The sequence below is a fragment of the Girardinichthys multiradiatus genome, chromosome 8, assembly GCF_021462225.1.
Source record: "Girardinichthys multiradiatus isolate DD_20200921_A chromosome 8, DD_fGirMul_XY1, whole genome shotgun sequence".
In the NCBI taxonomy this organism is placed as follows: Eukaryota; Metazoa; Chordata; class Actinopteri; order Cyprinodontiformes; family Goodeidae; genus Girardinichthys; species Girardinichthys multiradiatus.
In genome coordinates, this window is record NC_061801.1 from 17,966,411 (window position 1) to 18,101,934 (window position 135,524).

Genomic DNA, 135,524 nt, shown 5'->3' on the forward strand with positions numbered 1-135,524 from the left:
AAAAAAGGGATGCCAAACACAGGCTGCTAGGTTGAACTATTAGGAACAAACCAAGTTCAAAACCAAACTGCTAAGCAGTGCAAGGTGGGTCAACAGTACAAAATGCTATAAAGCTACCAAAACCACCTTCAAAAGTCTTTTCACAAAGCAAAGTGGGGGTCAGCTGCACAAAGCATCTTCCAAAAGCTGTCCCAATGGAAGAATGACTCCAGGTGGGCCTCATCATCCACTGATTGGCTTGGTCAACTTCTGCTTGGTCCAATGGAGTTCCCTCTCTGCAGCCACCGGGCAGCCAATCAGCTGAGTGTGTTCCCACATCTGAATCTGCATAAAAACAAACAGACTGCAAAACGTCTAAAGGCCAAGGGCTGTAACAAAATTACAGTAGGAATCTGGAAAACTAACCCTGCATCCATGGCGCAGACGTGGCTGCAGAACCCCAGAGTAATGGGTTCCGAATAAAAGCCTCTCAGCTGTCCTCGTTTCCCCAGTAAACTGCACCACAATCTTTAAATGTGGTTCCACAACTTAAGCAGTTATATATGAGGTACGGTTTCCGGTACTCAGCCTGAAATTCTTTAGAGAATTTCTTCCAGTCAACGACACCTTCAATTGAAAAAAGAAATTGTTAAAATCATCAAACACAACATTTTACAAAGTAGCACTTGCATAAGGACAAGGCCTTTCCCTTTCCTAATGTATTCAACATGCAGTGCAAAAGTCCTTTGTGACAGAAAATTTCAATTAATGCCTGATCTTTAAATGTAACTACAAATGAAGTAATTTGTGGATCCATGTGAAACAGTTAAACTTTTTAATGTTGTGTAGCTAAGGTCAACGACTCTTATTGTTTTATTATGTCTACAAAACCTCTGAAGTTATTAAAATGAAAATCAATTAAAATGAAAATCAACACTACACACATCTCCAAAATACATGACTAAATTTACAAAACTATGTTTAGGTCATACAAGAAATATATATACTCAGTATTAATCCATCCGCAAAACGCAACAGATCAGCCAAATTCGTGTAGCTAAGCGACGTTATGCTACAAAACTTTCTACACATAGGTGTAGTGATGTTACCTCTAACACCGAGGCTGCAAAGCACGCTTCAAACTCGACAGGGTAGTTATGGTGAAGCAGTGGGCCGGAGTTTGCTTCATGTGACGTCACCGATCACGTGTGAACCACTTCACTGCTTCATTCAGACCGAGTCAGCTGACTGCTTTGAGTTGAGTGGCGGAGTTTCAAACATCAGGCGCGATTTAGTGTATTTAAGATGCTCTCAAGTCCCGGTTCACATCCCCGTTCTACACGTATTATACGTTACGAACAGCTCTCGTTTTTGGATATTCGGAGTTTTGGTGGATTATTCTGTCATGGAGCAACCATCTAGGAAGCGTTCCCAAGTCTGGCAATATTTTGATTGGTTCCACCTAATAAGGTCATGTACATTCAAAGTGTTTATTAAAAGGTATATAGCCTATACTATGCTGTAGTGTTATAGTCAGGGGATCATGTTATGCAAGAGGTGCGGTAACTTGTTGTTATCTTGGTTTTACAGGTGCAGTGTTTGCTTTGCCGGCAGCTCCTGACGTATAATAATAATAATAATAATAATACGTCATAAATGCTGAGGCATTATAGAGCCAAACACGAGAACACTCAGCCTCGTGCCACCAATCAAGGTCATCATAACATAGATATAGATATATATGCAAAATTAGAAAGAACGACAGTTAAATGTTTGTAAGTTAAAATGAAGTCACTTGTCTTTATTATTTTCTTTCTTTATTGTTTTTAGGATCCAGGAAGCAAGAGCTTGATGAAGCTCTTGTGCACTTCATAGTGAAGGACTCCCAGCCTTTCTCTGTATCCAAACCTAGACCACCCAGCCAAACAGTTCCTAGTTACACCAGCCTCCTCTGTTTCCTGTGAAAGAGTATTTTCCAAAGCTGGAAAAATTGTCTAAAAAAAAGAAACCGTTTGAGGTCTTCTACTGTGCAGAAATTACTTTTGTTGAATAAAAACACCTGAAGTAACACAAGCACCCTCTTTATTACACCAAGCACAATGTGCAAAAACACCAAGCACACTCCCAAAGAAAATATCAGAATGAGCTTTATTGCCAAGTTCGTACATACAACAAACAAGGAATTTGACTCCGGTACACTTTTTCTTTTTTGTTTTTGCGTTATAAGATATATTCTGCATATATCTTTATGTTCCTAAATACATATATACAAGGTGGAATTGCGACTTTGGTACTTTATTAAATGCTGAACAGAGAAACAGCCTGGGGTAAGAAACTGTCTCTGGCGGCTGGTTTTAGTAAACAGTGCTCTGTAGCGACGGCCTGAAGGTAAAACTCTGAACAGTTTATGTGCAGGATGTGTGGGGTCTGCAGAGATTTTGGCAGCTCTTTTCCTAACCCTAGAGCTGTATAAGTCCTGGATGGATATAAATGACAAATCAAAAATTTTCACTTCATTTATTTTTTTTAGTCATTTATTTAAAATGGGACAGTGGAATTTCATAAAACAAATGACAATTCAAGTTAAAGAAGCCAGAATTAGCCTAATGGCTATTTTTCCTCTGTAATCCCCTACAGTTCACATTGTTTTTAAATTCTTATTTTTTCATGAGTTAATTACTCAGAATCTTTAATGGGTTACTAAAAACACACATGTACAACACGCATATATACATACAAGTGCATCACATTCGCAGGGCTTCATTTGGTGCAACAATCGCTACTGCCAGTAGATGTCACCCAAGGGAATTAAATGAACCTTCGGGTAGTGAACCACTTTATGACACAATGGTTCAAAATGACTCTATGCTTCAAAAAGCCTCAGTTTGACATCACTACATAGGTGTATTTTTGCTATGGTGACATGCTAGTAATAAACCTCAACACAATACATTAATACGTTTATGGTCCACGTCTCTCCAATGTGTTCCTGTACTTTTGACCTGTACTTTTTTTACCTACAAATTTGTACATGTAGGCTTCATAATACAAACTGACAACATTAAAAATATAATTTCGAAAATTAACTTAATGACTGATAATTGCGTTACCTTCATTCTGTGCTTCTCCGTACAACTTCATACAGGTTAGCTCTGTATATATATACCTCCGTGAAAAACAGAGGACATAAAGCCAACCAATCACTGTTCGTAGTCACGGAACGCCTAAAGGTTGAGAAACCCCCACTTCGGTGGAGAAACGCCCACTTTTAGTCTGCAGAGACCCCGTGTCACTGCCGCAGGTCTTTGTGCTGCGTTCAAGTGCCAGAGATAAGCTCGTAAATGAAAGGCGCACACATGCTGCATTCGGCAGAGTGGGAGAAATCCATATTGCTCCACAGTTCTCACCAGAAGCAGTAGCACACCCAAGTTGAGACTGTTGTTGTTGCAAGTTATAGGACAAAGGAATTTGCTTTTTATTTTAATACTATTATATAACAACATTTCTCTCAATTTTATTGATTAAAACACAAAAAAGAAAAAGTTGACAAACAGATACAGTCCTATGTGTGCCACTGGTTATAGAGATACAAACCGTCAGGAAGGTTAATAAATAGTTTATATCGATCACATTCACTAAATCACATGTTTGTAGCAGCCATACTGGATATTAAACTCAGCCCTTTTGGTTTGTTTTCTGACAAGGAACTGGCAAACTCCAACCTCTGAATGCCAAGGGAACGCACAATAGGTGTGCGGAGGTGTGTCTTTGTGAGGCACAGAACATGGATCTGAAACTTTATATACTTGTGGAAAAATTAGCCTGCTTCTGTCATTCACATACGATCCATCTCAAGATGTAGTTGTCATTTTTACCTTTAAACATCAGATACAAGTGCTGGGTTATATTATTATCACCCAGTGTAGTGAAGAACACTGACATTTATTGTAAACACCTGGAAAAGGAAAATTTGGCCTTTCCGTTATTTTCAATATCATTACCGAACAATTAAAATATTCTTACAAGAGAACGTTAGGTACAACACACAGTATTTGTCTTTCAGCAACCCCATTTTTTGCACTTTAATATTATAGTAAATAGGACCACATCTATTCAGTGACTTTTACTAGAAAGCAGACTTCAGTGCACCCCAATTCTGCTTTCAATTTACTAAACTAAATGCAACTAACATGACTAAAAAGACTGACCCAAATCCTGCTCTTATTGCAGAGAATTACTACAAAAACTCAGACTATCTTACTTTTTATTAGAATATTGTATGCTTAGTTTATTGCTGAGCAGGTAAAAAAAATCCCAATTAAATTATTTGTGATCTAAAAATTATATTGTTTTGGTGCGTAAGTACTTTTGACTTCACATTGGCCCATATGTCAAAATGTTTGGACCCCCTGATTTAGGTCATGCTCATTGCCTAAACTTCTTCATAACTAGCTTTTAGAAGTTTTTTTAAAATAATTTTTTCCTACACAAGCACTATGATATGTTTACACTTTGTTTGCTTTTCTGACAATAAAGCAGATTTTCTTCTGGTGTATTGTGGGTATCATGAGACATAAACCTATATCGATCGAGTTGGTCCCAGAAGCTGAAGCCCATGGGTAGTTCAAGCGAGGCCAAGATCAAAGCGGACTTCTACTGTCTTCTAAAATAACTGAATTAAAAATGTCTTGGTGGTTTATGTGAACAGCAGTTTCCGAACCTTAAAACCCCTGGAATGTTTGCATTGGATGGTAATTTACAGAGAAGCCAGTTAATTTCTAAATAGGAAACTGAGATTAGAGACAGTGCGCTGCTAATGATGTTCCTTGTGAAACACATACCGAGGAAGCTATATGTAAAGTGTTTCCGGTCAGAATAACTACCCTATAGAAAACTAGCGGACTTGTTGATTTTGCAGCGTTCTCTCATTTTTTAAGGTTTAAAAAACCTTTTGTCTAAATCTTGTGTCATGCCAACATTGAAGTGTACTTAAATTCCATGTTGACATTTATTTCTGACCCAAGTTATTAGTTTTACTTACAGTTCCAAGAAGTCTGACAGGAATAAAGGGTGGGATCAAAACATTCTCCAGGTGCATCTTCTTGCAATAATCAATGCATAAACTGGTAATGATCTATGTATTTCAAGCATGCATTACAAGGCAAACGTGATAATGAAGTGGATATCAACTTGTGGGCAAAGCATGAATAAAACAATAGGTCATCATGTGTCAGGATTTGGCCTGTAACTTTATATCCAGCGAGTCAGGGTGACTTGCAGAAATCCTGAGCAACATTGTAGAAATCTACTCATCAAATAATTTTTGCATTTACTAATAAATGCATTTAAAAGCAATATATCTAACTTCTCTTTTGTATACTCAAGAAACATGTTTAAAAAGTAATGTATAAAAATCATCACATTTGTGTAACTTGAGTGTTCCAGAAATGTTCTACTAGTAAAATTATAAAAACCTGATTGGGGTTTACATTAGTTTTCTGTCCCTGGTTCTCATGACACATTTAGTTGCAGAACCCTTGCAGAACTCAGGTTGGTGGGTAATAAAGCTCTTCATTAACTTAAGATGTGTTTGAGCTTTGAAGCATCTAAGATTTGTATGAACTAGTTTTGTAAACATGGATATTTGAAGACACCACCTTTTTGCCTATATACAAAAACTGCACATCACTCTGAACGCACAATTCTCAAAGTGAAACGAGGTGGTGGCAGGATCATGGGAATCCTTTTTTTTTTTTTTTTTTTTGCAGCACTAGTGGCCTTTATTTTTGGAATTTGAAAGTAGGCAGACAGAAAGTGGTGTGAAGAGAGGAGCAAGACATGCAGCACAGGTCGCCGGGGTCGGGAGTCGAACCAGGGAAAGCTATATTGCGGTGAAAGCCTCCATATAGGGGTTGCGTGCTCTACCACTACACCATGCACCACGCTTAAGAATGCTTTTCTTAATCAGAAACAGGGAGGCTGGTCAGATTTAGGAAGTTGGGATTGGAAGATGGATGGAGCCAAGTTAGGGGCACTCTTTGCAGAAAAGCTGTTAGAGGCTGCAAAAGACTTGAGACTAGGGTGGAGGTTCACCCTCCAGTAGGACGACTACCCTAAACATACAGCCAGAGCTACAAAGGAAGTGTTTAAGAGCAAAACATATTCATGTGTTGCAATGACCCAGTCAAAATCTGGTCCTGAACCTAATTGAGAATCTGTAGCAGGACTTGAAAATTCATTTTCTCAGACACTACCCCCATCCAGCCTGACTGAGCTTGAACTATTTTGCAAAGAAGAATGGGAAAAGCTGGAAGAGGCGTATCCAAAAATACTTGCAGCTGTAAATGCAGTGAAATGTGGTTTTACAAAGTATTTAATACTATTGTTAATAGTTTAGGTATCTACCAACCGCAATTATTAGCTCATTGACCTCATCTAGAGCTCTGACAGTAAAGGTACACCAAAAAAAAAAACGTTACACTTTTAATTACAAGTGTACTTAAGTTAAAAAATGCTGCTTATATAGTTGCTTAAATATGAAAAGGTAGAGCTTGGAAGAAGCATATTTTCCTTATAAGGACAGTTCCTTTAAAAACAATGAGAAATCTGCAGATGACAGATTAAAGAACTTTTAACTTTTATAACTAACATAACAAAATGTTTCTAGACACCATCACCACCACAAAAGTGACTGACCTTTAAGTTCCTAATTGGTTGTGGAGAAAAGCACTAAAGCTCTCAAGGTAGTTTGACATGATGAAAATACTGTATTAATATGTCTGAAAAACTAATTCTTTGCAAAAACATGTTAATACGACATGTTTTACTCTAGTTGATGCAAAATATCTTTTACTTGTCTAATACTTATATGTCACCTACTAAAAATGTAAATCTCTTGCCATGAAGCAAAAATAAATTATTATTACAAATATAATCCAATTCAAAGTTGGGTTTTATTTCATGTTTGAGCTGAGAAACAACAGTAAAAAAAGTCATTGGAAAAATATAGATGAACCATGGATTACATAAGAAAAATAATGCATGAATATGTACATGAAGTTACAAAAAGCTGAAAAAACCTTATTTCCAATGAAAAATAAAAGTAATAGAGCAAAAAAGTAAATCAATGCCAATTATTTTGATTCTGGATTTATTATATTGAGCAAGTGCTACACGAGGATTGAAAAAAATCTTTCAGGGCAACTACATTAAAAATAAATAACTGACATCTTACTCGTATTAATCATAATTTACTTTACAATTGCACAAAAAACACTTGACATTAAGACCTTGTTCTGACTTCTTGTTGTCAACACAAATCCAACAAATGTTAACACATTCCTGTAAAGTTTTACAAATACGTTTATGTGTAAAACACAGCAGATTTGAGTTTCTTTGTCTGATCTTAAATGAAACATTATTGCTGACAACCATGCTTATTGAAACCCCTGGTAAAGGGGTATAAAACATAAAAAATAACCTTAAACTAAACGAGTCTGTTATTGCAGGAAAGGTCCCCCTCATTTAAAAAACATAACCAAAAAAACATTGTATTCTAGCATTAGCAGCGCCATCACTGGAGCTACTACTTGTCACCCATAACCAAGTTTAAAATAAATGTAACCAAAGTAATTAATGTATACTTTACTTTTTAAGGTAGTCATTTTGACTTCCTGTTTTTCTGGGATATATGATATGAGTCCCATTTTTCTTAGCCACTTGTGAAAATAGGAAAGACAAGACATACAATTTTCCATGGCTATCTCAGTCCACAGACCTTAATCTTATCTCTCCTCAAGAAAGGACCCAGGAGTATCAATCCTACAAAAATTATGTAAAGAATGATCAAAGATTCCTTTTTTTCTATATGCTCCAACCTTATAAAACTGTTCCAGAAGTGCTTTTCTATTTTTAATAGGGGGTTGTACATAGAAGAGGTTGCAGGAGTGCCAATAAGGGGGCAACGGTGATTTTGTTAAAAACAAGTTGGTTTTAATATAAAATATTCCGCCTCTCAATGACTGTACTCAAATGAAAGCTTGGATTTTTCTCAAATGTTCAAGATGTAATTACATTACTGCAAAAAATAATTCATAGTTTTTTGTTTTTACACATCCTAAAACAGGGTTGCAGATAAAGCTAGTATAATCTGAAAGATGAAACTTTACTAAGTTACATGTTTCTCTATAAAATACTTATTTATAAATCAGGGCACGCTTTTCTTTCAAAACTACTCTCGTCCCCTTATGATGCTGAGTTTAACAGCCTGCACGTTATACTGTCCAGGCAGGCAACAAATGTGACTTTTACAGAACATAATAATTATTACTAAACAAAAAAGGCAGCTGAGAAAATAATTTATGTATAATTTTACAGATTTTATGAGGACTTTGAAATAATCCTTCACTGATTGTTCAACTGCTATTCATTTTCAAACCATTAGATGGCTCTGTTTACACACGTATAAAACTTCAGCAGACGTTAAACTGACATTTTTTACATAAGGCACATAGGTTAGATCAAAGTCACGTTTTTTAAAACCTTGAAACAACTGGAATTGGCTCTCATAAACACAGATGTTCTCAAAAATATTTAATGGTTGTGTACAGAGGCTTACGTAGACTAATTAAGGGCATTAATCATTTTGGGCTTTCATTGATGCATATGAACTGCTCTTTTTCCAGAATGGAGAGACTCTAAAACATACAACTTCAATGATTTTTAAAAACTAGAACTAGGTGTACAAGTTTGAATATATATTGTGGATTTTTTTCTAATCCACACATGGTCAAACATTTTCATATAGACTCAAATACATACATATACCTCTCCCACTAGAATTTGGATAATGCTCCTTTGTAAGTTGCACAGAAATCATTTGCTTTTGCAGCCATCAAAGAGCTATTGGCATAAGTCTGGCTGAATATTTGAAACACTCTTTCTGGTCCACTTTTTAATAGGGTTGGCGCCATTCCAGAGACCTTTTGTTTGCCAACATTATCCATTCCAAAACCAGTTTTGGATTTGCTTTTGGGATCACGGTCCTGTTGGGACACCCAATGTTTTTTAAAGATTCAGCCATATGACAAAAACGGTCCACCTCGGATGAAAAGAAGTTGATCAGGATGTGAAGGAGCCACCAGTGATCAAGCGTGTTTTAAAATTAAAAATGCTGGACAACAGTTTAATGTTGCAATTCACAGTGAGGCTGTCTACCAAGAAAGAAAAAAAACATATCCAAAATAGACACAGTTAGACAGAAAATTGATGCATCCCAAAGGAATTACCAAATGCCTTTCAGACAAACATTTAATGGCAAGAAGAGACAAAGATGAAGCTGTTTGGCCTTTCAAACATAAGCACACATAAAATGTCAAGCATGGTGGTGGTAGTATCAGGCTGTGGGTGTATTCTGCCAAAGGAATGGTAGTATATTGAAAGGCAACTTCCTCCTAATTCTTTAACTCCCTCTTTATTATCGGATAAAATTAAATGGATAAAACATGTTAACATTAGGTTTCTGGAATGATCACTATCTTCAGTCTCAACCATGTTGAAAAATTTTAAACTATGATTAAAAGTTGGATCCATGCCGGAAAATCAAACTATTTAAATAAGCTCTGCCATTTATGTTAAGAAGCCAGAGTTATGCCAGGAGCGTGTTAATGGCTGCAAAGAAGTGTGTGGCTAACAGGCATTTAGCCACATCTTAAAAGATGAATGTCTATCTCTGAGCCTATAAGGCTAATTCTGACCTTCTGTGGATCAGTGAAAATGCCAAATAAATTCAAACCTACACCAAATTTGTGTTTTTTGAAACAAAAAAATAAGAGTTTTTCACTTTAATTAAATGTATCCAGACTTTTATAAAAACAAATCTTAAATGAATCTGCATTAAAGTAGATGGTCACTTAAGGTACTAGATTTATTCCTTTTCTAGCTTTGATTTAGATAATAAAGTCAAAGGACAAGCCATTAAGAACAGAAAATAAAAGAAATAGCTGGCCTTCTTAATATATCAGGGAAATGTAAATGTTTATCTACCTCTTTCTTGGCCATTTGAATAAGATTTGCCTAAACCACGTTTTGTGTATTAAGTGAAAATACACATTTTTCAGCCAAGCTCTTTCTCTCAGTTTCCGTCTACAATATCTCTTTCTTGTAGCCTTAATTTTTCTGTACAGATATATAAAAGTGAGCCTTGACTTTGGTTCAGAGAAGGATGGCAAATTATGCATCTTTACCAAAGCTAAGATGAGCTGAATTTGCCTGCTGGATACAGCCCCTTGCTGTCAGCAGTCCAGAATCAAATCTTCTTGGCGTTTTGCTGTTTTTGCTTGCGGAGATGAGCTTCGATCTCATGCCTGAAGAAGAGCATCCCCAGCTGGCCGTGCGAGGCCTCATTCATGGCCTTGGACTGCATGCACATTCGGTACTGGTCTGGAGGCAGCTCGTCGGCACAGTGCTTCTCATGCCACAGGTGGAACAGGCTGCGTGACGGCGCTCGGATGACCAGGAGGTTGCTGTGGAGGTACTTTCTGTAGAGGTGGACATCTTCACCGCCCCAGCCTTTGATGTCGATGTCAAAACCCCCTGACAGAACAGACATGGTCATCAGAGAATGCGTCATTATGTTATGCTAAGCGTTTTGCAGCTTGGCACACAGTTATAGTGTCACATTCACTTTCTACAAAAAAATCTGATTTTGAATGAGAGTTTGCAGTTGATCAATTTCATTTTGAGATTTGTTATTTTAGGGTGTATGTTGAACTGATGCTGACTGATTTGGATCAGGCTCCTCTAAACCTGCTCCATGGCTCATGACTCAAGCTTCAGGGTTCTGCAGGGATTGGCAATATGGACTTAAAATTTTTATAACAATGCTTTGTGGTATTTATTGTGTGAACGATAAAATGATGATAAAAACTGCAACCCCATGGCTGTAACTACATGTCACTGCAGTAAAACCCCCACAAACAGAAATTCTGCTTTTAGAAAAGATACCTATTTTCCTTAGGACACCAGGTATCAAAACAAGTGTGATTTTTTTTTTACTAAACTGCACACAGTAACAGCATTTAATCATATTTTTAGTTGATATTTATTGATGGTCTCATCACTCAAGTGGAGAAAGTATTCAACGTAACAATCATGACAATACCCTCAGTTTTGGGGCTTTTCAGACATCAAATTTATCATCGTCATGGCTAATCAAAATGCTTATCATGATAAGAAATCTTTTGCAATAATAAATGCCCACCCCTACCAACTAACAAAATTTGGTGTCAGATTGCCATTTGAGAGAAAAATCCCTCTATTTTAACAAAATCCACATTTGATACAATGTTCCTATATTTACAGTAAAGTGGAAAAAAGTACTCCTTTTTTACATGTCTGCATATGTAAAAAAACATGTGTTCTTTACCATATTCTAAAATATTTACATGATAAATATTCACTTCAATGTAGTACATCTAGAAAAAGACGGAACAAGTATTGCTTATTTGGAAGAATTGCCAGAAAGAAACCTCTTCTCAATTAAAATAATTTCGCAGCACAACTTCTGCTGTATCTGAATAAACTACAAGAGTTTTGGAACAATGTCCTTTAGATAGATGAGACCAAAGCAGTGTTGTTTGGTCACAATCCATATTGCCATGTGAGCTATATAACCAAACACAGCATGTCAGCGCCAACACCTCATACAAACTGTCAAGCACAGTGGAGGAGGGGTCAAGATTTGGGCTACTTTTGGAGCCGCAGTACCTGGGCTTCTTGCACTCCTAATCATATCAAAGTATTCTGGAGCCAAATGTGATTCTGACAGCTGAACTCGAAACAAACCTGAAGGAAGATGTTAAATAAAACACAAGAGAACATTTTCAACAGCATGGCTGAAGAAGAAAAGAATGAAGGTCCTGCGAGGTTTGTTAAAGTCCATACCTCAAACTAACCGAAATTCTGAGACATTTAGAGAGACCAATTTACCTCACATTTCTCCTCACTAAGTAGTTAGACTGTGTTAGGAAGTCAGAGAACCCAGAGAGAAGCCACATGCATGGGGAGAACATGCAAGCTCCATGCAGAAAGACCCCAGGACCTTTTTGCTTCAAGGCAACACTCCTATTAACCGTGCCCACTTAGTTTTCCAGAAACAGCTCATGTTTGCTTAATTTTTGTTGAGGAAATACTAAAAATGGGGAATTGGTTAGGCTGTTTTTCTAATGAACACTTCACAGTCAGAGCTCCAGAACTGTCAGTGTGGTTGTCTTGTGGTTGTTTTTTCCCAGACTTCGCTGGTTCTGGGTTTTCCCTGGTTACAGGCTCATAACCCCCATTTAAACTGGCAGGAATTAAGAATTGAATCCTGGTCTACTCAGTGCTTGTCGTGCTGTTTGCAGTCAGCTGTATCACCTAGAACCCTTAAGGAGGGAGAGGAGGTCGAACCACCTGATCTTACCCAAGTGCCAGATAAATACCATGACTTAGGTTCAATATTTGGTAAATCATGGGCCCTCTCTCTCCCTGCACACCGTCCATATGACTGCGCAATTGACCTGTTACCGGGGGCTCCTTTACTTACTAGCCGGTTATATAAGATCTCATGGCCAGAAAGAGAGACAATGGAGAATTATATAGCCAAATCCCTTGCAGTAGGCATTATCTGGCCATCCTCGTCGCCCCTCGGGCGGGGTTTTTCTTTGTTGGCTAAAAGGACGGTTCCCTACGTCCTTGTATAGATTACAGGGGCTAAATGCTATCACTGTTAAAAACAAGTACCCTTTACCGCAACTTTCATCTACTTTGGAACCAGTACATGGGACCACAATCTTCTCAAAACTAGACCTTAGACATGCCTATCATTTAGTTCGGATCTGCCAGAGGGATGAGTAGAAGACGGCATTCAAGACCCCGCTGGGACATTTTGAGTATCTTGTCATGCCTTTTGGACTATGCAATGCTCCTGCCGTTTGTCAGGCCCTCGTCAATGACGTTTTACAGGACTTCCTGAATTTGTTTGTTTTTGCTTATTTAGATGACATCCTGATCTATTCTAAGACTCTTGCAGAACACAGCCGACATGTCCGTCTGGTCTTGCAACGCCTGTTGGAGAACCAACTACAGGTCCTTCTCAAAATATTAGCATATTGTGATAAAGTTCATTATTTTCCATAATGTAATGATGAAAATTTAACATTCATATATTTTAGATTCATTGCACACTAACTGAAATATTTCAGGTCTTTTATTGTCTTAATACGGATGATTTTGGCATACAGCTCATGAAAACCCAAAATTCCTATCTCACAAAATTAGCATATCATTAAAAGGGTCTCTAAACGAGCTATGAATCAACGAGTTAACTCTAAACACCTGCAAAAGATTCCTGAGGCCTTTAAAACTCCCAGCCTGGTTTACCACTCAAAACCCTCAAGCTAGAGGGGAAGACACAGAAAGAAATTTCTGAACGAATAGGCTGTTCCCAGAGTGCTGTATCAAGGCACCTCAGTGGGAAGTCTGTGGGAAGGAAAAAGTGTGGCAGAAAACGCTGCACAACGAGAAGAGGTGACCGGACCCTGAGGAAGATTGTGGAGAAGGGCCGATTCCAGACCTTGGGGGACCTGCGGAAGCAGTGGACTGAGTCTGGAGTAGAAACATCCAGAGCCACCGTGCACAGGCGTGTGCAGGAAATGGGCTACAGGTGCCGCATTCCCCAGGTCAAGCCCCTTTTGAACCAGAAACAGCGGCAGAAGCGCCTGACCTGGGCTACAGAGAAGCAGCACTGGACTGTTGCTCAGTGGTCCAAAGTACTTTTTCCGGATGAAAGCAAATTCTGCATGTCATTCGGAAATCAAGATGCCAGAGTCTGGAGGAAGACTGGGGAGAAGGAAATGCCAAAATGCCAGAAGTCCAGTGTCAAGTACCCACAGTCAGTGATGGTCTGGGGTGCCGTGTCAGCTGCTGGTGTTGGTCCACTGTGTTTTATCAAGGGCAGGGTCAATGCAGCTAGCTATCAGGAGATTTTGGAGCACTTCATGCTTCCATCTGCTGAAAAGCTATATGGAGATGAAGATTTCATTTTTCAGCACGACTTGGCACCTGCTCACAGTGCCAAAACCACTGGTAAATGGTTTACTGACCATGGTATCACTGTGCTCAATTGGCCTGCCAACTCTCCTGACCTGAACCCCATAGAGAATCTGTGGGATATTGTGAAGAGAACGTTGAGAGACTCAAAACCCAACACTCTGGATGAGCTAAAGGCCGTTATCGAAGCATCCTGGGCCTCCATAAGACCTCAGCAGTGCCACAGGCTGATTGCCTCCATGCCACGCCGCATTGAAGCAGTCATTTCTGCAAAAGGATTCCCGACCAAGTATTGAGTGCATAACTGTACATGATTATGTGAAGGTTGACGTTTTTTGTATTAAAAACACTTTTCTTTTATTGGTCGGATGAAATATGCTAATTTTGTGAGATAGGAATTTTGGGTTTTCATGAGCTGTATGCCAAAATCATCCGTATTAAGACAATAAAAGACCTGAAATATTTCAGTTAGTGTGCAATGAATCTAAAATATATGAATGTTAAATTTTCATCATTACATTATGGAAAATAATGAACTTTATCACAATATGCTAATATTTTGAGAAGGACCTGTATATGTCAAAGCTGAGAAGTGCGAGTTTCATCGGTCATCCATCAGCTTTTTGAGCCACATCCTCGAGGGTGGACAGGTTCGTGCTGATCCAGACAAGGTCAGGGCAGTGGAAGACTGGCCTACACCTACCACTCGGAAACAATTGCAACCATTTTTAGGATTTGCCAACTTCTACAGGAGGTTTATTCAGGACTACAGCCGCATGGCCAGCCCTCTGACCGCCCTGACGTCCACAAAGATTCCCTTCACCTGGACCCCGCTGAGGCCGCCTTCTCCACTTTAAAGAGCAAGTTAACCCAGGCTCCTGTGCTCGTCCACCCAGATTCAGCCAAGCAGTTCGTCTTGGAGGTCGACGCATCAAACTCTGGAGTAGGTGCGGTACTGTCTCGGCGCCATGGCTGTGATAAGAAGCTTCACCCCTGCGCCTTTTTCTCTTGCCGTCTGTCGACGGCAGAGAGGAATTATGATGTCGGAGACAGGGAGTTCTTGGCCATCAAGCTGGCTTTGGAGGAGTGGTGGCACTGGCTGGAGTACGCCGAGCAGCTGGTGCTAGTTTGGACAGACCACAAGAACCTGTCTTACATCCAAGCCGCTAAGCGGTTAAATCCCCGTCAGTCACGTTGGTCACTTTTCTTTTCCCGCTTTAATTTTTTGATCTCTTATAGACCTGGAACCAAGAATACCAAACCTGATGCCCTGTCCCGACAATTCAATCCAGATGATTCAGAGAAGCTGGCTACTGCTACCCTGCTGCACCATAGGGGGCATGACCTGGGAGATTGAGGACTGTGTGCAACAGGCTTTCCTCACTGACCCGGGTTCTGGAACGGGGCCACCTCACCGCATGTTCGTCCCTGCCCAGTATGGTCCTGGCTTATAACCTGGTTTCACACTACAAAGTTTGCCGTCCATCCAGAAGCCAGTCGGACCATCGCCTCGATTACCAGACGTTTCTGGTGGCCCACGCAACACAAAGATGTTAAGGACTACGTCTCTGCCTGTTCAGTCTGTGCCCGAAATAAGACTTCTAATCGTCCACCTGCGGGTCTCCTACAACCACTCAGTATTTCTCACCGACCTTGGTCCCACATCGCTGTGGATTTTGTCACCGGCCTCCATACCTCTCAGGGTATGACCACAATTATGACTATTATAGACAGGGTTTCTAAATCATGCCATCTCATTCATCTCAGGAGGTTGCCCTCAGCCCTTCAGACTGCCAAGCTCCTGGTTAGCATGTGTTCCGGCTCCATGGTATTCCCCAAGATGTTCTATCCGACCGTGGCCCCCAATTCACCGCCCAAGTCTGGAAGGAGTTCTGCACCGCCCTGGGAGCTAAGGTTTCACTGACGTCCAGTCACCACCCACAGACCAATGGTCAGGTAGAGAGGCTCAACCAGGAGCTAGAGGCTGCTCTCCGCTGTGTGACCTCTTCCAGTCCCACTGAATAGAGCACCTACCTCCCTTGAGTCGAATACTCATACAACTCTCACGTGTCGGCTGCTACTGGTTTCTCTCCATTCGAGGTCTCACTGGGGTATCAGCCACCCCTTTTCCCGTCCGATGAGAAGAAGACCGCAGTGACGTCAGTCCAGCAGCACATCCAGGGAAGTAAGCGCATCTGGTCCGCTGCCTCCAGGGCTCTCCATCAGACTGCAGCCCAGAACAAACGCTATGCGGACAGATGACGTGTCCCTGCTCCTGCCTACCGCCCGGGTCAGCAGGTTTGGTTGTCCACACAGGACGTTCCACTCAAGTCCCTATCCAAAGAACTGTCTCCCAGGTTCATCAGCCCATACACTATTCAGTCTCTCATCAACCCTGCCTCTGTTCGCTTTTGTTTGCCTGCCAATCTCCGTATCCACCCTGTTTTTCATGTCTCTCAGATTAAACCCGTCCAATCTAGCACACTCTAGTACTGCGTACCACTAAAAGATTGTGCGCCGGTACGCAGTACCGGGAAGAAGGAAGAACGGCTGTCTGTTATGAAGCCGTCATCAAGAACCAGTTATGGCTGCAAAACTTTACAAGCACACAAAGAAGTTCAGATCCGCTACCAATAGGCAGCCTAAAACACGACTTAATCTGTTTATAAATATAGTTATTTTCCCCTCATTCCAAATAGTTTCTGAACTGTTTTGCTATGATGGAGCCTCAGTGCTCCTGTTTTGCGTCTCTCTCCTCGGAGCTCGAGGCTGTTGTGAACAGCCAGCCTTTAAAACGAGCACCGCTACGTTTAATGTCTGTCTGCTCGCTGCTAAATACCCCAGTTAAAAGCAAAGGGAGAGTAACTAGTTGTGTTTCATGTTATTTTGGTGAATTACAACAACACAGTACAGCTCGAAAACACTGCTTATGACCAGAAATTTCACACACACTACACGAGAGTGCATGCGTGCTAACCCCCAAAACAGAGCATTTGCCAGTGAGATCGGTGCGTTCGATTTAATATACTGGGAGATTTTACACAGGTGGTGCACATACATAAAAAGCCGCCGCTTGCATTAGGACAGGACGAACAATAAATCACTTAGCATCTACAGACTTTTAAATAAAAACCGCGAAAACAACCAAACTGTCAAATTTTTTATTTAAATGAAATCAAAACTTGACCACAATGCAGAGAACAATAAGTTATTTGTTCAAAAGAAAAGATGGAAACTGAAGATGAAAAGTTATGCATCAGAAAATGGTTTATCATTGTTTCATACATGGCAGTTCTTTAACAAATGAAATATATATTACATTGTCAAGTGATTCTAATTTCTGCCTTATACAGACAGCCTACAGTAAAGTAAAATATTGATTAGTTTGAGTTTGGACTTTGTTGAGAGAGAGAGATCCCGAGGGGGCCACAGATGAGAGTACCAATTAACACACACACACACACACACACACATCCGTGTTTTACTATCTTTATGAGGACTTTTCGATTACTTCCATTGACTTCCATTCATTTTCCTTGATTTTTAGTGCCTAACCCTGACCCTAACACTAACCCTAACCAGTTAATACCTAACCCTAACCCTAACCCTAACAATAACTCAATTCATACCCTAGTCCTAAACCTAACCCCTGTCCCAAGAATGGAATTTGAAAAAGTGAGGACTAGGAAAATGTCCTCACTTTGCGATAAAAATATGAAAAATGGTTCTCACTCAGCAACAAGTACAAGAACACACACACACACACACACACACACACACACCCCCAGTGCCTCTGCAGCCCTCCCTCTAGCTCTGCCCCTAAGTACCGGCAAGAATTTGAAACTACTTTCACCCCTGCCTCTCTGTCTGGTTAAACGAACCCTGTCCACCCTCCTACGGTTCCTCCTGGATCATCAAGAAGCCCCAACGGAATCAGCACTACCTCACTGTTCCAGACTCGCAACCATCTCCCCCCCTGGTGGATCGCCCCACCCGAATAGTAAGCCTAACCACAGAATTAGCAAGTCTGTATCCCAATCTGAACTCACCTTGTTGTTTTCCCTTCCAGTCAGACGGCCTTCCTGGAAACTTTGCTCCTTGTACATTTCACAAATTGCCGTTTCTCTGTTTGAGTGTTCTCTGCATGTGGGTCAAATCGGCCTTAAAAACGATGACAAGAACAACTCCATGCATACTTGGACTGATCTCACATCATATTCTATTGTAAAGTCAACTGTGTATTCTTTATTTCCATTATTACATATACAAAAAAAAAAAATCCTCACCAAGAGCAAAGTGTTCGGAGTCAGATTCCTAGTTTGTCAGTACAATCTTGGCAATAAAGCTAATGCCAATTTTTTTTCACATCGAGGTTAGATTTAAATATTTTAAATCATTTTAAAACCCATTGAAAACCAGATGTGTTTAATTATACATAAAAACCATAGTCTTGAGAGACAGTGTACACTCTTCTTACTATGGGTGCAGTTCATCATCTGACTGTACGTATAATTGAAATTATTCTTCACTACGGCACGGTGTTTCTAACTTTGGATCCTCTTTTCAACAGAGAAAGTAGAGCAGATTTTAAGGAGTAGCTCCCTAGTGATGTTGTCAATTCACCTTAAGGATCTGGATAGCTTCTGTAATGTTTTGGCTAAATCTAGAGCTTGAATATAAGACTGCAACATTCAAATGAATAAAAGCTTTGTGAACTCAAAATTGAAATATCAAGATGAGTCTCTTTTTTTGTATTTTTTATTGCAGAGCTAAGATAGGAATCTGTCTGCATGAAACACAGAATTCCAGTGCACCATTATATGGTTTTAAATTGGAGGGAAACAAAACTGAAGTATATTATTACAATTTTATTTAAAAGTTTGTTTATTTATTTTAGTAATACAATTAAATAAGTTAATTGTTAATTTTGAAGATGTATGGCTGTAGGTCTTACGGCTAATGCCACAAAAGGTATTCAAGCATATTAATGGAAAGTTGAGTGGAAGAAAACATTTTGGTAAAAAAGCAACCTTGTGAAGTGAAGCCTATTTCTAAATTTGATGGAGATTCTTAAGGCATACACTGACGCTGAAGACCCACCACACACAGATACCCAGGACATAAGGCACAAAGTTAAAATCCTTGGGCTAAGTCACTTCTGAACCAGAGACGCCAGAAGTGTCTCATATGGGCTAAAGACAAAAAGGACTGGACAGTTGCTCAGAGGTTCCCTTTTCAGATGAAAGACCTTGACTTTCATACATGCCTTTTTTACAAAATGTTGTTTTTAATTAGCTATCATCTTTAATCATCTAAATTATCATTATGTCATTAATCTATAAAATATATGAATGTCACTTTTGAACTGAATCAGTGAAAAACTTTTTTTTCACAGACAGAGTTGCTGCTGAGAGTCATTTCCTGCAGAGTAATATAATAAAACCTTCTTCCTGTAGTGAACAGTAATGCAATCCTGAGCTATTTGTGCCCTGCTGTTTTTCATGTCTGTTAGGCATTGGCGTCATTAGCAGTGCGGATATTGCTGCTGCATATGAAGAAGTTGATTTTTACTGTGCAATGTCATGCCTCCACTCAGATAATCAACCCTCTGGTGGATCTGACTGTGAAATCCTTGAGCCGTTGTAAAAGTGGTGTGACTGCAGTGTAAACTCTATTGTGTAATCCCTACCTATGTTGATGAAGTCAGACCTGTACTGACATGTCATACCGAAACCAAAATCCCTCCAGAAGCCCGTGTCTTTCTTGATCACCTACAGGGAGAGTTGCCAAAAATATTCTGAAACACACAGTAGGATTTGTAGATCTAGCTGTATAAGAGGAAAAATATGTCAAAACCTTCTCCACAAGTAGCTAGCAGTTATATTTCATCCCTACTGACCGCCAGAGGGCGGTGCTGAAAGCACTGAATGTTCCCTTCAGGACGCTGGTGGTGCAACTGCGGCAGTTGGGTTTAGCGACGCAGCATTGCAGGCCTTTGCGCTGATGACCAGAGAGCTCGGCCGTGTCATGTCTTTTCTTGTTCAAGCTCGTCGACAGGTCTGCCTGGCGCAGTCTCCTCTGACGGAAGCATGCCGTCGGACCCTCAGGGGCGTCCCAGTCGTGCCAGGGGAGTTGTTCGGATCAGCAGCTGTGGAGGCGCTGGAGCGAACTGTTCAGGCACGCCAGACTAGCCAGCAGCTTTCTGGCCTCCGCAGGAGTATGCCCCCTCCTCCTCAGCGCTCGAGCCATCCTTCCGTTAGCCCGAGTGCTCGGCCGCCACCTCAGCATGGTGATATGTCGGTGGGGTTCTAACCACGAGAGGTGGAGACCCAGCAGGGACTTTCGTCAGCCATTCCGCCGCCCAGTTAGACAGACACGGGATCCTGGTCGCCCCCACCCCAGGGCTCCCAGGGGCAGTGGGGGTCGAAGATGATGCCACAGGGCCAGCAGTCGGACATTTCTCCCATCAGCAGCTTAGTTTCTGGGCTGCTCATACTGTGGATCTGTGGGTGGCTACCACTTTGACCCACGGTTACAGGCCACAATTCCGACGGTGGCCCCCCATCTCACGGCGGATCAAAATGACCGTTATCGCCGACCCAGTGAGATCCCAAGCACTGGAGCAGGAGCTTTCCGCCCTCCTGGCCAAGGGTGCATTCGAGGCTGAAGACCTTCTACGGCATCCCAGGGGCTACTATTCGATGTACTTTGCGGTGACAAAGAAAACAGGCAGTTTTCGCCCCATTTTAGATCTCAGGGGACTCAATCAGTTCCTGAGGATGCTTCCCTTCCACATGCTTACGACGTCAGAAGTTCTTCAGGCTGTTGCAAAGGGAGACAGGTTTACGTCAATAGATCTGACGGACGCCTAATTTCATGTGCCTATTGTGGCAGAACATCGCCGCTTTCTCAGGTTTGCTTATCGGGGTCGCCATTGGCAATTTCGGGTACTCCCGTTCGGCCTCTCCCTTTCCCCAAGGGTGTTTACTCGTTGCGTGAAAGCGGTCCTCTCTCCCCTGCAAGCCTCTGGAGTCAGAATTCTTCTGTATCTGGAGACTGGTTCTTTTGCGCCGTCTCTCGGGCAGGTGCCATCCAAGATACGTACCGCCTTCTTGCTCATGTGTCACAGTTGGGCCTCAAAGTCAACTTGGCGAAGAGTTGCCTGGTTCCGTCCCAGATGACCACTTTTCTTGGGATGCTTTTGGACTCGACAACTTTGAAGGCTCGTCCATCTGTTCTCAGGGTGGCCGACATACTCCAGTTGGTTAGTCAGTTCAGGCTGGGCAGGCGGTTTCCCAACATCACCTTCCTGCAGCTGCTAGGCACTCGTGTTGTGCCCCTGGGTTTGCTCCTTCTGCGTCCTTTGCAGAGGTGGCTCAACAGCTTTCGCCTGGACGCCAAGTTGCACAGGCGTTGCAGGCTCATGGTGACATGGACTTGCTTTTGTGCCCTAGCACCATGGCGAGACGAGACTTGTTTGTTCATGGTTGTCCCTTTGGGGTTAGTGGTATGTCGCAGGGAGGTGGTCACAACAGATGCCAGCCCCATGGGCTGGGGCGCTGTGTGGCAACAGAGAGCGGTCCAGGGTCTCTGGCATCAGCGGGAGCGCTCCGAACACATAAACATGCTGGAGCTGGGAGCTGTACACATGGCCCTCAGGTGCTTTCTGCCCCACCTAGAGGGACGGCATGTGCCAGTTCGAACAGACAACACCTCTGTCGTTTACCACAACCATCACGGAGGCACCAGATCGATGAGGCTTCTGGAGGTGTCCAAGGATCTCTCTCGCCAGGCCCCTGCTCCGAGAGAGTGATCTCTTCACTGCCATGTGGTGCGCATGATCTGGAGATGCTTTGGTCAGGCGGAGGTGGATCTGTTTGCCACAGAGGAGTCAACTCATTGCCCTCTCTGGTATTCCCTAACAGGGGCATCAGGCGCACTGGGCCAGGACGCGCTAGCTCCTCCCTGGCCTTGGGTTCTCCTGTACACTTCTCCACCCCTCTCGCTGATTTGGCCTACTCTACGGAGGGTTCTCGGAGAGGGCCACAGGTTGTTGTGGCTCCGTTATGGCCAGTGCGACCGTGGTTCCCGCTGCTTCGGAGCCTGTGTCACAGCACCCCATGGTGTCTTCCATCCAGGAGGGATCTGCCGTCCCAGTTGGGCGGATTGATATGGCACCCCGACCCTCAACGTCTCCGGCTGTGGGCATGGCCACTGGGAGGCTGACTGGGTGTTCGGACCCTGCCAGACGCACCATATTGAGTGCTAGGGCACCCTCTACTCGTCAGCAGTATGTCAACAGATGGCGTCTTTTTTCGCAGTGGTGTTCTGGCCGCAATGAAGATCCGGTTTCTTGTCCGATGCCCACTATTCTGGAGTTTCTCCAGTCCCTAATTGATAAGGGCGGCTCTCCTTCGACGCTCAAGGTATATGTCGCAGCAATTTCATGTCATCATGCATCTGTTGATGACCGAATGGTGGAGAGCCACAATATGGTCTCTCTTTTTCTGGGCGGTGCATGTAGGTTGCGCCCGCCGCTGGTTCGGAGAGTGCCCGACTGGAATCTGCCATTGGTTCTCGAAGCTTTGTGCCGCTCCCGCATCGAGCCTTTGGTGCAGGCAGACCTCAAGTTGCTCTCTTATAAGACTGCCTTTTTGTTGGCTATTGTTTCGGCTAAGAGGGTTGGCAAGCTGCATGCTCTTTCTGTCAGTCTCTCATGTCTCTGATGGGGTCCAGATGGTTCTGGGGTTGCCTTGTGGCCTAACACTGCGTTTGTGCCTAAGGTGTTGTCCAGTTCGCACCTTAACCAGCCATTGATATTGGCTCGGTTTCGGCCTCAGTCAGGTGCAACGGCGGATGGGTCTGAGTTATTGTGCACAGTACGGCCACTGGAGGCATACGTTGCTGCCACTGAAATAGTTAGACGCTCAGACCAGCTTTTCCTGTGCTATGGCTGTCCCAGGTTGGGTTGTCCTCTTGCTAGACAACGTCTCTCCCACTGGATTGTGAATGTCATCTGCCACACCTACAGGGCAGGACACTGTCCACTGCCGGTCCATGTGAAGGCCCATTCTAACAGGAGCGTCTCTGCTTCCTGGGCTGCTATGAGGGGGGTTCTGCTGGAGGCCATATGTGCTGCTGCATCGAGGGCTTCGCCAGGTTTGCCAGGTTCTACAATGTTAATGTGGCCGCCCTCATCCCCTGGGCCAGGTTCTTCTGCGAGGCTCCGCTGGTCCCTCTCAGTGAGATATGTGTTCAGGATTCCTCGTGACATGGTTGGTATTAGTCATTAAGTGCTTTCAGCACCGCCCTCTTGCGGTAAGTAGGGATGAAATAGAATGAAAGTTACGTATGTAACTACGGTTCTATGAATCCCGGATGACCGCCAGAGATTCTCTGTCACTCAGAATCCTTGCTTCTGCGAGAAGATTCTGTAGGAACAGAGCCTTGGATGACAAAGGCATATATAGCCTCTGGTCATCCGGTGTGTCACAGGTGTGACTCTGTTGGTATAATTACTCGAACTGCGCATGCGCAAAGGGAACATTCAGTGCTTACAGCACCGCCCTCTGGCGGCCATCCGGGATTCATAGAACCGTAGTTACATACGTAACGTTCGTTTTATAAAACTGACAAACTATGGATCTGGAGGTCATGCATTACCAGTTGTTGTTCCACAGGAGGGATGTGCTCAGGATTTCCATATATCAGGGCAGGGTTGTACTGGCTGAATAATACAGGGTAGAACACCTTTTTACCTGCAGGGACAAAGCAGTGTTTCACTTTGTCTGTGATCTTAATGATCTTAATTCATAATTTTTTTCACTCAAAGTTTTATTAGTCCCCATAATAAGATCACTGAATGGAATTGCTTCCAATTGTTTTGACTGAGGTAGAGTGTAAATGTGCTTATTGATGGGAGCCACATTTCACTTTCTCTCAAGTGAGGAGGTATGAAGTCAGAGGTATTGACATCACTGTTTAATTAAAAAGCAATCTAAAATCAGGTCACATCATTTTTTTGTCATTTAGTCAATGTTATTGTGCACTCATGCCAAAAAAGACCCCTTCATCTGTAAAATCAGATACACTATTTGTCCCAGAAACTACATTTAGTTAGAAGTAAAAGCCAAGATCTTTTCAGTTCAGGTAATCAAAAATATTCAGATGAAGCCTAAATGTAAATCTTCACTGTAGAGCTTGTGAAGAGTCTCACCTGGCTGCGTATTGAGTCGGCAGGTGTTGAGGAAATCAGCGGTGAAATAAATGTCCACATCACAGAAGAAAAGCAGGACGTTGCCTCCCTTCCACGCCCGGGCCCCAATGTCCAAACCTCGTCCCCGAGAAAACTCTTCATCCAGCTGCAGCAGTGTATAGTTCTTGAAACTGGCTTCCCTTCAAATGCACATAGATCATGCAAGTCATTAGAGCAGCAGTCAAACACTTCGAATCTTTTGCATTGAACTGCAAATAAACACAAAACTGTCTTGGTTTGAATGAGTTAGGTATCATCACGCCTGTTCATAAAAATCTTACATGCAATAATGATATTGATCAGTCTGATTAGCTAAATCAAAGTTCAAACTCTTGTTCTTCTGTTTTATGTAGCTGATTAATGCCACTAATGCAGCTTTAACTCCCCTCGCTGAAGCATGGAGATATATTTCCTGTGCAACAGCATTTACATGCACCACTGAAGAGTGATATTGTGTAATCTGAAAAGATAAAGATTCTTTTTAAAACAAAACAAATGCAAAAATATTCATCAAACAGTTAACTTCAATGCAAACCCCCAGTGTTTTTACTCTGATTTGGATCTAGGCGACTGAAGAGGAGTCACAAATTCAGACCACAGGAATAGAAACCTTCCTATCTCTGTGGGTTTTCATTGGTGTGGCACGAGTAAAGAGAAACAGCTGGATGTAGATGCACACAGCTGTGGCTCTTTCTTTGATCATAACAATTCACAGTTCGTCACCAATCCTTGACTCAACCATGCGCCCACACAGACACACAGCAGCTCCCACAGACATATCGTTTTCATATGGAGAGACTGAGGCAAAAGAGGCTCATGTCTTATTTTGAAACGGAACAAACAGAGAGAACAATCAATTTTCATTCAACAAGCTTATAAAACATATGGAAAAAGGCAGCTAGAGACAGCTACAGTAATTTTTGAGGGGAATTCATTGTGAGGAGGGGAAAAGTTTATTCTTCAGGCAGCTTGAATCACTTTCCAAGTGTCATCCCTTTTTTTAGGTCTGTGAATGTGAACATTTATTTTCCTTGCACTAATGTGTAAACACCTTTGACTCACTCCGATCCGTTCAGCCTCTTCCATAACTATGACAATGAGACCTTTTGATCCTAAATGTCTCCAACCACATGATGCAGGAACCAAGCACCTTATTTGACTGTGTGAACAACAGTTTCAGTGATGCCCAGTAAAAACACCCTCGTCACATTCCAAAAATATCTGATGACTTCAAAGTTCAAGGCGGATGATGTCCGTATGTAACTACATGTCTGTGGTAACGAGCTGTCAGCCGAAGCTGTCGAAGCACAGAGACCAGCATCCATGTCTGTCAGCAGTACATGAATCCAAACAGCATGGGTGTCCGCGCAGAGTCCACAGGAGACGAGTACTGTACAGCTGGTACTAACTGTCCACAGATGGCAAAGGCAGAACAATGACTCTGCTTGTTTCAAACAACTTTAATGCAGTCTCAGCTTTAATGTGGCAGGAAGTAAGTAGGAAATCAAGTAAACCTGTAAACTGTTAAAGGAGAGCACCTGAAAGGACTGTCAGGATTATGGTAACTTGTAATACTAATATGTTCTATCTGTATAGCGCTTTTCTAGGAACTCAAAGATGCTTTACAGAGGTACAACAATAAAAACCAAACGGTACAACATACCACATAAAAAAGGCAGATTAGTATTCATACCCCTTGAACTTCTTTATATTTAGTTACAGGTCCTTCACAAAATATTAGCATATTGTGATAAAGTTAATTATTTTCCATAATGTCATGATAAAAATTTAACATTCATATATTTTAGATTCATTGCACACTAACTGAAATATTTCAGGTCTTTTATTGTCTTAATACGGATGATTTTGGCATACAGCTCATGAAAACCCAAAATTCCTATCTCACAAAATTAGCATATTTCATCCGACCAATAAAAGAAAAGGGTTTTTAATACAAAAAACGTCAACCTTCAAATAATCATGTACAGTTATGCACTCAATACTTGGTCGGGAATCCTTTGGCAGAAATGACTGCTTCAATGCGGCGTGGCATGGAGGCAATCAGCCTGTGGCACTGCTGAGGTCTTATGGAGGCCCAGGATGCTTCGATAGCGGCCTTTAGCTCATCCAGAGTGTTGGGTCTTGAGTCTCTCAACGTTCTCTTCACAATATCCCACAGATTCTCTATGGGGTTCAGGTCAGGAGAGTTGGCAGGCCAATTGAGCACAGTGATACCATGGTCAGTAAACCATTTACCAGTGGTTTTGGCACTGTGAGCAGGTGCCAGGTCGTGCTGAAAAAATGAAATCTTCATCTCCATAAAGCTTTTCAGCAGATGGAAGCATGAAGTGCTCCAAAATCTCCTGATAGCTAGCTGCATTGACCCTGCCCTTGATAAAACACAGTGGACCAACACCAGCAGCTGACACGGCACCCCAGACCATCATTGACTGTGGGTACTTGACACTGGACTTCTGGCATTTTGGCATTTCCTTCTCCCCAGTCTTCCTCCAGACTCTGGCACCTTGATTTCCGAATGACATGCAGAATTTGCTTTCATCTGAAAAAAGTACTTTGGACCACTGAGCAACAGTCCAGTGCTGCTTCTCTGTAGCCCAGGTCAGGCGCTTCTGCCGCTGTTTCTGGTTCAAAAGTGGCTTGACTTGGGGAATGCGGCACCTGTAGCCCATTTCCTGCACACGCCTGTGCACGGTGGCTCTGGATGTTTCTACTCCAGACTCAGTCCACTGCTTCTGCAGGTCCCCCAAGGTCTGGAATCGGCCCTTCTCCACAATCTTCCTCAGGGTCCGGTCACCTCTTCTTGTTGTGCAGCGTTTTCTGCCACACGTTTTCCTTCCCACAGACTTCCCACTGAGGTGCCTTGATACAGCACTCTGGGAACAGCCTATTCGTTCAGAAATTTCTTTCTGTGTCTTACCCTCTTGCTTGAGCGTGTCAATAGTGGCCTTCTGGACAGCAGTCAGGTCGGCAGTCTTACCCATGATTGGGGTTTTGAGTGATGAACCAGGCTGGGAGTTTTAAAGGCCTCAGGAATCTTTTGCAGGTGTTTAGAGTTAACTCGTTGATTTAGATGATTAGGTTCATAGCTTGTTTAGAGACCCTTTTAATGATATGCTAATTTTTTGAGATAGGTATTTTGGGTTTTCATGAGCTGTATGCCAAAATCATCTGTATTAAGACAATAAAAGACCTGAAATATTTCAGTTAGTGTGCAATGAATCTAAAATATATGAATGTTAAATTTTCATCATGACATTATGGAAAATAATGAACTTTATCACAATATGCTAATATTTTGAGAAGGACCTGTACAACCACAAACTTGAATGTATTTCATCTGGATTTTTGTGATAGAACACAAAGTAGTGCATAACTGTGAAGTGGAATGAAAATTATTCATGGAGCATCTGTAAAACCAAAATGTTCAATTCTTTTCTCAGAATCTAAACTTGCTTAGGTCTGGACTCTAACTGGTCCATTATAACACATGAACCCATTCCATTATTGCTCTGTATCTCAGGGTTGTTCTCCTACTGGGAGGTGAACCTTCGTTCCAGCCTCAAGTCATCTGCAGCCTCTAACATGTTTTCTTCCACACTGAGCCTGGTTCTGCTTTGTGGGCTGCCTTGAGACAACATTGTTTTAAATAAGCACCGTTTAACTTAATAATCTGAACTGAAACTATCTCTGTAGTTATGCTGCTATAGGCTTAGGCTGCTGGAGGACATAATGACCACTTTCTCCCTCTTCGCTACATTCTCACACTACTCTCCATTTTTGCATTATTTGCTGTTATTTCAGCTTTTAACTTTTTCTCTCTTTTCTCTTCCTAGAAGCTACACCTGGCCTGACTCTGTGTCTACCTGTGACACCTTTCTGGAGAGGGGAATCGTCCGAGCTTCTGCTGGCAACAACTTAATGCTCACCCTCTATCAATAATCCACATAGCCCTGTCTTTTGGTGTTTAACCCTTTCTCTCTCCTAGACATGGCAATTGACTGAGCTTTTACTGTGACTAACTCTATGTGCTCTCTTTCAGACTCTAACCTTGAAAACTGGCTCAGAGTTTATCAGTTCCTTCTTTCTAGATGAAACGACTAAAGGAGCTACATCCATTAACATTTACTTTTCCTTCCCATAGAAAATACTCCTGGATCAGTGCTTCTTTGTATCTCTGCTCTGTTCTCTCAAACCCCAGTCGGTCGTGGCAGATGGTCGCTCACACTGAGCCTGGTTCTGCTGGAGGTTTCTTCCTGTTAAAAGGGAGTTTTTCCTCTACACTGTCGCTACATGCATGCTCAGTATGAGGGATTGCTGCAAAGTCAACGCCAGTGACTGTCCACTGTCTCTACATGCTCATCCAGGAGGAGGGAATGCTGCAAGTCACTGACTGGATGCAATCTGCTGGGTTTCCTTAGACAGAAAAACATTTTATCCAATTTGAATAAATAACTGAATCTGACTGCACTGTTCAATGATTAGGATTAATTGGAATGTATGTACCTGACTGTTGTGAAGTGCCTTGAGACAACATCTGTTGTGAATTGGCGCTATATAAATAAAACTGAATTGAATTGAAATTATCTCCATCTATCAACTCTGATTAGCTTATCTGTCCCTGATTTTAAAAATCACATCCCTACAGCATAATGCTGGCACCACCAGTGTTGTTTGATCACTAATGCTCTCTAAGAAACCTATGAGACATACACAGGACAGTTAGATTTCTACTGAGATTAAATTACACAAAGGTGGACTGTATTCTCTCGTTAGGTGACCCCCTGATGGCATATGGAAGTTTGTATTTGCAATGTGATGAAAAAAGGGTACAGAAATTTCAAGGTGTGTGACTACATTGCAAGGTACTGCATATGTTGCAGACAATTTCTTTTTAGTTTCATTCAGAAAACAAAAAAAAAAAAAAAAAACGTATCCTCATTTTTCCCTCTGTTTTAAAATTCATAAGGTTTTTATATTAGAGTATAGAAGAGAACAATGCAGGATTAAATGAGTTACTGGTTCTAAACTTATTTCAGGGCCATGACATTTAGTCTTTGGGTGAGGATGAACCGCCTAAAAGAGTGAATACAATAAAGAAATAGCATTCAGTTAAAACCACTGTCTCCTTCCAGTTTTTTATCTAGACATGGGAACAGCACACTGGGTTAAGCACAATGTCCTCTGGAGGTGTGTGGGGGTTTATTTGTGTTTTAGAAAGTATTTTCTGTGAAACAATAGCCACTGTTTTGGTCTGATTTACTGCTTTGTTCTGTGGTTTTCACCTATTAAATTCATATAAATATAGTTTCAGAGCAAGAGGGGCGGCATATGATATTAAAAGTTTGCAAAAATGTACCTGCTTCATATTTACCTAAGCTGTCACAATTGCATTAAATAATACAACGAATGGCTTTAAAGGTACAAGTGGGTTTGTATGACTGATCACCTTTGTGATACGCTTTGTGCCAACCTAAGCTAACAAATTCCTGTGCGTATTTACATTTCAAAAAGAGTCAAGGATGATCCATCACCTTTTGAATAGTATGTATAAATTCCTGATTATTTAAAGTATTACCATAGATGCTGAAAGCCAAGTGTCTTTTTTGGGTGAACTGGGTGCATATAGTTTATCTTTTTTTGAAGAACCTGTGAGGAAATCCTGATAAAATGGTCACAAATTCAGATTAAGTCCTCAAATCCAGAGTTGGTTTTGCAGTTACAAGTAGATAATAGATGGGGTTACATCAACAGAGACGGTTGAAAATTGATGCATTGGTGTTATCGAGTTTCACCATGGGTAGGTTGAAGCAGATTATAAAAGAAAAAATTACTGATTGAATTTGCATGTTGCCCAAATGAAATACAAACCCCCCCAACCCCCCCCCCCCCCCCCCCCCCCCAAAAAAAAAAACACGTATAAAGAGGATATAACCAGAAAAAGTCACAGTGTAGCCCTAACCCTACTTAAATCCTTGTTTTCTTAGTTGCTTTTAGTATTTTGATCTTTTGTCACCCACACACATCACCACACCCCTCCTATTGGTCCAACGACTCCCTTTTAATTACTGCAGGCAAGATGGCCTGTGCCCAGCTGAAACTGCATCAGTAAAAATCTGTGAAAAGCTACCCGAATGTGTCTCAGCTGTAGGTCTGATCCTGTTAGTTATGCTCAGTAAGGATAGGGAGGAGGTTATACTGACAGCAAACATGACGCTTGTTGACTGAACAACCTTCAATGAAAGCTCCAAATCTGTGGCTTCTGTTTATTCTTGTCACTTTGTGTTTCATATCAAAAAAGCCAGCTAATTACAGTGATATTGCTTTTTAAATGGGAATCTCAGTACTGGGAATCTCAGTTACTTCACTGAATAAGGTACAAGCATGTTTTAACAAACATTGCATCAGATATGACACATACCTACACGCTTTGTGAAGAAGTGAGACTTCTTGTTTGTACACCAGCATTGTTCTGGTATTTTCTATCTGCTGAGCCTCAGAGGTCAAGTAAATATAAAACAAACTAAATTGTCACTAGAAGTATAGTCATATTCAATACATTAGAATATCTTTAAAAGTACCTTTTAAAAATGACAACCTTTAGGCAGGTATTTAACATAATTTTCACATTTCTGTATTAAAAATGTGTTTTTTATTGGTCTGAGGTAATATTCTAATCATAAATATAATAAATGTAATTAATGTATATAATGTGTTTCACTGAATTACTGAAATTAATTAACTTTTTAATAATATTCTTAATTATTAAATGTTACTGGGTTTTTTGCTATGTTCTACCATAGATACATGATCTACTCTATGTAGTTATCTTAGTTTTGTTTAAAATGTGTTTAATCTGTTTGAATTTATTTTGTAATGATGCTATTTTATTGTACATTTTTTTTTATTTTATTTATTAAAATACCATAATTTGCAAATAATTGTATGTTTTTTTCTGTCTGATTATTTTCTCTTCATTTTCACAAATTAAATCAAGTTGTTCCCAGGTCAGAAAATATGTTTCTCTAGCAAGTTCTTGGTCTGCCTCAGGGTCTCCCTCTAGGTCTCCTAGTGGGATGGACTCAGAAAACCTCAAAAAAGAAGGGAGCCAGACTGTATCCTGTTAAGATGCTTAAGCCACCTTAACCATTTGTCCACTTGATGTGGAGGACTAGGGGCTGTACTTTGAGCTCTTGCTAAATGATTGAGCACCTTGTCCTATCTCTACAGCTGAGCTCAGCCACCATATGGAGAAAGCTAATTTTAGCCTCTAGCATCCTGGATCTTGCTTTTTTTTAAAATCATATAGGTTCAGGTGAGAAAGTAGCTGGATCAGTAACTCAAGAGCTTCTTTCTTCACCACAATAGACCGGAACAGCACCCGCATTACAGCAGACAAGGCTCTAATTCATCTATCCCTCTCTTACTCCATCCTACTTTCACTTATTAAAAAGACACCAAAATACTCCTCCACTTGAGGAAGTTGCTGGCCCCTCTGAAGAATATCCAGTCTTGAGGACTATGCTGTCCAGGACCTTGGCTCCCCTGGCAAGACATGGGAATCATAGGCCCTGTAGGGGATAAGACTAATAGCTCTGTCACACTATTGCATATGAGTCTTTTTTTTAAATATACATTGGACGATATGATGCCATAGGAAAATAATGCTCCTACATGGCCTCCCTACACATTTAACACTATACCATATACATGTTAAACCAGGCTACCACAGGCCACCACAGATCCCCTACAGCCAGGCCTGGGGGCAGAGGCTCAACGGCTTGTGCCAGAAGGTTGAGCCTTGGCTTCAGAGGAGCGGCTGGATTCAACCCAAGGTGTCAACAGGAAGTTCCCACGACCTGCGAGGAGGAAAATCAGGATTGGGTGCTATGCTCTCTGGCTGGGAGATAAGGGCACGCCTGAACAAGCTACTTCCTCGGGGTATAATCTGATGTTTGGGATATGGAATGTCAATGTACTAATCAATAAAAAATGCATTGCCATATAGGAATGACTTCTTAAGCAAAGTAAACTACTTTTTAGCATTCGAGCAATAACAGTTTTTGCACTCTTATTATTGCACTTTGATTGTAAACAGATCGTTCCTATCAGCCCCAGCTGTAAAAGTTTTTGTGTTAGTTCAAAACAGAAAAGCCTGCAAAGGCTTAACATTAACATGTTAAAATGTTTGCCGTGAGCTGACTGATGGTTGCATTTTTTACATTTACAGTCATTGTCTATCACAATTCTTCTTGAGTTTCACCCGCCATAACCCCGGATATAGAATGACTCATGTTCCATTATTCGTTTACCTGTCTGATTTTGATGTAGAACAAACCCTGATGCTTTTTCCTCTGAACAGATGTCTAATAGATGGAAAGAGCTGGTACTTTAGTGAGCAAGATAATCAGCAGTCCACACATGGGTGAATGCAAGCTGACTGAGACCTCACCTCAGGCAAAAGAGTTAAACAAGTTAATGATACAGAGTAATTTGTTCATTGCATCTGTAAATGATCTGTGAAGGAACATGAAGACTATGCTGCTCTGATTTGTATGCCACTAAATCCACTCATAATCTTCCTGTAATTAATTAATCCTATAATACAGTTTAATATGTTAATTCATTCTTTAGGGTTTTATGGGATCTTCTTGAGGCATCTGAGAACTGACTGAAATTGCATATATAATAAAAGGCACGTTATTTAGGGAATAAAAATAATGAGAAATTCAGGATTAAATGAGTCACCATGTGATGTCATTGTTTTCTTCTTTTATCTTTTTCCAGTTTCCCGCATAATCCTTGTTTTTATCTGCTTCTATCCATAGGATTTCATGTTTTTTCCATGTTGGCTTTGCTTTCCAATCTTATCTCTTCTGATTTCCTTTCCCACCATTTTTTTTTCTGCAGCCATCAGCTCTTCTCTGTGTCCACAACACAGTAATTATTTATATGTATTGACTGGTATCTAGTTAGATCAGATCACCCGTGCTTCACTATCCTTTCCACACCATCTCTGTCCCTCTCCAACCTTACCTCCTCTGCCTCTTTGTTTAACATTATTTTATATCTCTATTCTAAGCCACATAGGGCTCATTTACTCACAGGACCCCTTGTGAATAGGTTTGAGGCTTTGAAGTGTGGATTTCTAAGTGGTATATTTGAAAGTGCAAGTTCTGATTCAGTCTATTTTTAAAACGCATCCCTATGTCTGGCAAAAAAGGTAGGAGAGTAAGAACCAACCTTGTTACAGGTTCACAGGAAATCTCTAGATGTTCATTATAGCTGTTATTTATGTAAATGGTGACAAGGGACATGGTGATGACTGAAAGCAAAGAGTGTGAATGCGATGTGATTTCTGCCATGGGGAAAAAAAAGACCAACTTGCTTGAGGCTATTTTTGAGAAGGAACAAACTAAACCGGTTGGTGGAGCTGAGCAGAATTTGTTGGAAGGGCTCTGTGGAAACTGATCTTGGTCTGTAATAACGCCAACACTGCAGCAGGGAAAATGATCTTTAGGAAATAAATTGTTTTATTTCATTCATGTCAAAGGTTCAACAAAATTCTGTGTGAAAGTAAAATTTAGACATGGGAATGCTATTAGTTTTGCATTACCTCAGTTTAATATCTTTTAAATTTGATTTCCCTGAAACAGTGCAGAGTTTTCAGCAGTTGTTTTGAGCTGTAGATAGTGGCCAAAGGCAGAGAATTCCCTTTAGTTTTCCCTCAATAAAAAGAATAACCTAGCATGGAAAACTTTCTAGCAGCAAGACACGCATGCAGTCATAGCTTAAATATAAGGAACACCATCCAAATCTCTTTTTAAAAAGGTAACTATTTGCAAAACTGTGTCTGTTGGTAACATACACTGCCTACTTCATCCTGCAACACCTCGACCGTCCAGGGACGTATGCCAGGATCCTGTTTGTAGACTTCAGCTCGGCCTTCAACACCATCATACCAGACATCCTCCACCCAGCTCAATGTCCCAGCCTCCACCTGCCAGTGGATCAACAGCTTCCTGACAGACAGACAGCAGCAGGTGAGACTGGGGAGCATCTTCTCCCGATCCAGATCAATAAGTACTGGTGCCCCCCAGGGGTGTGTTCTATCCCCACTCCTCTTCTCTTTTCCCTGTACACAAATGACTGCACCTCAGCGGACCCGTCATTGGACTTATCCAGGACGGTGATGAGTCTGCATACAGACAGCAGGTGGATCGGCTGGTACACTGGTGTTGTCAGAACTACCTTGAACTCAACCCACTCAAGACTGTGGAAAGGGTGGTGGACTTTCGGAGAACACCACCCCCATACACCCCCCTCACCATCCTCAATAACACTGTATCAGCTGTGGACCACTTCAGGTTCTTAGGAACCACCATCTCTGAGGACCTGAGATGGTCTTCACACATAGACACTGTTCGAACAAAGGTCCAGCAGAGACTGTACTTCCTGAGGCAACTCAATAAGTTCAACCTTCCACAGGCGCTGCTGGTCATCTTCTACACTGCCATCATTCAATCTGTCCTGTCTTCATCCATCTGTGTGATTTGGCTCATCCACAAAACAGGACAGGTCCAGACTGCAACGAATAATCAGGAATGCAGAGAGAATTATCAGGGCTGACCTTCCGTCCATCCAGGACTTATACAGGTCTAGGGTCAGGAAAAGAGCTGCTAAAATCTCTGCAGACCCCACACATCCTGCACATAAACTGTTCAGAGCTTTACCTTCAGGCCGCAGCTACAGAGCACTGTTTACTAAAACCAGCCACCACAGAGACAGTTTCTTCCCCCAGGCTGTTTCTCTGTTGTACATTCAATAGAGTACAAAACAACAGCATACAGATGTTGCAAATGCAACTTTTTATTTATATATGTGTATATTGTACATTGTAAAAATGTATATTCTGTAATGCAAAAACAAAACCAAAGAGCAAAGTGTACCGGAGTCAAATTCCTTTGTATGTTTGTATGTACAAACTTGGCAATAAAGCTGATTCTGATTGTAAAGAGAGCTCCCTGAAAAATATTAAATAGCAAACTATCAACATCAGACTTTCAACTAGGGATAGGCAAGATTATTTATTATATGAAAAAAATTATTCACATTGAAAATAATTAGCCATGCTGCATTGGCAACAGTAAATTGTTTCAAACCACTCAAACTGTTTCCTTTAGATTGTTACTTTTATTGTTTCTTCTGTCTTCCCACTGATGATGCTAAAACAAGCATAAAATAATGCAGATTTTTAACTTCAGGACATGAGTGAATTCATTCATTGTATACTGTTTAACAGCCAGTTACAAAACCTAAGGTAACTGTGGTGTGATGTAGCTAGTATTGTGCATGAATGAGTTCAAATAAACATGATCATGTGTAGAGCTAATTTTTTAGAGAACTTTGAACTGAACCATGCTTTGTTTTACATGATATACTAGAAGTGAATGCAGTTCATGCTGTCATTTATCAACGCTCTTCTCACGGGGTTGTAAGGCTTATGATTATTGATTAATTAATATTTATCAAGAATTATAATTTAAAATCGCAATTTCAAAAATAAATAAATTTCTTAACCAAAAATCATTACTTACGAATAGAAATCAGAGATGTCCTCTGGTGTTGTGATTATGGGCTCAAAGCTCTTTAATAATTACAAATTATTAACCAAAACCACCAGCTGTCACTGTTTATTCAACCACTTCACCGAAGGTGGAGGATCTTCGACGTTGTTTTGACAGATAAATCACTCTTGCACGAAATAAACACAAACGCTTCTCTTAATTATATATATGAAGATTTATTGAAGCCAAATAATCCTGATATACCATTATTTTGGTCCAAAAACCTTCACCTAACTATCAAGCATCATCTTCACTATGCCTCATCCTGCCCAGACCTCTAAATGCACCTATCCGGTTTAATATAAAAAGAACAAAATTACTTTGACGTTGATTTCTTCTCTCCACCGGTTGAGGAGGGATCAGATCTGACGAAAAATGATGGGGTGGGGGGGACCATGTGTCCGTGATAAAACAAAAACAAAAAAAAACAACAAAAAAAACGGTAATTTCTCATCCGTCCAGGAGGGGAAAAGATGAAGAACCGTTAGTCGACTGAATAACAAGGAGGAAACTAATCTCCTTGGAAATAGAACCTCTGTGGGTTTTCACTTGCGCCTGGTGTCGGCGCGGTCTTTGATCGGCGAATAAATCTGCTGATCTTTTTGTATCAGATAGATTTCCAGGTTTCAAACTCTTTCGGGAATGGCCTTGTGGAGCAAACGTTCGCCTGGGAGCTTTTGTCTCTCCAGATATGCACCTCCGTTGCGCTGTCCTGTGAGACACGCGGGAAATGGCCACGAAACTTCATCTCCTTTGGGTTTTACACTCTTGGTGATGTCAGAGCTGCGACGTCTGTTGAGCTGCGCATGCCAACAGGTGCGACCAAAATGGATGACCCCAACAGGGTGAATGGAAGGTTGTTTTTCAGGGACAAGCCGGAGTGACTGCTCTGCAGGCAGACAAGATGCAGTTCAACTGTTGCAATCTTTGCCGTCTTTGTAGAAACCCTATATTGAAATTCTATGACTCCCCCCTTGCTTTAAATGTTACTATAATGCCGGACAACGCTGGGCAATTATGGGTCATAGATGTGTTGTGCATTTTGAAATAATTTTCTTAATACTAATTTGAGACCCAGCCAACACGTGTTCAGGGTGCCCAGTTGGTTTTGCTAATTTAGTTTGGACTTAGAAACTCAAGGGGGCCATACAAGAAGCCCATTGTAAAGCTAAGTCTGTCTAACAACCATCTAGCCTAAACAAAAACCATATGGGGCCCACATACACATGTTGATGGAGTCTCTAGTGTTAAGCTTTGGGAATTTGAATTACCGTTACTATATAGATATTCAAAAAGCGCAAAAAGCTTTTTTTTGTTAAATTACCACCTTCCTTTTACTTGTAAACGATCGAAACGCATTGCTGTTTTCATGAAGTGGTGGGAATGGACCAAGTTACATGTCAATTTATACTGCTTCGTCTACAACCCAGCAACTTCAGTACTGCCAGAATTTTGTGTCCATTTTTCAAAGCAAAATTATTTATGCATTTTAAATAGTTTATATTCTTGCCAACGGTTAAGAGACAATCTTTCAAATGTTCAAACTATGTAATGTTTGTACAAAAAACCCCCAAGGATAAAGTCTTCTAATTCAGTCAAAGCAACCCTTTCTTTAAGAAGAGAAAGTACATTAACAACAAAAGACTAAACAGAAGGTGTAAGGAATCTTTAAAAAGTAACAAATATGAATTATTTATTTTAAAAGGATCTAACTTGTAACATCTGTATTAAAGAAAGAAAAGTTGATATAAAAATCTGTGACAAAATATCAAGACTTTGACATGAAGTGCTTAAACCAATAAGGCATTTGAAATGTTTGCAGCATCATGCTTACATATTCATATACCCTTTTTCTTGGGACAATGTTTTGAAGTTTGTGACTGTATTTTAAGATTGTGTCTCGCACAGAACAAAACCACAAGTGGCTTTCTTCAGGCAATAATTTTTTATTCCAGATTCTTAAAGGCAGATTAAAAGGAAAACAGCATAGAATTACCAACATGAATAGACTCATACCCAGATGAGTTTTGTCATACTCTAAGAGGAATCCTAAACACCTACAGAACACAAACTCCTTATATGGGACACTGTATTTTATCTAAAACCACCTTTCAAAGATTGCTTTTTCATTTCAGCTTTTTTCCAAGGTTCTTATTTTTGCTCATTAGTAAAAGTGCATCTCTGCACAATGAGACTTTGTGTAATACCGGAGATGGTTCGACTGCTTCAAGGCCAATGGCAAACCTTTGTGACAGTTAAAATCGCCCGCATCACCATAGAAACTTCTGAGGGAATCTATCCCTTCAATTCATAGTGGACCGGACTGGACCAGGTATGTATGTGTTAACATTTGAGCTGAGTGAGTGAGGAATGATTGCAGGCATGTTGTAAATCATCGGTGTTGGCTGGAAGCTCTTCAGCTTTTCATTACCGGTGGCACACTGCTAGATTATTCATGGGATACATGAGTAGCTGTGGCAAGACGCAGAGCCAGGAGGGGTGAGTGTGTTTTGCATTTGTGTGTCTTGACAGGAAGAAGGATTACAGAGGGTGAAGAGGAGATGATCTTTGTTACATCTGTGAAAATTGCCAAAAAACATAATTTTCAAGCCTTTTATTCTGTTTGTTTTATGTGGTATGTGATTCAAAAGGCTGAGCTTGGCTGCAGATCAGACTCACCTAGATGTGTTCTCCAGAGTCCTTCTAACTTCATTCATCTGCTCTTTCCCAAAATACACCACAGTCAGATGTACCCGGCCGTCCTGACGCACACAGACTTCCCTGAACACAAAGGATTGACAGGAACGAAGAAAATCAAAGTGACAGAAGAGTTTTTATACAGGAAGCTTCAAGGTTTTATAGCTGCCAAAACAAAACCAGTGGTAAGAAACAGCTTCAGTAATGGGCTGCAGTTAGGCATCTATATCAAGGTATGGAAGAGTTTTAAAAAATTATCTTTGTTATTTGTTCCTACAAGTTAAAATCATTTTAATGAGGCCAAAACAAGAGTCAATATTACCATAATATTCTGAGGCTGAATGAAGCCTAGAGTAATGCAGCTCACAAAATGCAGCTCCACAAAATGTGTTAATGCATGACCAGGCTGTCCACATATATTAGATGACACATTCACATATATATTATGCAAAGGTTTTTGCACTATTATGTTTATCTGTGTGCAGAGTGTCAAGTCAGCCCCTCACTCTCCTGTTTTATATGATGGATGACATGGACACAGCCATTATACCAACTCCAGCACATTTAATGCACAACACACGGGCAGGGGGAAAGTCTCTGCTATCTGAGCATTTTGATGCAACATTTAACATCTTCTCAGGCATATTAAGCTATCTTTTTCTCAATATATATATATATATATATATATATATATATATATATAAACTGCCATTACTGGCTGGGTGTTTCTGTTGCAGGAAGTGAGAAGGAAGAGTTCACAGTATTGTAATACTTCCATGATACACATTGGCACTCCCAATTTTAAAGTGGTTGATTTTACTAAGTAGTGGTTGGCAGCAGTAACATAAAGGCTGTCTGTTAGCAATGTTAGTTTTTTTGACAGAGGCCCTCTATCTTTGCCAGGGGATGTCACTTATTAAAAGTGTCATTTTTGTTTTTATAAAAAAAAAAAAAAAGCCTGCTTCTTACATAGAAATCCATTTTGTTAGTATTTCTGTCATTAAGAACCTGGTTATATAGAATTCATCTAGAGAAAAAATCCTTGATTACAAAATTCATCTAAAACATTTAAGCAACGGGGGTGGAGATGCATTGAGAATATAGGTGGTGACTGGATTCAGGTGACTTTTGAAAGATCAGCTGAATGAGGAATCACAGATCACCTAAAACTCCATACCTGATAGGGGTGTGATGATACATCCAGCTCACGACATAAGACTTTATTAATATTTTGGGGAAAATTAAGAATGCTCAAATTTCTGTTTACGTAATAGGATGAAGGTGTTACAAATAAAGTGATTTTCAAAGAATTAATCAGTCCAGACATGTCCGGATGTTGAAGTTCTTATGCTTGTCTACTTCTGAGGTGGTCCGAACACCAGAGTATTGGAGTATTGTGTTTTTACAAATAGAAATAAGGCTTATCTTTTTAGTCAAGAATTATCTACTTCAGGTTAATCACTATAAGTATTTTAGATTTTGAACTAGAGAGGTTTAACTGCGGTCCAACTCAAAAACTGTGAAGCAGCCTTTCAATTAATAGAACTTTACATGACAGACTTCACTTTGATGAGAAATATTGTGATGTTTTAATATCACAACATCTCAGTACTTGAAATCTCATCACAGCCATAACACTTGAAGTGCTAGCAGGTTGTACTAACAACACTTCGGTGTGGAGATTCTTACTAAGGTAAGGCTAAGTTAGCTGTTTTCATTATCAGTCAAGTGTTAAAATCAGAAAATTGAACACAGAGGAAACACAAAAATTGGAAGAAGCTATTTAGAAAAGAAACAAACACCGCTGTTTACAGTTAATCAACAATATAAGATGCTAAAGACAGCCTAAAATGTAAACTCAACAATATTGTCTTTTTATTTTATTTGTGCAAAACCCTGTTTATCAGCAATCCGTTCATCAAATAACATGATGAGATGATCTAGATAAACAATATTTAATGAATATTCAGTGTTAATTATGGTTCTTAAACAGAAATTAGAATTCGCTAAAAATGATTAATTAAAAAACTACAATGATGACTACTCTGATCAGTATCTCTTTCATTTGCAGCATTTCAGTTTCATGTAATTAATTATTTTTCTTTAGATTTTAGGGTGACAAAACACATTTCCTAGCATTTGAGAAACAGTTAAAAACAAGTATCTTTTAAAAATGTAATTTTAAACCATGTTTCAGACTCTCTTCTGCATTACACAAAGCAAGCTTCTATGGGAGCCAAGAGAGACTCAGCAGAGATGCCTCAAGGTATTTAATGGAGATATGTCAAAAATAACACAAAATATGCTGCAGTTTATTCAGCTTTCCTACAAGGCATGCAGGTGCACTCACAAACATTCCCCAGAAGCACATGTGGAAAATAGGTTCACGTAAACCACGGATGAATAACACATTTTTTTTTTACTGTGGTTTAAAGGTTCCCCGGGTTTTTTGAGTGTTTTTATCTATTTCTTGCTGGCCTCTGAATGTTTATTATTTTTTGTCATGGATAGAAAGATTGGGATCTAAAGATTAACGCACCTTTGTGCAGCTCTTACAAGTGTATCTCAAAAAATTCAAACATTGTGAAAAAGTTTATATATTTTGTCTCCCATTTCAGAAAGTGAAACTGATATATAGATTCACAACACATAGATTGTAATATTTCAAACTTTTATTACTTGTAACTTTGATGATTATGGCTTACAGATAATGAAAATCCACAATCCAGTGTCTCAGAAGATTGCAATATTACATAAGATCAATGAAAAAGATAATTAAAACCAAAATGATACATGGTTGGGTCTCATTTTGCTTGAATTACTGTATCAATGTGCCGTGGCATTGAGACAATCAGCCTGTGGCACTGCTGAGGTGTAATGGAAGACCAGGTTGCTTTGATAGTGGCATTTAAGTCATCCGCATTGTTGGGTCTGGTGTCTCCCATTTTTCTCTTGACAATACTTTATAGATTCTCTGTGATGTTAAGGTCAGGTCAGTTTGCTAGCCAGTCAAGCACAGTAACACCATGGTCACTGAACCAGCTTTTGGTACCTTTGGCAGTGTGGGCAGGTACCAAGTCCTGCTTGAAAATAAAATTAACATTTCCATAAAGCTTGTCAGCAGAAGGAAGCATGAAGTGCTCTAAAATTTCCAGGTAGATGATTGCCTGGACTGTGGACCAAAACCAGCAGATGACATGGCACCTCAAATTATTACTGACTGTGGAAACTTCACCCTGGACTTCAAGAGATGTGGATTCTGTGCCTCTACACTCCTCCTCCAGCCTCTGGATCTTGATTTGCAAATGAAATCCAAATTTTACTTTCATCTGAAAAGAGAAATTTGGACCACTGAGCAACAGTCCAGTTCTTTTTCTCCTCACCACAAATTGGACATCTGACATTGTCACTGGTTCAAAAGTGGCTTGACATGAGGAGTGCAACATTTTTTAGTCCATGTGTAGGATTCGTCTGTGTGCTGTCGTTCTTGATGTGCTGGCTCCAGCTTCAGTCCACTCCCTGTCAAGCTCCCCCAGATTCTTAATGGATTTTGCTTGGCAATCCTCCCAAGGCTGCCATTCTTCCTGTTGCTGGTGCACCTTTTCCTACCACACATTTGCCTTCTTTCCAACTTTCTATGAATATGACACTTTTTCACAATATTTCAGTTTTCTGAGACATTGAATTTTTGTTTTTTATTATCTATAAGCCATATTCATAGAAATTACAAGAAATAAAGGCATCACATATTTCACTCTGTGTGTAATGAATCTATATACAATTTGAGTTTCACTTTCTGAAATAAATGACAAAAAATATAAATTTTTCATGATATTCTAATTTTCTCAGCTGTACTTGTGGTTATTTCTAATCTTTAGTGTAAGAAAAGCATTTGCACCGAGTCTATGAATAAAGATCCTTTTGATTAAAAACACAGTTCACACATGCTGTGACACACGTTGCTTCCCCCAATGCACTTTTAAGAGGGAAAAACATTTGCTTAGCAACTCCAAGTCTTTCAAGTACGTACATTTTTGCCCTGCTGTATATCAACCACTGCAGATCTGCACAGGAGGGGGGGGCATTTAATTGGGCTGCAATGTTTCTACTAAGCAGGATTTACCATGTAAAACGTGGCGTGATAAGCAGCAGCTGCAGCACAATTGATCACAGACACTAAGGACAACATTTTCTCTAATGATTGGAGCAAGCTGCAGAGCAAAAACAAGCAGGGTTTGCTGTTAGTTTTTGGTTAGATTTAGCTTGTTCCAGAAATGTAGAGGCTTGTTACTGTGGTGTCTGGCATATGGTAAGAGGGATACTTTGTGGCATTTGCGTAGTAACAGCTTTCTACTGGCAACTCGACTACGTAGCCCATTTCAACGTGAAAAGACTCACAAATGAGAGAAACACAGAGATGGCAATTAGAGAAGTTTATTAGCTGGTGTCTGTTTTTTTTGGCGCTCGGATTCCGGTGGAAGACATGGATGCTGATAATAAAATGAGCTTGAATGAACATCTTAGGGTTAGAATTAGAGAAGTCTTCCCCCGGGATCCTGATACTGGTGGTGGAGTGGAGCCCTGAGGAGATTAGGCAGTCGGAAGGAGCTTGAAGCCTGATGGTGGAGATGGGGTGGAGGAGGGTCGAAGCTCAGCTGAAGAGAAAGATATTCTGCATATGAAGGTCTTTCAAAGCGAAGCCTTAAGGTATGATTGGCTGAAGAGGGATGCGGACCAGGGACCAGAAGCTGATTGGTTGGAGCGGAGAACATGGTGGAGTAGTTAGACAGAGCCGGAAGTAGAGGCGAGTCTTCCAAGTTGAATTTTCGTCTAAACTCCAATTTTCTTCAAGTGTCTTATTGTGAATCTTGAAAAGGCCACACCACTTTTCTTCAGAGAGTGCTGAATTTTAGCTGAAGTTATTTGTGTGTTTTTCTTTGCATCCCAAACAATTTCCCTGGCAGTTGTTGCTGACTTTTTTGTTGGCCTACCTGACCATGGTTTGGTTTCAACAGATTCTCTATTTTTCCACTTCTTAATGAGAGTTTGAACATGGCTTATTGGCAATCTCAGTTCCTTGGGTAACTTCTTATATCCCTTTCCTGTTTTATTTAGTTCAATTACCTTTTCCTGAAGATCCTTTAACAATTGTTTTACTATCCCTGTGACTCAGAAAGTCAGTGCAGGAAAGGTTCTGTCAGGAGCCCAGAAACCCACTGACCTTATTTGACACAAACCGATTACAAGCAAACAGCTCACAGGTGTGGATACGTACCTTTAGTAGCCATTCAGACCCATTTGTGTCAACTTGTGTGTATGTTATTAGGCCAAAATAACCAGGGCATGTAAACTGGCTAAATGGACGATGAAATCATGTTTTAGCAGGTTAAAAATCACCATTTTAAGGAGGCTTTTCCATGTGGTGAAAAAAAGTGCATGCTTTAACCTTGTCACTAAACAAAACACAGTGCATTACTGACAGTAACATTGTGTAAAAACACATGTTGTAAAAATATGTTAAAATATTGGCAAAACAAACAAAACGAATTCACTACAATCATTAGACAAAAATGTATTTGTATGTAGTAAATGTTCAATTTAAATTCTCTGCAGTACAGTGATGTGATGTTCTGTTTTAAAATTAGCAAAGCTATAACATACAGATTGCTAACTCCTACAACGAACTATTTTTATATAGCTAATATTACATTCAGGCTTAAATATTGTAGATGTTTATGATAAACTCCAAACTCTTCAACCATATGCTCTCAAAAAAAAAGAACACAGTGAGTCTCCGAAAAGAATTAAAAGATCAAGGGAGGCAAACCTCTAATAAATTTATTAACAGACATGTTTGTCGTTTTTATTGTTAATATTGATTGGCCAATTTGTTCGGGTCCATCCAGACCACAAACATAAAGCATCTGCCCTCAGAGAACATCTTCGAACTCAGCCTTCTGCATTCGCAATTACGTTCTCAGAGGCACCCTGCGCAAATGAACAGAGAGGGGAAATAATCTCGACAGGCTGTGATGAAAAGTCTGCTGCTGTGAATAGTGCAGAGAAAGGTTAACAAACTGTAACAATCCAGAAAAGCAGGAGCAGAACAGAATAGAAGGAAAATATCAGCAACTGGATTATTTATAAAGACAAAGTGCAAATACCCCTGCATGTTTCAAGCACCACAGCAGAGAGGATCTGTTTGCTTTTCTTCTTGTTCTGCTGGGGGCTGCAGCAGCCAGCCAGTAGCACATGCAATTTCCACATTTAAATAGGGTGGTCTGCACTTCTTCAGCGCCTGTTTTCCATTGCACAATCTTTGAAAATCGCACACAACACACCCATTTATTTTAATTTTTTTTAGTGCCCTTTATTTGGGATTTTTGAAGATCAGGGCCATAGTTGTTTGGAAATAAATGGCTTCACACAACCATTAACCCTGAGTGACACAAAGGTTTTTGTGATGACATTCATATTCTAAGAAAAAAGGGCCAAAAATCTGAAATTTCACAAGGGTATGTACAGGTCCATCTCAAAATATTAGCATATTGTGATAAAGTTCATTATTTTCCATAATGTAACGATGAAAATTTAACATTCATATATTTTAGATTCATTGCACACTAACTGAAATATTTCAGGTCTTTTATTGTCTTAATACAGATGATTTTGGCATACAGCTCATGAAAACCCAAAATTCCTATCTCACAAAATTAGCATATTTCATCCAACCAATAAAAGAAAAGTGTTTTTAATACAAAAAACGTCAACCTTCAAATAATCATGTACAGTTATGCACTCAATACTTGGTCGGGAATCCTTTGGCAGAAATGACTGCTTCAATGCGGCGTGGCATGGAGGCAATCAGCCTGTGGCACTGCTGAGGTCTTATGGAGGCCCAGGATGCTTCGTATAGCGGCCTTTAGCTCATCCAGAGTGTTGGGTCTTGAGTCTCTCAACGTTCTCTTCACAATATCCCACAGATTCTCTATGGGGTTCAGGTCAGGAGAGTTGGCAGGCCAATTGAGCACAGTGATACCATGGTCAGTAAACCATTTACCAGTGGTTTTGGCACTGTGAGCAGGTGCCAGGTCGTGCTGAAAAATGAAATCTTCATCTCCATAAAGCTTTTCAGCAGATGGAAGCATGAAGTGCTCCAAAATCTCCTGATAGCTAGCTGCATTGACCCTGCCCTTGATAAAACACAGTGGACCAACACCAGCAGCTGACACGGCACCCCAGACCATCACTGACTGTGGGTACTTGACACTGGACTTCTGGCATTTTGGCATTTCCTTCTCCCCAGTCTTCCTCCAGACTCTGGCACCTTGATTTCCAAATGACATGCAGAATTTGCTTTCATCTGAAAAAAGTACTTTGGACCACTGAGCAACAGTCCAGTGCTGCTTCTCTGTAGCCCAGGTCAGGCGCTTCTGCCGCTGTTTCTGGTTCAAAAGTGGCTTGACCTGGGGAATGCGGCACCTGTAGCCCATTTCCTGCACACGCCTGTGCATGGTGGCTCTGGATGTTTCTACTCCAGACTCAGTCCACTGCTTCCGCAGGTCCCCCAAGGTCTGGAATCGGCCCTTCTCCACAATCTTCCTCAGGGTCCGGTCACCTCTTCTCGTTGTGCAGCGTTTTCTGCCACACTTTTTCCTTCCCACAGACTTCCCACTGAGGTGCCTTGATACAGCACTCTGGGAACAGCCTATTCATTCAGAAATGTCTTTATGTGTCTTACCCTCTTGCTTGAGGGTGTCAATAGTGGCCTTCTGGACAGCAGTCAGGTCGGCAGTCTTACCCATGATTGGGGTTTTGAGTGATGAACCAGGCTGGGAGTTTTAAAGGCCTCAGGAATCTTTTGCAGGTGTTTAGAGTTAACTCGTTGATTCAGATGATTAGGTTCATAGCTCGTTTAGAGACCCTTTTAATGATATGCTAATTTTGTGAGATAGGAATTTTGGGTTTTCATGAGCTGTATGCCAAAATCATCCGTATTAAGACAATAAAAGACCTGAAATATTTCAGTTAGTGTGCAATGAATCTAAAATATATGAATGTTAAATTTTCATCATGACATTATGGAAAATAATGAACTTTATCACAATATGCTAATTTTTTGAGAAGGACCTGTATACTTATGAGCACAACTGTACTTGTTCACTGTTACTTAATGCCTTTATGGTTTATAATTGTCAGAATGTTGTCATGTGCATAGAAGCCAAGATCCTATTATGATTAGATTTGAAGTATTTGGAGATGCATATCAGTTTTATGTGACAGAAAACTGATTGAAGCTATGAGGGCTCTGTGCTCCTCGTTTTTCTAAGCTTCTTGGTAAGTGAAAATATGGTAGATTTACCAGAAGCTTTCTGACACACACACAAATGACATCAAATATTTTTGCTATGACAGCTTTCTTCATATTCATTTTACATTCATGTTATATCTGCAAGTGCCAAATAAATTCCCAGACAAAACCCCAGGTTTAATTTAAAATTTTAATTAGACATCCCTTCAAAAAGCAAATGAATAGTTTCCTGTGCTGTTAAATTCCTCACTAAGTATCAAAGTATGTGTACTTTATCACATTTTCCTCATACCAGTAGGTGTGAACTCCTATGAATAATTTATGGTGGCTCTGTGGCTGACTTAGAATTACAAAGCTGTAATGACAAGAATTGAATAAAAAGGTTTGCTTACCTGAAGTTGTGCATGAACTGTTTGAACTTATCCGCTCGTCTCGACAGCGGTACAATAATATTAATCAGAATATTGGATGTGTCCATCCTTTCATTTTTGACCTTCATCAGGGGTCCGTAGGGTCGGAAAAGGACTAGACGTCTGAATTCATGACTCGCCTCCCCTCTGAAGGACAGCTCATACAGTGTCCCTTTGTCCCTCTCTGTACGAGTGATACCTACCAGATAGAAGATACAGAGCTGAACTTATGACCAGTCAAGCATAAATGCATGATAGTTATGTATGTCAGTCGTTTCCGTAACAGTTCTTCATCTTATTGTTAATAATAAAACTAAGCAATACAAATTTCTGAAAAAAGATTATTCCTTTGACTGTTAATAGTAATCCTATAGCAACTTTTGGATAAAAGTAAAAAAAAAAAGTTTTTTGTTCAATACCGTTTCAGTGGTTTAACCTACTGATAGTGTGTCTGCTTTTATGTATTTAAAATTCGTAAAAATCTTTATAATATATTATCAATATGCAATCAAATCCATGGCAAATTTAGGCTGAAAGTAATCTGTTAATCTGTTGCCAACATATTTTCTGGTTGTAGTTCTCACTTGAATATCATAGCGAGGTAAGAAGGCCTTTCAACCTCAAAAGACTTGCAGCTCATCCCTAAAGATAAATCATCAAAATAGCAGTGGCAGTGTCAAATACTGTAAAGCAATTATAAGAAGGCTTTGCTTGCTGTAATGCAAAGAAGAATGTGAAACCATTTAAGAATATGTCAGATTTTTATCATTTATATACATGACCATTTATTGCCATAACTCAGCAAAATAATCAGAAGAAATAAACTGATAAGCTTAGGCCAAGTACATTTGTACAACATAGTTTGTTTTCAGGTGCAAAGTGGAAGTACACTGAGAGAAAATGCCAACATATAGATACAACATGAAGTACAGGTTAACAAAATGACAAAACGACCCAAAACTCTTGATTTGTCATGGTATTTGGTTTTGTTTACTTTACCTTGCTTTTATAACCTTTTTTTCTTGTTTTATGTCAACTTCTGTTTCAGTTCTATTTCAGATCTATTATAAGATCTATTATATGTTTACATTTGAGTCTTCGTAAGCACACAAGCTATGACACAATAAGATACCAGTGTGCCCAGGATAATATATTTTTATTGTAACAAGGCTTCATGTCAATAAATCTTATATCACTAGACAGGCTGTGCAGTTCCCTTTAGGTAACACCACATTTATTGGAAAATGTATTTGTGAGTTGAACAGCAGAGTTCAGTATATGGGTTGGCCCATGACAAACCTGCCAAATCCTCTTTGTCAATGAACAGCAGCTTATTCTGCTATTGACTTTTTGCAGGGTCATTTATTGGATGGGGTGATTGAGCTTCAAATAAGTAAGTTACACTAAAAATTAAACAAATTATTCATTTGACAACCAGGGGGCTTCAGTGGTGCATGGGAGAACCATACACAACCACAACAACCTCCCACCTATCATACATTCCGGTCAACAGCTTGGTCACACACTAATGCGGGACAGCATCCCAATCCTCAACCAACATTTGTGTTAAGTCAGTCAGTTTGTTTTTTGTTGGACCCAAGCCTATCCCAGAAGTGCTCAATCGAATGGAGGTCAGGAATGCAGTTCAGTCCCAAAGACTAGTGATATGGGATTGCTACTGGTTGCAGAATCTCATCTATGTATTGAGATTGCCTCAAATAATGACAAGTGACAGGGTTTTTGTTATGGGTGCAATCCACATACTCAACTCTGCTGCTCAAGCCACAAATGCATTTCCTTACAAATGTGGCACCATTTAAAGAGAGATACACAGGATTTTCAAATGTATGTTTTATTGACCAAAACAAATAACAGACCCAAAACAAATACCCTTCCCATTTTCTTAATAAAACAAAAACTGTAAAGAAACACAGTCTTGCATTATGACTAAAACTTCACCCATCATACTGACGTGTTTTGCTTTTGGGTTTTTTTTCCAGGATACAAAACTAATGAGGACTCATGAGATATTGTCCATTCACTCTGCTGTTTTCGGGCCAAGTGCCATAACAACATGCAACACAGAGGCACTCTTAGACAGAAAGGCTATTTTTGTCATCTGGACTAACATTCCTGTTCCAGGATTTACGTCAGCTGCTTTCCCAGGAGGAAAGTTGTTTTCCAGTTTTTCTGCCATTACAAAGATTTTTACTTGCCAGCTGACCTGGTGAGGTCACTTTGCATAGAAAGAAAAAGGTAAACCTAATAAAGAAAAACGAGAAGTGGGACCAGACAGACAGAAGTGAATCAGATTGGAAGAAAGAGGATGGGTCAGTGAAAAATGTCAGATCTTTGAATATAGAATAGAGAGCAGACCAGTAACAAATGGAGGACCACTTGAAAATGACAGATAAAAAGAGCAGTCAAATAGAAGGCTTTCTGTGATTGACAGCCTGATAGCAGCCTGAATTAAATAGTGTTCAATTGGCGAGCTTCCTGTGATAGCTCGTTTTCCAGAGGGACATGATGAGCTTTCATTTAGTGCATTAGCTGAACAATTTAGGCTAAAAGCCTTCCCTTCCAGTCTTCTGTCTAAGAGCATTTTTCTGTCTCATTCTGAGGACTTAGTGGCTATATGGCTGATTTTGCCAAACTTTATTGCTTGTGTTTAGTTTCCACTCACTGGTTAGTTTGTTAATGCAGCTTTAAATCTCTGGAAAATGCCGATGCCAATCTCTTCATCCTTGCTGGCTTTAAATTAGATAAGAGCTGCTTGGTCAAGATGTAACACAACTGATGGGTATTGAGAAAAATTAAAATACCACTAGCAGAGAACTACCAAGTCACAATGAGCAGGCAGCACATACATAGAGACTATTATGGTAATGCACACAGATTTAAACTGGCGGTGAATTTGATGACTTCGTGCTTGACCTTGGCCTTTCTGATCAGTGAACACATTCAACACAAGTGCTACCAGGTCACGCTGACAACAACACTCTTCAGTGTTGAAGTTGTTACCGAGTAAACAAGACTCAGTTGGCAATTTTCAGGATCACTAAGGTGTTAAAAAATGAAGTGAGAATAACAAAAAAGTGTAAGAAAATACTAAAAACTGGAAGTTGGGCTTCAGCAGATAACAGGTAGCCAAATATGTCACAAAAAAGAAAATTTGTTTTATTTATTTTTTTATCAGTCCAGTTCTATCTGTTATGGAGCATGCTGTTTTATCGGAAGTTTTTGCAGTGTTTTAGGAAACCTCGGAGTTTGGAACGGATTAGACAAGAGATTCTTTCAGAATGATAACCTTGAGTAACAATACCAAAAATGCAGAAAAATGGTTGAATTTGAAAATGTCTATGATTGGACTGAACTGAATATATATTTCTGTATGTAAATTAGATCTCTAATTTTGGGCTTAACTGTAGCTGACAATAGCATGTTTTTCCCCTCAGCAGCACGTGGGGGAGAAAACTTCCAATCACTCCAGGACGTTCTCTGGTGTCTCTTTAAAAGGACTAAAATGTAGGAACAGTAATGAAAAATTTACCTCAATTTACCTTACTAAAAGTAATCGGCCCCTGGCTAGTTTTAGTTAAGGTAAGAGTATACCAACTATACACAAGAAAAACAATACAGGGGACTGATATTTATAGGCAGTACTGACAACTTCACAAGTCTCACTAATGGTGCTAATTGCTAATTTAAGATACTAAAGACAGTTTAGAATGTCTTATTTCAAATAAGTGTTTTGAAAGAGTTGTAGAATCCCGGTTAAAGTCATATCTGTATCACAGACTGCTCACATGCACACACACACAGATTCATGCAAGCACTCCCACACACACATATTTATACACTTCCAGTTTGAATGAAGAGCAGCTGTGCTCATGTGGTTTTGATCAGAGCTGAGCTGAGCTGAGCAAACTAAGGGGATATCCTGGCAGTGCTTCTGCACAAGCACATTCAGATTTATGACCTTCCAGGAATATACAGTGCCAGTTAGAGGGAAAAAGGCAAAAGAGTTGTAGTGCTAAGATGCATCCTGAGTGATCTGAAACAACAGATGTAATTTCCTCTAGTACATGTGTGTAAGGGCGCTCAGGGTGGACTGAGGATATATTCAGTTCCAATTGCTCAGCTTGTCCCGTGGCACTTGAGCCATGTTCTTACAGAGTGAATGCCGCTCTACCCACGGGGCACAATGAAAGACCCCCTACTTCCGCTGACGTTACTCCATTCATGCCGCTGAGTTTTCACAAGGACGCTTTTGTTTTTGAGCAAAAAACCCAGTAAAAACCAGAGCACCCAAACTAACAGGATGCATCATGCATAGAAATCTTTCTCCTTGTCTTTTATGTTAATTCCTGCAGTGACATTAAAGAAAGCAGCTATGAGTGCAGCAACAAAGCTCTCAGAAGTGTCCTGTTGATAAGGGCTATTAATGCACATATTTTTGCTGACTGAGAGGCTGCTCCACACTGATTACTGTCCTGATGATACCCCAAAGAGTCATATCAGGTCTAATATTATCTCAATGTTCTTATGTTAATCATAAAGTGACCCACCAATTTGACCTAAAAATACTGCAGAACCCATTGTGTCCTAATTAAAGCAACATTACTGTTTTTAAGTGCAATGCTTTGTCATGCTATGGCAGAACCTTGGATATTTTCTGAGCACAAGAAATTCAGAGTAGACAAAAAAAAAAATCTGTCATAAATGATCTCTGCAGGGATTTAGATTTTGGTCATCCCGTTATCATAAAGGTAACCTGGCTGTGTTGAAAATTGCTCTGTACTATGTTTTTTGGGTGCACTGCACAGCCAGTACTGTATAAAAAATTGCATTAAAAATAATCATGTTTGGTTGCACCTCAAAAGGTGCAATGGAGACATTACCAACATAGAATCTACAGTTTATGGTAAGAAAATATAACCAGCCTTAAGTTTACCAGCCTTTACCTTCAGATACTGGTTCAGTATAAAAAAAGCTGCACTTTGTGGAATATTGGTCCACAGGGGTCCACTTTACAACATTGCAAATCAATTTTTTTAAGCTTATTTTACATCTCTCATCTTGCTCTTTTTATACACACAAACAAGGCGCATTTAATTTTACACCACAAACCAGACTGAAATATAGTATTCTCAATTGACTTTCTGACCATAGGATAGGATACATTTTACAGTAAGTGGTGTTGCTACTAATGAAAATGAAATAAATATACTTTACAAATTGTATTGAGCAAGCTGCTTCTGCCTGTAAGACTGAATGACCTACTTCCTTAGGTAACATGATGCTTTAATTCATGGAAAGGCATTTAAAACTAAATGCAAAAACAAAGTCAATCCTAAGGTTACCATATCTTTTAAAATTTGCTTAATAGTGTAATGTAGCAGCAAAATATAATTAAAAAAATACTTTTTTAAAGACTTAATGTTAATGTGTTAAATTGACACTTAGACTGAATATGTGAGTTTCAGAGTTGCAATTACAGGGCCTCGAAATATCATTATTCCCTTTGAATTTTTTTCTTGTTTTGTGATTGTAGAACTACAACATTTCACGCATTTTATTGGGTTTCTATATGAAGAATCAGCACAATGTAAGATTCTTTTAACAAAGAAATATGTAAAAAATATGGTATGGATTTGTATTGCATGCTCGTAGCAGGGATGCTGGTCAGAAGTCATAAGATGGATGGAGTAAAATACAGAGTAACTCTTTAAGGAACGTTGTTAGCGAATTTAAAAGACTGGGGCAGAGGTTCACTTGCAGGACAAAGACACTAAGCATACACTCATAACTACCATTGATTGGTGTAGATCAAAGCATATTCATATGTTATGATGGCCCAGTCAAAGTCTAGACCTAAATCCAATTGATAATCTGTGGCAAGACTTGAACACTGATGTACACAAATGACAATGACATTCCAATATGCATTAGAATGTTATGTTTAAAATGTATATATAGCTCTGAAGTGAGAGGAAAATAATGCACGGTTTTCAATAACATTAAAGTTTGTGGTCATACATGACAAAATGTGAAAAGGTTAATGGGACGTTTCTTTTGCAAGGAAATATTAACATCATTATAGGAGGCAGAGTGCAGCTTACCTTCTATAAAGTCAGACGGTGTGTAGACTTTGCTTGTTTGAGTCTTTTCTGCTGGGACTCTGTTGTCCTGCTGTGATGAGGGTGTGTTGAGACTGTACAGAGCCATCTCCAGTACCTCTCCCAGCTCATCTCGCTTGTCTTTCCTCACAGGTTTCTCCTCAGGATGGCGCGTGAGCCCCATTTCCAGTTGGTACACCCTTTGCAGGGTGAAGCTTTCAAAAGGAACCACAGTGTACTCATTGGGCAACCTAGTGCCAGAGGTCACCTCAGCCTTCAACAACTGAGCTCTAAGGAACTCCTGCAAGTCGGACTGCTGGCTCTTGGCTCCCTGAACCTCTCCAAAGCCACCCCCTTGTGATTCAGTGCCCTCATTCTGCCCCTCTGCTACTCCGTTTGCAGCTGTTTTCAGGCTCTCCTGCACTCTTTTTAGCTGCAGACTGCGTTCCTGCAAGTCCTCCTTCAGTTGAGCAATCTGTTTCTTTAAGGAGGAGATGTAGAGGCGATGCTGCTCCTCACGCTCTTTTAAGAGCTTCTGGTAGGAGTGCCCTGCTGGAGGACCCCCACTTTGGGCAATATCTCCAGCTCCTCTTGTCCCGCTGGGCCCTGCTCCGATCATGGGCCCTGTACCTCCAAGGCTTGGGTGATTGGAGCCTCCATGGGGTAACACGTGACTTAGCGGAGCGCTATCTGAATGTGGAGGGCTACATGTCATCAGATAGAGGAGTGAGAGGGAGCAGCAGAGGAGCACCAGCAGACCCCCAACGCGAGACACCCAAGTTAGCAGTCCGCGCCTCAACATTACTGGTATGTAGCATCAAAACTCACACTCTCAGAAATATCATGTAACCTCACACACTCTAGCCTCAATCAAAACAATCCAATTCCGATGATGTTCCATGACTTAGTAAGGAGACGGGCGACTGAGCAGCCTGACGTCATTTATTCTGAATTAGGTCACTGCCTCTCAGCTCCCTGTTTCTGTAAATTATTTCAGCACAAATGAATGAGTCAATACTTGTACAGAAAAAAAAAACTTTTCCTTCTTGCTGGTCCACTTTGCTTCATTGGCTGCTGGAAGACTCCATTCCAGACATCGTTAGTCGTCCGTCAGTCATATGTGACTCATCTGTTTGCATTTACTCCGACTCTCACACTCTTTCCACATGGTCGTCTTTCTGTCTGGCTGTATCTGGGAATGACACAACGGTCAGCTGCACGAGCCTGGGTAAAGCTGGCTGATGCATGGAGACAAAAATCTAACGTTTTAACGGGAATGTAAATCCTTTCTGTGGTCAGTGGCGCCGTTTCATCTTGGTTTCCTGACAGAGGAGACAAGAGACAGAAACAGTCATGTTACCTTTAAAATGTTACAAATCAGAATCCTCTTCAGCCTCTTTGACACACTGGTTTAAGGGTGGCAAAAAGTGCTAATTATGTATTCTTTCAGGGCTACAACTTTGTGAAAACAAAGTTGTTAGAGATGTGTCTTAATTTGAGGTGGAAACCAGGGAAGTACTGTACATGTACACAGCCACAGTCCTGTTATGGATGTCAGGGCATATCAAGGTTTCAACAAGTTACGATTTCAACAAGATATGGTTTCAAAATGGCTTAAATGTTTCTCTATGTCATCCTCACAGTTTAAAGTTCTTGAGATGGCAGAAAAAGCACTGGAGTGACTGGAGTTTTCTCTGGCTGTATGGGGCAACCTGATGATGAACCCTTGCACAATGCTTGCCACTGGTTGTTTGGAAATAATTCAGGTCATGCAAACACAAAGTCGTTTTGTCAAAATCCACCTAAAACCCTTTTCCCCTATTTCTGAAGGTTGAGATTTTATTGAGTATTCTTATTAAAAAGCACATCACGTGAGACTTACAGTATATCAAAATTATGTGTTTATAACAGGAGTCAGTGTGACCAAATTAGTTGTGAGGGTAAAGAATGTAGGCCCATCTGTAAATCTCCTTTTCTATACACTCTGAAAAAGAGGGGATGACAACTCCTGGCCAGGTTTTATACATCTGGCCTTTAAAATGACTGATAAATGGAGCATTTAAAGAGATTTGCAAAATGTATATAGGGTCAAATCTCATAGATTATGGTAACCCTGTTTTACAACTGCAGTCAGCATGGTACAAGCAGTCAACGGCAGGCTGGCTACCTGAGCTAATTGTCAGCTTGTTGTATGCCCAGTGTTACGCTATAAAGTGCGGAAGAGCAAAAATGTATAATACTCTGAACAATAGGCAATTGAAATTTACCACTGGAGTTAACAGATGTTTATTTTATGTTTTTGCTGAAGTCTACGTATAAAACTAGACTGTAATTATTCATATTTTTTAAAGTAGCAGGTAGTAGTTCCAATTTGTATCTCCGTTTATAAAGAAGGCAATTAAGTCCCACATTTATGTTAAATGTGATTCTTTGGTATTTTGGTTATCAAATAATAAAAGTATATTGCCATGCCTTAGTGTATGAGATTTTACCTTATTCATTTATTTGTTTCAGTAAATGTTCTTTCTGCTTCCTTATGCAGCCTTTAACCTCTAATTTGGGATATTTTGTTCATTTTTAAATTATAAAGCTTATTTAAAATTACTTTCATAGTTTAGGATTCTAGCAGTTCTTTTTGAAAACACTTTGTTAATTAACTATTCTGTGGACTGCTTATAGCTTTTTCTGCAGACATTTTTAGTCCCTTTTGTGGATAAAGCATACAAAATCATTTTGACTACCATATTTTAATCAAAATGATTTTGCATTTGGTTGCTAATTTGGTTGCATTTGGTAAATTTAGTAATGGATTGGCCAAAAAGCTAACCTTTCAACAATATCATAAGAAAACAAAACAACTGAATCAAGACACGTTATGATCCTCGTTTAAAAATAATGAGGCCTCTGTTAAAATAAAAGCTTTTTAAAGTTGGATTCTACCAGCAGTTGTTAATGTGCTAAAACATAGAACTGAGAGTATACAGAATTAAAATGAAAGGACTCCGAAATAATTTCTCCTTAATTAAAATTACCATTGTGGGAGGAAAAATGTTGTTGAGGAAAGCAAAAATCTGTATTTTATTTTTTTAAACTCAGTGTTCCAGTTTAAAAAGCCATTAGACGGTCGACATGCACATTATTAAACCAATGCATGAGTAACATGAACATCTGTTAAATAATTATTACTGAACAGCATATATACACCAAAGGCTTGGAGCTGAAGTTATATATCAAGCAAGCTTTCTTCATTTGAGCCGTTTGCAGCAAAATGATACACGTGCAGGTCTTTGGAATTATAAATGAAACTTTTTGTCTTATTTAGATGCCTTACTAAATTCAAAAAGTAGACAAAGATGAATCAAAATGAATAAGCTATATGTAACAAAAACTAAGCACAGCTTGATGAACTAACCTTAGCAGCACTTACCATCCATTAGGATGCAACTTTATGTGAATTTAGGCTGCTAACTGAGGCCTGTAGAGTTGGAGAGTTAGCTCTTTTTTTATTTTATAAAAAAAAAACATGCTGTAAAATCTCACTTTAAAATAAATGACCTTAAATTGATTGGGAACGATAAAATAAGCCTTCACAGATTTATGGGCAGGAACAATTGCTGCTTTCGTGTTCGATAAATAGCAGTGTGGAATCTGTTGTTAATTTTTGCATTTTGTTAAATCCAAATAATTTTATTCTGTCTTGATACATAAAACCCAATAATTTAAAGAGGATGTAATCTCTTTGAGGATGACTATATAATAAATGTGCAAGATGGTGATATGTATATTTAGCAGTGCAAATGTGGATCTTGTGTGTGAATGCATAATCAAATTTTTGTTGGAAGGTGTTTTAGTATTTGAGTAACTGTACACATCGGTAAATGCGTGTCTGTATCAGTCTCTGTCCCTCTTGACTCCCCACACAGTCAGCTCTTTGACCCAACTGCCTGAAGCCTTAGAAAATGAAAGGATTAGTATGTGGTGGAGGTGAATACTGAACTATGCTCCGACACATGGAGTGATCAGGAAACACAGGGCGTCTCTCCAGCAGGACCTCCCTAGCTGACTCAAAAATGTTTGAGGAGAAGGTGATGAGGGAGAAGTGGGCGAGTCTGTGGTGGAGTGGGAGAGAGCCTTCTGAGACACAGAATCATCCTCAACTATAGGAAAACCCTCATGATATCATTATGAAGCCATTAATAATTAAATACAGAATGAAGTCAAACATAGCTTAATGAGGCATGCAATTTGGTTTGCAGCTGGTACTAATAACTTCCCTAATTTCTGTGTTTTCTTTTTGTTTTTTTAAGGATTTCATCACTTGTGTCATCCCAACAGTGTTTTAATCTAACATTCAGTTTTCAATTACCAATGGTAAAAACTAGATTTAAGAGGTTAAACCAGGTCACATTTAACTTCCTAATAACTAACTGTGAAGCAGCAGCCAGCAACAGATTTATCTCAGCATAGAGACTTTCCCCACGTGATTCATTTTTATTGCAGTCAATGGGCAATTTTCTGTCAAGTGACCAATACACAAAAAATCTCAGTACAAAAAAACTGATAAAAAAAAACAAAAACTGAGCTCCAGCACCAGACAGTTGACTGAGGAAATAAATCCTAGGTACGTTTTTCCTTGTATCAGACATTTATATCACCTTGAGTGAAGCAATCAGTTGGTTTTGCAAAGATATGAGCGAAAGATTCGTTGCTAGAAAGAAGGCTAGTAAGATTTACGAGCAGACTCACAGTCAAGCCACCGAGTCTCCCTGGAATGAATGAGCTGATTCAGCCCTTGTTATTTGACTCCTCCTGAGGATAGGCATTACTGCAGCGCAGCAACACTGGCTGCTAAATAATCATGCTTGATTTCATTGGTGGTGGGATGCCTGCTCAGGCGTTTGTGATTTCCTGCTCCTTCCCATGTACAGTGCTGTAAAAATGCCCCCCCCCCCCCCCCCCCCCCTATCTTTTCTGTTTTTGTTTTTTGGCCACACTTTAATGTTTCAGAACTAACAAACTTCAATATCAGACAATGATAACAAGAGTAAATATAAAATGCAGTGTTGTAATAATAATTTCATTTACTAAGTGGGAAAAAGGCCAAACAATTTTCTCCTTTAGGATGTTCTGGTAGAGCAGAGCTCATGTTTGATCAAATAAAACTGTTCTCCACAAAATAGTTTTCCTATAGTCTTTGTGATCATCAAAATGTTTTCACAAATTTCTTCAATGGGAGACTGATAAAGAGACCTTGTTTGTGGTTTAACACTATACCTCTTCAATAGATCCCATTTTTTTCCAGTCTCTTCCAACTGAGGCGAGTGAGGTTTGAAGGGCTTTGGATGTTGTTCTGGGTTCTACTGGGAACTCCAGCATCAGCTGTCAATGCACTCTGGGGACAAATTTTAGTATTCCAGACACTCTTGGGAAGATTCACTGTTGTTTCGTGTTTTCTCCATTTGTGACTCTTGCGCTGGTTAGCTGCTGCCCCAAATCATTAGAAATTACTAGAAATGTAACCCTTACCAGACAGATAGATGTCAAAAAAATTGTTTCTCAGCTGTTTTGCAATTTCCTCATACTGAGGCCTGAAGTGTTGCTTTTGAGATGTTTTACCTACTTCATGGTGTTAGACAGGATGTGTTTAGGTGATTGCTTTATTCTACAGGTCTGGCAGTTATCAACCCTGAGTGTGGATAGTGAAATCAACTAAAATATATGGTTAAATCAAAGTCAATTCATGATTAACACGGGACACAATCTCATTTTAACAAAATGCCAGAATGGTTTGGATAGCTTTTTATTAACCACATAAATAAATAATCATTTAAAACCCCCTTTTGTATTTGCTTAGGTTATCTTTGTCTGATATCAACATTTGTTTGGTGATCTGAATATTTGTTTTCACAAAAGAAATTAGGAAAACTTTTCTTTCATTTTGTGAGCTGAATGTATAGAAAACCCAGACTTGGCCTTTGATTTCACAGTCCTTCGGAAGTATTAAAGAAACATAGCTCTTGAATATGTTGAACCTTCCTGGTTTTCAAACACAAACAGACAAAGTACACAGTTTTATACATGGTGTAAACAGTTTATGAGCTGTAACAGAAGAATGGTCAGATTATACCTTAAAAATGACATTTAAATACAGTCAGTCAGTCATTTTCTACCGCTTATTCAATAGTGGGTCGCGGGGAAGCTGGTGCCTATCTCCAGCAGTCTACGTGCGAGAGGCGGGGTACACCCTGGACAGGTCACCAGTCCTTCGCAGGGCAACACACAAACAACCAAGCACACACTCATTCATACACCTAAGGGCAATTTAGAGTGACCAATTAACCTATTAACAGGCATGTCTTTGGACGGTGAGAACCCACGCATGCACGGGGAGAACATGCAAACGCCATGCATTAAGACCCCCGGCCGGGAATCGAACCCAGGACCTTCTTGCTGCAAGGCAACAGTGCTACCAACTGCCCACAATTATTACAAATTTAACACACTATAATTACGAATAACTTGTCTACTGACTATGTAAAGTGCCCTGAGATAACTCTGGCGGTGAAGTTGCCCAAAACTAAATTGAACCAAGCCAAATTATTGATGATGCTATAGCAGACAGAAATAGGACGTTAATTGTGAAGACCACAGCTGTTTACCACTTGCTGGAATTCAGACAACTGCAGCAGTGCAGATACTACAGGATGCACTCTCTTTATGAAAGCAGGGTGAATTTCAACATATCACAGCATGCTTTAAGCTCAGCTCAGGCTCTGATAGTAGGTAGTTAGGGAAGGACAAAGCTTTTTAAATAGTTATAAGTAGTTTTTATTAGTTTGGTCTTAATTGAAACACTAATCTTATACACTATTTGAATTTTGCCCTGCGATGGACTGGCGACCTGTCAGTCGATCTGTCAGTCTGCTGAAGATGGGCACCAGCTTCCCCGCGACCCACCATGGAAGAAGCGGTATAGAATATGACTGACTGACTATTTGAATTTATACACTTTAAAAATATTCAAAAATCAAAATAAGGTGTGTAAGGATATCTCATGGCATAAAACTTTGCTATAATAAAACACGCTATTTTCTTATTAGAGTAACATCTTGTGAGGTGCTATATTAAGGCATTATGAGTCCCAAATATAAAAGGTGAGTGTTTTGAACATGACATCCACAATCCATGTTTGAGACTCCCATTTAAAGCTGCAGTAGGTAACTTTTGTAAAAACAATAGACAGACAGGTCAAACCTCGACTGAATCATTCAACAATAATTGCACATTCTTTATAAACATTTGGACGTTGACAACCTTGTGAAAACAAAAAGAGGATTGTTTGTTTTCTCAAAACACTGTTAAAATCTCTCCTATTCTTGATCTTGTGAACCCAGTACCATGTATCGTCTTATGAGCTTCTTTCTTTACACCCCCAATCAGTGAACATCCCTACTAGTCACATCAAGTTTAAATCTTAATATGGGCTTGCTGATGTTTTTATGATCAAAATGTTACACAATTCTGAACAGCATCTCTTGTTTAAATAATTTGATTAATGTCCATATCAGTGCTGCCATCCTTTAGAAGTGTTTTAAATGTATCCATTATGGCGATATAATTTATTTTGCAACATTAGCTAGAAGTCCTGAAACATATCCAGACATTAATTAGGATTGTTAAGGATGGAAAATGTTTTGTTTGTTTAATGCGTTAGTGGATATTACATTTTTTTCCTCATCAGCATTGCATATTATGTTGTTATTATCATTGTATTATGTGGTGCAATGTGGTTGCTGACTTATTTTAATCAGATTTTCCACTTGGAGGGCAGTTTCTTAATGTGCTTTGAAAACTTTGCTAGTCATTTCAGAGATCTAAGAACCCAAGATTTAAAATAAAATAGAAAATCTGCTCTTTTTCCAAGCAGAAAAAAAAAATATTTTACTGTATGAATTAAGACTTGTAAAATGATCCATAATCTCCTGCTCTGGATAAACCAATACTTTACAGACTGCTTTGAATCATTTTATAGCACACTCTTTCCCCTTCAGCTAATCTCATAGTAGGCCTGATATGAAATCTGCACAACACTTCCTGTTTTCTCTCTTTGTAGAGTAGTGAATTTCCCCTCTAAGACCCTGCACCGAGCAGGAATGACACTTGATTACAGTTTCCTGCTGTTTCAGTGCTTACTGTTTATGCAGCTTTAATAAAAAAAAAACAGCTTGCCTAAATCTAATGGAGCTAAATATGACATATCCTTTACTGTATACGGAAACTGTATACACACACTGGTTTATTTACCAAAACAGCAACGAGGCAGAGGATACATTGCTCTGCTTCCTGAAATGACAAAAAACAGGCTGTCATAAAGAAAATTAAATATAAGAAAGAATAATTTAGTATTTGGTGACCAGTGATGTTTTCAGCTCCAGACCACTACATCCTCTACATTAGCTTTTTCGTCTTTTATGCAGGAGCTTCCTCCCAACTGGGGCTTTGCCAGCATCCATGAACAGATATACAGGTCCTTCTCAAAATATTAGCATATTGTGATAAAGTTCATTATTTTCCATAATGTCTTTTATTGTTTTAATACGGATGATTTTGGCATACAGCTCATGAAAACCCAAAATTCCTATCTCACAAAATTAGCATATCATTAAAAGGGTCTCTAAACGAGCTATGAACCTAATCATCTGAATCAACGAGTTAACTCTAAACACCTGCAAAAGATTCCTGAGGCCTTTAAAACTCCCAGCCTGGTTCATCACTCAAAACCCCAATCATGGGTAAGACTGCCGACCTGACTGCTGTCCAGAAGGCCACTATTGACACCCTCAAGCAAGAGGGTAAGACAGAAAGAAATTTCTGAACGAATAGGCTGTTCCCAGAGAGCTGTATCAAGGCACCTCAGTGGGAAGTCTGTGGGAAGGAAAAAGTGTGGCAGAAAACGCTGCACAACGAGAAGAGGTGACCGGACCCTGAGGAAGATTGTGGAGAAGGGCCGATTCCAGACCTTGGGGGACCTGCGGAAGCAGTGGACTGAGTCTGGAGTAGAAACATCCAGAGCCACCGTGCACAGGCGTGTGCAGGAAATGGGCTACAGGTGCCGCATTCCCCAGGTCAAGCCACTTGTGAACCAGAAACAGCGGCAGAAGCGCCTGACCTGGGCTACAGAGAAGCAGCATTGGACTGTTGCTCAGTGGTCCAAAGTACTTTTTTCGGATGAAAGCAAATTCTGCATGTCATTCGGAAATCAAGGTGCCAGAGTCTGGAGGAAGACTGGGGAGAAGGAAATGCCAAAATGCCAGAAGTCCAGTGTCAAGTACCCACAGTCAGTGATGGTCTGGGGTGCCGTATCAGCTGCTGGTGTTGGTCCACTGTGTTTTATCAAGGGCAGGGTCAATGCAGCTAGCTATCAGGAGATTTTGGAGCACTTCATGCTTCCATCTGCTGAAAAGCTTTATGGAGATGAAGATTTCATTTTTCAGCACGACCTGGCACCTGCTCACAGTGCCAAACCACTGGTAAATGGTTTACTGACCATGGTATCACTGTGCTCAATTGGCCTGCCAACTCTCCTGACCTGAACCCCATAGAGAATCTGTGGGATATTGTGAAGAGAACGTTGAGAGACTCAAGACCCAACACTCTGGATGAGCTAAAGGCCGCTATCGAAGCATCCTGGGCCTCCATAAGACCTCAGCAGTGCCACAGGCTGATTGCCTCCATGCCACGCCGCATTGAAGCAGTCATTTCTGCCAAAGGATTCCCGACCAAGTATTGAGTGCATAACTGTACATGATTATTTGAAGGTTGACGTTTTTTGTATTAAAAACACTTTTCTTTTATTGGTCGGATGAAATATGCTAATTTTGTGAGATAGGAATTTTGGGTTTTCATGAGCTGTATGCCACAATCATCCGTATTAAGACAATAAAAGACCTGAAATATTTCAGTTAGTGTGCAATGAATCTAAAATATATGAATATTAAATTTTCATCATTACATTATGGAAAATAATGAACTTTATCACAATATGCTAATATTTTGAGAAGGACCTGTAATTAATTTGCAGCAAATGTACTACCCATACTCTAAAGAAAACATTTCAAATAATGGTGCATATCTTTCAGAAAGTGTGCCAGGAAGAGAAGAGAGTGAGTGCTGCATGAAGGGCCAGTGTTGCACAGGTCTGCTCTCAGAAACAGTTCTCTGTCCCACTTCTGTTTGACAGTAACACCAGCACAGCAGAAATCCCACACAGGTGACAGGTTATCTCTTTATGTATGTTCGTCTGTGTTCTACAGAGCTACCTTTGAATGTTTTAGTCATCTGACAAACAAGCTTTCGCTCTCTCAATTGACTCAGACCAGCTGCTGGATTCAAAGAGCACACTAGTTTTGCTCTCTGCTGGTATTAAATTAATTCAAGATGGCTTTTTAGGGATAAATATATTGAAAGTGTGATCAAGGGTAGAAATGGTAAAAAAAAAAAAAAGGAGGAGAAAAGTGCAGACGGGACACTTCTCATCTACTTTTAGGATTTTTAAAATATTTAGCCGTTGACTGTTGATGTTATAGCTCGTTTTCCATGACAACAGCAGTGCATGGTGAAGAGGTTCCAGGTAGCTCCTTTGGTTTTTGTTTGCCATCTTATAGATTTCTTATCTAACCCTTTTACTTATTATGAATGAAGACAGACACAAAGGTTTCCCTGACTGCCCTGTCTTATAATTGTGGTGGCCAGACCATTTTATTGTTTGAATTAGGTAAGGTCTGTCAAACAAATTAAGTCAATAAAGTCAGTTGGGTAACATGAGGAATTTATTTTCCGCTTTTGTAGAGCAAATCTGACCTGATACTGAAACTGTGAGTTTCACCCAAACATCTCAGCTTCTCAACCTGCACTTGAGTAGGAACCAACACCCTCCATCCTCATCTTTATCTTAGATCAGGTCATGGGATTAACAGGTCTGGGGAGGGAAACCCAGAAATTCCTAAGCACAGCTCCTTCTATAAATCCCAAGGTATTTCTAGTCCCTCCAGGAAGTTCTGGGTCTGACACAGGGGCACCTCCCAATGCGAAGTGCCTGGGAGACCTCAGAAGGGAAGACTTCTTTATTAGATGCTGGAACCACCTCAAGTGACTCCTTTCTATGCCCCAGAGCAACAGCTTTACCCAGATGGCAGAGCTTCTCACCCCATCTCCCAGGCCGACTCCAGCCACCTTTCAGAGAAGCTCTTTTTAACAGAAAGTCATTACTTTGGAGAAACAAATAGTGTAAAAACCTTTAAAAGAACTACGTAATAACAATTTTATAAAAATTTATTTTTGTGGGATTGACTTTAAAGACAATTGTGCCTATAATGACATTATGACAAAAAAAGGGAAAATAAAAGTTAAGTATTTGCAAATTGGAAAGCAAAACTCGATTTTCCTTTAGAATAACCGGCTATTCCTAAAACCAGGTATAGTCATTTAACCAGAATAAAAGTGTATTGTATCTTGAGCACTTGTCTGGTTATATTTGTTTTGAAAAATGCTAATCATCTGATTATTGCTTCCCTACAATCACTATAGTAGTATCTAAAGCTCCAACCTGTAACATAACTAGAGACGCACTGATCTGACTTTTGTTGGTTGAAACCGATTTCAGCTTTTTTGGCAAAATCCGAATTGGCAAGTCTGACCTGCCTATTCCAATTTTATCTGATGGCTTTATTTATGATTTTTTCTTTCTAAAGACTATAACATTACAGAACAAATGTGCCACAGGTCATTTGATAGAGGAAGAGGCTTTAAATCCAACAAAACAAAATTTAAGAAAGACCATACCTTTATCTGACTATTTATTAAACTCAGTAAAGCATGTTGAATACAGTACATGCTGTTGGTTGATACTTTTATAAACAAAAAATTAGGAGTTCATATTTGTGATGGCTTTAATAAATTGGAAAAAAAATATTTTTAAGGATGTTGATCAAGATACAATTGGTCAATTCTGATCTCTGACTGAAGGACGGGTTTATCTCTAAATAAAACCAGTTTTTATACATGTTGGTGTCTCTGATAATGTTTAACAGACTAAGCGTTGTGGAGCAGTAAAGTAAGTAGAGCACCACCTCCCACTGGCCAGAACAGTGGATAGTTAGTGTAGAGACTCAACGTGAACTGATGGACAAAGAAAGTTATCCGAAACCACAATTGACACAACTTACCCTGTTGCAGACATGTTTGGACATTTTAGCCAAAATGTAACTTCTATTTTACTTTAACTGTGAACACAGCTTGCTTTCATAATGCATGAAGCATCTAGAAAACCTTAAGATTGCATGTTGTGGTGCAGCTATGCTTTTGCTGTTAACTGCCATTTCCTAATTACATAATGGCCTGGAGAAACAACTTCCTGAAAGGTCTGCGCCATCTTCTTTTCGTCTTTTTTTACTCCCCATCAGAGGGGATCAGCTATTTACCTCCTTAAAACCAGATGCCACATGTACCATTTTTAAGGATAGTTAAGGTCTGGATAAGTTCATTTTTGAAGCTGGGATTTTCTAATGAAGAAAAATACCCAGACCGGACATAATTATTAGTTTGATCTCGATTAAGATTTTTGCATTAATTCCTCAGGATGCAATTTTTAACTTATATATTTAGAAAAGCTGCATATAACGTTTTCTTTTTTGTTCTCCACAAAATATGCCTTCCCTCAGTCTCACAATAGTATCAATAATGCATGTTTGAGCTCCTATGATCAACTCTGTCTGTGTCCCTGCAGCTCAGACTGTGTTGTTCATTTGTTACAGGTCAAGGAAGTTAATGTGTTCATGTACATGTTGGCCTCAGTGAATGTCAAGGTTTCTCCCCAGACGAATGTCAGAACATGCCTAGCGGCTACAGCTCAGTAAAAATCTAAAAACAGCCAACATGCAGGAGGGAAGCAGAAAGATTAATTAAGATAAAATAAAATAAAAAGAGGCTGGTAAGAACGTCATCTACCCACAGACCACTTGATGGGGAACTATTTACCGAGTAGATTAGATCAATGGAACAAGGAGTGAAGAGAAGGGAGTCTATAGCAACTGCGAGGGACAGAAGAGAGAAAGGTTTTGTTTGATGTTTCTCATCCCCTCAGGTGATTCTCCCTCTCATTCATTACAGGCTGGTTTTCCCAGAACCACCCTGTCAAAGCACCATCTGGTAAAGACTTGGAAAAAAAATTCAGCAATTCTTTTTCTCTTACAAATACATGCTGCTAAGATTTAACAACCTTTGTCAGTCTTGCTTTCTTCCAGTGGGTCTTCTTCACAGTCAGAGTAGAAACGAGAAACTTTTATGTTCCCCTGAGAACAATGAAATTGCTGTTGCATACTTTTTTGTGTATAGCATTTGGTGGAAATAAGTCATGGCTCCTTCACTAGTAAGAAGATATACAAAGGTTTAAAAAGGTTACAGAGTCAAAACGTCCAACATTTTCCATCACAATGCACTTCAATTTAAACCCCTTGTGATGAGATGCCATAGAACCAGCTTGAGAGACCGGAGGAGTTTTTCCCAGAAGTATGAATGGGTGGTCATGGTGTCGAAGCTAAAGGAGCGCCACCCATCACCATTTTTAAAGGAAACTATGATTTAAATATACACCTGGCAAGCTGTGAGTTACAGATCTGTGAAGCAGCTGACTGCAGGTTTTACCAGAGCAGATAGCCCAATCAGCCAGCTAATAAAGAGAAGGAAAGCAAAAAGGTATAATATTCTGTCCAATAAGCCCTTAAAAACTGCAACAAAATTTTCAGTTTAATATTTTTGCTGAAGTCTCTTACAATACAAAAAATAAATGTTACAGAAATGGATATACATCATAAAAGTAGTAATTAATGTATTATTTTAGCAGCAGTATATTATATGCTTTTCTGTTTCAAATAAAAAGGAATTAGATCATGTTACACAATTTTGTATAAACATTTTGGAGTAGAAACATAAAACTATGGTATTTTTCCTTAAACTTATGGTACAGTGAGAATCTCACACCAACCATATCTACTTTCTGCTTGTGGAAAATATTCTCCATGAAGTCTCCAGTTGAACAAGTGAGTGACGTAATACCGCCAGATATGCAACTGCTATGTCTGAAAGGGACAAAAAGTCAATTCTGTGAATAGCTTTCAATATGGAATACCAGGCAGCTGGAGAACTTGACAATTTGTCTCCTATTGTTTGTTGAATGTAAACAGATATGTGGAAGTGAGTGAAGGAACCATTTTTACACTCATGCTCACCACTGGTAAAAAAAACAACAAAAAAAACATAAAATCTCCAGCACTCTAGAGAAAACTTTAGCTGACTTTTTAAGGCAGTTAGTTGCACTGGATTTTGTTTAGGGTTATCAGAGTAAAGAGGGCTGAATGCATGCCTTACTTTACACATTTTTTGTAAAACAATTCTGAAAACCATATACCCTTTTTTCTCTCCCTTCACAAGTTTTGTACTACTTTATGTTGATCTATCAAATGAAATCCAAGCAAAATAATTTTGACGTGTGTCTGTAACATGACACAATGTGAAAAATGAACTGTACCTTTTTAATTGTTAAAATGATTATGTTGTTATAGTATGTATTGTCTCCGAGGCCCCTAGGAGTAAGTAATTTATCTCATTTAAAGACGTTGAGAAGGAGATTCTTGCCTTCATTTCTTCTTAAACCCCCATTAATAAAGTGGGAGTTCACTGATGCTGGTTTGAGGACGGATGCTTGCAGTAGCTTTTCTACATTAGAAATGTACCACAGTGTCAGGAAGTAGTACTGGAAGTGGTGGAGAGCACCACCTCCCACTGGCCAGTACAGCGGGTGGTTATTGTAGAGATTGAATGTGAACTGGTGGACAAGCACAGCTGAACAAGGAGTCATTTCTCAGGGAGTGATCTTCCTGCTGCTTGTGTCGGTATTTGCTAATTTTTGTTTTTTGTGACCCACCTAACTACTGTAAGTCATTGAAGCCGATAATGCATTTCATTGCATCGTATGCATTGGAACTTTGAAGCAACATGTCCATTATGAAAGGCTGCAAAGTACCATGTTTTTGACCGATTTAATTAGATATTAGAAGTGCAAATCCATTTATTATAACAGACATCACCACTTGTAATGTACATGTAGGCCATTTTGGATTTTGAGACCAGGGTTGAAAGTATCCTTAAATTTGTCAAGTAGAAATTCAATTAAACAGCTTAAACTCCTTGTTGTTCTACTAAAACCATTCCTGAACCATTTTTTTTTTTGTTGTGCAGCAGGATGCATTATCCTGTATGATGGATGGTAGAATCAAAAGTTTCCTAGCAGAATATTGCTCAAGCATCCCAGCATTACATAATGCATTCTAGTGCCATGTGTTCCCCAGGTAAGCAACATATAGCACATGTAAATTATCACAACTGGTCCCCTTTCTCCATTGCATCGGAAGTCCAGCTCTGATTGTTGGTGCTTTCTGTGGTGGACAAGGGTCAGCATGGATACCCGACTGATCTGGAACTATTCAGGTCTACGCAACAAATGGTAATGCCCTGTGTTCAGGCACATTTCTGCTTTTACTTCTCTCAGCATCTGAGCCTTGGTTCCTCATAATTTGTTACTAGTTCCTCACTGTTCTTTCCTTGTACCACTTTTGACAAAATACTGACTAGGGCTACACAAATAAACTGCAACATATCATTGCAGTATCATAAATATTGCAATTACTGAATGCAATAATTGTTGTTTAATGTATTCCTGGTGTCATGAGTTTACACGTGGCATGCCAATGCAATACTCAGCCTGTAAGATGGAGTCTTAGTGCAGTAGATGCCAACACCTGACACAGATTACAGTGCCCAAAATGCTAAAGGTCCTAGATAATGCTGAAAACACACACACAAAAGGACATTTGGAGATGCTTTGACACAGTAGTCTGAAAATCATAATTTGGCCCATGTCAAACTCACTCAAATCCTTACACCGGGCCCTTGTTCCTGCTTTTAACAAATACACTTTGAGAAGAAAATGTTCACTTATTGCCTGATATACCACCCACTAACAGGTGCCATGATGAAGAGATAATCAGTTATTTACTTCAGATGTAAGGGGTCATAATGTTATGCCTGATCAGAGTACACCCTATCTCGCTTACCTAGAACAAAATTTTATTGTTTATGAAATGTATGTGTTTACTGGTATCTGACATACATTCACCTATGGGCATCTGCTTCATTATTTCTTAGTTTTGGGCATAAAGCAGGATTTGTACACAAACATAAATAAATCACTTTGATCCCTGCACAAAACAAGTGTTTCAAACATGAACACAAAAATTGATTCCAAAGCCTCCAGGGATAAAACATCTATTCATGGCACACGAATGTCGATCTGGTTCCACAGATCAATAATAAAAAGGCAGCCCTAATCTTGATTTACAATGTGCTGGAAAACAAAATACAGCGTGGAATGGTGAAATAAATAGACTAAGTCCAAAAGAACACAATGAAAACCACATTCCAATTGTTTAATCCCTGAATAGTTACGTGATAAATCTTAGTTTGTACAGTGAGACACTCCCTGTATGTCATGTATACTTTATGGTTGTTGACAATGTTTTACATGTGAAACGCTATAAATAACTGACAATAGAGATGGAAAGAAAGCAAAGAGCAAAGATTGACACAAAATAAATAAATGAACCTGTAACAACTAACTGCCCATGCCTCTTAACCTGCAGCCAACCACAATGACTATTGCAACTCCTGCCACAGCTCAACTCAAATATCTTGTAAACATGCAGAGAATTATTCATTTTAATACTGGTCTTTATTTCTGATATGTTTCTGGTATCTTAATCTAGCCTGTTTGCACACAAAGGCATGCACTTTTCGATATCACCTGAAATTTTGATATTTTCAACAGACCCAACAACTTTCTGTAGTTGATACTTGAAGCATATTAATACAAATGAAACTGTCACACAACCCGAGGGTTATATTGTTCAGTGCAGCTGATAAATTCTCTGTTTAATTCATATGACCTTAATAAACTCGCTTCATCTAACCAAGGGAAAGATATGATTTTGTTAAAGGTAATTCATCATTTTTTTATTGCAGGGAAGTCTATAGTATCTGTAAAATGCCACTGAAGTCCTGCATGACAGTGTTATCTGATCTATGAAACGCGAGAATGCACGTAGTCTGCATGGCAAGGGAAAGTGAGATAAAGTCATTCCCAAGTACAAAAAACACACAAAGAGGATGGCAACCTACATCTTCAGGGCACAGGAAGCACATATATGCCATAGCATATTACATCACACATATAGAGTAATTTCATTTTACATTGCTGCTGCAGCCTTCCTGTTCCCTATCTACTAAACAACCTAAAATACTACATACTCTCCAGCTCTGTTCTTGCAGTATGAGGAAAAACAACTCTGCCAGCCCACAAACTAAATATTTCAGGGTCCCAGGTGCTTGTCAGAGAGAGCACTAAGCAGGATTAGAGAGTTTCTCTGATAAATACCCCTTCAGCTTGCTCAGAATGCTGCATGCATATCTGTAATGTATATTTGTGTGTTTGTGGGTGAGATGTTAAAGAACAGTTAAACAGAAGCATAACGTTAAACTGATTGCATGTAATTTCATTATCAGGCTGTGCTCTGGAGTAATTATTGTGGGTGGTATTTTAATGACACTGATTGATTTTAGTGCAGAAACTCAAAACAGAATTAATTTAAAGTGCTTAACGTTTGCAATTAAGGTAAAAACAGGTAAGAAAATGTGGATTTATTTAAGCTTATAGGCTACTTGTCATAAGATGCTTACAGGTTCCCCTTGACAATTACGGAGTTTAAAATGACAAGATTCAGTTAGAATGTACATGCAAAAAGTAGAAAATGTAATGCCACTATAAAACACTTCTATTAGTCCACATTAATAAAATAGTTATTTTGGCAGCATTAAAATGCCTAAGCACCTGATTTACCTTTGGCTCCAGTAGCGTTGAGCTCCGTCCTGAGTGCAGATCTTGTATCGTCCTGTTGCGGCTGACTCGTCCTGCAGCCTTCAGCCGCAGCAGCAGCAGCTCTGCAACTTGACCACAGCGCTGCTCAGACGCAACTCGGCGCGTTTGTACCGAGCAGTCGTGAAGCCACAGAAACACCGGAAGTTCACAGCTCCTGCCTTCAAAATAAAACCAGGGTGTGGAAATAAACGTAATTGTCGTCATTAGTCTCAATTGAGCCAGCTGTTATGTATCCGAGCCGAAATAAATTACTTCATGGCGAAAAGATTTTGTTTTCAGGTTTCTAATTAGCTAATCCAATCTGATTCTATTTATATTGCTGAACAAATATAACCCCACTAAGTAAAATATAATTCCAAAATACAAAAATATAGAAAATGACTTTGGCAAGTTACAACAATATGTGTTGAGATGTCATGTGATAAACCGGTGGTGCCTGAACGTTTTGCATTGAGAGTCAAAATTATTAAGTCAAAAGCAAGAGACAAAAACAAATTTATTCCGATTTAACATTAAAAAAGAAATTCCCGTGATCCTTTTAAAAATGTTATCTGCTCATTATTAAACCAATCATGCAAAATTGTATTAAAACAAAATAGTCTGTAAAGCATGGTTTGCCTATGTATTGAAATGTATTGCAACAGTGAAATGTATTGCACTGGATTTTATTTGGGGGTATTAAATGGGCTCATTACTAATTTACACCATACCTTTTAGATTTTTATTTGTAAAAAAAAAAACAATAAAACAAAAACATGGAAACTTTTATTGGGAATTTAAAGAAACAAATGCTAGTTACTGTTGGTTTATCACAAATCCCAATATATTACCATGACGTTTTTGGTTGTAACGTGACAGAAATGTGAAAAAGGTTTCATGGGTATCAATGATTTTGCAAGTTTTACTCAATGAGCCTTTCTCACAGTAGACATTTGGGCTCAAACAGGTAAGGAAAAGGACGGGCGTTACTGAGGGCTACACTTCCACATATGTGGATGTTGGATTTGAGATAAATTTGGTAAAAAATTCTAATTTAAAAGACGATGTGCAGCTAAAGTAAAGTTATCACAAACAAAAGCATTGGTTTTACATTTTTATGTAAACTCACCTGCAAAAATACGTCCGTTTTTATTTTTTTATTTTTTTTTTGTTTTACCATTTGCTAACATGTTCTAAAAAAACCAATAGGGTACTTGTTAAATTTGCAAAACATATGAATCTTATTTTGAAACTTTCTAACGGATTTTCTCTTCCTTAATAGGCTGAGGTAGAAAGCGCTCTGTCTTTCTGGTCCGTCGGTCCCGCCTTAACCCCCTGTTCTCGCATAAAGCCAGCCTTGTTAGTTGACTTACTGTTACACCAGACGGAAACACTGCTGCCATTCATTGGTGAACAACAACAAGAAGTCCAAATTTGAAGTGGACATCTTAAGTTACAGTGGAGCTTGATCTTAATCAGGCAGCAGGAAAAAATTGCACCGATTAATATTGCAGAATGCATTGTATTGCGACTTAAATTGTGCCACACAAGAAGCTACATCGTGCAAAAATTGCATCCCATTTCTTCTTTTAAACAGAACTAAACTTAAGCAAAGAACATGAAAAACAGTCGAGTTTATATTAGTATTCGTTTAATTGTGGTCTCATTTCCATGAGACCACACTAACATGTCTTAATTCAGATGATAGATGTAAAATTGGCAAACCTGAACAAACTTAAGAGTTTTGACAGTGAAGCACAGAGGTATGGAGGTAGGAGTTTCATGGTGAGGAGTTTTGTGCGTGCATGCAAAACACATGTATTTGTCCACCTACCTTTACTGGTGAGTCATACAAGCCTCAGCAATGACCAAACATCACTCCCTACATTTCAAAGAGATTGTAAGCAACAATGGGATCGCATGAGTGATTTGAACAAGCATTTGAACAGGGATATTTAAACTGACTTGTCTTATAGTTTATATTGTGCACAGTATATTGATATATTCAGTCCAGAGCAAAGGCTGTCTAAACTTGGGACACATTCACATGTCACCTTTCGTAAGGTATAACTTCAGACTGTTGTCATAGCAGTAAATATTTTAGTCTTAGGCATATAATGAGTTCTTTAACCGTTCGTTTTATATTTTGGAATGATTCTTTTTATGGACTGGAATGATTATGTAATCTTCAACGTCAATTATTTAAAAAAAACACGAATAATGAGCATCAGTTGGAATTTATGGTGCATCTTCTCTGTTCCCCAAATTAAAAAGTATATATATAAACACACAAACCCAAATATATAGGCATTCATAGACTCCCACTCACGTAATTCTGGCAGGATCTTTTGTTCATTCCCTGCATTTTGTTGATTGATAAAAATAAATGATTAACACTTCCATTTTTGAAAGCATTATTTGTGTACAGCAGTTTTTCACACCTGCCTAAACATTTTTGCCAGTTTGTATAATCTCAACCTTAGATGGAAAAATGGAAATCTGCATTGAATGTAAATATTTGCACACAGTTCTTGCTTAAAAAACCCTTAAATGTTATTGCTGCAAAGTCCTTCCAGAACAGTTTAAATAACCCATTAAAAGGGCCCATGATATGACTTTTATGCTAATGACAATGTATTAAACATCTGACCAAGATTGCATGAATTAGCACACAATTCATAGTTAGGCATTCTGCGTACAAATACTGTTTATAAATCTAACAAGTCAACAAAATCATTTAGATTTGACCACATTAATAATCTACTTCTTCTTAAGGTGGCATCCACTGCCTAATAATTCTTCCAGCCTCTCATGGAAAAATCCAGAATCTATAATGAAACATTTTTCTTGAGTTAAATATTTTAACTGATGGCAGATAAATGAAAACAGATGGCTACACACGGGAACAGTCAAGGTGAAAAATATGCACTTTACATAAAAAGAAACAAATACTTTCAGATGCCTCTAACATTTCTGTTACTACAGGTGCAACAGGATAAGGAAATTGATCAATTATTTTCCTATACGGGCAACAGCGACCTCTTGTGGGAGTCTGCAAAACCCCGACATCTCCTGTGTTAACTCAGATATGATGCAAACTCGATCAATGAATTTCTTCTGGGTAGCAAAACACTACCATCCACTTTGATGTGCAGCGGATGGCTAAGGGTTTGACAGCTCTCTTTCCATCATGCCAATTTGTGTCTTGTGCTTCAATTCACTTCGACTTGCATAATTTTTACTGGTAGGATCTGAAAAGGTTGCTGTCACCTCGAGATGCGCCTGTGTTAAAGCGTTGTGTAAAAATACCTGATCTGATTTAAGGAACGGTGCACAGTTTACTCTTCGACAGAGCGAGGGGGTAATACTTAGAATCTGTGAACACTTTGAAGGAGTTTCAAAGCAAACAGACCTGCAGGGACCAGCCTGTGCTGCGAGGATCATGAAGTCATCATGTTATTGGATGTACATGCACAAATTGATTGCTGCCGACTCAGCACACGCAGGGGGAACATGCAATTAGGTTGTTTGATGGTGAAAGTGCCAACATGCTGGAAACAGATCCTCTGGGATTTCTACCATTTAATGAGGCAAAGGGGATTCGAGTTTGTTTTTCTTTTTAACAAAAGCTGAGTGATACATACACTTGATGAACATCAGAGATCACAAGATATGCATTTTTATTACCAATTATTAAAAAAAAAAACAATGCAAAAAATACAGGCAGCTTAATAAATATAACCAATGAAATATTTTACATTTCTCCTTATTATGAAAGCTCAACTGTTGCAGAAGCATGCTTTAATAGAACCTGAGATCTACGGCAGCTGTTATTAACACAAATCATACAGTTTCCCTTACAGCTGAGCCTGAGATTTATCCTTAATGCATAGGAAGGCCTGCAACTAGCAGCATCTTAGTATGTAACTGCATGTTTGCAAAGCTGTTATCAAAGGAGCTCAATCACAGTGTTTTAAGGCTAAAAATATCAGGAACAAGTAAGATATATTTTTAGGTTAGGGAAATCTTTTTTTTTTGTTTTACTTTTTTGTTTTATTCTGCACACACTTCAGACTTGAGTGAATGAAGTATTTCACAAGCAACTTTTGGTTTATGCTCTTCCTTAACCCTTGAAGTTCTGAAAGATTTCAGCAGCTTCCAGCCAGGACCTGAAGCAGGCAAGGCCTCGGTCTCGAATCTGCTTCCTGCCCTTATCGGTGATCACATCGCCGTTCTCCTTCACAATCACCAGTTTGGGAACGGCTGTGATCTTGTAACGCTGCTTTAATTCACTAGAAGAAACAAGAAAGAAAACAAAAACAGGTTTATTAGTACAACTTTGGTCACATTAAGTTTTCACCGTCTATGCTTTTGAAATAAATCCATTTCATATCTGCCTGGCAGAAGAGCAAGATCTCTCAAATATTATATTACATTTAAATGTTTGGTTAAAATTTAAGATGCTGCGCCTAGGTTTTCCGTGGCCAAAGACGATTTCTGGTTTTCTTTGAGGTTTGACCTGCTTATTCCTATTTTGCCAGATTTAGATTTTGTTTTAAAGGGAATACGACACGCATGAAGTAATCACATGATCATCCCCATTTATACTTCAAAGCGTATTTCCCTGACCTACAGCAGTCCTTTGTGACTATAATGTTGCACACATTAAAATTCGATTAGAATTCATTTTTCGGTGCTTTTGGGTTGTGGTTTCTAATATAGGTTAAAAGCCCAGGGCGGCATCCTATCAGGTGGGTGGCGCAAGCACTTCCTAAAAAACACAAATATTTTGTCAGTTGTGCTGAAACATGTTTCCATTGCTTAATTGCATTGCTGTTTAAGTGCAAGAACTGTGTGAAAATATGGCCACACAGAGCTAAAACTGCTTCAGTTTACAGTCACAGTGAGGCATCTTTTTCTAAAGGCTTGAAGGCAGATGAGGGTGTTTATGTTTTCAAAAGCGAACTAAAGACAAACTGGATCTATCCAGTTTGTCTTTAGTTAATGTGAACAGCAGTTTTTTCAGTTAGTTTTTATTTTTCCTTTCTGCTTCCTGAAACAATTTTAACATTTATTTTATTCGACTCTCTTTGATTGTATTGCATTTACCATTAGTTTAGAATTGATCACAAATGGCTTGATCTTTTTATTTTTTAATTTTAGGATTTAAAATGTGTGCATCTTTATAATATTCATTGCCAGTGGGTCCCCACTACATGACTCTGTTTGCCCAGTTCCTCTTCATTTATAATGGCTTTTTTATCATTCAATGTAAAGCTTTACATAGTTATATAATTTCTACTTGTGTTTTTATCTCTGTCTGTATGTTTTTAACCTGTTTTTAAGCTGGTAAAGTACTTTGTATATGGAACGTGCTCCACAAATAAATTTGTGATTTTACACAAATGTATTTAGGGAAAATACATAGATGTGTAAAGCCTGTTCATGCATTTCTCTCTAATAATGTGAGTGTAGCCATTAACGCAGTATAAAAGGTCAGGACACAATCAGTCTGTGGAAACACTGCCTGCTCTGCTTTTAAACCTAATCCCTGAGAGGGTGACCTCATAGCTAGTTTATATAAGGTGGATCAGAGCCCAAACAGCGGTAAAGACTGCAGTATTAACTTTATAAGATGAATATGCGTCTAACTGTTTTTAATAAACCTTCCCCGAGTTAAAACAGTTTAAAGTGTACAGAAACTTACTGCTTATAATCATCACTCCAGGGTAAAGCCAGCCAGTCTCCGTGCATATCATGGTAATATTCGACCATGTCATCCAGCGACTTGTCTGAAGAGATGAAAACGATCTCAAACTGAGCAGAAGTCTCGCTCTCCTCCACCAACTCCGTGTAAAAATCACACAGGACGGGCGTAAAGTCCCGACACGGAGGGCACCATCCCGCAGAGAAGTAAATCCCCACCACTTTGTTCCTCAGCACTTCCTCCGGGTCCACGAACTCCCCGTCTTTATTCAGGAGAGTCCGGCCAGAAAACACCTCCACCATGTCTGCTAAACTCTCTCTCACACCTAGACACAAACAGGCCGGGACGTTGACGGCGGAGAGTGTCGCTTTAGCTCATAGTTGTTCAGTTTGGCTCTCCATTTGCTGGGTTACTGTAATGTTTACCTTTCCTTTCCGCAAAAGCTCCTTACAGCCAATCCCTATAATCACATACGGACCAATGAGATGGCGAGAGGGTGGTGGTGCGTTTGCGGACATCATCAAAGTCGGTTTCACACTACGCTGGATCGCCGCTGCTAGGATACAAAGCTGCACGACATTTTACAGCTGTTTTCGGCAGTTCTGATGTTGGCTACCGAACACTCTAAACTTCATAAATAAACCACATTTTAATGTGGATTAAATATGTGTTCATATAGATATATAGAAAACACAAAGGTAATCATATTTAACCAGGGGTGGGCAACTATAATAAGTGACTGTGACTGTTGTGGACGACTATTGGCTGAACACAATTTTTCCATTTAATAATAAACATTTAAACATGTGCGCTTTACTCTCGCAACAGTAAACAGTGCAACTAAACAATAAATGTATCCGAGCAAACTGACTAGTAAAACTTTATATTTATAACTTAACCCTTAAATCATTTTATGTTTTGCTTCCTGTGAGTTCCTTGGACACAAAAAAATATTTTAAAGATTGCCAGGACGAATGTATTAACATACTCTTTCCACTTTTTTAATATATGCTATTATCAACTTCAGTCCTCACCATACATACAAATATTCAGGAATGCTCTCAGGTTTTAGCCCCGAAACGTTTTAGCTTTTAAATAGTCTATGTTAAAAAAAAAATGTTTGTTTTTCCCAATGACTTACATGCTCATTATATATATATATATTTTTTACTGTTTTTGGATTTGGATGATCTGAGTCTGGGAGTGTCAACAAATTTTAATCGGTGTTGCTGCCAATTATTTGTTGTGCAAATGTCTTCAGCTGGTGGAAAACAACAAAAGATGACTTCATTTAATTAACCCATAAGAACCCAGACCCATTTCTACTTTCATGAAAATTATGAGAGTAGTAAATTATACCAAACAGATCACATGTAACACATGTATGAAGTTTTTTTCTTTTTCAAATAGCTCCACCCACTGGCATAGATCTGTAATGTCACATATTTGTCACATTGGGCGTACATGGTAAATTTATTACGTATTTGGAAATGAATTCTCTAGACAGTTCCTTCCCTATTATCACAGATTAAGCTCTTTATTTGCAGTTCCTTAATGTGTATGATGCTTTGCTCAGAGCATTGCTTGGTTTTCTTTAACAACTAGTCATTAAAAAAATATCTGTCTCACATTGAAGGTACTTTTGACAATGTTACTACAGAAAACCGAACATCAGATAATGTATATGCAATAAACTACTGAACATGAGCACATGAGCACATTAAACAGGTGTGCAAAAACATAACAGAAATGAATATTGTGTAACGTCAATACCATTTTTGTTTTTCAAGGCTGTTTTGGAAGTTGAGCCTAAACCAAATAGCAACATTTGAAGCAATTTCTTTCTTCTGTGAAGCAAAGGCGCACATCACATTTTTCACAGATGGTGGTGGTTGGATATCACTTTGCAATATTTGCAACGATCCATCTTGTCACATTTTACTGCCCAGTTAGCGACCTTGTCAATGCGGACATCACCTGGAACTCCAACACGAACTCTCTTGGTTGGTGGAGGTGGTGATGAAATGTTCTGTGATGGGTGCCCCCTTTGTGATTGCAAAAGGATCAGGCTAGTGGCAAAGTCTGCCTGGAATGTCCTTTGTTTTAGTGGCTTTTGGACACCAAGTCGTTTGCAATTACGTCGGTAAATCAACCATGCATTAATGACACTGAGCATCATGGTTTGCCAGAACATGTAGAGATATCACCTCCATGACTTCATGTGGTACTTGTACCTTGCAATGCATACATCAAGGAGACCAATCTTGCCCATGAATGTGTTGTACTCCTTCACAACATGTGGCCTTTTGACCTCTACAAATGTCTTTCCTGATTTGCTCCAGATGCTGTCTATCTTGAGGCCCAGTTGCACAGTAGGATGAGATCAGGGTAACAGATTTGTTGTCATACCACTTCACAATAACCATGCTCTTTTCTCTATTCACCCTGGCGTCAAAAAGATCCTCTACCTCTCTTGGCAAGACCACGAAGTGTTCCAACAGAGTAGATCTGTCGCTGAGAAAGTGGGAGCACAAGAGGAGCGGAGGAGAAAAAGTTATTAGCAAAAACTTTGTAGTTTTGGGAGAGTTTCACACAGCTGCACAACAAGGTCACCTCCAATACCGAGCAAGGTGTTCTTCCCAGTGCCACCTTGATAAACAACAAAGTCATGGCGAATTCCAGAGGATGAGCAGTGGGCCCAAAGTTTTAATCCCCAAGAGTGGGGCTTGCCCTTTACATACTGCCTTATTGGGCTGTGCTCCCTTGAAGGACACCATTTGCTCATCAAACAGAGTTGTGCTCCTCTGGGATGATATCCAGGCATTGTTTGCGAAACATATCCAGCCATGGATCTTTCATCACTCAGCCTCTTCATGTCTGTTTGACAAAGCTGTATTGTCAATGAAATGTAGAGATGCCAGCAGGGTCTGAAATTGGTTGCGTGACATGTTATCTGCAACCATGGGACACCGTGTATCATTTTCCCAGTTTGCTCAATTTCCTGGCATTTGGCCAAGACCCATGCACAGGTAGATGCCAATCAGTGTTTCTAATTCTTTAACAGTGGTCTTAACATTTGTAACTGTTAGATTTTTGTACACTGTATAAATGAGTTTGTTCCATTAGCAACTGCAGCATAGCTTCTGTGATGTACTTTCTAAAGTACTCTGATGAGGTTGGGCACACTGTCCCTTGAATGTGCACTCGGGGCTTTCAAAAGTTCTTTCTCCAAGAACATTTTTGTCCCTTGATTGCTGCTTCTGCTGCCCAGGGTTCATTTGGCTTATTTGTGGCTCTGCATCTAAATCACCGGAATCAAGTCCATCGGAATTGCTAGACCCACTTGATTCTTCACTCTCTATGCCTTTGCTGGGGATGTAATTAGGGTCTTCATCTGAGCTACTTTCACATCCCTCATACTCACTGTCCTCTCCAGTGATGAACTCAAGTGCATCTTGAACATTATATTTTTTTTAATCTATTCTATAAAAAAGTGAAATACAGTGTATTTGGAAAGTGACTAGGTTAAAGCCAAGTTGAAGTTTCATCAAATATTTGAATAATTCATTTTCTATACTTACCTTTGTTTAAATGATATTTAAAAACAGAAATTATGTTAATCTAAAATAACTGAAGCTAAATTGATTAAGCATTTGATTAGTTTTGATCTTATTGAGACAAATATGTCACATGAAATCTCTTTTTACAATTTGAAGTTTACCGCCCGATGTGACATATATGTCACAGCAATATTTGACAAACTTAAAGTTATCAATGTAAAATTTTTTGAATTGCTATTAATGCAACAGGTAGTACAGAGGACCTGAAATTTCAGGCGGACACAACAGGTAAGTTTCAGAAGATTTATTGAAAGCTCTAGGTGGTGATTGGCAGGAAACCACCAACGGCAGGCTGGCTGGCTGGCTGGCTGGCTGGCAGGTGGGCTGGCGGGCTGGCTGGCTGGCTGGCTGGCAGGCAGGTGGGCGGGCGGGCTGGCAGGACATTTACTCACACAAGGCTTTCAATAATATGGCACTGTCTGTCAGAGTGCTGCTTATAAAGGCATGTGAACAGGTGGAGCAGGTGAGGCGTGGTTAGGGAGCTGGCTGGGAAGGAGCAGGTGAAAGCAATCCTCCTAATAGCTGCAGCACATAGAAGATCAGCAGGCAGACAGAGATGATGCAGACAAACAGTGTAGAATCATAGCAGTCAAACTAAGTAATGTGTGACATAGGACATGTTATCTAAGGATTAGAATTACTGAGTTAGTGAAAACGTACCTTTGCTACAAGAAAACAAGGTTTCATAAATTAGCGTAGTGGTCACATTAGCTGCTCAGGTGCACAAAGACTCTGGAAATGATGTCTTCGGTACCCAGAGTCCCTCACTAATCACATGACTGAATCAGGATGTTCATTAGATGTCACTTGGGGACTTCATTACTTAAAAGTCATTGTCAAACCTTAAAAAGAAACATTCACCAATGTACAAATGTGGGTCTTTATGGGTTAAAACAGAAATACATTTAAAAAGGTTATATATTGAAACATGAATTTTGAATTGAAGTCAATGGCACAACAATGCCGAAGGGATATGGAGCCGGCTCTATAGACATAGATTGTTCTCTTTAAAGGTCATATGAAAGACTTATGAAAAACAAAAATTCAACCAAAAATACACAACTTAGCCAAACTTTATGATAAAATATATTTTTTATAGTATTTGTATCAACATAGCCAAAGTTATGCAATAATAATTATATAAAAAAAGACACCTGGATGTTTTACAAAACCAATTGTCAAAAACACACAAGGTCTGGAATTTGACTGTATGCTTAGCCTGATCATTTAAATTGAAGTGAAAATTTCTAAGAACAAGTCTAAACCAGTTTTTCTTATTCAAAAGTCTTGATTTTGAATCAGTGTTATAAATTCTATATACATGAAAATAAATTTCTGAGAGAAACCTGCCTTTTTTCACAGTTTACTGTACAAAACCTTCTTCATGAACAGGAACTGCACAAGGGTGCTTAGTTAGATGTCGTTAGATGTCGCCGTTTTTCAAAACAAAAGGAGCAAGTTCACACTCATGCTCAGGATTGACATAAGGTGCATTTGATATTTAGTTTTTCAAGGTGGGACCCTCCAAGACATCAAATTCCCGGATGTGGCCCGTGGGTTATAAAATGGCCAGGTGGGCATAAACAATGAAATTCCAAATGGGCCAAACATTTCTACATGTACAAATTGTTCTGTACAAATTCACCACACATGTCCGTTATGTGGTTCCAAATGCGACAGAAATGTTTGTTTGAGTTAACCACATAGTAAACTGTAGTTTTTTTTAACACTAATTATTGTGTTATGTCATGCTATGTTTGACATAAAGATAAATTTGATTATGTAAAACATAATTACACACTGGAGTGTGAACAGACTGTGTTTTGACTTGGTTATGTAAACCTGGTTTATCTTCACATCTGACCGGTTTAATGTCAACCTCTGAAGCCCGACAGGCCTGCCGGTGGGCGTGCCTTTTTTTTTATAGAACTAGGTAAAACTTCACCACTTTTTTTTTCTTAAATATATTGCAAGAGGAGGCTTTAATCTTCACAAAACAATTCCCCAAATGAGTTTTGCACAAATACCTTTTAGTTTTACAGCAACTTAAACACAGGCAATGACATTTTCAGGTCCCTCAGATATTGCTCACTCTATAAACAAAATGGTACAAAAAGCACCTTTCTCTGTGCAGCACCCCAACATGTCTCCTATCATAACAAACTAGAGACACTCACCTTTCTAACAAGGCATAATTTGTCTTTCTGGCACCTTCTCTGGTGTAATTTGCTTGCACATTACAGTCTGCTGGTTGCTGTCCGCCGGCTACTAGCTTGCGTGCTACTTCGATAGCTTCCAGTTATGTTTGAAACTGTATATTTTTATGATACACAGGGTAAATGTCATAACCAAAGGCTATGTCATATGCAGAAGGACTCCTACAATTAAAATTAGCACTTTTTGTGACCAGATTCCCTTTTATTTCCTTTTTATGAGGTGAAAAACACATTTGGGAAAGTTTTGGCATCCTTTGCCTAACACATTGCCCTCTAAAATTTTTGTGGAACATATATGCTTCAACTTATTCAGTCCAAATTTGCTGCAGTTATAGTGAAGATGTGGATGAATGCAACCTGTGGGTTCTCCTAGGAATTCCAAAGGTTTTCAGTGTTTTGCAATGTTCATTTAGAAAAAACTTTTGGCGAGGCTCAAAAATGTTTTTTTGTTTTTTTTGTTTAATCACAATTAAATCAGACATGGTAGCAGTTACAATGGTGGTTCCACTGGAAAAATTTTCTTTTATGCCTTACCTTTACACAGGTACCAAAGGTTTGCATGCAGGCCTTATAACTGTGGAGTTATACTTGATTTATTTAAGGTATCTAATTTCAGGCGGAAATTGCTCTAAAACCCCTTTGGGCTTAATAAGTTAATACAGTCTGTGTTGTATAGGTTCATCCTTAACAAGAATAAGTTGAATGTGCAATTCACACAGGTTAAAACTAAATTGATTAAGATTCCTGATTTGCCCCATAGTCATTTTGGACTAAATTCACAGATAGGATCTACAGTTGCACGCCCAATCAATTGGAATTTTATCAAAAGGTTTGATTTTTTTTCAATATTTCAATTCAAAAGGTTAACCTAATATATTAAATAGATGCATATCATACATAATTGGTATATTTGAAGCATTCTTTTTCTGTTTTGATGATTACAGCTTGAAGCTATTTAAACCTAAAATTCAGATTCTCTAAACATTTTTATATTATACAAATAGATTTTTATTAAAGAAACATACCTGCTGAAAAGTATGTCTGTGTACTGTACGGTATAAGGACTCAATACTTGGTTGGTGCTCTTTCTGCCTGAATTACTGCATCAGTGTGGCTGGGCATGGTGGTGATCCGTTTGTAGAACCGTTGGGTGTTAAGGAAGCCCAGGTTGCTTATAGTGGCATTCAGCTCATCTTCCTCTTTACAATACTCCATAGATCCTCTGTGAGGTCTAGGTCATGGCAGTTTGTTGGCCAATCAAACACACTGATTCCATGATTTTTACAGCAGACACTAATACATGTGACAGTGTGGACAGAGGCTAAGTTTTGCCATAGAATGAAAGGGACATTTCCAAAATATTGGCATTTCTTAAATTTCCTGGTAGATGGCTAAACTGTCTTTAGACTCGTTAAAACAAAGTGGAAAAAGTTTACTTTCATATGAAAAGAGAGCTGGATCACTAAGGAACAGTCCAGTCCTTTTTCTTCTTAGCCCAGGTTTTATGCCTATAACATTTCAATTAAATTAAATTCAGTTTTATTTATATAGCGCCAATTCACAACACATGTTGTCTCAAGGCACTTCACAACAGTCAGGTACATACATTCCCATTAATCCTAACAATTGAACAGTGCAGTCGGAGTTAGCTTTTTATTCAAATTGGATAAAAAGTTTTTCTGTCTAAGGAAACCCAGCAGATTGCATCCAGTCAGTGACTTGCAGCATTCCCTCCTCCCGGATGAGCATGTAGAGACAGTGGACAGTCACTGGTGTTGACTTTGCAGCAATCCCTCATACTGAGCATGCATGTAGCGACAGTAGAGAGGAAAAACTCCCTTTTAACAGGAAGAAACCTCCTGCAGAACCAGGCTCAGTGTGAGCGGCCATCTGCCACGTCCGACTGGGGGTTTGAGAGAACAGAGCAGAGACTCAAAGAGAACAAAGAAGCACTTATCCAGAAGTTCTTTCAATGGGAAGGAAAAGTAAATGTTAATGGATGTAGCTCCTTTAGTTGTTTCACCTGGACAGAAAGAACAGATAAACTCTAAGCCAGTTTTCAAGGTAAGAGTCTGAAAGAGAGCACATAGAGTATGTTACAGTTAAGCTCAGTCAATCGCCATGTCTAGGAGAGAGAAAGGGTTAAACACTAAAAGACAGGGCCATGTGGATCATCGGTAGAAGGTGAGCATTAAATTGTCTCTGGTACTGGAGTGGCTTCTAATAAAGAATGTTACAGTTATAGATTGTTTCCCTTTAAATATCTGTGTGGTACCTGATTATTCACACCTTGTGAATCTCCACCCTTCAACTCTTGAATGGGCTATGCTTCACACACCTCTAAGGGCTGCAATTAACCGTGTTGCTTGTGCAGCTTTTGCTACCACGCTTTTTTCTTCCTTTCAACTTTCCATTTTTATGTGTGGACAGAGCTCGCTGTGAACAACCAACTTCTTTAGCAATGACCTTTTGTGGCTTACCCTCCTAGTGAAGGATTTTATTTTCATTGTACTTTACTATATATATATTTTTTATTTTTTTGAATCAAAAGTTAAGTAATTAATTTTGCTGAGTTCTATTACATTTTTAATTTTATCTTAATACATTTTACTGATCCTCTCTCCCCCATGCCATTTTATGGTATGTTTAATCTTTATTAATTTGTCTCATGGTTGAAGTAATTTTTTTTTTTTTCTTGGAAGGCTCATTCATACATTTACTGTTTTGTCAAACCTAATGTCTGAGTGTTTTTATGTCTTTCAGGTTCTACTATAAATGGATGTTTCTGACTTTTCATGGCATTCAGACCTTAAATAAGCTTCCATGTACAGGTCCTTCTCAAAAAATGAGCATATTGTGATAAAGTTCATTATTTTCCATAATGTAATGATGACAATTTAACATTCATATATTTTAGATTCATTTCACACTAACTGAAATATTTCAGGTCTTTTATTGTCTTAATACGGATGATTTTGGCATACAGCTCATGAAAACCCAAAATTCCTATCTCACAAAATTAGCATATCATTAAAAGGGTCTCTAAACGAGCTATGAACCTAATCATCTGAATCAACGAGTTAACTCTAAACACCTGCAAAAGATTCCTGAGGCCTTTAAAACTCCCAGCCTGGTTCATCACTCAAAACCCCAATCATGGGTAAGACTGCCGACCTGACTGCTGTCCAGAAGGCCACTATTGACACCCTCAAGCAAGAGGGTAAGACAGAAAGAAATTTCTGAACGAATAGGCTGTTCCCAGAGTGCTGTATCAAGGCACCTCAGTGGGAAGTCTGTGGGAAGGAAAAAGTGTGGCAGAAAACGCTGCACAATGAGAAGAGGTGACCGGACCCTGAGGAAGATTGTGGAGAAGGGCCGATTCCAGACCTTGGGGGACCTGCGGAAGCAGTGGACTGAGTCTGGAGTAGAAACATCCAGAGCCACCGTGCACAGGCGTGTGCAGGAAATGGGCTACAGGTGCCGCATTCAGCAGGTCAAGCCACTTTTGAACCAGAAACAGCAGCAGAAGCGCCTGACCTGGGCTACAGAGAAGCAGCACTGGACTGTTGCTCAGTGGTCCAAAGTACTTTTTTTGGATGAAAGCAAATTCTGCATGTCATTCGGAAATCAAGGTGCCAGAGTCTGGAGGAAGACTGGGGAGAAGGAAACGCCAAAATGCCAGAAGTCCAGTGTCAAGTACCCACAGTCAGTGATGGTCTGGGGTGCCGTGTCAGCTGCTGGTGTTGGTCCACTGTGTTTTATCAAGGGCAGGGTCAATGCAGCTAGCTATCAGGAGATTTTGAAGCACTTCATGCTTCCATCTGCTGAAAAGATTTATGGAGATGAAGATTTCATTTTTTCAGCAAGACCTGGCACCTGCTCACAGTGCCAAAACCACTGGTAAATGGTTTACTGACCATGGTATCACTGTGCTCAATTGGCCTGCCAACTCTCCTGACCTGAACCCCATAGAGAATCTGTGGGATATTGTGAAGAGAACGTTGAGAAACTCAAGACCCAACACTCTGGATGAGCTAAAGACCGCTATCGAAGGATCCTGGGCCTCCATAAGACCTCAGCAGTGCCACAGGCTGATTGCCTCCATGCCACGCCGCATTGAAGCAGTCATTTCTGCAAAAGGATTCCCGACCAAGTATTGAGTGCATAACTGTACATGATTATTTGAAGGTTGATGTTTTTTGTATTAAAAACACTTTTCTTTTTTTGGTCGGATGAAATATGCTAATTTTGTGAGATAGGAATTTTGGGTTTTCATGAGCTGTATGCCAAAATCATCCATATTAAGACAATAAAATACCTGAAATATTTCAGTTAGTGTGCAATGAATCTAAAATATATGAATGTTAAATTTTCATCATTACATTATGGAAAATAATGAACTTTATCACAATATGCTAATATTTTGAGAAGGACCTGTAGTGTTGGTGAAATGCACATAGAGGTCAGTGTGTTTCTCTCTCTCTCCCTGCTTCCTCAGCAGAGAGCAGAGGTCATTTGGAAAGAAACCCGGCCATTCTTTTCTTGTCCGGCATTTGCTGTCCATCAGCGGAGTCAAGCTTCTTGCGTCTGGAGAGCGAGGAGAGATCTTCTCTTTTGTTTTGCTTTTATACAACTTTCTTTCCTCTGATAACATCACTGGGAACATGACCTCTAATTCCAATTTATCCAACATGCGACGGCTGGTGGAACAACTTAAACTCGAGGCCAGTGTGGAAAGAATTAAGGTAAAAACCAACATGTTACTGTTGCTGTCATAGACTGCTAGTCTTGTTTGTTTCTGCAATTTTATTTGTGAGCACTGACAAAACACAGTTGTTTGACAATATTATGGTTTACATGAGATTTAATGTTTGCACCCCAACTAATATATAACTATAACTATAAAATCTTGAGGACTCATTCATGTACCAATAGTATTATTGTAAATACAGAATTTAAAGTAGCTTAATTGTTTCTTGTTTTCTCTTGGGAAGAATGTATAGCAAGTAACTCATTATTTTTTACATTGTTTTTTCAGTAATTAACTTAAACAAAGGGTCTGAGTATTTAGGTTTGTTGCCAAAGCCTTTTTAGTAAAATGTAACATGTAAAGTTTCAGTTCTTTAGCTGCAACTCATACATTATTTGGCACAAAATATAAAACCTATCCTACAGAAACATTTGATGCTTCTTCCAGGTGTCCCAGGCAGCAGCAGAGTTGCAGCAGTTCTGTCTGCAGAATGCAGGCAAAGATGCCCTGCTGGTCGGAGTCCCTACAGGCAGCAACCCTTTCAGAGAGCCGCGCTCCTGCGCTGTGGTGTGAAGGTCAGACTCTTTTCTATTTGTAAGGGAACATTTGTTGTGTCAGCTGAGCATAAAAAGAAAATTAAGACGTTTTGCGCTTTTTGCAGTGTACGAAGACGTGAACGCAACTGTGGCATCTTCTGCAGAGAAAAAGAGATTTCTGCATTTTGGCTTTTTACCCATATATGTTTTGTCTAAACTCTTAATTTTTTATATAAGAAAATAGACCCTAATAAAATATACCTTTGTTATATATGTCTTTCTTTGCTATTTTACTTCTTTTTAGATTTTTTAGGAATATTGTATAATTTTACTTCATATTAGACTTTAAGAAGGATCTCTGTGTTACACAGGGGCGGAGTGATATTGTGGTTCGGATATTGTGGAACAAAACGGATGTTTTAGCCTGTTCACTAAATGACACTTTGGAATCTCATGGCGCTGGAACTTCCTGATGTTCAGTCTAAGTTAGGAACACGGCCAAAGGGAGGAAACTGAGTCTTCCTGTTCCAAACTGCAAAGACACAGTGAAAGATAACCCTGTTTGCTTTTAGGACTGGTTCATAAGACCAAGCTATGGTTAATTAGAAATCAAAACTGTGTTTTCATTAAAAAAGGGTTAATACAGCCTTTAGAATACTTTGTCTTTAGTCAAATAAAACCCATTCCTGTACCTTATTAAAGGTTATTGCAAAAACTGTCTAGTTTAGCATCAATAGTGTCTAGCCGGTCACGAGGTGGCTTTCCATTTTATCACTTCCTTTTTCGTTTTATTGCGCACATTTAAGAGAGGAGCCTCTCAAGTCTTCTTCTTAAGTACCTCCTTATTACTGACCTCTGCTTAAATATGGCTAAAATATTTTTCTATGTTTTTTATCTGAACTAGAAATGTACAATTTTCAATTAACCTTTTAGCTAAAAGTTGACATTATGTTGTAATGATCAAGGGTTTAAAAATAATGTGAGGATGACATACTGAGACTGTCAACTGGTGGTTTTTGTATTGGCTTGTTTCTGTCATGCTACCCTGACCCCCAGAATTCATTTGAACCTAATTACCCTGAAGCCTTAATCTACCCCAAGCTGTTTCTAGCAGAATGTTTTGCCCACTATGTATAGAAAAACAAATTTATAGCACCAAAACCTGTGACTTTGTTTTTACTAATAAAACTATGACCGATAATTGTTCACAGCAGATAATTTGTTGCGTTAAATTGTAATTTGAAATACTTTAAAGTATTACCAATAATGCAGACTTCCGCATTCACTCACATTTGTGACATAGGATGAAAGAATGGGACTGGATTAAAGCCACTGTCCTACAGCCACAATTTCTGTTTTTTTACACAGTGCTTACACTCTGAAACATAAATTAAATTCCTCTGAACTCAGAGGAAACATATAATACCAAATACATGTTTAACAAATTAAGTATGAGGTGCCCCGAAATATTGTTGCAAACATGCAGGGTACCTCACTTTCAAACACAAAACAATGCAGGAAGCCCTTTCCTTGTTTTTCATTTGTGCAAAATTGCTGTAAACTATTCTAACATTAATAAGTTTAAAATCCTAAAATACTATGTTTTATCCCATGTCTCCAAACATGACATAAATAAAACTCTCTGATTGAAAACCTTTTAAAGCTAACAGAAACCATGTACCACAGACAGTGGCGGATCTTGGCAGGGAACACCTTGGACAGGTCACCAATCCATCGCAGGGCAACACAGAGACATACAGTACAAACAGCCATGCACACCTAAGGGCAATTTAGAGATACCAGCTAACCTAACAGTCATGTTTTTAGACTGTGGGAGGAAGCCTGAGTACCCAGTAAGAACCCACGCATGCACAGGAGAACACAAACTCCATGCAGAAAGACCCTCAGCCGGGAGTCGAACCCAGGACCTTCTTGCTGCAAGGCAACAGTGCCACCGTGCAGGTAATAATACAATGCATTCTTATTCAGCACACAACTGCTTTATAAAGAAATCCTCAAATCAGAAATGCTGAAATGCAGCCTCCAACCACAAAGCTCCACCCTTAGGTTCAGGATAAAACAAAAAGTACAATCTTCCTGCCAGGGCTTGTTTCTGGGGTGAATTTGTATCCAGGTAATATGTTTGTTTATTTAATCTGCTGTGGTTTAACCCTAGAGCAGTGGAAAATAAAGGGCTCGAATGATGGCCCTAGAAAACCCAGAATGCTATCCTGGCTCTAAAAAAAGGTTCCTTACCTATCAGTCTAAATTTAAAATCCTTTTCATTTTGGGTGGTCACTGACCAATATTGTACATCAAGAAATATACCACATAAAGTGTGCTTAGTGTGTATTATTCAGTAGAGCTTCACTTTTGTTGGGCAAATGTAACAAAAAAGGCAGATGTTACTTTGGTGAACAGGTTCAGTGACATTAATATCAGTGACTCATCAGCCTGAGGCTGTTAGTTCCTGTTGAGTTTACCGTTTTGTTTCAGGGCAAATAAATTGTCTTCCTTGTATTAAAGACCTTTCGTGTTTTAAAGCACCTCTTCAAGGCCAAATATTTGGTTGATCATGTTGCCATGAGATTTCTATATTTTACTACATTCATTGAGTTCTCAGGTGGAATTCACAAGTCATACTTAATGATCTAAAGAGCCCAAACGGAATTAAACTGACTTAAGGTTTTTAGTGTTTTCTGTTGTTGGACTTTTGGTTGAAAGTAAAAACATTTGTATTGCAAACAGCACCGATCACAAAAAGCCACAGATAATTTTTTGCTTTGAAAAGCTGAAACAAGCAAATTGAATAAAAAAAAGCCAGGCAACAGTAAGTTTATTATTTTAAACCTTTTGCTGATTGACTGAGAGTTTGTTTTTTGCTATCAAGATCATAGGAGGTGGAATTTATTTCTGAACCAGTCAAAAAAAAACCAATTGCCTTCCACAAAGTGATTCAATGTAATATTTATAAAGTTGCTAATTGGAAAAATAAAGAAAGGTTTTAGTTAAAATGATTATTTTTCTAAAATATTGAAAGTTCAAAGATTCAAACAATGCACACAAGAAGATAGAAATTTAAATAACCAAAAAAAAACTCAGAGACACATTCCAAATACAGCTACAACCAGAACAGCAGACTTCTGAGTACCTGGGCATAATAAAAATGATCTGAAGAATCCAGGGATTATGCATAAATGTAGATGGGAAGAAAAAAGTTTAATGAGTTTCAAAATAATTTTTTACATTAGAAAAGTAGGGTTGTCAGCAAAATGTGTGCATTTTTATTAATCTCTAAGTCAGCACTTTAGTGAGCTACCTTTTGCTGCAATTACAGCTGTGAGTCTTTTTTGGTACGCCTCTAACAGCTTTTCACATCTGAAGGCTGACTGTTTGCCCATTACTCATTGCAAAACAGCTCAAACCCATTTCGAATTATATTTTGAGACGCCCATTCAAACATATGAATATTTATTTTTCCATTGTTGCTCTTGGTGTATGTTTGAGGTCATTGTCCTGCTGGAGGCTGCATCACAGGCCCATTCTCAAGTCGTTTATAGTCTCAAACAGGTTTTTCTCCTTTTCTTCTATTAATTAGTTTTGTCTATCTTCTCACCAAATGTGACCCGCTCTCCTGTGCCTGCAGAAGAAAAGTACCCCACACAGCATAACGTTGCCACCATCACAATTACTGCCCACACACATCACCATTTCCACCATACATATCCTAGGATTAAATGACTACAGGCCTGTAGCCCTGACATCTGTGGTCATGAAATCCTTTGAGCGGCTGGTGTTGAAGCACCTGAAAGACATCACAGGCCCTGCAGTTTGCTTACCGAGCAAACAGGCCAGCAGATGATCCTGTTAACTTAGGTCTACACTTCATCCTGCAACACCTCGACCACCGAGGGACGTACGCCAGGATCCTGTTTGTAGATTTCAGCTCGGCCTTCAACACCATCATACCAGACATCCTCCACCAGAAGCTCACCCAGCTCAACGTACCATCCTCCACCTGTCAGTGGATCAACAGCTTCCTGACGGACTGACAGCTGCAGGTGAGACTGGGTAGCATCTTCTTCCGAACCAGATCAATAAGTACTGGTGCCCCCCAGGGGTGTGTTCTATCCCCACTCCTCTTCTCTCTGTACACAAATAACTGCACCTCATTGGACTCCTTAGGTTTGCAGACGACACCACTGTCATTGGACTGATCCAGGACGGTGATGAGTCTGCATACAGACAGCAGGTGGATCGGCTGGTACACTGGTGTTGTCAGAACTACCTGGAACTCAACCCACTCAAGACTGTGGAAATGGTGGTGGACTTTCGGAGAACACCACCCCCATACACCCCCCTCACCATCCTCAACAACACTTCAGGCTCTTAGGAACCACCATCTCTGAGGACCTGAGATGGTCTTCACACATAGACACTGTTCGAACAAAGGCCCAGCAGAGACTGTACTTCCTGAGGCAACTCAAGAAGTTCAACCTTCCACAGGAGCTGCTGGTCATCTTCTACACTGCCATCATTCAGTCTGTCCTGTCTTCATCCATCTCAGTGTGGTTCGGCTCATCCACAAAACAGGACAGGTGCAGACTGCAACGAATAATCAGGTCTGCAGAGAGAATAATCAGGGCTGACCTTCCGTCCATCCAGGACTTATACAGGTCTAGGGTCAGGAAAAGAACTGCTAAAATCTCTGCAGACCCCACACAACCTGCACATAAACTGTTTAGAGTTTTACCTTCAGGCCGCCGTTACAGAGCACTGTTTACTAAAACCAGCCGCCACAGAGACAGTTTCTTCCCCCAGGCTGTTTCTCTGATGAACATTCAATAGAGTACAAAACAATAGCATACAGATGTTGCAAATGCACCTTTTTATTATATATGTGTATATTGTACATTGTAAATATGTATATTCTGTAATGCAAAAACAAAACCAAAGAGCAAAGTGTACCAGAGTCAAATTCCTTGTTTGTATGTTTGTATGTATAAAACTTGGCAATAAAGCTGATTCTGATAGTATTTTGTATGTAGTCCAAAACGTTATACTTTGTCTCATCTGACCCGGGCACCTTCTTTTACAAAACTGTGCAAACTGTTAACTCCTTACAGCTGTTTTTAAATAACGGCTTTCTTATTGCCACTCACCTGTAAAGAAAATGTAATTGGAGTGCACAACTAATAGTTGAGCTGCAGATCTTTGCAGCTCCTCCAGAGTCTGTTTCTCTGATCAATGCTCCTGTCTAGGCTGGTAATTTAGGTGGTCAAACTCCATTTACATTTTTGTTGGTAGTATAAAAAGCAGTGCTTCATGAGATGTTTGAAGCTTGCAATATTGGTCCTGCTGTGTTCCTGCTGTGTTGAATTGTGTTCTCTAACAAACTTCTCAGGCATTCACAGAACACTTGTATTATTTGTATTGTATTATTTACTGATAAGGTGATTGCTGGGAGCTGCTGGCATCACTAGATTTGAATGTAGGGGTGTCAGAGTAAAGCGGCTGAATATACATTTGCACACCACTATTTTCTGATTTTTGTTTGCAAAAACTTTGCAAATAATGTATGATTTTCCTTCACTCCACACATATGGACTACTTTGGGTTGATTGATTCAGTTTGACTTTTATTTGAGTTCATAACTATTTATTATCTATAATAGTGTATTATTAGGAGTGTGTTCAGTGGCAGACTGCTGTCCATGCCCAGCTCTACCAACATACTTAGAAACTCCTTTGTCTCCCTGGCTATCAGACTGTATAACAGCACCTAGTCATGGCAGAGGGGACAAAAATCAGTCGACAGTATGAGAATTTCTACCTACATCCGTAATCCTTATTGACATTTTCACTTCATCAGTTCTGTTTATGTCCATTTGCACTTCATTTGTACTGTTTTACTTACATATTTTCCTGCTCAATTTCACTTTCATTTACACTGTGCTGAACTGTTTACTGCAGCTACTATACTGTTATTTTTAGCTTAAGTTTTAGTTTTATCATTGATTTAGGCTCAATGTATGTTTAATGCACGGATAAGCCAAAATGAAGAATATGAGTTGCCAAGTCACAATCTTGCCTTAAATCTGACTAAGATGTTATAGCGTGATCTTAAACAGACCATTCATGCTCACAAGCCCTCCAATATGGCTGAATTTTTTTCTCTCCACAGTGATATAAATGATATATTACCAGCTGTTGCAAATGCTTGATGGCAGTTAAATTGCAAAACCAGTTATTAGGGTTGGGAAGCTATTAGTTTATTACACAGGGCCAGGTTCAGTAGCTTTTTTGCCCTTTAATATATTAAACAATAATTTTAAAGCTGTATTTTGCAATTTCTCAACTGTTCTTTGTCTGATATTAAAATGTATTTGAGGACCTAAAACATTTAATTGTAGCAAAAAAGAAAAGAAACCCCCAGAAAAATAAAGTAGATTAGTAAGGGAGCAAACAGCTTTTCACCATACCGTGTTTTAAAAGTATTGTTAGCGCGGTGGTCGATAGTGTCTGCCCAGTTGCGCTTGTGGTCGGGGGCTGGGGTAGTGTTGCGCAGGTCAGGGTCCTGGCTGGGGTTGCTCAGGTTCAGGCACCAGCCCAGGCTAGCCTAGCCTGGGTTCGGGTGCTTTGGCGGTCTACCTGTCTCCACCCCCAGAGGGAAGGTGACCACCTCCTGGGTCCAGGGTCTCGTTGCCCCATGGGGTATCGGTGCCTGGACCAGGGAGTGTAGAGTATGTATGGGGAGTGTGAGCAAGTGGACGACGTCCATTGTTGTTTATCTTTGTTTTGGGTGCGTGGGTGTGAGTGTTTTTATGTGTACTGCATGAGGGTGGGAATGAGTGATTGTGACTGTGTGTGCTTGTTTTTTGTGTGAGGTTGGGTCTTGGCCTCCCTCTCCTGGATCAGTTTAGACCCCCCATCAAATGTGGGGCCTATTTCCTCCCCATCACACTACCTGCCGGTGGTTGGTGTCACTGCCTGCTGGTGTACTTGTGGTTCTCTGTGTCCGGGGCAGGGTGCTTTGGTGTGTGCCGATGGCTGCTTGCCGAGGCCTGGACCCCTGGGCTCTGTTGGGCCTCTGCTTGGGGAGTGATATGTCCCGGGGATTCGGGTCTCTGGGTCCATGGCTGGATCAGCTGGGGCGTAGACGGCTTCTGGCAGGGTCTGTGGGCTTGTCGCTGCAGCTCCCTGGGGCTTCTGCACTGTGGCTGTTGGGTGGTTACCCTGTGACTCTCCCCTGATCTTCTCCGGGGGGTTGCGGTAGTCCCGGCGATGGTACCCCAGCGGTTCCTGTGCTTTGGGGGGCCTATGGATGTCTATGGGTCGTGTCTCCTCCATATCTGTCCCGGGTCCAGGTGGGGAGGTCTGTGGCTCCTCACACTCACTATTCCATGTTCTTCTGGAGAAACCTTGTATACACAAGCGTGCTCACACTCTGACCCACAGGTGTTTAGATCCAGGTGTTAACAGATGCACAAATGTTCTATATTGAGCCGCATTTACCAATAAATACATCTTGCACTCATAAATACTGTGCACTTTTCGGTAAAAAAACTTATGTATGTTTCTGCAGGTGTAGACGCAAGGAGGGTGTTATCTTGTATTCTTTTCATCTTTCTTTCTTTCCTCCATTCTTTTTTCCTTCTCTCCCCTTTTCCTTTTTGCCCCACCTCTGTCTCTGTCTCTTTCTTGCTTCTTATTTTTTCCTTTTCTTTTGTGTCCCCGTGTAGGTAACAATTGAAATAACACCAAAGCAGTTTCTAATAAAGTTTCTTTTACAAATATCAAACACAGCTTTAAAGCGTTAGCTGTAATGCTCCACTTGTGAAAGTAAATCTGTTGGGCTTTTTCTTGGCACTCAGACAACAATTCTGAGCGCTACTCTGCCGGACAGGTCATGGTTAATAAAAAAAAAAAAAAAAAGAAAGTATTGTTAGTGGTCCTATAAAAAGACAGGTTGCATTTTTGAATTTTTCTACATTTCAGTTTTCCTTGTTACAGTCGTGTATTGCCCAGTTTCTTTCTGTTTAAAGTGTCAAACTGTGCCATCTGGTGGTTAGGTTGTGAATAACACAATGGGCATGTTGAGTTTCTCCAGCCTAATGCAATCACTTACAGCTGAAACATCTGCTAAAGCATTGCAAATGTGTAAAAGGTAACGCAAATATAATTTCTGTGAATAACAGTAAAACTAACGAAAATAATTTAAATGATTTATATGATATATTGCATAATCATAACATCATTCTCCAAATACATTTGAAGCTGCAACACTGTTGAAAAGTATGTCATACAGTTTCAGATAAGCAGGGAAAATAAACCATTTCATTGATAGCCTCTGAAATGTAAACTTTTATCAACTTTGTCATATGTGCAGGAGTTGGTTCTGTACACAAAAAATAAGTCATTTTGTCCTTCTACATCTTTTCGTACTATGTTAGTTTAGTTAATTTGCACAGCTCTAAAACACAATGCAACAAAAAGTATAAATAATAAGCATTTATCCGGTAAACTGGCTGCCCTTTGTTGACAACAACCACCCAACTTTTAACGTCACTCCAAAGAAAACAACGTCAGGCATAGAAAGCACTTGTTCCTTAAAAAGGAAACAACCTGAATACCTTCAATGGAATTGTCTTCTCCTTTAAAGATGTGGGTGGAGGGCAGAGTTAGGTTTCACTGCCACCTCCCCTTTCTAGACTCACAAATTGCAGCTGAGCCCTCTCACAATCCAGAGAGCCGCTCTTGGCTGCGATCTTAGTACGTCTGCTCTGGTTAAAGCTTTAAGTTTTGTTTTTGTTCTTTTTCTGGTTAATGTGAATGTAGCTGCCATCAATGAAGAACCACAATAGGACACACCTCTGGGAAACTTTCACAACTTATCCACACTTTTGTCGAAGGTCCCTGACCCCTAAAAAGAATTTAAACTACCTGGATTTCTCTTTGTGTATGTCTGGGAATTTTTGTAACTCAAATGAGAATTTTTGTCAAGTGAGGAGATGGCTAAGATGCACGGACTCTATGTAGTACTACTGACAGGTAGGATTCACATTTATTGTGCTTATTTGTTAGAATGAGCCATCAACCTTCTTTACTGCTTTATTATACTGTAGTTACAAAATCTGAAAGGATTTGTTTAGTATGGTAAAAATGGAAAAATAAATCTTTTTATTGCATGGTTCTTGTACATGTTTTCTGTTGAAAGAAAAGTTAATTGTTGGTTCAGTCAAACCTGAATTTAAGACAGCATTTTCTCACTAACCAATATCTGTAAAAAGCTGCTGAGTTGGTTAATTATTCAGGGAGAGCCTGTACATCGGCAATATATTATCTGTCTCTTTACTAATTATGACATTGGAAATCCTCCTGTCTAAAGTTTGAAACATTCTGCAATAAAATATGATTTGTTCTGAGAGTTGCTATAAAGTTATTAAAGCAAGGTAGACAGAGTGACACCATTTACGCAGATCTAATGAGTGGAATGTGGTCACAAACTGGCTGATGTGTTTGTGCACTGCATGTGAACATATACCTAAATGTATGTGTGTGACTGGCTTTTTGTTTATACCTCTGTCTGCAGCTCTATCCTTCTGGAAATATTGCCTGGCAGAATGGAACGCTACCAATGAGTCTTCCAACCAAACTGCCTGTCACCTTCATGGCAAGAAAGGCAACTGCACAGGTAGAAATGGTACAATCCCTCTCTGATGTCATAAATGACTGAGAGCTTTGAGGTATAAATGACACGTTCAACAAAGCACACACTGAACTGGTCAAAGCAGTCTAGGTAAATAGTATCAGACGTCTATGACTGGATTGTGGTCTTTGTGGCCTGGCTTTGACGTTTCACTTTTTCCTATTCACCCATGGCAACTTGATTTGCATGAAAATAGGAAATTAAATGTTTCATCTTGAAAGAAAGTAAAGGAATATGCTGCCCTCAATTTGTCTTGGTGATAAGAACCTGTATCTGTGAATGAGGACACACCTAAGTTGAATGCATTCATGTTGGGTGTGAATGCATTCAAGAGGGATAGAGGAATTTCCTTATTGTTGTGATGCTAATCACTACTGGCAATACAAGTCAGTCACAACACATTTCTTTCTATTCTATTGAAATACATTTTAAATAAATAATTAAAAAGAGTGTCCACAAATAGAGACTGCATAGTATGCGTGCTGCTGCTTCTATGACATAGAATCTATACCTCAAGAGGAGACTCCAAGATCCCAAAAAGGAAAAGTGCCTATGGGAAGTCAGCATTCTCTTTATAGGGCAGTTTATACGTGTAATGCTGTCCTGACGGAACCTGAAGATTAGTGATAGTTTGGTTAGTTCTTCAAAATATGTTTACATTAACTACGGATTAATGTTTTACTGCTGTTCTATACCATCAACCTGCCAGGGACTGCAGATGTAAATGTAGCCTTTGTGGTTAAATCTTGCATATTTACATGATAGACTGATTTATGTATGTCCCTTATTCCAATAAATAAACTAAAATAAAGTAAGAAAAAATGTTCAGTACATTTTATATGCACGGAAGTTATATTAAATTTAAACTTGAGGCTTCTCCGACTTGGACAGTCAAAATTCCAACTTGGGTGGGCTTTCTATATGTTTTTCCAGTTCAGAACCTGCAAATTGTGACCTCCAAAGACAAACTAACCCCCACCCTCCCAGTTTAGTATGTTTAGATATTACTAAGAATTCACATTATATTAATTTTGCTTATGATTTCATTCAAAGCTACTTACATATAAAAGAGGAGTTACTACTCTATTACCATTGCTTTTAAAGGTCGCTCAATGTGCTGTTAAGAGCTTTTTATGCAGGGATCTGCCAAGTGCTCCACATGCTTCCATATAACCAGACCTTTAGTCCACCTCCTGTCACTTTGAAAAAATGGATTAGTTATTCTGACATTTAAATAGTAAATAACAAAATTACCGGAAAGATTTTACAGAATTTCCTAAAATGTGCCAAAATTATCATAACTGCCTAAATTACCATACCTTAAAACAGAAAAATAAAGAACAGGTAAGAAAGATAATATGGTCTCAGTCTTATCACTTCTAAAAGACATTATTTATTCCAGAATTGCCTTGTTCTTCTGGGCAGTAATCACTGTTTTGATAGAAAAATTAAATACTGAAGTAAAAGATGAAATGGTCTAAGTCATCCGTGTTTAAAGACCTTTTTTCACCAGAAAGATTTTGGTTATTTTGGCAGTTGTTGCTGTCATGGTTGAAATGAAAAGAATATGTGGTCAAAGTCTCATTTCTGCTGAGGGACATAACCTTTAGCACAAATGCCTTGGTTGGTTTGGCAGTTGATAAATCACTAACTGGTATGTCCTACTGGTTTTTACAAGTAGTAATGAAATGATGTACCTCAGACTCAGACAGTTTTAAGGGGATGGTACACAATGGGACCATACCTTTTGAACAATTCTTTGAAAGCATACTCCGTAAATTTCTTAATAAGGAGTAATTTTCATACAAATAATAGAATATTAATTAGCAATTTTAGCAACTGCCTGCTTTTATGCCCTTAAGCTATTACCTCTAAGCTGAATAAAATAAGAGCAATAGTTTAATGAGTTGTGAGATTCTCATAACTTGTTAAAAACCCTGACAGCTAACATCTTTTAAAATTAACCCATGCTATGATGAAAAGGCTATGCTGGCAATTTACTCTTCTACCTTAACTGTCACCAAAAATGAAGGCTGTATTCATCTTGCCATCTTGGCTAAACATCTACAAACTGCAAATACATGTATCTTCATGCTCAATAAACCTTGCAACACGAGAGGCTTCTTTTTAACTCCATGGGGTCATGGCTGCTAGTCGGTTCTCATGTTTCAGCTAACAAATAGAGCACAGTCATTGATGTCACCTGGAGGGCAGTATTCTTTTACAAGCTCATTTTTTTGTGGGACAGTTTCACCAAAGCGGATTGTAAAGATAGCGGCAGCTTTTCAAGAAGTGCTACGTGAAAACAGGTGGTCAGAAGTTCAACAGCTGTTTCATCGTGTGATTAGCTAGCAAGCTAAAATAAAAACCTGTGTGGGACATAGTTGAGAGGATGGAAATTCCAACTTTCATGTTTAAATTAGCAAAGAATTATACTAATTGAGCCATGTGGTTAAGGAGTCCTTGATGACACCAGGCCTTTACTGGATTTGAATAGTCTTCCTCTCTGGATCATATTGCAAACAGTCTATTAATAAATCAGGTCATGGCAGAGGTTGAGAATTTACGTCATAGTGGCAGGCTGACAGACTGTGGCAAAGTTACACAAATAGATAGGGAAAATAGACTTATTTGCTCACCCATTGCAAATGTTTATTTATGCAAAAACAATCCCCATGCTGAAGCTATCAGAAGTAAATGATGCAGTCTTATGGTAGTTGCGTACTTTAACAATGAAAGTAGTATCCCAATCATATATTAAAAAAGGAAAGTGAAAGCTTTAACCTAGACATTGGCTTCACATGTTTACGTAATCATGGAGCATAGGGTTACAAAAGTGTCAAATTTGTTTTTGCAAAAATAAATAAATAATAATAATAATGTATGCGTCATTTGCTGAATATTTGACCGTATTTAATTTTTTTAACCATTATTTTAACAGGAAGTCCTTTGAGATAAAATCTCTTTTCCAAGAAGGACCTGACCAAGAGCCTATATCCCATGGTGTGGAATGTTTACTCAGAAATCTAGCTAGTTTTACTAAACATTACATCAAAGTATTCAGTCATTATCAAGAGTATTGATGTATGATCTACTAAATGTTCATTTGTGCAGCCATTCTTTTTTAACCTTAGATTAAGAACAGGGATTGCAGGAATTTAAAACTGTTGTCATTTTATTTTTGATAAATTATAATAGCTTGAGTAAAATTGCTAATGCCTGCGTGGACATAAAGACTGGACCCATGAGAGTTGGATTGTAGGACTTGGCACCAGACTGTTGGGTCCCATTGGTTGATATGTGAGGCGGTAGTTGACTAGGCCTATTTTGGCCCGTCATTGACACTTCATGAGATAAAAACCTAGTGTTTGACAGCCAAATCAACAGCTTTTGCTCTTTATGTTCCATGAGCCATTTTTGTCTAGTGGGTTATTTTATCTTGGTGGGGGAATTTGTGTAATATACCAGTTTAACCATCGGATCTTAGAGCGAAACATAACATTTGAGATTAAACTGAATATTGTTCATGAACTCAGGTTTTATGTCAGAATCAGAATCAGCTTTATTGCCACGTTCGTACATACAAACAAGGAATCTGACTCCGGTACACTTTGCTCTCTGGGTTTTTTTTGTTTTTTTTTTTGTTTAATGCGTTATAAGATATATTTACGCATATATCTTTATGTCCTTAAATATACATATATACAAAGGTGCGTTATAAGGTATATTTATGCATATATCTTTATGTACTTAAATATACATATATACAAAGGTGCATTTGCAACTTCAGTATGCAGTTGTTTGGTACTCTATTAAATGTTCATCAGAGAAACAGCCTGGGGGAAGAAACTGTCTCTGTGGCGGCTGGTTTTAGTGAACAGTGCTCTGTAGCGATGGCCTGAAGGTAAAACTCTAAACAGTTTATGTGCAGGGTGTGTGGGGTCTGCAGAGATTTTAGCAGCTCTTTTCCTGACCATAGACCTGTATAAGTCCTGGATGGACATGTAGTACTTTCATCAACAAAAAGGATATTTTGATGTGACGCATGAATGCAGGGTCTGGTTTAAAGCAAGTCCAATGTACTTAACAGAGTAGTTTTTACAAGGTCATTTCAACCAAGTTCCAAAAAGGATTGAGATCTTAAAATGACATTTAAAAGTAAAATTACTTTAAAACATTAATGATGTAGATGAGTGTAAAAAAAAAAAACAACAGTTATTTTATGAAAATTTAATTTCATTAGTGATTTGGAGATCTTGTGTTAGTACCAATTAATTCAATATAAGTAGGTAATGTAATTTCATTTGACCAACAGAAAAAAATCCTGAACAGTGGGATGGCCACTTCTCGAAATGTCCTGAGGAGCTGTCACATTACTGTGTTCATGGAGAGTGCCGATACGTTAAGGAACAGGAGGCACCATCCTGCAAGTAAGAGATTTTCTAGAAAATGTTACTGAATGGACATGTAGAAACGATTAAGCAATGAAATTACCTTTATAGAAGCACACAAACAACTGGCAGTGGAAGGTTTTCATGTAAAAAGAAAATATGAAAATGAAAGCTTTAAACATCTCTGTTTTCCTCATCTAAGGTGTCAGAGCCATTACACCGGTGCCAGGTGTGAATATGTGGACTTGGACTGGTTAAGAGGAGAGAGACAACAAATCATAATAGGTGTCACCATTGCAGGGCTCCTGTTCTTGATGATCCTCGTTGTTTCCATCTGCATCTGTTCACAGTAAGATAAAATATTTCTAACAACATACATACATTTTCTTAAAGGAACAGTTTGCCTTCCCAGATCCAACTGTCAATAATGATTTTATCTTTTACTTGGAGCTCTTTGGGGGTTAAAATATCCCCGCTGTGTTTTCACTGCCCTCCGTCCGCATCCACAGTGACAGATCTGAAATGATGCATTCAATGAATAATCATAAAAGTCTGAATTTTTAACGGCAGCCTCTCATGCTACTGGATTCAACTCACTACCAGCTGATCAGTTGACAGGTCTGCAACTCTCTTCACCTGAGTGTCCAAGATGTGAAACAGCAGGTCTGATGATATGATTACAAATCCCTCATTAACCTTTGGCCCAAGGTGGCCTGGTACCAAGTACACTTTTGAGCAACCCTGTGTCAGACATGGTGTTTGTTCTGAGCAGTTCAAGCCTTGCACACAAGTCCAAAAACAAAACACCACTTGGATTTCAATCATGTAGGCTGTGTTTCCCAATCCCATCCCTCCAGGTAACACGATCATTGCCCATATGGGCAGTGAATTCCCCTAGGAATGCCAGAAAATCCCAAAAAGGTACCCTCTTCAAGGACACGAACCAGAGACTCCAAAAACTGTTGTTTGGTGCATAAGTACAGACAACAGTCAGAACTTTCCTTCCTGTAACCTGAAGTTGCAAAGACACAACCCTTTAGCCTACCAGGAACATCTCCCACAGCGCTCAGCGGGGGGCTTTTGAGTATCCCAGTACCTGCCTGACGCTTCTCTCCCTGAGCAGCTCTGGAGTAGGAGAAAGTCCACCTACTCTCCCGAAGTTGGGTTCCCGAGACCAAGCTGTAAGATAAGTCCAACTGTATCTATCTGGTATTGTTTAACCTTACTCACAAACTCCGACTTTTTACCCACCAGTGAGGTGATGTTCCATGTTCCCAAGGCCAGATTATGCAGCCTAGAATTAGCATGCCTAGGCCCCCTCTCCACCAAATCCCAACAATCCTTTCTACGAGTGGTGAATCCATGTGCAGGGGACTTGCTGTAGCTTCTTCTCAGCGAAGGCCCAGGAGGCTAGGCTCAACAACCAGGCACCGGCCAGCGAGCCTCCCCCCTCCAGGCCTGGCTTCTGAACGGTATCCGAGTCTCCTTAATCCGGGTGAGGTTTGCCTTTCAATTTGCCATAGAGGATCCTACCAGGAGCCGAAGCCCCAGACAACATAACCCTTAGGAGGGGTGCAGAAACCCCTCCACTGTGTTGAGGGGACTTGGCTAAAAACTAAATTGTTTTTACATTTCTAAAAATGTTAAAAAGTATATTATGCTATTATAAAATATAAAATCTGAGCAACTGATTGTTGTAGTTTGCTGAGTAACGTGCTCTGTCATACAATTGATTCATCACATGTTTTCTTGTCTGGTCCATTTTATTACTGTCCAGGAACTAGTAAACTATGATCATGACTGTGTTGTATGCACACTGCAGTAAAAATCATGGATGGACACAGCAATAAATGCGTTTGCAAAGAGATTTGTAAAATCGTCAACTTGCAAGACACTATCTTCCTGGGATTCAGTCTTTGTCTCTGTTCACGTGGTGAAGTTTTTCTTCAAAACTGTTTACTCAAAAATGATTTTCTTATCACATCTGTTAAGAGGCATAGGCTAAAGCTCAGTCTGTAAACTAAGTGGAGTTAGTGAATGGACTTGTTTTTATTGGACTGGAAGTGTCATTGGCTTGTACTCCAGATCACAAGATTACTATGACCTGATTGAGTAAGAAGTCTACACCGACTCATGAATAGATGTGTAAAACAGCAAGGAAACTGTAGTTATATCCCTACAGATTTCTTCCATTTTTTCATGTAACAGCCAAAAATATCAAAATATTTTATACGGGGATTTGTGTGATAGGCCAACATAGAGTACTACATAATTTTAAGTGAAAGGTAAAAGAACACATGATTTTTTTTTTTTATTATTAAAAATGTGTCTGAAAACATGTATTTCTATTCATCCTCCTTTACTCAGATACTGCTAAATAAAATCTAGCACAATCTAGAAAAATACCAAACAGGTCTGGATTAGGTTGGTTTTTCAGTCCATCATCTGAAAACAGAAAGAGTATCTGCCTAAACTGACAGACCAGGCAAGCAGGTGGAAGAGTAGCAAGAAGAAAGCTATGGTTGAAAGAAAGCTATAACAAGTCATGTTTAAAGTTTGCCAAACATGTCAAAGATGAAATTTATTGACCTACATACAAAACACTGTGTGGGGGAATACTAACACTGTATATCACCCTGAACCCTGCATCCCTACAATAATATTTGGAGGTAGCAACACCATGCTGTCAGGATCCTGGAAGAAAACTTATTAGAGGCTGCAAAAGACTTGAGTCTGTTGAAGTGGTACTGTCCAACAGGACAACAACCCCGAACATAGAGCCAGAGGTACAATGTTTAGATCAAATGATATTCAGCTGTAAAAATGGTCTAGTCAAAATAAAATTAAGAAATCTGTGGCAAGAGCTGCACAGTTACCAAAGTTGGTATAGAAACATTCCCAAAAACTTGTGACTGAAACTGCTGCAAAAGGTGATTCTGTAATTTGTTTTGACTTCAGGGCTGAATATAAATGCTCACCATTATACACAGATTTTTATTTGTAAGAAAATTAAAAATATTGTGTCAATTCACCTCATATATGTATATATATATATATATATATATATATATGTGTATGTGTGTGTAAATTAAAAGTTTGTGTTCTTTTCCAAACACTTTTCCTAAACATAGCTATCTTCTCAGCATCCAAATTGGACAGGCAACATATGGTGCAGCTAATTCTGATCGTACTTTTGGCAGGCTTTATCCAAGTTTTACACTAGCTGTTCCTTTGAAGTCATATTGAAGTAGCTGAACAAATTTGGTTTTGCAGTCATTTCAATCGTTGCCCTCCATATGTACCATGGTACTCTCCTTTTCAGTCGCAGGTGCAGATTGTGTGGACGGAGAAGAAGACAGACGGAAGAGCCAAAAAATGGGACAGAGAAGAACACCATGCTGGACAGTACAGGAATGACGCCAGACTCAACAGAGCTAACACATACCAACTCAGTATGAGGACTCCGTCAGAGCCGACCACAAGCCGATCATTACCATTCCATGTATAAATATGGGATAGTTTCTGGCTACAGTCTCACTGTGAGAGCAGTGAGCCTCAGGTGGTCCCTGGACAGCACCTGGGCCCATAAGGAATACCACTTCACAAGAAAATGCTCAGAAGCTCCCTTCTTTCCTTTCAAAGCTGCTGTATTTGAAAAATTAAACAGACTTCTGGAAGGCGAGGAAGATGCCCTCCTGGATTTATGAGCCATCGAGGAGTGTGCATCTGCATGGGTGCTGGAGAGGAGGCTTTTGTTTTAAAAGATGTGGAGCACTAGACATGGCTTTTCACTGCTATTCACGCAGCACTAAATAAATTGTTGCTATGTTGGAAAAAGCTATGAGGCCAGCTGGCAGCCAGTGATAACAGTCAGCCAGGTTGGCTTGGAACTGGTGACTGTGGGAGACAAACGAGAAGAAAACGACTGTCCTTTTGGGGAAGTTGAGCTACATACATCAACCTTTAAATAGATTTAAATACCGAATCTGACAACTACAGCCTTGGGTTTGTTTACTGCTTGACTGGCTTTTGTGTAATGTCACCGTTTTATCTGCGCCACAAAATGGCCAGTTTTACCTTTTAACATATCACTATAGAGCCACGTCTCCGCTTAAGCTCGCAGACAATATTTTTACTCATGCACATGACCAATGCAAGAAGAGCCCCATAAAAGCTGGAGCTACATTACCTGCACGGCTCATAGAGGACAAGTAGATCTAGTGCTGGAGTTTTTTTTTTAATCTATATATGTGGAGACGTGCAGCCTGGAGGCTACAGAAGAGAACAGCTGAGTCTGTGTGCACAGGCTGACAGTGCTCCTCTGTTGGAAACAGTTTCAGAGCTGCCAAACGTTCACCGAGGTTTCAACATGTATCTATGCAGAAAGTAACGCAGTTAAATCTGCCTCTGCCATATATATCACCTGTCAATAAACATACTGTTGTGTACTGTACTTTTACTGTGGCAAGATGTAACATTTCATTTTTTACCTCTAAAAGAAAAATGTGTTTTCTCCTCAGTTTTTCTCTCCCTATCGGTTTGAAAAAGAGACAAAGTTTTTTTCACCAAATGTTGTTAAGCAGACAGCATACAAACAACCTTTATTTGCTATCCATGCTTAAAGCTCTTGAGGACCCCTTTGTAGGGATGTTCCAAATACTAATTTATGAACAGCGATTTACCAACACTATTACTGTGTCCCAGTCTGATACTCAATTAAAATTAATGTTATGTTTAAAAACTCAGAAACCTTGAAGTGCGTTATATTAATACATTACATGGTCTACATCAGTAATGTTAGTGTCTCACTTAACTCTTTGCAACCTGGATGGTACAGTGTCAATTTTTATTGACTGCAACGATGGAAATTTTGCAGGATAACCTGTCTTCTTCGTTATGTGAAGCAGTTTGTTTAAAGTGCTAGGCTAATGTTAGCAGGCTGGCAAATAAACTTAGGGTAAAATTTGTTGTCTTGCTGCATGACAGAAAGCTGCAGCAACCATTACTCTCTCTCTGATGCTGTGAACGTCAGTGTTAAGGGTGAAGAATATTAACACTGTTAGGAAAAACAGTGGCACAAAAGTGTGGTTTCTGTTACAATTTTTAAAGCCATGCACATGAAAACTGATTTTTGATTGAAGATTCAAAAATAAAAAACATCAGCTTCACAAAATGTGCCTACAAGGCAAAAATCGAGCTAAAATAAACTGCATGGTCACATAAAATCACAAATAACAGCTATCAGGAGGGGATTTTAGTTAGGAACTTCAAAACTCATCATTAGAAACTGCTTTGATTGGAAACCCCAATCCAAAAGGGGCATCCCTACCCTTTAGTTTTGTTATTCAACAGATGTGGTTGATATTGTGATAGTGTATCTAAAGGCAAAATGGTCAATAGTATTTTTGTTCTATAAAGCTACTCTGCTTAATGTATTTAATTCACAGTGAGGTTGGAATTTCTGAGTCTCATGCAGAAAAGGTTACTGAACGCCTGGAGTTCTTACTTGGAATTCGAATTCAATTCAATTCAATTCAATTCAAAAATACTTTATTAATTAATTTAATGAATTAAATGTTGTTATAGCTCATATTATGAAGGTTTCCTCAAAGAGCCGTTGTAAAAGTTAGACAACCCAGAGTTATTGAAGTTGCAGAAAAAACATTTAATTTGCACTTCTCAATGTTCATATCTCATTAAAAATATACACACACACATGGCCCCTTAGGGGACTGGACAACCTCTATTATTTGAACATGTTTCTTTAGTGGTAAAATGCACACAATAGAGGGTAACACATCATTGACTTGTATTGCTACCAGTGTTGCGCACCTCAACGACTGCCAGACCCCACAAGTTTTCTGATTTGTAACTAGAGTGTGCTCCACTTGAGTTCCACTTGAATTCGAACTTCTAACCCAGCTGAATCCTATATACGTTCCTTTTACCAGACTCTGCACAGGAAACCAGTGAGTGTAATTCATAATTCTCCTCTGTCATACCCAGGAGTGAAAGTAGTTTTAAATTCTTGCCAGTACTTAGGGGTGGAGCTAGAGGGGGGCTGGGGAGGCACTGGGGAAATATATGCATGCATATATATGTGTGTGTGTATATATATATAATGTGTGTGTGTGTTGTTACTCTCATCTGTGGCCCCCTCGAGATCTCTCTCTCTCAGCAAAGTCCAAAGTCAAACTAATTAAAACGTATCAATATTTTACTTTACTGTAGGCTGTATATATAAGGCAGAAATTAGAATCACTTGACAATGTAGAATATATATATATATATATATATATATATATACAGAATATATATATATATATAAATATATATATACGGGCTGAATGGTGGCGCAGTTGGTAGCACTGTTGCCTTGCAGCAAGAAGGTCCTGGGTTCGATTCCTGGCTGGTGTTCTTTCTGCATGGAGTTTACATGTTCTCCCCATGCATGCATGGGTTTTCACCAGGTACTCCAGCTTCCTCCCACAGTCCAAAGACATGCCAGTTAGGTTAATTGGTCACTCTAAATTGCCCTTAGGTGTATGAATGAGTGTGTGCAATGGTTGTATGTGCGTTGCCCTGCGATGGACTGGCGACCTGTCCTGGGTGTACCCCACCTCTCGCCCATAGACTGCTGGAGATAGGCACCAGCTCCCCTGTGACCCACTATGGAATAAGTGGTAGAAAATGACTGACTGACTATATATATATTTCAATTGTTAAAGAACTGCCATGTATGAAACAATGATGAACCATTTTCTGATGCATAACTTTTCATCTTCAGTTTCCATCTTTTCTTTTGAACAAAGAAGTTATTGTTCTCTGCACTGTGGTCAAGTTTTGATTTCATTTAAATAAAACATTTGACAGTTCGGTTGTTTTCGCAGTTTTTATTTAAAATCTGTAGATGGTAAGTGATTTATTGTTCGTCCTGTCCTAATGCAAGCGGCGTTTTTTTATGTTTGTGCACCAGCTGTGTAAAATCTCCCAGTATATTAAATCGAACGCACCGATCTCCTTGGCAACCGCTCTGTTTTGGGGGTAAGCGCACATGCACTCTCGTGTAGTGTGTGTGAAATCGCTGGTTATAAGTGGTGTTTTTGAGCTTAACTGTGTTGTTGTAATTCAGCAAAATAACATGAAACACAACTAGTTACTCTCCCTTTGCTTTTAACTGGGGTATTTAGCAGCGAGCAGACAGACATTAAACGTAGCGGTGCTCGTTTTAAAGGCTGGCCGCTGACAAAAGCCTCGAGCTGCGAGGAGAGAGAAGCAAAACAGGAGCACTGAGGCTCCAGCATAGCAGAACAGTTCAGAAACTATTTGGAATGAGGGGAATGAGCTACCTATGGGTAGCGGATCTGATCTTCTTTGTGTGCTCGTGAATTTTTGCAGCCGTAACTAGTTCTGGATGATGGCTTCATAGCAGACAGACGTTCTTCCCTCTTCCCGGTACTACATACCGGCGCAGAATCTTTTAGTGGTACGCAGTACCGGACCGTACAAGCTCACTTACACCCCTGGTCATACCTATCTCCATCCTCGTACTCGTACTCGTCGTCTTCCGCTTCATCCGTAACCGGGTCATGGGGGCAGCGGACTCAGTAGAGACATCCAGACGTCCCTCTCCCCAGACACCTCCTCCAGCTCCTCCGGGGGGAGCCCAAGGTGTTCCCAGGCCAGCCGAGAGACATAGTCCCTCCAGCGTGTCCTGGGCGTCCAGGAGGCTTCTACTCCGAGCTCCTTCCGGATGGCTGAGCTCCTCCCCCTATCTCTAAGGGAGTGCCTGGCCACCCAAGCTCATTTCAGCCACTTGTATCCGGGATCTTGTTCTTTTGGTCACGACCCAAAGTTCATGGCCATAGGTGAGGGTAGGAACGTAGACCAACCAGTAAATTGAGGGCTTTGCTTTTCGGCTCAGCTCTCTCTTCACCACATCGGACCGGCACAGTGCCCCCATTTCTGCGGCAGCTGCACCGATCCGTCTGTCGATCTCCCGCTCCATTGTCCCCTCACTTGTGAACAAGACCCCAAGATACTTGAACTCCTCAACTTGAGGCAGGAACTCTCCTCCAACCTGAAGAGGACAAGCCGCCCATTTCCGGTCGAGAACCATGGCCTCGGACTTGGAGGAGCTGATCTTCAAGACCTACAGCATTCCCAGTGCACGCTGTAGGCAAAAAGAAGAGACGAAATCCACTGGTCCCCAAACCAGACCCAGTCCGGCCCTTGGCTGCGCCTAGAAATCCTGTCCATAAAAGTTATGAACAGGACCGGTGACAAAAGGCAGCCCTACTAGAGTCCAACATGCACCAGGAACAGGTCTGACTTAGTGCCGGCAATGCGGACAAAACTCCTGCGCTGCTTTTATGGAGACGGATGTCCCCTAATTAAGGGCCCTTGACTCCGTACTCCTGGAGCACCCCCCACAGGGCACCATGAGGGACACAGTTGAATGCCTTCTCCAGGTCCACAATACACATGTGGACCAGATGGGCAAACTTCCATGAACCCTCGGGTACCCTGTAGAGGGTATAGAGCTGGTCCAGTGTTCCACGGCTGGGATGAAAACCACACTGCTCCTCCTGAAACCAAGGTTTGACTTTTGGCCGGACTCTCCTCTCCAAAACCCTGGCATAGGCCTTACCAGGGAGGCTGAGGAGTGTGATCCCCCTATAGTTGGAACACACCCTCCGGTCACCCTTCTTATGAAGGGGGACCACCACCCCAGTCTGCCAGTCCAGAGGCAACTGTCCCTACCACGCAATGTTGAAGAGGAGTGTCAACCATGACAGCCTCCCAACATCCAGAGATTTGAGGTACTCAGGGCGGATCTCATCCACCCCCGAAGCCCTGCCTCCATGGAGCTTTTTAACCGCCTCAATGACTTAAGCCTGGGTGATGAATGAGTCCAACCCCGGATTTTTGCCTCTGTCACAGCACGGGGCGCGGCACGCTTAGCCTCATGGTACCTGTCAGCTGCCTCAGGAGTCCCACAAGCCAACCACAGCCAATTGGACTCCTTCTTCAGCTTGACAGCATCCCTTAATGCCGGTGTCCACAACCGGGTTCGGGGATTGCTGGTGCGACAGACACTGCAGACCTTACAGCCATAGCTATGGGCAGCAGCATCGACATGGATGTGGAGAAAAAGGTCCACTTGGACTCTATGTCTCCAACCTCCCCCGTAATCTGGTCAAAGCTCTCCCGGAGGTGGGAGTTGAATACATCCCTGGCCGAGGGCTCCGCCAGACGTTCCCAGCAGACCCTCACTATGTGCTTGGGCCTGATAAATCGTCTGGCTTTCTCCTCTTCCAACGGATCCAACTCACCACCAGGTGGTGATCAGTGGACAGCTCAGCCCCTCTCTTCACCCGAGTGTCCAAAACATTCCGCCAAAGGTCTGAAGTCGTGACAACAAAGTCAATCATCGACCTCCTGCCTAGGGTGTCCTGGTGCCAAGTGCACTGATGAACACCCTAGTGCTTGAACATGGTGTTCATTATGGATAATCTGTGACTAGCACAGAAGTCCAATAATGAAACACCACTTGAATTCAGATAGGGGAGACCATTCCTCCCGATCATCCTTCTCAAGAGGTCATTTTTGCTTCCCACGTGAGCGTCGAAGTTCCCCAGCAGAATAATGGAGTTCCCAGGAGGGGCACTATGCAGTATCGGGCCTCGGGTACTGCTCGGCCCGTAGGCCGAAACAACAGTCAGAGACTTGTCCCCAACTCAAAGGCACAGGGATGCGACGCTCTCATCCAATGGGGTTAACCCAAATAGAGACGGCTGAGCTGGAGGGCAACAAGCAAACCCACCCTAGCTCGTCGCCTATCTCCACGGGAGAATAGAGCCTCTCTTGAGGGCATGGGTTCCAAAGCCGATGCTGTGCATGGAGGTGAGCCTGACTATTTCTAGTCGACATCTCCCAACCTCCCGCACAAGCTCAGACTCCTTGCTTCCCAGCGAGGTGACTTTCCACGTCCCTAGAGCCAGCCGAAGCATCCGTAGGTTGGGCCACCGAGGTCACCACCCCCTCTGCTGCCTGATCCTCTTTGCACTGGTCCCTCATGGTTCACCCTGCCTCGCGTCTCTCGTTCAGGCTCGGCCTGGCTGGGTCCTGCGAGGAGCAACCCGGCCACCAGGCGCTCTCCAAGGAGTCCTGACCACAGGCCTGGCTCCAGGGTGGGACCCCAGATCTGCCGTACCGGGTGATGTCATGTGCCTCGATTGTGTGGTCCTCATGAAGGTGTCTTGAAACGCTCTTTGTCTGACCCGTCACCAAGAGCCTGTTTGCCATGGAGGACCCTACCAGGGGCATTTAATCCCCAGATAACATAGCCTTTGGGATTATTTGAGCACTTAAACACCTCCACCACGTTAAGGTAGCGGTTCAAGAAGGGGACATGTCTCCATCCATAAGCCATTAAAACCTTAACGTAATTCATATCAGTATCACCTCTTTTCTGAATTTAAAGAAGTCACCCCACATGTTCATCTTTGTTTTCAAGAGTTGAGCTGTGTTTTATCTCAGCTGCTGTATTACTGGAATCAAGAAAAATCTACTTTAGCAGTGTCATTATAACCGCAACAGTTTTTTAAAGTATTTTTTAGTCTTGTCTAAAAGTCCATAGAACGGTTTTAGGCTGTTATTGTGATATGCTTTTCTGAACGGTGAAATTTAATCAAGCAGCGCCTTAAAAAATCTGCAATAATGTTCATTATTAACCTAGAATGTTTTGCAGTGATATCAGTGAAACTGTCTTCAAAAGAGAGATATCTGTGGTATGCGGCAGTTTCTATATGAGGGGTGTGCCAATGGAAAACAAAACTGATAAGAGAGATAGATAACAGCCAAATTGTTGTAGATGTTTGATCCGGAGGTGTAATCCACACCTTTAATCATACGACTGCTGAGATAGACCGGCGTCCCCTGGTGACCTTTCACAGGAACGAGCAAGTTTATTTTGGACTAAATTACAAAGCATTTCTCAAGCAATCTATGCGTGTTGTGATTCAGGGTGCCTTAAAATGGGACTTCAGAGTTGACTGAAGCCAGTTTTGACCCTGAATGGCAACAGTTCCACCTGTTCTCCTCTGGCATGTGTGCAGGCTCCTGCTATGCTCTGACAGCTGTGTAGAGACTAACAAATAGTTGAGAGATGTGTCAGCACAGAGAGGGCTTCATATCACAGATCAGCACTGGGAATGAAAGTGGTGAGTCATCCAGGGAGAAATGTAAACTGTTTGTAGTTTGTAGTTTGTGTAGAGGCCACTGGAGGTCAGCAGTATACCATGGCCTTTTAAAGTTCTCAGCACTGATGGTACTTCAAACGTTCACTGCTAATGTATGAGTTTATTTAAGTTCATCTAATTCTACTCTGCTTTTATCGGTTTCATTTTTTAATAGTGAAACAATTTGTTTACTTAGACACGTTGAAGCCTATAGTAAAGAAAAAACAAAACATTTGTTACTTTGTACTTTTAAAAACAAACACAACATGTGCCAATGTCTTGCAGGTATTGTTTAAAGCTCCATTGATTAACCAGTTTTTCAGGCTTTGTAAAGAGCTTATAAAGGTATTTCTTTGGACTTTGGCTGCTTTTTAACTTCTTTTCTGTCCAGAAAAACAACTCACTTTTGACAACTAAACTCAAGTCATGATTCAATGTCTAGTCTACACATTTTAAACAAATTAGCTAATGATTAATTTTAGAATTGGATCATCTGATACTTAGCAGAACCTTGCACCAAGACAACATTTCTTAAAATTTTCTTTTTCAAGTTTAATCCTTTCATGAATGAACTATTATCACAATCCAGTTTTTTAGGCATAAATGATGATGTTAATTCTTTTAAAATTCAACATGGGTCTAAACACAAGTTTAAACTATACCATAATGCATGTTACAAATAGGTAACATGAAGTTACAAAACAAATATTAAAAGCATTGCTGTTAAATTAATATTATGGTAAATTGGTTGAATTTATCTAGCACTCTTGTAGTCATGCTGACCGCTCAAAGTGCTTTACATTGGAGCCATAGTATCAGTCATAACCACAAACATAATGCATGCAACACTTTAGCCTTACATTAAAAAACTACCCTAACTATAACTCCCACAATTAAACTAATCTGCAAAAAAAAAAATCATTTCCATTACAAAACATTGTAATTTATCATACAATAACAAAAACAAAAAAATAAATAAATAACAGTAACTGCTGTTGAAGTATTTCCAAGAACAGTACAGTCCACTTTAATGAACACGATTAACTGAAATTTCCTCTGAAACATAAATCCATTCTTAAAAAGATCCTTCTTCTATAAAAAGAATGAAAGTTATTTCTGAAATGTTCGATCTACCTGAAATTTTCGTGTGATCTTGGTTGCCCAGTAGATGGCGGTGTGTAGAGTGCTTCATTTGAATCCTGTAAGTGGCTTTCATGCAAAAGATTTATTTGTCATCCACACGGGTACAACAATTAATTAAGGGTTCATCTTAATTCATGAAGGGTTCATCAATGAAAACTAAAGAAAACAGTGTATTAGCAACAACAAGGGGATTTTCAACGAGATGAAAACGTTGGAGACAGTTGATCACCAACTAAAGTATGATGCTTGCTTCAGATTCTGTGTCAGGTCATTGTGGGATGTTTTCCTAGTTCTTACAGTGTTTATCTGACATATAAAGACTTTTTAAATGCCTGACAATTCCTCTTTTGCCCTCCACTTTTCACGGTTTTTAAGAACAAACTACAGAATATGGTATGGGAACATGTCTTGGCCAAAAAATAAGAGCAAGATATGAAGTAATGAAAGATAATACTGAACTTTTGAACAGTACAGTATTTTGAGCAAATACGTCACTGAACACAATGACATCAAAATAAATTAAATAAGGTAATAGTTTTCTGGCATATTTAAAAATCTATATTTAAACATTGGGAATATAAAATGTTGTTAAAATCAGTTATATGCTGTACACAGTCATCCCGACAAGGACAGGTGGTACTTATATCGAGTTGTCAATGGGTGTAAATTGAACCCTGGATAGGTCACCACTCCACCATGGACACATAAAACCATTTGTACCTATACTTACACCTATAACAGCAATTAAGAATGTCAAATAAAACAAATTTGTATGTTTCTGGACCAATGCAAAAAATGCCAGAAGCGCGTATGCACTGGTAAAACATCCAAACTTCACACAGAAAAGTCTCTATTGGGATTTTACCCCGTGACCTTCTTGGAGTCAGGCAGCAAAATTAGCCACTGTACCACCAGCCTTCCTCTCATCAGCTGGAGTTAAAGAAAAAAGGTAAAAAGGTAACATGTTTTATATCAAACTATTTGATATTAAGAACCATTAGAAAAAAAGTGTAATAAAACTTTCATTAAAGTAAAAAAAACGTGCTGGACTTGAAGTGTTACTGTTTACTCTTTACACAACTGAATTTAGTTTCTTACAAGAGTTTTTCCCATAACCTTTAGAGTGCTGTTGATATATAAGTCACTATCTCTCTAATTTGCAAATGTGTATATCCAGGGTAAAAGTGACAGATTTTATGTTATTTTTGCCAGACGTAGCTGTGGGATACATGAATAACTTTAAAAGAGCTTTAAAGAAATCTGATCTGTATTCAGTGAAGCTACAGCAGCTATTAATCTTCCTCCTCAAATTGATCGGCCATCCTCTGAAAAACACCCTTAAAAGCTAAAAGATCAGAAAACAATTACCTTGAGAGCAGGTATCTGAGGCTGGAACCGCTGGAAGTGATAATGGAGAAATGCTTCCGATCACAGAGTTTTTCATGGGTTTCCCCCTCAGCACTGCTGAGAAACTGCCATGTTAATCTCTGCAGACTGCTCTCAGAATAAAAGCAATGGGTAGATGTTTGGTTGTAGAACATTAGCCCAGTGACTCTGATTTTCTTTTCTTCAACTTTGATGCTATACAAATAGAAAAAAAGATTATTGCTTTGCTGATTTTACTAATAATGCAACGGATTTCATATCACTGACTTCCACTGTCATCTCAATGCAGTCTGGATATTTAGGAAATCTGCTTCCAAAAACATTATGTGAGAACTTTAATAAGATATGGTCCAGAAAAAATCTGTCTCCTTTGACTACAGTTCTAATAATAAAAGATTAAGTAAACATTCTTTCAGTTTCCATACTCTCTTCCCACACAAAACTGCTTTTTTGCATTTATTACCATTTCCAATAAGGTTCTCGACACCTTTGTGAATGATTTGAATCATTTTATGATAAAAAAATAAAAGCAGAGTAACTAATATAGCCATAAAACTCACACTGACTTACTCTTCTTTCAGCAATATGAATTAACAATAGACAGGGGCACTAAAGCATGGCATCACCTCAAACAACACCTGCTGATAAGCTACCCAGGCATGCCATCAGTTAGTCAGGCAGAAATAAACAGTGGCAAATTAGTTAACAAGATGAAGCATAAAAACTTCTCCCAGGAACAAGGCAACAATTTTTATGCATTTACACCAGAATGATGGGGGGTTGTTGTTCTAGTGAATAAAGGTAATTAAGCTTATAATACAGTGAGATTGTGGAAACTTCTTGTTGAAACTATATTTGCAATGTGTTTACAATTCAGGTTGAGAGCCAGCTTTTGGGAAAACCATTGTAAATGCTAAATGTTAGTCTGCCCTATAAATTCCATGTGTTTGGGATCATCGTGCTGTTGCAACATTAAATTGTGTTCAACCATTTGATTTGAAATGTCACTTTCTGATAAAAGGAAATTGAAACAAACCAGGAACCGCCAAAGCTCAACTCTGCTGTAAATTAGAAACTGCTGGAAACCAATATCACTGTCCGCAGTGAAATAGATTTAACATCAACATGGACTGAAAGGTTGCAGAGCAAGAAAGAAGCCACTTCTCCAAAATCGATACCTCTACGCTTGTCTGAAATTTGCAGCTGCCTACATGGAAAACCCAAATACTTTCTCAGTAAACCTTGTATGATCCAAGACTGAGCTATTTTGACACAATAACAAGAACTGTGAATGAAAAAGTCAGATTGAGATTTTCAAATCTAAGAACACTGCTCCAACTGTCATACACACCAGTGGTAGCATCATGCTGAGGGTCTGTTTCACTTCTAGTGTTACTGATGCATTGCAGAAAGGAAGTAGAACAATGAAGATGAAGGATTAACTCAAATTATTTCAGTGTGGCCTAACACCAACAGCAAGATAGCTGAATTACAAAGATCCCAAACAAACAAAACTTTTAGCAGAATGGCCTTAGCCTTAACCCAAAATTAAACTCTGTGAACTAAGCTCTAATGTGAGGTCTTTGACAGAAAGGCAATTAATATTAATGACCTCTATCATTTCTGCTAAGAAGAGCGGTCAAATATCTAGCCAGAAACACAACAGAAGCTTGATGATGGCAGCAGAAATATGTGGTCTAGATTCAACTTCCTCAGGGTGTAATGGTAAAAGTGTAATTACTGTATATATTCAAGCCTACGTGTGCAGACTAGAGAAAAGCCAGAATAAATTCAAATGTGTGCACCCTGCTGTTGTTTTTTATAATGCTTTGCAGTTTTGGGGAGGAAAAAAAGACTTACATAAATGTTTCATAGCACAAATATTTTATGGCACTGATACCAATATTGAGTGTATGTAAACATCTGACTAACTGTAAATCAGAGGATTAAAAGCATGGCGATACCTCAGGTCTGCATATTTCAAGAGAGTGCATTGTTAGTTTTGAAGACTGTTTGAGATCATTTTTTGTAACCAGAAATGAAAGCTTCTCCTCCATTCACTTTTTTAATAGGCTGTGTTATTTCCATTCAGTATTTTAACTCAGTTTTTCTTTCCTCCACCAGTGATTTGGTCCAAGCTCTTGCTGTACCAGAAACTCTAAGGTGGATAGGTCCAGTAATAGGATTAGATACACATTCTTTACTTTAAATTCTGCAGCGTTTCTCTCATCAAACACACATCTGCTAATTTCAAGCAAAACAATTAATTTTCAACTACACCCGTCCATAATCCTTAGTTGCAAAAACTTTCATCTATGTTTAGTTTAATTTGAAACCACTGAAGCTTGGTTTTTGAGCTTATTCAATAAAAATTTTCTTCTTGTGAATTCTGTGGTTTAAATATTGCTTGTTGCACACCAGAATATGAGTGTAATATCTTCTTGAATGTCATATGTAAGTTTGAATTAGCTTTTCTTCCAATCATGCAGCTGTTCCCTCAGGTTTTCCAAGCTCTGTTGAACTGTAAGACCTTCTGCTTTGTGACACAGAAGAAATTGTTACCTGAAAACTTCTCTTTTCTTTGAACCAACATTTCATTAAAGCCCTCACTGTGTTGGCAGTGCTTAATTAATTTTAGGATTATGAGTACGTTGCTTCAGGGGGTGCTCTGGGCAGCTGTTGTCTCAAAGGGGTCGGGATTTATTAAAGCTTCAGGACTTCCATCATCTGGCCTTTACTAATGGTTATTGTGAGCACGCCTTAGGCTTCAAGAATGACTGAGGGTGTGAGACATTGATAAAACTCTAATTTATTTAGGTGCTAACTGCGTTCTAAGTTTCTTACCACCCATGCAAAAAGGTTTAGAAAGTTAAAGTACAAAAACCTGCACATGGTACTGTTTAGGTTTATGTCTTGTATTTTCTGTGTGTTACTTTGTGTTGCCTTCCAGGAGTTTAAGTATGTTAGCTCCTGTCAATGGATCTAATATTATTCTAACAAGTTGATCCGTTGTGAAAACTATTTATTTTACTGTTATATGGCATCTTGTTTTCTAAAGTAATGGATGGAGACTGCTTGAAAAAAAGACTCATACCTTTGCATGTATAAGTACTCAACTTTGCATTCAAAAAGAGACAAAAGAGCAAGCCAATGGCTGCACAGAAACCGCTAATGTTACATAAAGTCTTTATGTAAATAACCTTGATAAAATCTACAAAAATATGTGGTTTAAGAAGTGTTTTGAGGCCAAGAAATGTTTGCAACATTCAGAAAAATGAGAAAATGTATGAATACTTTTACCAGGTACTTTAAGTGATGTACGTACAATGCAAAATCTGAGAAAAAAAAGGAATAAACATTTAAATGACTTACTTTAGATGTTCTCAAACAAAACTGAACAAATCAGTTACATTTTTCTGTTGCTTTGCTGTCTGCAGACAGACCCATCCAATCATTAGGTTTCAGTAAGAGGTTTGTCTTGTTGAGGGTCACAAGAATGCTGCAGCCCATTCCAACTGATTCTGTCAAGAGGAGGGATATATATATATATATATATACTGCTAAACACCACATGCCCCATGCTACCCCTGATCCCTGAGATCCACTAATCAAACACCTGTGCAATCTAAAAATTGAACTTTTGGGAACTTGTTTTGAAACTTCCAAAACGTTTTATGCCAGGGCTGCTTGAAAAAAAAAGTAGACCATCTGTGCTCTTCTGATGTGGAGGACTTTCCCTTTCAAATTATCCTCTCAAGTGTGTTAAAAGAGTAGCAGCACAGAGCTGTATCAGTCTGTGCCACTACCTTCAGCAGACACTGTAATGCCTTAAGCCCGGGTTATCAGAGCCCACGCAGGAGAAAGATTAAGGGCAAGCTGCCTCTGCAACTCTATTGCACAGCAAAATTGCAAACAGTCAAATTGAGAATGAGTTTGTGTTTGGGCTCATGGTTGTGCACTTTGCATTTTTCTTGTGAAAGAAATTAAGCCAAATGATGTTTTCAGAGTTTCATAAACTGAGTCAGGGAAACGTAGCCAAAAATCCTCAGATTCATTACTATCAGTCAGCATTAAAATTAAGCACAGACTCACTAGGGAAAGCTATGCTCTAATTACATGACTTGTTTATTTTCCAAACATCCTTAAATAAAGAATAAAATTTGACTTTACAACAGCCCTTTTAAAAGCTCAATGGACTGTTAAAATTTAGCAGTGTAAAGAACCTTTTAGAATCCTATCTTGATTTTCATTCCTTTTGGATAGGATGCATGTAAACACAAAAAGACATTGTACTTCAGCTTCATATTTATGTTCAATGTGATGTGGTATTAAGACAAATGTGCTGTAATTCTGCTGTGATTTTCAAATAGTTCCACCACTACTGGATTGTTGTGAGGTGGAAAAATTATTTATGATATCTGAAAATTGTGGTGAACTAAATAAAATCCAGAGCAACCAATTACCTTCAGAAATCACCTATTTATCATATAGAGCCCCTTTGTTAATAATTTTACCTCATAATAAATATGACTTTGCTGTAATGATCTCAGAGACTTTTTAGAGAACATTAGTGAACAAACGGCAACATGAAGACCAAGGAAGACAGCAGACAGGTCAGGGCTAAAATTGTGGGGAACTCCAAAACTTGAAAAATCTCACGAAGCACTGATCAATCCAACATCCAAAAATGGACAGAGTTTGGCCTCACTGTCCACCTAAATTGTAGGTTGCAAGTGGCTCTTTGGACCTTCCACAATGGCCCTTAATAACTTTGGCTAAAAATGATTAAAAAAAAACAAAAAACTAATGTTTTTAAATACAGATACAATAAATTCAGGCTATAGTAGTTTTTGTGTTTTTTCATGGAGTAATTGCATCGAATTTCCACAATAAAATGACACTGGAAGTACCAGTCATTTTTTTAAAATCTATTTTCTTGTCATTAAGTTGGGAACTATGTGCTTTTCTTTGTAACATCATTTCCCACAAATGTCAACATCACATAGGAAAAAAAATGTATCCATCCACTTTTTGCAAATGTTTTATGTTTTTCTTTATTTTAAAAAATAAAACAAAAAAAATTAAATGGTGGTTCTTTAAAAATGACAACAAATTGACTATGTTAGATAATTAGTAAAAATGACAAGTTGTCTTTTTTCAAAAGGTCATGTGCACTACTGGGGTAAATGTTTGATCATAACATCTGATTTAATCTGTACAAAATGATGGAAATGAGCAGACTTAAATATAAAGCTATGTGCAAATCCTGGTATTAAAACAAATCATTACAAAAAAAATAATTCAGGCAGAAAAAACATTTCCAAATCAATTTTTCACAACATAAGGGTTTTGAAACCACATTAAGTAATAAATATACTTTCAGTGACAGTATATACTGTTTACTGCATATTGACTTGACCTCCAAATGGCTTAGCAGGCTCAGCAGCAAATTTAATATAAAATTAAAATAACAAACAAACAAGTGTACAAACAAGAAGTCTCACTTTAACATAAACTGTAGATCTGTGTCTGCTTAGAACAGGCATGTTCTTCAGTCAGAGAACTGAGAGTAGATTAAACAAAAATGGTGCAGTAAAACTACATCCAGAAGTATTTTCAAAAAGTTACTCAAGGTAATGTAACTTGCTAAATATAACTAAGCACTACCCACAACTCTTTAAGGGGTATAAGGGACACAACAAACATGTGCTAGAAGGTGATTTGGTCAGATGAGACATTTTTTCAGCAGACATGGTTAGAGCTGGTTAGAGCTGATGGGAAGCTAGATGGAGCTGCATATAGGTCAGTACCAGTAGAACACCAGTTAAAAGCTACAAAAGACTTGAGACTGAGGCATCAGTTCACCTTCAAACAGGACAACAAGAATAACCATATACAACCAGAGATACAACATAATCATTTTCATGAATTATCCAGTCAAAGTACACACTAAACTCCACTTGACAATCTGTGGCAAGGCTTAAATATTGCTGTTCACAGACATTCTCCATCTGATCTAATTGTGCTCTAGCTGTTTTGCAAAGAATGGGCACAAATGCCAGTCTCCATGTCTGCAACGCTGGTAAAGACATACCTAAAAGAAAACATGTAATTGTAATTACAGCAAAAGGGGATCCTTGAAAGTATGGGGTATGGAAACAAATGCATTGTACATATTTCAGTTTTTTATTGGGAAATAAGTTTGAAAATCTTGTCTCCTTTTCACCTCATAATTACAACACTTTGTGTTGATCTATCACAAAAAAACCCTTTGAAATACATTGATGTTTGTGGCTGGAATGTTTTAAAACGATTCAAAGAGCATGAAAACATTTTCAAGAAGTCTACCAAGCCACCCCAACTGCTACTGCATAATGCTTACAGTAAGGACAGACAGGTTTTTATATGACTTTAAATGACAGAAAATATAAAAGAAGCAAAAGTGGACAAATCAGCCATTCAAAGATTTGGAAAAAAGATCATTGTTCGGGTTTTCTTTAAGAACTACTCCTGCTCATGCATATTCACTAACATCTGCTCAGTCTCCACCAGCCTTAAGCTGTGATTTGTTTAATAAAAGAAAATGTACTCAGAACTTTTCCACAAACTTCAGAAAGCTGGGGTTACAGACACCAACGTACGTATAAGTCACACCTGCATCTTCACAGATGTTCCTTTCGTGCCTTCTGAATCTGTCCCATACTTTCTGGAGAAGGATCATGGATTCGTCAGCTATAGGTGGTAACATTCCAACCTCTCCATCTGTCTGTGCAGGACACAGACAGATGGAGAGGTTGGAATGTAGCTATAGATCCCCACTGGTGGTCATCTAAAGCTGCTAAAAAATCGTCATCTTTACAGTCTTAAACTACATGTACAGATATATTGAGTACTTTTATGTATTGGTAATAAACCTCTGACTATTTGGCATGTGTCTGTTGACAGAATAGCTTTTGACCAAAACTAACATGTATTGCAACTGAAATGGTATGTTGATTGTTAACTCTTCTTTAGAAGAGGATGGGGGCATCAACCTCTCCAAACAACAAATGCATGGCCTTCTCTCAAAATACACAGGAGTAATGCCAGGAGGTTGCTTATAAAAGCTTCAGAGACCAAAGCACTGAAACACCAAAACAAATGTAGCAGTATGTCAGAATTATGGTTTGAGTGCTTGTTACATAATTGCTCCACATTTTAATGTATTTAGCAGATGTCACCTTTTAAATGCAGTGAATAATGCAGAAATTCATTTTAAAAAGTAGCAACAAGGATTTTTTCCTTCAATTTCACATCGCTGGGAGGCCACTTAAAGCAGTTCAGATATACTATAAAAATCACATAAAAGCTTCTACCAGATAACACACCTATTACTTACATAATATAACTGTATGTGCTTCTGACCACCTATGTACCCCTGTGCGTGTTAGACACACACACAGAGAGAGAGAGTGAGTTAGAGAGATGACTTCTATTTAAAAGCCAGTGAATTTCCAGTAGTAGCTCATGCATTGTCTGGAAAATGACTTGCCATGATAGCTTTGGATTTTCTCACATATTTATCATCTTAGATGAGTTTTAAGGCGGGGGTTTGTTCCCTTGTGGCGTTTAATCAGCACCAAGGACAGCACCATATTCCGGAGGAGGTGCTGCGCCAGGGCGTCTTTTTATTATTGAGAGCTTATAAAATCTCAGGCCATCAACACAACCTGATCCTGATGATAAGCTCAACAGTCTGACGAGAAACTCGTATTTGTATTTATTATCTATTCGTGATTTCATCATTTTAAAGTTTAGAAGAAGACAGCATGGAGTGTGGGGCATGAAGCTCGAGTCGAGGATTTTATTGTTTTCAAGCCACCAATGAGTTGGATCAGAAAATGACTTTGCCGAAGATCCTCGGGAATAAAAAGTAAAATGTCTGGGGAATTAACCGACAACAACGATGAAGGCGCAGTCGGGACTCCCCGCTCTGCTTCCGTCAACTTCAGCTGCGCTTTCAATACTTCAAACTGCTCGCACGCTGACTTCCACATGTCGGACTTAACTAAAACCGATTTCGTCGGAGATGGTGCCGCTTTTGTGAGGATTACCATCTCTGTGATATACTCTCTGGTTTGTGCCCTTGGTCTGGTTGGGAACCTGCTGGTTTTGTACCTCATGAAGTCCAAACAGGTGTGGAAGAAATCCTCCATCAACCTGTTCGTGACAAGTTTGGCTGTGACTGACTTCCAGTTCGTCCTGACTTTGCCCTTCTGGGCTGTGGAGAACGCACTGGACTTCACCTGGCCCTTCGGCAAAGCCATGTGTAAGATAGTTTCCTACGTAACGGCCATGAACATGTACGCCAGCGTGTTTTTCCTCACGGCCATGAGCGTGGCGAGGTACTGTTCTCTCGCCTCGGCACTGAAAGGCAGGCGGCGGCGCACGCACTGCTGCTCGGCGCGGTGCGTCTCCATCTTCATCTGGTTCGTCGCCGTCTCCGCCGCTCTGCCGCACGCGGTTTTCTCCACCACCGCCACCGTCTCCAACGAGGACCTGTGCCTGGTAAAATTCCCAGAGACAAACGGGTCAGCGCAGTTTTGGCTGGGACTCTATCACTCGCAGAAAGTACTATTGGGCTTTCTGGTACCTCTGGGAGTCATCTCGGCTTGTTACCTTCTGCTTTTGCGCTTCATCACGTCCAAAAATATCAACACCTCTAGCGCGAAACGACGCGCCAAGGTCACGAGGTCGGTCACCATCGTGGTTCTATCCTTCTTCCTCTGCTGGCTGCCCAACCAGGCACTCACAGCCTGGGGCATCCTCATAAAACTCAACGTTGTTCACTTCACTTATGAGTACTACACCATGCAGGTGTACGTGTTCCCCGTGTCGGTATGCCTGGCGCACTCCAACAGCTGCCTGAACCCCATCCTTTACTGTTTGATGCGACGAGAGTTTAGGAAAGCGCTCAAAAACCTCTTCTGGCGCATGACCTCTCCGACTGTGACCACCATCAGACCGATCACAGGCACCACAAAGCCAGAGATGGACGAGCAGGGGCATCCGTTGGTGGCTGGTAACGCGCCAGCGGTGCCCGAGGTGGTGTTCTTTCCTCCGGGGGCGGTGATTTACAATGACCGGCTCGACCTGCCGCAAAACAGCACGTAGTTTAAACATACAGGAGCTTAGTTTAAAGATGATTGGGCTGCTGTGTTGATTTGTATATACAGTAGGCTAAATGTTCCTCTATAAACATGAGAAAAACTCAAACAGGCAGGGGCAGTTTTGGATATTGGCCATATGGCTCACCACCCAGGGCCACAAACACTTGTGGGCAATTAGATCAACTTGGGGGGAGGTTCTTGCATCACTGGCAGCCCTGGGTGAGCACTTCATTCACCCCCAATTTCACAGTTTAAAATGCTTTTACAAACAGGAGTAAATCTCAAAAAATGTTTTAAAGAATCTTTGAACTGCAGAACAGTGACAGAACTAGCAACACAAGTCACCAGACCCCCCCAGGTCTTAGCCACGCCTCTGTTTGTGCAGTGTAAGCCCTGTAAGGGCTTCACTGGCTAAAGTAGGTATCTGCTTTGAAGTTTGGCATTACATTAAGGGGCTATTTATGAAGGCATCTGATAAGGTCTATTTCAATATTTAAAATGTTTAGACTGATCAAACCTGAGCTCAATTATTCAACTCAGAACAGAGATTCCCTAAATCACAGATTGAGAGTTATGGAACCGTAATTCAGTTCTAGACGTTATTCCTTTGAGGGTATAGAAGTAGGGGCTTGCCCAGGGCCCCGTTTATGCCAGAACCACCTCTGTAGCCAGGAATTAACTGTCTTGGTCATAAATACATTTTACTGTAGCTTTACCAAGTTATAGGCTACTTCATCTTACTTACAGTGACGCTGATCATTGTCATCATCTACAATAAGGGTAAAAACTGTTTTATTGTTTTATGTTTGTTCTGTAAATAAATGTAAACAAATAATAAATGCAAGTAAAGTGCATTATCAACCTGTGGCAGAATTGTTCTTCTCTCCTTCATACTGGCATTTATTGTTAAACAATCTCATTTAAAATTAATCAACTGGTTGTGACACTTTGAGGATAAAGAAAGCTGTAATTAGAGTAGTATTACATACTGATGCAGCTTAAGGAAAGAACCCGGGTTCAATTAAAAGACAAGTTTTAATTTACAGTACTTTGCAGGAAAATAAAGTAACAAAAGTGAGGAAAATACATTAAAAACAAGAAATACATCCAAAAGAATAAGACCAAAACCATTCAGTGCCTTAGATAGATAGATAAAACCCTCAGATTTTAAAACCTATCCTTTAACAAATGGGGTAGCAATGCAGTGCTGTAAGGACTGGTACAGGTACATTTCAGTAAATAGAAACGTGTTTTCTGATGAGGCTTATTTGTTAGATTAAAAGTATCTTTTGAAAATTACAACCTTTAAGCAGGTAATACTGTAAACATACATTTCTGTATTCCACCATTCTATATTGAAAATGTTTTTTTTATTTGTCTGATGTAATATTCAATATCTATTTAACAAATATAAACATTGTGTTTCCATTAGCTTAAAGTTTAAAATCATCATAATTAACAGAAAGAAACACTTGAAAATATTAGTTTCAACTTGTTTCAATTAAATGTGTTAAAATTCAGTTCTGACTTCACAATATCTACTTGACCTCCTCTATTTAGCCTAATTGAGTCTAGTTGGGTGCTAATCTCTATCCTTGCATTTTTGGGACCAAAAACAATGACGTCTGACCATTCCACCTACTGATATTATGGAAACCATGACACAGTGACTGTGGTCATTTGGTGAGCAAGCATATGTAGGGTAAGAGATGTTGTGTTGCTTCATAATCTGAGCCAGCGGGGGCATAAAGAAATTGAAGACAAGTAGCCCAAGAATGGATCCTTAAGGAATTCCACATGTGACCTTTTTTCACTTAGATTTGTAATCACCAAATGGCATATAGTCGTCCTGGTCTGTCAAGTAAGATCTGAACCAATTTAGCACAGCACCAGACAATTTCACTCAGTATGTTATGATCAGTTGCGTCAAACGCAGCCCTGAGATCAGAGCAATTCAGCACACATCCCTGATAAACTGTACATCATTTAAAACCTTTACCAGAAATCATTAAAGAGATTGTTTTTTTCTTTTTTATAAAAAACGAACCAATTTTGTAGATATACTGCCTTTTCAATTATTATTGCCAAAAATCCAATATTAGATATAGCTGAGTTCCTTATTATTGACGCACCAAGGTTAAGCTTTTTTGAAAGGAGTTTGAGCACTTTTTAAAAACCGTATTAAAGCAGCAGGGTATTTATTTCAGCTTGCAAACAGTTTCTGTCAGAGGTTCACAATCCAGTAATTTAAAATTATTTAGATGCACTAGAGATTCAGCAGGCAGGGAAAAAGTTATGAGAAACAAATAACCACATTATTTCCTGAATGTTCTCTCAGTTTCAGTTAGACTGAATTTAGGATATGTCTAAAGGTGAGAAAGAAAATATAATTAGAGCTCTGGCACCAAACCAAACCACAGAAGTACAAAAACACCCTATGCATTGCAAAATGAGATAGGCAGTCTTACACAGACATGAACACATATATAAACTGGTCCAAAAATCAGAACCCCCTTTTACCAATTTTTTGGCTGGAAAAAAGTAGAAGTATTAATGAGTGCTTTTAAATGATAAGGTACAGTGCTACTCATATCACATTATCTACTTTGAATCCTGATGGAAGACTAAAGAGAACAGGGATCGGTGACCTTTAATAATACACAGGCAGCTTATTCACCAGCTAAAAGCTGAAAAATTTTTGTAGGAGCTAATCTATATGAACATAAATGCCTAGGGGCTGCGAGCTCTCATGGGGTTGTTGAATTATGTATCTTAAATGCACAGAGATTGTATTGTAACACAGAGTGTGCATTTCACCTATTAGTAAAATTCCCTTTGAGATCTTACGAAATTACTACCACAAACTGGGATGCATTTTATTGGTGGCTTATTTGAAAGACCAACACATAGTAGTATCTACCGGTTCTGTGAAGTCCTCAGAGGGTTGTTAGAGAACATTAGCGAACAGACAGCATCATGAAGACCAAGGAGCACAGCAGACGGGTCAGAGATAAGGTTGTGGAGAGGTTTAAAGCAGGGTTAGGCATATAATAGTGTCCCAAGACTTGAACATTTCACAGAGCACTGCTAAGACTATCGTCTGGAAGTGTTGGAAGAGTATGGCACAACTTCAAACCTACCATCCACCCAAACTGACAGGCCTAGCAACGACAGCATCACTCAGAGAAGCAGCCAAGAGGCCCTAGGTAACTCTGAACAGGTTGAAGAAGGTGACATCTAAGGTAGGAGATGTCAACTTCACAGTCGTGCAGACCTATCTGTTGGTTTGTCACTTAAAATCCTATCCATGCATCCATCGTCTTTACCCGCTTGTACTTGTATGGGGCTGGTGCCTATCTCCAGTGCTCATTAGACCAGAGGCGGGATGCACCCTGGACATGTCACCAGTCCATCACAGGACAACATAAAATCTTAATGTATTAGATTTAAGCGTGAAGTTGTAGCATGAGTTAAAATAAAACACACGGCACTGTATCTCCAACAGATATTTCTAAATATTTAAAAAAAAAAAAAAAATGTTGGCTTTGGTCAAAATTCAATAATTTTTCTAAACATTTTACAAAAACAAGCATTTCTGATTATCAGAGATAATCTTACCAAGATCTTTTCTAATCTTTTTAACCAGAAGTACAGTTCTTACAGATGCTGCATTTTGTTTTTGCTGTCACATTTGGCTTTGATGAACTGACAAAAGTGAAATCAAGCTATGAAATAAGAGCGAGCTGCTGTTCTATCACTTTGCAAAGCCTAGAGACAGAAACACTGTAATGAGGGGCAGAGAAGTATAACTTCAATGTGATACAGTGTTACATCAAGTAAGCAGTGGCCTTTGATTAGTGCCCACATTTTCTTTCTGAATTTTTCATTTTATTTTCTATCTATAACAAACTTAGCTATCCTACTATCTAAAAGTTTCTTCAGTGATACTTTTGGCAAATGAAATCCTTCCAGAAAAGCCACCTTTCCCCCCTGTTGAAATGTTTAAAAACCCTTGGAAATATAAACTTGTATGTGTAAAAGCCTGGGGTTAATAGTGTTCTTTTTAATTTGAGATTTTTAACTATAGTACAATGGTACATCCATCTATCCATCCATCTATTAGCCATTATTTCATCAGTTGCACCCTGAGAGTGAAAGCAGCACAGAGTTTTTTGCACAGTTTTTAACTCCTTCTTCCAACATTGTTTAAAGCATAAATAGTTTAATTTTATAATTTAATTATTGGTTTCAGGGTAAGAGAGTTTGGGGATGACAATAACATTTCTTCTAATATCCTGCAACTTCTATACTGATGAGCAAACAACTAAGTCATAAACATATTATGTTTTTTCCTTTTCCAGATAATAAGCTGATATAGTTCCACTTTTATAGCTCATCTGATAATAATAGAGACTATATGTCACTGAGCACATCTTCCTGAGCAAACACAGGGAGGCTCTTCAATGCTGCCTTTCACTTCTGAGAACACAGTGACTAACCAGTCAGTCAATGAAATACACGTTCAAACAAGCTGTAACTACACTAGTTATTTTTATTGCTGCTCCTTAACAGAAAACCTTTTGACACACAGGATGTATTTGGAAGCAGCAATAAACCCAACATGTTGGTCTGTGGTAGAAAAGTAAAACTCAACACATGTGAGAAGAACATGCAAACCCTACAAAAAAAAGTTTGCAAAACTGTTATTACTAATGATTTTTGCTAAAAATGTAAATAATTGGAATAGTTATATCATGTCTGTTTTTTACATGTTTCATTATCATGTCCAAACACATGATGGCTGAGTCATGTGGTAGTGTTACAAGGTCCCAACAGGGTGCTATTTCGCAAAAATATATTTGTGTTTGGCTTGTTGAAAGCTCTCAAACCTGACGCTCACCCATGTTCATCAAGGTGCCAACCTAGACCAGTTAGCTGGAAAGTCAGGTTTATTGCACTGGAAGTGACTGACACATGAGTCCGAGTGGTGAGTCATACCAAGCAGTGATAATCTCCCGAGGTGCAGCTGAGGAGAGCATTTTCTTGGCTGAAGAAAGAGTGAAAAGCAGCAGGGGTTGGGTCTGTAGCGTCAGACACAAAATGAAGAGCTGGTTCACAATAGAGAAATATTTCTTGAGAAACTATAAAGCTTAAATGAGTTTGTCCATGAACAGACAGAGAATGGAAGTTGGAGACTAGTCTTTATTGTTGATGGTGACTACAAATGATGAACAACTGGCAGCAGCACACAAAAACCACTCTCTGTAATCAAACAGAAAGGAGAAGGGAAGAGAAGCATGTGGCTCAGAGGATGAAAGCTTTGACAGTCCAAACACAGTATGTCTGAAGCAATTTGAACAGATCACTGCTTTTTTTAGGTCCTCTCTCATCCTTTGATTGCCTACACAACCCTTAAATATGAAATGAAATTTTAACATTTTGCTCCCTTTCAGGAGATGAATGTAAAAACAGTACTCTAAAATCAGACTGTACACATCCCTTATGTTACTAAGAGAACCTCAGGCATCGATTATGAAACCAAAAGGCCACGGTCGTTCATCAAAACTGCAGTTAGGACATGTCCAATGAGTATGACTCCTTAAAGCTTTGAATTGACTTAAATCCCATAGTTGCAGGTGTGGAGTTTCAATCACATGGCTGCAGCAAAACTGTGTAAGTACTCACCTCCAACTCAGCGGAAAAGTCTTAAAAACACTCTATGATTCACAATGACATATTGTAAATCTGAGCTGGATAGAAGAGTAACACATGAATATTATGTCATATTAACGTACTGTACCATAAGTGAAATCAAGCATCACATTTGCTTGAAAGGTTCAGAACCCGCTGGGTGGTCTGAATTGTTTGGGAACTAAAATTGTCTTTCTGAAGTTGCATGAGGGCGACAACGATATTGTAACTTTTGTTGTGAGATATTTGGTGAAATGTCAAAGAACATGAATTTGTGACCTAAATGCATAAACTTACAGTGAGCCAACAGGTAATTTTAAGAGAGAGGTTTATCGTGAAACTTAAATAAGGTTTTCATTTCTTGGCGAGGCTGTTGACTTCATTCAGCAGTCCAAGGAATGAATCATAATAATTTGTACTTGTTGCAGAATAGTTACTGACCCAGAGGAAGTACTATTGATCCCAGAGTTGCTGAACCAGTTGGTGGAGAGATAATTGGCAGCGAATGAGAAATCTGTTCCCTCCAATGGTTGGCTTATCTGTGTTTTTTTTTACTTTTTTGTGTAAAGGGGAGACAGGTGGATGAGATATCTTAAGTTGAGTTGATAAGTAAAACGAACAGCAAACTTACATAAAAAGAGGTTTGTCCCCCAGGGGAGCATTGCAGTTGGGGTGTGGACAAGGCAATTACCAAAAAATGAGGAAAGTTACAGGTGGTTACCTGCCACCAAGATGAACAATTTGACAACCCAGTAAGGTTTTGCTGGTCCTATGATGCTACAGGGCTGGGTTAAAAGGTTCAGGAGAGGTTGCATCTTGTCTGTGCTCAAGCCAAAGAGTTAAAGTTGTGTTTCATGGGAGCTGAACACTGAAGTATCAGTGGGGAGCAAAAGAAACAAACAAGACCTAAAGCACCCCTCAAAAAAAAAGCACAGAGAAGAACTATTTTACAAATGATCTACTTACAGTGGCCTATCAAAAGTGTACACATGCCTGTTTAAATTAATGGTTTTTGGCAACTGTACGAAAGTGAGATCATAATTTAACTTTTCGAAAATTGTTTCATTATTAATGTAACACAAATCTTGTGCAGTTTACCAGAAAACAAACAAATCTAGTGGGAGGAAGATGTAGAAAAAAGCTAAATCCAGACATGTTCCCAAATTATATTTTCCAAGTCAAGTCTCAAGTCTTTCGCTCCAAGTCAGAGTCAAGTATGAAGTCTCTAAAAACATTTTCACATCAAATCAATGACACCTAGTGTGCATCTAACTCTGCATCGCTGTAGGTTTATAATCCAAACCTGTAAAGTCTTTAGGCCTAAATTACCAAATGAACAAGTAATAATTATTTTTTTATCTTGTAATATTTATGAACAATACCATCTACAAAAGAAATTTGTAGATGTATTTCTTTTGCCAGCAGCAAAATAAAGTCTCCACCCCAAGTCCAATCAGAGTCTCTTTCTAACTCCCATTTTCAGCACATGTAAATGTATTTAAGTCTCAGCACAACAGCTGGTGAACACACAGCAGCTTTTAGAAGTCAGTTCTCAGACCTGCACTTGAATTTAGACTTTTAAACAGTCAGACACTGCAGCAATCCATCAAACTCCATCACAGTGAACACAGAATTCCTTTGAGGGCATGCATCTTAAACCCATTATAGTTCACACTGCTGGGAAATATCATTTCTGCCGGATGAAATTCTAATCACATTATAAAATTTGCTGACACCACCACAGTTATTGATCCTGTCTACAGAGAAGGGGTAAGGTAAAGCAGTGAACACACCTCTGAAGATTCCATAATCTTTTAATATCAAAAGAAATAAAGCACCATCGTTGACTTTAAACAGGGGCAGTCCAACTCTCCACTCTTCACTGATCATTGGTTAGAATAAAAAGAAGCAGGTTCCTGGAGATTCATCTGTCTGCAAACATAATTTTAGGGGAAGACATCTCTGCTTTTGCACAGAATGGCCAGCAGCAACTCCACCTGGAGACTGGTGAAGGCATCTCCATCACTCTGAAAGGTTCTTTTGTTACATTTCATTTTAGTCATGAAAAATAGGGGAACTTTGTTCAGTTTATTAGACTAAAAAGAAGACTAAATTTAATTAACTAAAAGTTATTTGTGCGAATGTAAATTTATTTAATATGATGTCTGATTTTCAAACTCATTAAAGTAAAACTACTTTAGGATCCTTATTTTCTCATAAAATATATTTTTCAATTTATGTAATAACTAGAACATATATTACTGAAGTTGTGTTGTCTGTGCTATCAGTTAATGAAAAACTTTCTTTAACTGCGTAAAAGTTACAATTATTTAATAATAAAATGTAGCTAAAGCAGTATGTAATGTTCTATTAACTTGTGCAACTATCAATTTAAATTAGTTGAGGTCCATACTGCAGAAACTCACCACTGATCACTGTAAGACCACACACTTCTGCAGTCATCAAAAGGTGTGAGCAAACCCTGCCAAGACAGCTTCAACAAGCTGTTGCTTCCACCTGTCATTTAGAAAAAACAAGGATAAATTGTTGTACTGCAGACGATTATAGGCCTTGTTACATAGTGAGCCAGTGTTAAATACAGAGAGGCTGGTAATCATTTTTCTTATTTTTTATACACTTTCCTGGCACTAGTGACCTTTATTCACAGTAATCAGACAGGAAATGAGCAGAGAGAAAAGGGAAGACCTGCAACAAATGTCCTAAGGTCTGGATGACTGCGTCAAGGGATAAAAGCCTTGTTACATTTGGAGCCTGGTCCCCAAATAAAATGACTAAGTCACGTCAAGTCAAGTTTATTTATATAGCACTTTTCAGCAACAAGGCACTCAAAGCGTGGCATATGAGGAAAAACATTACAATGATACAGAAAAACAAATCAAATGACATTAATAATCCTTGGGGGTTTACTGATAAGAGTTTCTAATCCAATTTTTTAATAGAGGAAATTACCTCGGTGGTAAGGAATTCATCTTGTGCTAGAAGAAAAATGATAATATTAATCCTTGAGGTCGCTGGTATGAGGCAGCTGTGGTCCCATCATTCAAATAGTAACAGTCATGGGCACTCACTGAAGTAGAGAAGCTGGGTCACTGGTAGGTTCAAACTTTTTAAATGCTAATAATGTTTGGCTTTCACTGGTATGAAATTGTTGTAATACAATCCTTCTAAGAAATAGAAAAATCTATAAATCTTTTTAGGAAATCTAAAGATCTCTGGTCATTGATGTAAAAACAGCTGTAGTCAAATGTTCAAATACTAATAATATTTGGCTTTTGCTGGTAATCCTTCTGAGAAATCTGAAAATCTATGAAAAGTAATGAAAAAAAGTAAGATAGGAGGAAATCACACATTTAGGTAAAATAAGATAGAAAACCTCAGCAGGGGTAAGCAACACACACATAAGTGAAGATTTAAAGCATCACATATACAAAACAACATCATGCAGGGGTGAAGGCGGTGTGAAGGGGTGCATATGTTTATCTTGGGCATGTGTGTGTGTGCATGTAAGTGTGCGCAAGGAAGTCCATGAAGCACTGTCACAGAGGCCATTGTCCTTAATGGTACGTTGGAATGTTCATCAACCGGCCACAAAGTTCTGAGCAGGTCCACAGATGTCCTCAGGGAAGGGAGGGAGCAGAGCATCTTGTTCACATAACTTCCAGGAGAAGTTGAAGATAGCCAGCCATCCAAGGCCATAAAAGGGAGCCAGATTCAAATAACAACTATTGCTTTGGGTCAGGCCGACTCTTAGTTTTCCGTCTGCCTTGAGAGTCTCGCTGGTGCTTCTCAATTGTGAATCCAAACAGCCAAATTCCAGGTCCTTTCCGCCAGATCCGAGCGAACAACTTTCTTCAAGATTTATCCCATTTCACACCTGAGTCCAGGAACCACACCTTGTCTGCGATCCTGTGTAAGGATCACATCCAGTTTGCGATTCAGCTCACATAACATCTCAGTCTGAGTGTATGTCTGCAGATCCCATCATACATACTAACACGTGCCCCCAGTGAAATCACACTCTAAAATGGAAGAAATAGTAAAGTAAATCTTCATCAGCACAGACGGCATAAGGCAGCGTGAGATTAGATAATGTTATCATTGAGCCAATGATAACATTGTTGCGATATTTGAGTTGAGTTGTGTTGATTTTGGTGCAGATGTAATGTTCTTATGCTGTAGTCATTTTCAAAAAACATGCTGGCAGACCTAGCTGGAGATCAAATGGTGAATGCAACTGTTTCAAATGTGTAGTAAGGCAATGTTGGAGCTTTATTTTCTGAAGGCATTTAGTTTTCCTACATCTTTGAAATGAAAGACAGACAGTGACAGGGTGTGGTTTTGGGGTGGACCGAAGCGCAGACAAGAGCTCGGGCGCAGCATTTCAAGCAGTCTTCAGTTTATTCAAAATATCAAAAAGGAAACAAAAACACTGCA

At 39.5% G+C, this 135,524-nt stretch overlaps 5 protein-coding genes across 7 annotated transcripts; 3 read left to right on the plus strand and 2 right to left on the minus strand.

The window, feature by feature from the left end:
* Window positions 1–288: 288 nt before the first annotated feature.
* csgalnact1a (chondroitin sulfate N-acetylgalactosaminyltransferase 1a) lies at window positions 289–71,639 on the minus strand. 2 transcript variants are annotated; one of them, XR_007039342.1, is made up of 9 exons: window positions 71,512–71,639; window positions 53,508–54,826; window positions 47,368–47,584; window positions 38,647–38,748; window positions 24,284–24,462; window positions 23,731–23,825; window positions 19,757–19,838; window positions 406–606; window positions 289–324 (listed from the first exon to the last, which is right to left on the minus strand). XR_007039342.1 is itself a non-coding variant. In XM_047372902.1 (8 exons), the coding sequence occupies exons 2-8, from the start codon at window positions 54,304–54,306 to the stop codon at window positions 10,286–10,288; spliced, it is 1,761 nt and encodes a 586-aa protein (XP_047228858.1). In that variant the 5' UTR covers window positions 54,307–54,826; window positions 71,512–71,639; the 3' UTR covers window positions 6,914–10,285. The 2 variants fall into 2 exon arrangements, 1 of the variants encoding a protein (XP_047228858.1); XM_047372902.1 differs by lacking the exons at window positions 289–324; window positions 406–606 and adding an exon at window positions 6,914–10,572.
* Window positions 71,640–75,192: 3,553 nt separating this feature from the next.
* On the minus strand, window positions 75,193–77,764 carry nxnl2 (nucleoredoxin like 2). The gene is made up of 2 exons (XM_047373076.1): window positions 77,237–77,764; window positions 75,193–75,821 (listed from the first exon to the last, which is right to left on the minus strand). Exons 1-2 carry the CDS (start codon window positions 77,536–77,538, stop codon window positions 75,653–75,655), a joined length of 471 nt encoding a protein of 156 aa, XP_047229032.1. The 5' UTR covers window positions 77,539–77,764; the 3' UTR covers window positions 75,193–75,652.
* Window positions 77,765–87,605: 9,841 nt separating this feature from the next.
* Window positions 87,606–88,629, plus strand: gng10 (guanine nucleotide binding protein (G protein), gamma 10). Its single transcript, XM_047372011.1, has 3 exons — window positions 87,606–87,817; window positions 88,270–88,397; window positions 88,484–88,629. Exons 1-2 carry the CDS (start codon window positions 87,737–87,739, stop codon window positions 88,393–88,395), a joined length of 207 nt encoding a protein of 68 aa, XP_047227967.1. The 5' UTR covers window positions 87,606–87,736; the 3' UTR covers window positions 88,396–88,397; window positions 88,484–88,629.
* A 7,587-nt stretch (window positions 88,630–96,216) lies between these two features.
* Window positions 96,217–106,910, plus strand: btc (betacellulin, epidermal growth factor family member). Of its 2 annotated transcripts, none has more exons than XM_047373692.1 (5): window positions 96,217–97,408; window positions 97,950–98,060; window positions 102,382–102,496; window positions 102,660–102,806; window positions 105,780–106,910. In XM_047373692.1, exons 1-5 carry the CDS (start codon window positions 97,369–97,371, stop codon window positions 105,913–105,915), a joined length of 549 nt encoding a protein of 182 aa, XP_047229648.1. In that variant the 5' UTR covers window positions 96,217–97,368; the 3' UTR covers window positions 105,916–106,910. The 2 variants fall into 2 exon arrangements, with proteins under 2 accessions (XP_047229648.1, XP_047229649.1); XM_047373693.1 differs by having other exon boundaries at window positions 96,221–97,408; window positions 97,950–98,051.
* Window positions 106,911–123,741: 16,831 nt separating this feature from the next.
* Window positions 123,742–126,245, plus strand: rxfp3 (relaxin family peptide receptor 3). Its single transcript, XM_047373229.1, has one exon. It carries the CDS (start codon window positions 124,147–124,149, stop codon window positions 125,380–125,382), a length of 1,236 nt encoding a protein of 411 aa, XP_047229185.1. The 5' UTR covers window positions 123,742–124,146; the 3' UTR covers window positions 125,383–126,245.
* Window positions 126,246–135,524: the final 9,279 nt, after the last annotated feature.

Excerpts from the sequence above, each read along its gene's own strand:
- csgalnact1a (XM_047372902.1), bottom strand. The coding sequence starts at position 54,306 with ATGTTGAGGCGCGGACTGCTAACTTGGGTGTCTCGCGTTGGGGGTCTG. Across the intron at positions 23,826-24,283 it reads CCGACTCAATACGCAGCCAG|GTAAAAAGGTGTTCTACCCT; the intron begins GTGAGACTCTTC and ends TTGTCCCTGCAG. Across the intron at positions 10,573-19,756 it reads GTCTGACTTCATCAACATAG|GGGGTTTTGACATCGACATC; the intron begins GTAGGGATTACA and ends CTGTTCTGTCAG.
- nxnl2 (XM_047373076.1), bottom strand. The coding sequence starts at position 77,538 with ATGGTGGAGGTGTTTTCTGGCCGGACTCTCCTGAATAAAGACGGGGAG. Across the intron at positions 75,822-77,236 it reads TGGAGTGATGATTATAAGCA|TGAATTAAAGCAGCGTTACA; the intron begins GTAAGTTTCTGT and ends TGTTTCTTCTAG.
- gng10 (XM_047372011.1), top strand. The coding sequence starts at position 87,737 with ATGACCTCTAATTCCAATTTATCCAACATGCGACGGCTGGTGGAACAA. Across the intron at positions 87,818-88,269 it reads CCAGTGTGGAAAGAATTAAG|GTGTCCCAGGCAGCAGCAGA; the intron begins GTAAAAACCAAC and ends TGCTTCTTCCAG.
- btc (XM_047373692.1), top strand. The coding sequence starts at position 97,369 with ATGGCTAAGATGCACGGACTCTATGTAGTACTACTGACAG. Across the intron at positions 98,061-102,381 it reads CAACTGCACAGGTAGAAATG|AAAAAAATCCTGAACAGTGG; the intron begins GTACAATCCCTC and ends TTTGACCAACAG. Across the intron at positions 102,807-105,779 it reads TCCATCTGCATCTGTTCACA|TCGCAGGTGCAGATTGTGTG; the intron begins GTAAGATAAAAT and ends TCTCCTTTTCAG.
- rxfp3 (XM_047373229.1), top strand. The coding sequence starts at position 124,147 with ATGTCTGGGGAATTAACCGACAACAACGATGAAGGCGCAGTCGGGACT.